Source organism: Calliphora vicina, chromosome 4, assembly GCF_958450345.1.
Source record: "Calliphora vicina chromosome 4, idCalVici1.1, whole genome shotgun sequence".
Lineage (NCBI taxonomy): Eukaryota > Metazoa > Arthropoda > Insecta > Diptera > Calliphoridae > Calliphora > Calliphora vicina.
The window spans coordinates 100,748,914-100,893,092 of NC_088783.1; the positions used below are offsets into that span (position 1 = coordinate 100,748,914).

At 30.0% G+C, this 144,179-nt stretch overlaps 8 protein-coding genes and 1 long non-coding RNA gene across 14 annotated transcripts; 3 read left to right on the top strand and 6 right to left on the bottom strand.

Moving 5' to 3' along the window:
• Positions 1 to 5,847: 5,847 nt before the first annotated feature.
• On the bottom strand, positions 5,848 to 58,250 carry LOC135959277 (myotubularin-related protein 3). Of its 4 annotated transcripts, none has more exons than XM_065510405.1 (16): positions 57,935 to 58,247; positions 57,252 to 57,302; positions 20,023 to 20,144; positions 19,012 to 19,910; positions 18,748 to 18,938; positions 18,452 to 18,647; positions 18,201 to 18,386; positions 17,825 to 18,122; positions 17,654 to 17,759; positions 15,530 to 16,068; positions 14,544 to 15,465; positions 14,302 to 14,464; positions 13,269 to 13,379; positions 11,541 to 11,789; positions 10,814 to 11,025; positions 5,848 to 6,703 (listed from the first exon to the last, which is right to left on the bottom strand). In XM_065510405.1, the coding sequence occupies exons 3-16, from the start codon at positions 20,138 to 20,140 to the stop codon at positions 6,493 to 6,495; spliced, it is 4,401 nt and encodes a 1,466-aa protein (XP_065366477.1). In that variant the 5' UTR covers positions 20,141 to 20,144; positions 57,252 to 57,302; positions 57,935 to 58,247; the 3' UTR covers positions 5,848 to 6,492. The 4 variants fall into 4 exon arrangements, with proteins under 4 accessions (XP_065366477.1, XP_065366475.1, XP_065366476.1 ...); XM_065510403.1 differs by having other exon boundaries at positions 11,529 to 11,789; XM_065510404.1 differs by lacking the exon at positions 57,252 to 57,302 and having other exon boundaries at positions 11,529 to 11,789; positions 57,935 to 58,250.
• Positions 58,251 to 63,088: 4,838 nt separating this feature from the next.
• On the top strand, positions 63,089 to 77,517 carry ERp44 (Endoplasmic reticulum protein 44). Of its 2 annotated transcripts, XM_065507001.1 has the most exons (8): positions 63,089 to 63,270; positions 63,488 to 63,563; positions 72,682 to 72,773; positions 72,852 to 73,245; positions 73,420 to 73,467; positions 75,911 to 76,177; positions 76,237 to 76,435; positions 76,506 to 77,517. In XM_065507001.1, exons 1-8 carry the CDS (start codon positions 63,223 to 63,225, stop codon positions 76,642 to 76,644), a joined length of 1,263 nt encoding a protein of 420 aa, XP_065363073.1. In that variant the 5' UTR covers positions 63,089 to 63,222; the 3' UTR covers positions 76,645 to 77,517. The 2 variants fall into 2 exon arrangements, with proteins under 2 accessions (XP_065363073.1, XP_065363074.1); XM_065507002.1 differs by lacking the exon at positions 73,420 to 73,467 and having other exon boundaries at positions 63,090 to 63,270.
• Positions 77,518 to 91,240: 13,723 nt separating this feature from the next.
• On the bottom strand, positions 91,241 to 91,893 carry LOC135957032 (uncharacterized). Its single transcript, XR_010576396.1, has 2 exons — positions 91,799 to 91,893; positions 91,241 to 91,740 (listed from the first exon to the last, which is right to left on the bottom strand). It is a non-coding gene; the product is annotated as an uncharacterized LOC135957032 (long non-coding RNA).
• Positions 91,894 to 92,078: 185 nt separating this feature from the next.
• cold (coiled) lies at positions 92,079 to 95,364 on the bottom strand. The gene is made up of 3 exons (XM_065507686.1): positions 95,227 to 95,364; positions 94,853 to 95,160; positions 92,079 to 92,577 (listed from the first exon to the last, which is right to left on the bottom strand). The coding sequence occupies exons 1-3, from the start codon at positions 95,285 to 95,287 to the stop codon at positions 92,491 to 92,493; spliced, it is 456 nt and encodes a 151-aa protein (XP_065363758.1). The 5' UTR covers positions 95,288 to 95,364; the 3' UTR covers positions 92,079 to 92,490.
• A 1,790-nt stretch (positions 95,365 to 97,154) lies between these two features.
• VhaM9.7-a (Vacuolar H[+] ATPase M9.7 subunit a) lies at positions 97,155 to 97,852 on the top strand. Its single transcript, XM_065507741.1, has one exon. The coding sequence runs from the start codon at positions 97,266 to 97,268 to the stop codon at positions 97,521 to 97,523; it is 258 nt and encodes an 85-aa protein (XP_065363813.1). The 5' UTR covers positions 97,155 to 97,265; the 3' UTR covers positions 97,524 to 97,852.
• A 3,851-nt stretch (positions 97,853 to 101,703) lies between these two features.
• On the bottom strand, positions 101,704 to 103,443 carry LOC135957676 (keratin-associated protein 19-2). The gene is made up of 3 exons (XM_065508461.1): positions 103,379 to 103,443; positions 102,998 to 103,256; positions 101,704 to 102,148 (listed from the first exon to the last, which is right to left on the bottom strand). Exons 1-3 carry the CDS (start codon positions 103,388 to 103,390, stop codon positions 101,793 to 101,795), a joined length of 627 nt encoding a protein of 208 aa, XP_065364533.1. The 5' UTR covers positions 103,391 to 103,443; the 3' UTR covers positions 101,704 to 101,792.
• Positions 103,444 to 126,790: 23,347 nt separating this feature from the next.
• Top3beta (topoisomerase 3-beta) lies at positions 126,791 to 131,285 on the bottom strand. The gene is made up of 6 exons (XM_065507234.1): positions 131,091 to 131,285; positions 130,282 to 131,026; positions 128,796 to 128,996; positions 128,120 to 128,714; positions 127,400 to 128,051; positions 126,791 to 127,335 (listed from the first exon to the last, which is right to left on the bottom strand). The coding sequence occupies exons 1-6, from the start codon at positions 131,179 to 131,181 to the stop codon at positions 127,028 to 127,030; spliced, it is 2,592 nt and encodes an 863-aa protein (XP_065363306.1). The 5' UTR covers positions 131,182 to 131,285; the 3' UTR covers positions 126,791 to 127,027.
• A 2,309-nt stretch (positions 131,286 to 133,594) lies between these two features.
• Mybbp1A (MYB binding protein 1a) lies at positions 133,595 to 137,943 on the bottom strand. Its single transcript, XM_065507027.1, has 3 exons — positions 137,599 to 137,943; positions 137,146 to 137,523; positions 133,595 to 136,991 (listed from the first exon to the last, which is right to left on the bottom strand). Exons 1-3 carry the CDS (start codon positions 137,893 to 137,895, stop codon positions 133,857 to 133,859), a joined length of 3,810 nt encoding a protein of 1,269 aa, XP_065363099.1. The 5' UTR covers positions 137,896 to 137,943; the 3' UTR covers positions 133,595 to 133,856.
• Positions 137,944 to 138,980: 1,037 nt separating this feature from the next.
• Positions 138,981 to 140,271, top strand: Pgam5 (Phosphoglycerate mutase 5). 2 transcript variants are annotated; one of them, XM_065508832.1, is made up of 2 exons: positions 138,981 to 139,630; positions 139,713 to 140,271. In XM_065508832.1, exons 1-2 carry the CDS (start codon positions 139,055 to 139,057, stop codon positions 140,019 to 140,021), a joined length of 885 nt encoding a protein of 294 aa, XP_065364904.1. In that variant the 5' UTR covers positions 138,981 to 139,054; the 3' UTR covers positions 140,022 to 140,271. The 2 variants fall into 2 exon arrangements, with proteins under 2 accessions (XP_065364904.1, XP_065364903.1); XM_065508831.1 differs by having other exon boundaries at positions 138,982 to 139,630; positions 139,710 to 140,271.
• Positions 140,272 to 144,179: the final 3,908 nt, after the last annotated feature.

The following is a 144,179-nucleotide window of genomic DNA, read 5'->3' on the forward strand; positions in this document are numbered from 1 at the left end:
TTGTCCAAATAGTCCTAAAAATTTATGGTTAGGAATATTTATGAGAACATCATAATTTCAACAAAAAAAATATATAATTGGGGTATTCACACGGTCTGCTATACATATATTACAGTAGTTGTTGTATATATTACAGTAGTTGTTGTATATATTACAGTAGTTGTTGTTGTGTTTTAAGCAAAAGAAAGTATTTTTTTATGACAAAACAATAAACATAGTAGATCAAATAAATAGTCTTATTAGTTTAGCACTTTTTTTGAAACGCAACTAAAATTTTTTTAAACTATCATAATATATTAGGACATTATGACAATATGACCAAATAGTAGACCGTGTGAATACCCCAAATATTTTTTTAAATTAAGTTCCATAAAATGGTACTTTTATGTTTTCAATTTTGTACAGTTCAACTGTCTTTAAATGATCATTTAGTTTTATAAACCTGTTTAATAATAATGCCTAAATACTAATTCCTTTTTTCTCTCTTTTTTCATCATAATATACTTATATATGTATATATTCTTTTAATTGATATTTTCATAATGATTATTGATCATGATATATATAGTATTTAGTATGTATTTACGTAGTTGTACGTTTAGTCTCAGATAGCAAATTTCATTTGATATACATGTGTATAATACATAAGTAGTATGTAGACTTATTTTTAATTCGAAATCTATAATATTTGTTTCTTTCTTTGCATTATTATTTTGTGTTTAATGTTCTGAAAAATAAACAATGTTAATTGTAATCACTTCAGTCATTTCAAACGACTAACAAACATTTCATTCATAAATAAATAACACAAGAAATGTGGGTAGACCAATAAACTTATAATAAAACAAGTAAGAGAGCTATATTCGGCTGTGCCGAATCTTTATACCCTTCACCAAATTATACTTCAAAATATTTTTTTTTAAATTTTTATTTAAAGGAAATTAAATTTTTTTTTTCTAAATTGTTTTTAATTTTTTTTCCAAATTTAAAAAAAAAAATTTTTTGGAAAAATAATTTATGACAAAAAAAATAAATTTTTGATGAAAAAAAAATTCGGTTTAAAAAATATTTTTCCCGGTTTTGATCCATTTTTTAGTCTTATATATATTGTTGCAATGGACTTTGAAATATCTATCATTAGATATCCATATTGTCTATATTAATGACTTAGTAATTCAGATATAGATAAAAAATAGGGCAAAAATCGAGGTTGTCCCGGTTTTTTTCTTATATCTTATACCATTTATTTGTCGATTTTAAATAGCAACCGAGCCGGAAGAATTCCCGATATATTGATGTATGAATCAGTATGTAAGTTATTTGGGGGCAACGGAAAGTTGATTTCAACATACAGACGCACAATGCTATATCGACTTCGCTATCTACAACGAGAATGTATATACTTTGTGGGGTCGCAAATGAAAAATGTAGAATTTACAAACGGAATGACAAATTTTTAATAGTTTTGTTCTTTATATTACTAAATTGGTGCTAAAAATCACCTACGCTGGATGTTCGTGTAGAATTATCCATGATCAATTCAACAAATTGTTTCTAACCTTTGGATGCCAATATCTTGAACTGTAGAATCTTAATATGATATTGAAAACATTAATTAAACCTTATACCTTATGGGTAATTCCATTTAATTTCGACCCAGGTTGAATTTTTACCATCTCCAATTTTATTTCATTTCAATCATATATTATAGTCTTAAATGCTCATTTTATGATATATAATTTTTCATTTCCCGGGATATCGGGATTGATTTTGAAATTTTCCCGGGATCACGGGAATTCCCGCCTAGAACAAATTATTCAATTTTAAGAATGTAGACTTCGTTAAAAATTTAATAAAAAGTCTGGTTTTAAAATGTAATTGGATACAAATAAAAAATCCAACAAAAATTTAATATAAAGAGATAAACTGACTTGATTTCTAATTTTGGTTAAATGTTAAATGGCGTTTTATTTCCATTAGGTTTTGTTGCAATTAATTCTGTTAATTTTTTTTTTATTTTGAATTGGCAATGTTTTGCTTATTAAATCAAAAGCCATGTTCAAAAAACATCACATTAAACTAAAGACAATAATTCCCGGGAATTCTCGCACAATTTCCCGGGATTGAAAATTTTGCGGAATACTTATTTCCTGTCCTTTTTGGACTAGATTTTTTACACTATTTCTCTTTATATCACCTGACATATGTATTTATTTTCCCATCCAATTTTATGTCTTCTCTTCACATATAGTTCAGACCTAGTTATATTTCTAAAGGGAATCACATTGAATGAATGCTATGGGTCTCCGAGTGAAAGTGTACTTCTTATAGTATACACCCCTTCCAATCTATCTATCTAACCTATATGAAAACTAATAAACCATAAGTTTTTGAAATATCCGATTTTGGGGCTCCATTTTCTCAGAAGATATGTACTTTTTCTTAAATATTTATAAAGGCAAAACTGAATCCTTTCAAAAGAGACCACGTGCATTAAAATCGAATGACGAGTTCCAAGGTTATTCGATCCTAAATTTTTTCACAAAAATGTCCGAGGTGTCAAATTTAAGAGGACTATCAAATATGGATCATATACGATATGCGCTTGATTTGTACCTGATTTGGAACTAATAAATAAATACCAATAGCAGTAAGTTCTTAACAAAGTGATTTAAACACGACTCAAATAGAATATTAAAAGAACGCACTTAAAGAATTTTAAACTTAAAAAAAATGCAAAATAGCTTTCAACTTTTACTTCTCCCTTGACATTAATTTTGTTTGTTTATTTATACTAAATTTAAGACAGGGTTTGATTAGCTTAAACCAAAGGCTCGAAAGAATTAATTCCAAAATCAAATAATTTTTGATATTTTAACATTATATTTATCGTGAGCGATAGAAAAACTAACATTCAATATCAATAGGCAACGATTTAGACATTTTCTTTTGTTTGTTTTCTATTTTCATATTACTGAAACCAACTGATTTACATATATCTTTATAATTTGTGATAATTTAAATTTAATCTTGAAATCTATTTGAAAAAAATGTATAGTTTTCAAACAAAAAGCTAGAGAATGCTATTGATATAATGTGTAATATAAATATAATTAAGGAAAATATGTGAATTTGTTTAAAAACGAAAACGTTACTCAGATTTGATTTACAGAACAGGGGGAATATACAGGCCTGTCACAGAATTCCAATCCGATCGAAAGTGGAATTAATTCCGTATTTCGCTTCTTCAGAAAAAGTAAAACAAAAATTTCTTTCGGAATGAAACCAGAAATACAGAATTATTAAATATTTTTGGAATTAATAAATTACACGGAATCTTAACCTTAAAAGAAACAGGCTATAAGTTAACGATATATACAACCCTGTTATATTTCGTACTGAATAGTTCCAATTCCGTAGTTACTAGGGTATTCAATCGATTAACAGTTAATCGGTTAACCGATTAATTTTGGTCGGTTAACTATTCGAATAATTTAAAATTGAAGATTTTCAAATAACAAATAAACCAATTAATTTGCAATAGCAATAGTTTTTTGAAGTAATGTACGAAAACTGAAATTAAGGAATTTGGAAGTGACATTTTTTGTAGAATGTTTCTATGATGAACTTTGTCCTAATGAGTCCGAGGACGACATGGTAATAAAGGAAACTGCAGACATTACTGAAACGAGTCTTTTATCAGAACTTGGCGAAACTAATAAAGTATTCAAAATCTAAAAAAAATCCAAAAAGAACTCCAATGGTATGATGGAGGATTTTATATGCTTAGTGAAAGCTAAAAATAGAACTGAGAAATTGGATATGCTTTATCATGCCTTACTTTTGATTTTTACAATCAGTAAGAGAGTTTTGTCAAGTCAGGTTTATGTTTTTTTTTTTTTTATTAACAAAATTCTTATAAAAGTACACAAAATTCGTGTTTCTCCCTTCAATATAAAATTAAAATATAAATTATTCGGTTAATCGAATAATTTAAAATTAACCGCTTAAATCTAAACCCCGATTAATTATTTGCTCGATTAACCGAATAAACCAGGAACCCGATTAATTGAATACCCTAGTAGTTACTACCCGATCAATTTTTTTAACATCTTCAGATTCCTTTTGATTTTGCTAACTTCCAAAAAATGTGCCGAATCTTATATACCCTTCACCAAATTATACTTCAAAATAAAAAATTTAAATATTTTTATTTTCAGTTTTTTAATTTTTTTGAAAAAAAAAAATTTTTCCAAAAAATTTTAATTTTTTTTTTTAAATTTAAAATTTTTTTTTTTGGTGAAAAACAGACAGACAGACGGACATTAATCGACTCCGCTATCTACAAGGATCCAGAATATATATACTTTATAGGGTCGGAAATGAAAAATGTAGAAATTACAAACGGAATGACAAACTTATATATACCCTTCTCACGAAGGTGAAGGGTATAATAAAATATGCACACTGCTGTGGATTGACCTTACGTTTGCTTTGGTAATAAATAGTCCAAATATTTTAGGACATCTCCGCATAATTGCTCATCGAACTCATATCATTTGTCAATTGTTTCGTTGTTGACATAGACCTTACTTTTGCAATAACTCTTAAAGAAGAATTAAGAAGGTGTCAAATCACACGATTTTGTGAGCATGAACCGAAGCAAGGAATATAAGTACCCGGATTCACTGCCACATTCTTGCACATTGTCACAATGTTTTGAGCTACGTACACTTGTACTCAATTGTCATTACGGATCTCCCACCGAAGAGCGAAGAGTACAAAAGGCTTGTTTAATTTTGCATTAACGCTAAAACCGAAGTCCAAAGGCCTCAAATCGAACGATGATATAAGTAGCCAATGGACTATGCTACCAAATGCAAAAAGCTATTGACATTGCTTAATTTTTAAAACAATTTTCCATTGCACTGTCTTTAAGACGATTATGCTGCAAAATCTCCATTTTTTGAGACGTAAAATTAAATAAAACGGATGTCATAACTCATTTGAACCAAAGATTCGAAAGAATTAATTCTTAATTCATTAAAATCATTTTCGAAATCAAATTAAATGTTACCTCTTGACCTTAATTCCATTGTATATCAATTGTATTGAATTCATTCCTTTGAGAATTCATTCTTCCTTCCAAAGTCGCTTTAAAAATTTATCAAACGATTCAATTTTTCTTCAATTCAAATCTATTACAAAAAGACTTAAGTAAATTTTTTTCAATTCATTTTCATTGATTAAAACCAAAACTGAATAAAATTAAAGTATTTCAATTCAATTTGTATTAACAAAAATTTTATTTAATTTAATCAAAGGTTATATGAATTCGGCTATGAATTAATTCAACGAAGAGTGAATTCTATTTCAATAAAAGTGGGAATGGAATCATGGAATGAATGACTGACATTTTTTTAATACCGAATTAAGATTTTAGTGAATTAAGCTGATTCGAACTTTCAGCTCAGTTTACTTTAAATATCTGTTTTATTGGAACGCCCTTTTTATTAAAAACACACAATAAATTTAACACACTATTTGGTCTGTATTTTAGTAACAAATGAAAATTTTGACAATTCATGGGAAGGAGTCAAATAAACTACTTGGCGTTTTATTGAGACATTAAATTAAAAATTTCGAATAATTTCCATAACATTTATTTATTTTTGTGTGCCATCGCAAGTCTGCTTTAGTAATAGGCTTAAGTTTTTCGAAGAAAAGTTAAGTCAAGTGGTAGAGTTTCTCCAAAAATTATATTTTACGAATATCATTAATTAAATAGTAAAGTCCTTTGGGATAAATTAATAGAAAGTGGCAAAATGTGGCCTTAAAAAGTTGTAGTCTGTTTCTAAAATATTTATTATATTTACTATCATGAGAGAGATGACTCAAAATACATACAATAATAATAATAATAGCATTAAGCATAAATATGACAAATTAAAAATAAAAACTTAAAATGCATTTAAAAAAAAAAAAATATTTAAAGTTTCAACTAAAAACCAAAAGTAATTAAGCTATAATGTGAGGGCTTAATAGTAATTGCTCTTTCACTCGCTCCTTGTTACAAGTGCTTCCGTTTGTATAACCTGTAAACCTGGTACCATTGGAATCATGTCTTTGCCTGCTTTTCTGTTTCATCTTGAAATAATGTTTATATGTTTGTGTTTGTCCGTCAGTTGTTAACTATTTAGTTGATGTTTTACATTGTTAATTAATAATTTTGTTCTTTCTTTTACATTAAATGTATCTGCATTTTTAAAAATAATTAATTAATTAACATATTATAAATACATACATACATAATTTGCATAAATCCAAAATAATTATTTATGTATTGGCATGTAATTATGTAGTAGTAGTATTAGTTGTTGTTGTTTTTTGTTGGCATAACAATAATGATGATGCTGCTGTTGTTGTTGCTGGTGCTGCTATATCTGTTTCTGCTGCTGCTTCTGCTGATGCGGGCGCTGTCGTCATATCATTTCAGGCTTTTGATGTTGCTGCTGGTTTTGTGGCGGTACTTTGTTGCAAGTGCATTAGCGTACTGTTTTGTAACTGATTGTTTACTTGCTGCATACGTGTCGTTACCGAATGATAACATGGTCCACATAGTCTCGCTGGACTAAACAGTTTTATATCTGGCAATGGTGCCCAGAATTCTGAGCAATCAGCACAAAATATTTGACCACATGATCTGTATTTGGTGCAATAAAAGAAAAAGTTTTATAGAAAATAAAAGGAAAAACGAAATTATATGGTTACTACGAATTAATTTGATTTTTATTAATTTTTTTGTTTTGTTTAGCTCTAAAATATGTATTTGAATGGTGGAGAATTTAAAAGTAAAATAGGTACATAGCTTGCAAATAAATATGTATGTAAGTGAAAAAGACAATAAACAAGATGAATAATTAATACGATTAGGATGTATTACAGGTCTAACAGAACTTCTGTTATAGAATATATTGCAAGTTTATAGAAGTCCCGGGATCCCACATTATAAAAAACTAAAACTTTTCTTTAATATTATCAAAACATTACCTCATTATTATGTGATGGAAATCGATTTCAAAAACGAAAAAGCTTGTTATGTACATAATTATTTATTATTTTCGTTTTGTTCATTGTTTAATAATTTATTTTGATCTTTAAGATTAATTTGTATCATACAAATTTTTTGCTATTTGTCAGATGTGCTTTATTTTGCTAAAAAAAAATAATGGCTTCAACAAATTCATCGCACTCTTTTAAATCGTTCGATATTCATCACATTTATTCATAATTATAAAATAAATATGTATAGCCTGTTTTACAATAACGAATGAAAAATTTCGTTCGCATTCTAAAGCTACGTTTCCGCGTACACCGTAATCGGCACCGAAAACGAAATTCCATACATTTGCACCGAATAAAAGTTCGTTTCAGAAATCGGCAACGAAAATTGGGAACGAAACGGCACCGACCAGTAACGAAAAACCTAACATTTGGGGCCGGAACGAAAACAACTTCAAGTAGGTTGTTTTCGGTGCTGTAGGAACGAAATTATTTTAATTATTTTTTTATTTCAAATTTAAAGAAAATCAAAATGAATAAAAAAAAAATAAATTTTCTTTATTGGAAGAGAAAATAATAATAGATTTTGTCAAAAATAATGAAATTCCATTTAATGTGCGACATCCAAAATTAAAAAATAATTTCGTTTCTGTTTTATGCCGCAACGCACCCAACTGAAACGAAAACAATTCAGAAACGAGACGGTGACGAACAACGTTTTTCAGTTTCAGTTTTCGTTATCGGCGCCGATTACGGTGTATGCGGAAACCCAGCTTAAGCGAAAGCAAACTGATTTTGGTTTCTCTAACTTCATATTTATGTGGACGAATCAGTTCTCTTTCGCTTAGAATTCGTTATTGTGAAACAGTCTAATCATTTTGGAGAAAAAGAAAAGGATTTTAAATATTGTAAAACAAAAAATGTGTCGTTTATTTTATAAAATATTTAACAAACATAGTCTTAATCTAAATAATTAATTATCTGAAGACCCAGGCGTAAAATTTAATTAAATACTTGTTCATGAATAAGTTGTGTTTTTTATTTTGTAAATTTTTCTAATTTTGTTTAAATACAAAACTTTTAAAAATTCTCCAACACTTTCCCGAGAATTAAAAACAACTCATAAATATATTTTTAACCCAACATTGTGAAAAAAAATCTGAAATATCTGGAAAACAAACTTGAAGTACTAATGGAGTTAGTAGATTCCATCTCTGCTTTAATTTAACTGTAGAAACACAAGAATGCGGATTCCGCTTCTCAGAGAAAATGCAAATCTTCTTCCTTGTCATGCACAAATGTAAAATTTACGGTTTTTATTGGCAAAATATGATAAAAGAAAATATAAGTGCTTTAGAGAAATCGCAATGTAAATAAAATATATTTTAATGTGATGATGATTCTGTCTGCATATAGGTTCGCAAGCAAGATGAATTTGTAGAAGGTGACCTCAGAAGAACAGCTGATTATTTTTTTTATAAAAATTCATAAACATATTTATTCACCCCTATTGTGAAAAACATGTGAAATTTCTGTTCCCATGGAATATCCATTTCCCTCGAAGGGAAAATTGCTATCGTGATATTCCCCTGAACTTTTTATTCATAACAGTAGATTTTGTTCGTAACAGCTGTTTATTGTTTAAAAAATTCCATCTAAAAATTTCACAATATGTGAAATTGTTTCACGTGAACAAGATTTATGAACGAAAAATGGAAAAAGAGATCATATTTCATGTAAAATATTGATTCACGATAGGGATGATTGACTTGCTAAGTTTTTTTCCCCTTATTCATAATTAAACTTATAAAGGGCTTATAAAACTAAATTTCCATACAAAATTCGTTTCATAAACCTTTGATAAATTCAAAAATTCAGCCTTATCATGTAAGTCGTAGGCGTTTTACGACAACGACAGTTTCGTACTAGATTAATGAAACAGGTTGAATAATTTCTTTAATCTACACCATTTCCAATTGTATTTCAGAAATTTCTAATTGTATTTCAGAAATTTCTAATTATACTTCAGAAAATTCCAATTGAAGTTCAGAAATTTCCAATTATATTTCAGAATTTTCCATTTATATTTCAGAATTTTCCAATTATATTTCAGAAATTTCCATTTATATTTCAGAAATTTCTAATTGTATTTCAGAAATTTCCAATTGTATTTCAGAATTTTCCAATTGTATTTCAGAAATTTCCATTTGTATTTCAGAATTTTTAATTTATACTTAAAAAGTTTCTAATTGTATTTCAGAATTTTCCAATTGTATTTCAGAAATTTCCATTTGTATTTCAGAAAATTCTAATAGCAATACAAAAGAAAATTTCTGAAATACAAATAGAAATTTCTGAAATACAATTGGAATTTTCTGAAATATAATTAGAAATTTCTGAAATACAATTGGAAATGGTGTAGTACGAAACTGTCTGATTGATTGTGAATAAGGCCTTTTATTAATACTAGGATCGCCTGGTGGTCGAAATATCGACCACCTTTAAAACCCTTTTTACCACTTTTATGCATATCTAGAGAAAATAAAATTGTAAACCATATATGTTTCATCAATATTGGTGAAAAATAACATACTTAAAAATGTAACACAAAAAAACGTGTGGCCTATTTATATATAAGATAATTCGAGTAACGTTTTCGATTTTAAAACTAATTCAAACATTTTGTTGTTCTGTAAATCGAATCCTGTACAAACAAATTGCAGAACGTCAATTTGTCAACAGTTCGCTTTTGAAATATGCTCGTTCTTGAAATCAATCGATCTATGGAACAGGGGGATTATGAAATATTTCTATGAATATGGGACACATTTTGCTAAGAATAATAGTTAATAAGTTATATGGATAAGAAAAAACACCTGCTTGGCCAAAATGTAAAATTTTGACCAACTCTAACTCAGAGAGTCCCGACCGATCTTATTGAAAAAATGGTTCTGAGTTACTATCCAGTTCTATTGGACCTTGGTGCAAATTTCATCGTTATCAAAAGTTGGTTCACTTGACATGAAATGCCCCATATGTATAAATATAAAATGGGCGATATTTCAATAACGCTTTAGTCAATTTATAATATTTGGTCAGATTTGTGAATAGCATGTCAAAATTAGTAAAAAGCATATGTTATAAGTGAAAATTAGACACAATAATGGAATTAAGATGCATTCAGAAATATACATATATTTTTTTTAAGTTTAAGAGAAATTACAAAATTGTTAATAAAATTGCATCAAAAACTCATTATCATGAACATTTAAGATAGATGGTAATGAATATAGTGCCTCGATATATTTATTGAAATTATCCCAACCATCCCATCTGTTCGCAACAATCTAAAATCATGTTAATATGTGACTTTAAAAAAAAAAATCAAATCAAAAAATCGTTTTTAAATTTTGTTGATAATTTTGGTTTTGCATTTTACTACTTGGCAGTATAAACAAAGTTTAACATTTTAAATCTAATAAAAACACAAAGTTGTGCAAAAATATGTAATAAGATGTAGTACCTATGTAAGTATGTTTATGAAAAAACAATAAGCTAATCTACGGTTAATTGTTTGGAAATTTAAAGTTAGAGTGGTTAGTTAAAGATATAAAAAACATAAAACAATAATTAAGAACAAAATAAACAACGAAAGACATTATATGTATGCAAATAATAGTATGAATAGTAATATTAATTGATAAAAGTGACAATAATTTAAAAAAGTTAATAAAAAAATTATAATGCGCACCGGCAATGATGTTTTCTTCGGCCGAGCCAAAATTCAGTTTGACAACTGGTGCAACGCGAAACGGCATGATCGGGCACCCATAAAACGCTTGTAGCATTTGGTTGTATTGAGGAACTGGTAGTAGTGCAGGACGAAGGACCGCTAGTACTGCGATCTTCAACAGCTTCCCAAGAGCAAATTGAAGCATTTTCAACATTATCCAGTGCAGAACACTATTTTTTTTTCCAACAAAAAGCAAATATAAGAAAGTAAAATTATTGTTTAGACAATTGTATTTAATTTTAAGCAAAATTAAAAAAAAACGATAATAAAAAGAAAAAGTTTTTATTTTTCTTGCATTAAAAAAAATAGCATATGTTAATTTAAGACGGTTTCATGCTGTTATTGACAACGAGAAAGTTTTCTAAACAAAATCTTAAGAATAACGCCATATTATTTATAGTAGTAGTTACAAGAAAGCTTTCTGAATAAATTCAAATAAAAATAAAAGTCAAAAATCATTGGTCTTAATCAGAATTTATCATAAAAATTTGTTTTTATTTCTCCTTAAGTCCGACTAAAAACTGCAAAAGCATTTAATATCGTATGTATCTTGCATTCTTTATAATACACCAATGATTTTCAAACGTACACTTATTTTTCCATTTAAAAGCAAAAAGAAAAAGAAAAAAAGAACACAATTTTAAAATAATAAAAAAAAAACAAATAACTTTACATGACAACTAACCGCAGATACCGAACTATTATCATCATCACTATCAACATCGGTATAGTCACCACCATCGTTATTAATGTCGTCGTCGTCGTCATAGTTGTCATAATTGGATTCATGATCATATGATCGTTCACTGCAATATCGCTGACGCTGACGTTTTCTATGATATTGACAACAATAACGATACATATGATTTGAATGATGAAATCTTTGTCTACTGTGTTGATGGCAACATGTTGTTGAACAGTCATGTTGATTTTTCTGTTATTGTTGATTATTATGTTTATTATTATAATGCATACAAAACAAAAAGGAAACTAAAAGAGAATTTCCAAAAAAAACTGACTGATTCCAAAGCAGTTCTAAAAAAATTACTCGGATATACATACATACATATTTCTAAACTAAAATCATGATAATTTTAAATGTAAACCGACATCACAGATTATTACAGATATGAAACAAATGACAGCTGTCAAAAAAGTATTCAATGGTTGTGATTTGAAGAGCGAGAGAAAATATACCATTTTCAATAGGCAACTAGTATGAAATATATTTGTCCCTCTTTTCAGAAACCATTTTGACATTTTTTTGTTATTTTTCTATTGAAACCAGCTGATTCATATCTGTATAATTTGTGACCGACATATTTGGCAACAATAAATAAACACTTGCATTATTCACAATACGTATAGGTTTGGAAACATGCTATCCACATGCTATCCATTGCAAAATAAATATTTAAATGTTCTCCATCTTTTACTATTCATGTATGTTTAATCTAAAGAATTAATTCAAAAATTATGAAATAATAGTGTACTAACTGCAGAAAATTTTAAAATTTGTTCACATCTTATAAAATTCAAGATGCTTTTTTAAATATTTTGAATTTTTTTTAAATTATTTTTATCCAAACGACAAAATATGCCAACTCTCCTGCAATATTTTAAATGTTGTTGGGTTTATTTAAAGATATTCTGGAAAGCACATTGTTTTTTTTTTACAATATTTCGCTAATTAACCGATATTTGTTTGCTTGCTTGCTTAAAAGCTCTATTTTTTTAATGTAGGAGTTTTAGGGTACTGAAATTGAATTAGAGCTTTTATAGACAGTTTAATAGGTGAATATATCCCCATATTGGTGCACTTCTTAATGGTGTTGAGTTGAAAGATCAGGGGGCAAATTCTCGCACTAGTAATCGAAATAAATTTCGAACCCTTATTAGCGTTCGAGTAAAAAATCGAACAAGTATTCGATCGTGTACGACTTCGGTTATTAGCCCCCAAATTGAGTAGTCTGACATCTACATATTGAACGATAATGCCATACTCGGATTATGTCTAAATATCTCAGATTGCCAGACATCACCACATTGTTATTACGTCAAATTAATTTTTTAAAATAAAACTCTCTCTAATAAGTACTTTGGAATCAGTAAAGTAAACCTCTATAATATCAAACATTTACTTAATTAAAATAAAAAAAATATGTTTAAAATAATAGTAGCAACTCAAAACAAAAGAATTTAATAAACTTATATAATCTACAAATCGTCATTATATGTACTTGAAATTATAATATTGTATAACTATACTATGCATATTTATAATACACAAGTAAATGTCGTATATATTAATAATTTATTAGTTTTACCTAAATTATTTGTTTTGTTTTTCTTATACATATTGATTTTTTTTGGTTTAAATTATGGTTTGCTTATGTTATGAGTTTATATTCACCTGTTCATCATTGGTTGCGTTTGCATTGGCATTGTTACAATTGGGGCATATTTTCTTTAAGAGAGCCATTCGCATGTCATGAATTTCGCGCAGTAATACATCTTCGCGTAACTGAAAATAAAAATAGTGACAATTGAATTAATCTTTTCATATAAATTATGTTTAAATATAAATGTATGTAATCTTATAAATATGCCACTGATTCCAATGTTATCAACGAGATTTTCGAGTATATTTACATGGCTTTCATATAAAAAATTTGTTTTTATTTTTGGTCTTCTGAAAATTTGATGAAAATCAAATGCTGAATATTTTAACAAAATCGGATAACATTTTTTTTAGTAAATAACTTTAAATTTATTAAAAAAATATACAACCATTAATTGTGTAGCAATATTTTCAAACTAATTTTAAGAATTAAATTAAAAAAATATTTTAAAAATGGTTTTTCATTTCATTTACTAATCAGGCTCCATAATATCAAATCTAACACAATATAAGAAAGAAAATTAATATTATTTAAAAGCAAAAGACATCTAGAAACATTGAGGGTATTCATTTCTAAAAAAATGGAAAATTACACTTTTACACAACAAAAACATGAACAAAATTCCACAAAAAAGTTCAACTTTTTTTTTTGATTTTTTTTCTTGTTTTTGTTTTTTAAAAGTGTAAAAAAATCAGAGTGTAATTTTACATTTATTCGAAATGAATACCCTCAATATTTGAAAATGTAAAATATGAAAATATGCACGAAATTTTATGATGGGTTAAAATAAAAGATGGTATCACAATATAAATGGTGATTATGTCTGAAAAGTTTTATATTTAAACATCTACACATGAAATATAAAAAACTATTATTAATTAAAATATTTTCCTACATTTAATTTTTATTTAAAATATTATCAATTTTTTCTCAAATTTTCAGCATTTAATTTCTAGATTTAGACCTTGGGAGGACCAAAAATCACAAAATTGCAAAATTAAAGCCAACCTGTGTGTATTTTCTAGCAATACAAATAACAATTACCTTATGTTCATGAACAATTTGTTGAAGTCTTATATTTTCTTCGCTTAACGCATGAGCGAGACCATCAGGGCAGGAAATAGTAACTTGTGGTCGTTCAGTCAAACCGGGCGGAGTCATTGGTAACGAACGTACACCACCGGGCAATGAGAAACGGGACAGATAACTGTAAGGCAAACAAAAAAAATCAAATTATTTTATTATATGTTTTATATTAATTACTACTGGTGGTCGTGCGCACAAACCTGCTGTTTATTTGTTTTGCGGCAACGCCGAAAGCATCACGCTTTGAATTCGACGAAGACGTGCGCCTCCGTCTTTGGCTAGACATAGCAGTGGTGGCAGCGGCCGCAGATGTAGTTGTGGCAGCAGTTACATATGGTGACACATTTAGCGATGTTGGCGTATCTAATGTAGCTGCTGTCGCTGTAGTGGTTGTTGGATATAATGAATGATTTGGAGGCATATTGGAACCTGACGAGGTAGTTACATTAGCGGCAATCATTTCGCACTTACCACTAAATGAAATTTCTAATTTTTGATGTTCAGGTAATATGAGTATGCTTTCCTCCATGCCACTGGATGTGGCATTCGGTGTCACATTGCCGCCGCTGAGCAGTGATGTGGAGGAAACTTTATTGTCATTATTGCTGTTTGTGAGATTATTTTGAATTTTATTATTATTGCTTGTTTCAGCAAATGCTGTTGACGTTATCGTTAATGATGAAGATGGTGCTGCGAGCAGACTGCTGCTACCATTGGTGGACAATTGATTTGGTCTTATTGTAATGTTGCTGTTGTTACTGGGCGTTGATGAATGTACTTTTGGCAAAATATTAAAATTTGTGCTAACACTAGCGATTTTACATTTATCTGCAATAAATTGTTCTGTTTGAAGTTTCTGAGTATTCACTGAAGAGGCAGCTGTGGTGTCGGAGTGCTTTTGTAAACATTCGCCAGCATCTGTGGTATCAGTACTGATTAATTCAATTGCTGTCATGGGCGTAATTGTTGCACTGCCATTTTGTGATTTTGTTTCTACCAAGGGCACAAGAGTGTCGGTGCTGGTATTAATCGAACCATGCCACATGTTCTGTGAACTATCTAGTTTTCCATTTGTTGACGTTGACCCATTATATGATGATTCCAGGTTGCTACACAAAGGATCTTTAAAAATAAATGATAATGGTTTATTTAATCGAAATTTTGCATTTTGCATTATTTTTCTTACCTTCCAGTTCTACACTCTGCATTAAATTTAAACTTAACGATGAATGCTTTTCTATAGTTATTCCCTTATTGGTGTGTTCATCAACATTATGACCATTTTCTAAGGATTTCGGAAAATCATGTGGTACCACATCTTTTGTATTGTTTGTTGATATCGTTTGCAGTGCCTGTAGTGATGATGGTGGTGTTGGTTGTGATAAAAACCGTTGGAGTTTTGTTGTATAAGCAGAGTCAGTTGGTTCATTTCCCGATGTGGATGTGCCATTTAGCTCCTTTGGGCAATTGGTATCATCCAATTCTACGGTTCCATTGCTACTGTCTGTTGATTCTGTGTCAATTGTTTCTTTCAGGTTGGTTTCAAGGTGTTTTGATGCTATTTTAAAGTCATCATTGTCATGATTGTTTAATTCGTTTGTGAGATTTTCTAGTTTTCTTGTCGTATCGTGTATGAAATTCGCTAATAAATCAGGTGATTCTTCACGCTCGTCAGATTGCAAATCGGCTATAGAATTGTTTTCAGAATTTGAACCGATTGTTAGACTGAAATGGGATAAAATGTATTTAAGTATTTGTTTTAGCGATTTTTCAATTGTTTTATAATTTGATATGAGATTGCAAACAAAAATTAAAATAATAATATGTAAAAATATTATAGATATTATAAAGATATTCCTTCTAGCGCTTCACTCTTGAGCAGACTTTTCTGACCAAAACAAGCTCGATTAATTGAGGAGTATTATCACAAAAGCTCTTCTCCATATATCTTTTTAAACTTCCCAGGATGTTTCGACATTGTCGCCTGCGGATGACCTGATTAGTCTCTTCTCAATTAGACTTTCGTTATTACAGCGACATTCTGGGTATTTTCCATTCTGACGTCGATCGATTGTCTCTGTCTGACGCTCAGAAAATATGAAATAATTTATAGCTATAAATGCAATAAAGTCCTAAATAAACATCGCCCAGCGATTTCGTATATGGTCAGGAAATACCCAGACAAAACCCGATTAACGGAACATACTACTATACTCTCCTAGATGGCGTACTAAGGAGAATTGCGATTCTGAGTCTTACGGGAACCCTTTAAACGACTACAACTAAGTCACTGTTGCTGTTAAAGTCGATTCCAGTGGATTTGCCCTTCATTTAACCAGGATTGAAGAATTGCCAATTTCAATTCCTTTAAGTTGTTGTACTGCTTGCCTTTGCCGTTAATATCTCTTGACATCATTTCCCAAAGATTCCATATCGGGTTCAAGTCCGGGCTTCTAGGGAAGAAATGTTTTGTGACTTTTGATACATGGTTACTAGTGTTATCTTGCAGAAATATCCACTTTGTCCGCATTTTTGTTCAAATAGTGCACACAGACATATTCTAACATTTCGGCGAATGTTTCAGAATTAATTTTCGTAGAAATAAAACATAATTCAAGTTTCTCATGATAACTAAAACCTCCAAAGATTCGGCTCATTCTAGGTGCGTTTGGTTTTTTCAAATCATGCCAATAATGAATGTGTTCATCCGGGCCATAGAATTTTTTTTCTGACTTGACACGGTATGCCTTGCAAAGTCCAAACTGTTTGATCTATGAGCGGGATATAATGGTGTGTCTTTGTTGATTATTTTTATTTTATTTTTTGAATCGTTTTCCTACAGGCAAGTTACATTTTCGAACAATTTGAGAAGTTTTTCGTTTAGCAATATCGCTTTTCGGATATCAATCTTGTATTAAAGATATTTCCTCTTAATAAAAATAAAGTACATAAATTGTGTATATTTAAATTTCGCTGTTTTTGCATTTTTTTCTTGAGCAGAATTTCAAACAACATTATATCGTCCCCTCAATAAAACAATAGTGTATAAGCAGATACACCATTATTTTTTATTGCATAATAAGAATCTACTCTCTTTGGGATTAAAACTACTACCACAATGCGAACATTTATTTTCTTTAAGTAATGAATTCTTCTCTTCGTTACTCACTACTATATTACATATTCCTCTCTTATTTTTAGATAACATAAAGGCTCCAAACTTAGTGAACCCAACCGAGCTAAGCCAATAAGTAGCTATCTGGTAACGTAACATACATTAAGCATCAAAATTTAATTAAAATTTACTCACTTTGGATCTACAGTCATATTTGGATCACTAGAACGTCTTGAAATACTATTTTGTATGAATCCAGCCGTTATTAAATCACCATAAGATCTTGTCTTGGACATGGAACCTATGAGAAATATATTAAAAATATCAACACAAATAAGTTATGTAAGAGCTAATAAATGTACTTACTTATGGAACCCATTAAACTTTCATTTATATACGCTGGAAAATCAATACAATTCTGTTGATTCCCACCCAAACTGCCCAAATACACTTCAGTCCACAAGGATAAATCTCGAACATTATGTGCCGGCCATAAAACTTTATCTTTGTTCGGTTTATACAGTGGATTCCGATACATGGGTCCAGATAAAAACGACCACACTGAGAATGTTCTTTCAAAGACAGAATTTTCCAGACGTTCCTTCAACGTGTTGCATAAGAAATTGCCAAATAAGCCAGAATGGGAATGCTGTGCCAATTTAATCTAAATGGTGCAATAAAGAGAAGCGTATTTGTTTAAAAGTAATCTACATTTTATTAAAAAGAGAAATATACAATTTACCAAGTAACCCATGCTAAATTCAAAACTGCAGCGAAATTGTTTATGTATTTGATGAACTAAGTCCAACCATTGCAAAAATACAGGACAACGTTCATTGAGTTCATCTGAACCGGGTCCGTGGCCGCAACGATCAGCAAATTTGTGACCATAGCTAAGCCATTCGCGTTCTACTAAAACTCGAAATCCCTACAAAGTATTCACACATATTTGATAAGTTTTCTAATATTTTATCGAGCAAACTATTATAGTACCTCTACAGTACGATAATAGGGATCCAAGCATAATTGTGCTGTAGCCACAATTTGCGGTGTACGATCCCATCCATCCGAGCAATGCACTAATACTGGACGACCTTTTTTCTCAATCGCATGACATACTGTCATTGAAGCTGCCAAAAGACCAGAAAGATGCTGTAGCCACATTGTCTTCTCCAATAGACCCAACCAACTTTGGAAATAAACGGAAAACACAAAATTTAATATTTAAAAAAAACTAAAATTGATAAATTGAGAGGTTTATCACCAGTAAAGCCTAATTAAAAACTTACTTTGGTACGTCTGGTGGTGAGGCACATAACTGTCGCAATGCATGAAAACTTTTACGTATAACATGGATGTTGCCTAGATTCATGAATTCAATTTCTGCACAAGGATAATATTCAATACACTCGCAACCACCACCACGGGCTCGATTTGTAACGGCAGATGTGTAGCTACGAGCATCAACAATCAATACTTTCTATATTCAAACAAAAATACAAAATAATCGTTAAATTATCTTTTATGAAATTGAAAAATAAATATTCACTTACTCTCACTTCATCGAGAGCAACCTCTTCGTGACTACCGTCTGGACTGGATGGTGAACTATCTGCAGATGGCATCTGAACACTTTGTGCAGACTGTGAGGTGTTAGTCAATTGACGCATTTGTTCGCCACGATCAAAAGCACAGGCATCAGCTAATGCTTTCAACAATTGTTCATCTTTGGTATTGCGCCAACCCAACCATCCAACTTCGGGTTGACTGCATCTGGCTATTACAGCTCCAGATTTTCGATGACGCCACACAACGGCAGGCAAACGCCTAGAACCTCGAAAATTGGCTACATTCTGTAAAGTCTCGTCAGAAATGCAACAGGGTACTAAAAGCTTCGGAGGATATGAGGGACACAGTTTGAAATCTTCATTGGCTTGCGAAATGCGCCACGAACCGTTTAGATCAAAACCCAAACGTTCTACTTCACGCATAAAATCATCTTCATAGCGAGAGGACATTTTTTGCAATCGCTCCCCGTAATCTGTTACTGAGTATGAGGATGGATTTTGTCCATTCTCTGCAGTTGAGGCCACACCATTGTTGGTTGGGCCAACTTGACCCATTTGGCCATTGTTTAAGCTATCACACGCCCATGAGCAGAAAGGAAAAGCAAATATAGCTTCCAGTGTTTCTGGTACTCCCACTGACAATTGTATGCGCCTTTGCCATTCTGTACATTGCTCGGCTGTTTCAAATGAGCACTTTACCGTGCTGGCGTCTTTACAGCAAATAATTAAATGAAACAAATCTCTGCATTGAGCCGATTCAATGAGACCAAGTGGTATGGACGTTTCAACATTTGTAGATGATTTTTGTAAAAATATGCGATAATTTGATAAGGCCAATACGCCATCATCGGTACGCCCCAAATACTTGACAGACTCGCCAGCAACTAGAAAATATTTAGAAATTATACATGATTTTAATGGTTTTGGTATAATTAACAGACGTTAAAATTCTTTTCCATTATTTCTTTAACTGTTTTAATTGATAACAAAACTTACGTTCCTGAAACGCGACTTTTAGCTGTAGGTCTTCTTTCTCCATTTGTGGTTTAGGAAATAGTTCCGCAGCTCGTATCATACACAATGATGGTGGGGGCGATCCATCAGATGCCTCCATTTAGCTGCAAAAGGCAAAATAATAGAAATTCTTTAATGATTTAACAATTAACAAAAAGATAAATACAGACTTTCAATATTAAGATAATTCAAGTCACCGAACTTTTGCACAATCACAACAACCATATGTATTATGTACATATGTTGTTGTTGTAAGTGTATGATACTGTGAGGAGGTATGCTGTCATTTTGAGAAAGTTCGCATTTTCGCTAGGGTAAAAAGCGGTGACGTAAATTTCCTTAATATTGAATAACAGGAAAATTCTGATTAATCTGTTATTTTATTGCACCTATTGTTATTTTGATATTCGAAATAAACTCATATTTAAGCATTGAAAATGTAGATAATGGCATAGAGAACATAGAGCGGAAACTAGAAAAAAACTCAAACAATATTTTTAGAAACGGAATTCAAGCATTTAATTAAATGTGAAAATACAATTTTCTGAAGACATATTTTCATATTTAGAAACAAGAAATAGTAACTGAGACACAGATAACTGAATTATAGGGGTATAAGACAAAATATTCATAATTCAATGAAAAGAGATTCCTTCAAAATGTTTTATTTCATACTATGATATGTGAAAATGCTTCTGATGAAGTAGTTTGCCACATTTTGTATGAGAAGCGAGGAACCTTCTAATATATATTTCTGTGGTGGTTTGGAAAAACTAAGTAACTCCACTTTTTCAGAAAATTGAGATAACACCAAAAATAGAATGTACGTTTCATTTACTATCACTCTGTCAGATCGAAATTTTGATATAGTTTACCATTTAAAAGTTATTTTCATGTAAAAACTTGCTAACTCCGTGCATTTTTTGAAAAAAAACAAGGTAACTCCATATTTTCTTAAAAAACTGAAAAATTAGAAGTTTAAATCGACGAAAACTAAGAGAGGAAGAGCGAAACAGAGCAAATTCGGGTCTTTGGGTTCAAATTTTGAACTTAAAACAAGAAAAAAAATTTGATATGTATTAATAATAATAGGAAAAAATTTGTTTTTGAAAAAACTGGGTAACTCCATTTTTTCGTAAAAAAAAACAGATAAATTACCGTACATAGTCAATGTTTTACCACAAATGATTACTAAAGTTGCCTTAATTCCGTATAATATAAAAATAAATTAAAAAAATAGTTTTTTTTGGAAAAACTAGGTAACTCCATTTTTCGAAAAAAAGGTAACTGACTTCGATTTTCGGTTCTAATGTTCAAAAATGAGTTCAATGGATCCAGAATTCTTCAACCTTATTTAAAATTATGTTTTGTTTAATGCGCATGCATAATAACATAAATTCATATTAAATAATTAGTGAAATATGTTTAATTAAAAGTGTTTTTCTCGGGTTTTCAATAAATGGGGTTACCTAGTTTTTTTCAAACGACCACAGAAATCATTTAAAATTTGTAATAAAATAAAAGGATGGACGAAGTGATTTGATATTTTTCTAGAGACACATATCTTACAAGTTACCCTAAGAGAGAAGCATAGTTATTCTTTATTTTTGGAATGATATATAATATTAATACATGTTTTAAAAATGTTTTAAAATATTTTTTATTTGACACGCAACTTTAACCTTTAACTTATGACTTGAAAATTGTTAATATAGTCACTAACGTGGTATAAATTTTGTCCCTTTTAATATTAGCAAACAATTTTACTTTAAAGAACATTTTTTTTGTTAATATTTGCTTTTAAAAAATAAGAGACACCATTTTTAATTTAAATTTATTGTTATCCGGTTCAAGCTTTTAAAAAATAAGAGACACCATTTTTAATTTAAATTTATTGTTATTCGGTTCAACAAAACAGGCATATTTTTCACAAGCCTTTTCTATAAAACTTAAAATAAATGTAGAGAGGTTAAAGGACGACTAAATCAGGATAATGGTGAGTACCAATAAAAAAATATACATTAAGTAAAGGGTAATTACCAGGGAAACCGGAAATATGCTCTAAAAAAAAGCATATGCAGTAAAAACTTTAGAATTAGCTCTTCAAATTTAAAAAAATATGCTCTTAAAAAAACAAACTTTTACATAATTTTTAACCAAAAAATATACTTTTATTTAAAAAAATCAATACAATGCATTTCTAAAAGGTAAAGTAACATAAAATAAACAAAAATAACAAGAACTGAAACAAGTATAACAAAAAATATAATAAGTTATGAAAAGGCCTCGAGAGGTATTTTTTTAATAATATTTTATATAAATATAAAGTCACTTCTTCAATTAAGGTTATTATTGCAATAAATTACAAAATGTTGACTTAAATTTTCAAATAAAAATCATTGTCTATTGGATCTGAAAACATTTTTACACATAGAAAATGTTCTTTCGACATCAACTGATGTTGTTATAGGACCAAATTTAAAAGAAAATATTTCTTTAACTCTTAATTTTGAAATCTGTTTTGAGGAAAGTCCTTTAAATTGTTTACAAATGCTTTCTATAATTTTTAATCTTATTTTCCTATTATTTGTTCAAATTTTATTTTAATATTAGTTTTAACACTACAATTTGGTATTTTATCAATATTTTTAAATGTTTGTTCCACTAAATAATACTGTTCGGTCATACTATCCCACTTGCATCCCACTACGAGACCAAAAAGCTCTTAAAGGAGTAGATATAAGCTTTCTTTTGAGCAAAAAAAATATTTTAAAAGATTTTGCCGAAAAAAAATCAAAAATTGTATATCTTGAGTTACAAAACATAGATCTTAAAGGACTAGACCCAAGCTTTCTTTTGAGCAAAAAAAAATTAAAAAAAGGGCCCATTGTGGAAAAAAATAAAAAAAGTGAAAAATTGCATGTTTTGAGTTACAAAATATTTATTTTGAAAGATATCCCACTCGCATCCCACTAAGCCACCAACTATGTCTGAAAGGAAAATATCAAAGCTTTCTTTTGAGCAAAAAAAAAAAATTAAAAAAAGGGTCCATTTTGAAAAAAAAAGTCAACAAAGTTTTTGATTTTGCAAAAAAAGTCAAAAATTTTATGTTTTGAGTTACAAAATATTTATTTTGATAGATATCCCACTCGCATCCCACTAAGCGACCAAGTAGGTGTTCAAGGAAAATATCTAAACTTTATTTTAAGAAAAAAAAAAAGAGAAAAAATTTTAAAAAAATGTCAAAAAAGTTTTTGATTTCGGAAAAAAAATATTAATAATTTTTTATTTTTTGTTTTAAATATTTTTTTTCGAAAGATTGAAGAAATAGCTATCTAAACTATTTGGAACACGTTTTGCTAAGAACAATAGGTAATAAGTTACATGGATGAGAAAAATCACATGTTTGGCCAAAATGTCAAATTTTGACCCCCTCTAACTCAGAGAGTTCTGGACCGATCTTGTTGAATTGTGTCTGAATTACTATCCAATAGGTCTAACCTTGGTGTAAATTTCATCCCGGAATTTCATCGGAAGACATCGATTTTAAAAGTTGGTTCACTTGACGTGAAATCCCCCATATATAAAAGAGTAACGTTACTGACTGACTGATTCATCTTTTGGAAATTCGAACATTTAGGAGGTAAAAACTTGTAAATTCGGTAACCTAGTAACATGAAATAAAGCTTACATGGTAATCCACAGGTGGCTGCTTTGTGGTACTTTTTCTATATTCTAATGGTACTTTTTGAATTTTCTATAATATTGGACCTAGAAATATGAAATTAAGCATATATGGTCCTAAGTGAGTGAGAATTCTAGGGGGAGAATTTTTGGTACTTTTTCTTTATTCGAATGGTACTTTTTGTAATTTCTTCATCAATGAAGCTAAAGACATGAAATTAACCTTATATGGACCCGAGTGAGTGGGAAACCACAAGTGGGGGCTTTTTGGTACTTTTTATATATTCTAATGGTAGTTTTTGAATTTTGTATAATAATGGACATAGAAATATGAAATTAGGCGTATATGGTCCTAAGTGAGTGAAAATTCAAGGGCATACTTTATGTTACTTATTCTTTATTCTCATGAAAACTTTTTTTAAATTTTCTATAATAATGGACCTAGAGTTTGATAATTTATTAATTGTTTTAGAAACAAAATTAGTTGATAATATAGGAAATGATATACAAATTTAAAATTCAAACTTGACGGGTTATGGTTTAGTGAATACGAATTCAAAAGTCATAATCAGTGGTGCTATTTCTTTATTGCAATGTTACTTTTTGAATATTTTATAATAAAATTAGGCACAAATGATTCTGAATGGTATTTTTCATTAGCATTTTCTATAAAAATGGTCCCAGAAATATAAAATTAGACATTTACAATTAGATTCACAAAGGGAGACTTAATAGTACTATTTCCTTCTTCTAATTGGGGTGGCGAAGTGCACCGGGTCAGCTAGTAAAACATATATTTCGCTTTAATCTGAAGACATAAATTTTTATAATTTTGTGCAGCTAAATTTGGGACTGGATGCACAGTGTAAAGGTATATTTATATTTTATAACTTTTATTAAACAAGGTAAAGTGGTAAAAAGGTATAAAATTAAAAGTAAAAATGTTTAGAATTTATTACGATATAGAGAAACATCTCTTAAAAGCACTGTTTTCTGTGGGTTGCGAATGAGCGATATATATGTATATAAATTACAGCTAGTTCAGTGTAGTTCAAAAGCGATCTATGAACTTGCAACTTAATGGCTGGTTTGGTCAATTGTACGACGACTGACACTTGATATTTTACGAGATCTGAGTAATATTTAAATATTGATTGACAAAAATATATACCATGTCTATAAACCAAATTTCGAAATTGATTTTCAAATGAATCGAGCAATCGATATTGGAGCAAAAGTAAAACGTAAATTACATACATACATACTACATCCATATATAAATATATATTTAAACAAATGTTTCTAATTAACACAGTTAATATTATGTGTAGTAGATGTAATAGAATAGAAATTAAATTACACATTTTCTTTTATTTTCACTTTGCCAAGTTTATGTACATGTGTATTTCACAATAAATATTTCTCACTGGTCTCAATAATTAATGTTTTAAAAACATATGTATCTTCCAAGTATTATAAAGACCAATAATTTACCCAATTTATTCAATAAGGCTTTAAATTCTTTGAGTTGTAATTTAAAAGAAATATTAATTTCACTATTAAACTTGTATCAATTTTCAATAGCATATTAATAATTAGAATGCCATAAATATCTTATTACCACAACCACAAATATTATTGCAACCAACTTATTTTAAGTATTTAAATAAATTACCTCAAGAATTTATAAGGTAATCAAAGTCACAACTTTTTTTTGTTAAAAGAAATACACATTAAATAATTAAAACTTTTTTCTTCTCCAATAATATTTTTGTCGTTTAAAACATGTGCTTTTTGTTAGAGAACTGTATGTAAAAGGAGGAATAAGGAAGGATACACGTACAAATGTCCATAAGAAGAAGTACTGCGCAGTACACAAATCGTAACGTAAAAAATGTAGTAGTAAAATAAAAAACCACATGGAAAAAATTCATTGCAAGAAAGTATTGGTTAAAATGTCATAAAGAAGAAATTATGATAAATAAAACATTCTGTATATACATATGTATTTATATGTACATAAATGGAGTACATATGTACATCATCTATATGTATTTGTACATTAGATATATAAATACGTACGTACATATGTATATATTAGATAATTTACAAAGCAAACGCGTGCCACTTTTCTAGCACACTTGCTGTCGTTTAGTTTTAACCAGAATCCTTAATTCAAATATGTTTAATTGCTCAATATATTTAGCAGAGGTCCTATTGTTTATAAACAAATTCAAAGTCGAAATAAAATCATTGTGGAACAAATAAAAATGAGTACATTTTAAGTTAAATGGGACAAGAATGTCAATAAAGGAAAGACAAAAACTTAATACAACATATGGGCAATTCCATGTCATCGTACGTGACATTAGTATATGAAAAATAAATTGCTCTATATGTTCCATTCAGAGGGTACTACATTTAAAAAAAAATAATGAGCTGATGAGCCTTAGATGCTAGTGCTCAAAAAAATCTAACTTTATAATAATTGTAATATTATGTAGTTATTAAATAAATAAATAATAAGTTCTTTCGAAATATTGTTGTCCAAAATATTGAGCGAAAAAGAGTATATCGTACGTGACATAAAACGGAAGTTATTTTGAGATACATGTAGAAATTTACAAAAATTTGCGAATCGTAAGAGACGTTATGTTTTCTTTTAATTTCTTACACTAAACCAAATATTTTTACTTTACATATTTAAATAAAAACAATCTTTGGATGATTTTATAATAAACAACATTTAATAAGAGCGCTACAAAAGTTTTTTTTAAATAAAACTAAAACGGTTTTGGATATCAATGAAATTCTTTATTCTTGTGAAAGTACGTTCGATGCCTTTATGTATGGAACTCGATTTCTTTTACATGGCCACCACGGGCACGCTTGCAGAAGTCCAGACGCTGAACCCAATTTTCGACGGTTTTCAAGCAAAAATCGGCCGATACTGCTGCAATTTCATGTTCGATATTCGTACGAAGTTCACCAATCGTCGCTGGCTTGTTGGCATAGACCATAGACTTGACGTAGCCCCACAGGAAATAGTCTAACGGCGTCAAATCGCAAGACCGAGGCGGCCAATCGACTGGTCCATTTCGTGAGATAACACGTTCTCCAAACTTGGTTTCCAATAAATTGATTGTGACATTCGCTGTGTGGCTTGTGGCGCCGTCCTGTTGGAACCACATGTCCTCCAAGTCCATATCATCCAATTGGGGCAAAAACTATTCTGTTATCATTGACTGTAGCGATTCCCATTCACAGTAACGTGCCGGTCTTGATCATCACGGAAGAAGTACGGCCCAATGACGCCGCCGGCCCATAAACCGCACCAAACCGTAATTTTTTCGGGATGCAATGATGACTCATGGAATACTTGTGGATTGCTGTCTGACCAATAACGCATATTTTGCTTATTGACGAAGCCATTCAGCCAGAAATGAGCCTCATCGCTGAAGATGATTTTTCGCTCTTAACGTTGTCGCTGACTCCGAATTTTAATAATTTCGAATCGTTTTTTAAAAAAAACAACGTAAATCTGTTAAAAAAACAAAAATTCCGAGCAAATAAAAGGAACACAATTTCCAATTAATTTAAAATTTTTTGCAAAGATAAACGTAAGTGTGAAATTCTATATTTAAGCACTTACCACACCGCTTATAAATATGTCATTACTTTAATATCACTTAAAATCACTAGTTACAAGTTATAATTTATTGATAGTTAGGACTCACAGAAGACGTTATCAGTAAAATCTGAATATGCTTATGAGAGACTGAGAGACTTCAAAAAACACAGTAAAGGAATATTTAAAAACAAATCTTAAATCTGTATGTTTGTCGGCGGGATCTAGGTTGTAATTTTCTTAGAATTTTGTGTAGATTCCGAAAGTGCTATACGCCTGTCATGTTTTTGCACACCCGAACAAATTGACCACCCACCCACAAGAAATTTAATTTTGTGGGATTTTTTTTTTAAATGAATATAATAAATAAATCGAACAAATGTAAATATAATAAAATAAAACAAGAGTAAAATGAGAAATTAGGAAAATTTGATAGTAACATTAACATGATATTACCATTAAATCAGTATAGAGATTTAATGGTAATATAACCCCAATAATGCAGCACTTTAAAAAAAAAAACATAAACAAAAAATATTTGCAAAACATTTATCTAAACAAAGAATATTTATTTATGTTCTCACATAGCTGAAGTTGATGATTCCATTTTAATATTTCTACTTTTAACAGACTTAACAAAAAATATAAGCTCTCGAAATATCACAATTTTCAATTTTTCAATGTGCTAAAATAATACTACTCTGTGTAGCTATGTTTATTGTGTTATCGTACCCAACCAGCAGAGACCTGCGCCGAACGCCTATGAGTCGGTTAAGCCGAGCCACCAAGACGTGAAATATTAGAACATTATGACATGAATCGACCATATGTGTTTGGTAACAAATGGGTTAGAATTCCAATTCTATAGCAATTTTCAGGAAACAAGTTTTTATGTTAATTAATTCTCTTTCACAAGTGTGTTGAATTCACATACATACTAATCGTGCTTGAACGTGAGAAGAGGGAGATGTTGTTGTTCTAGAACAAATGAGAACCATATTACTCTTTATACTTAATTGTCTATTAGTGCATATTTTTGTGAATATTTTACATTTTATAGAGCATTTATTTGTTTTTAGTGCATATTTGTGTATATTTTTGCTTTTTTTAGTGCAAGAAATCTCAGCCCTGGTTAAAAATATGCAAGCGTTTCCAGTGGCAACACTGGAATCTACATTAAATCAAAATTAAGAAAAATCTTGGAAAATCGCAATATATATTTTTTTTATTTTTTTAAGGACTGAGATCGTAAAATTCTTAACACATGTTTTTCATTAAAACTTTTAACCCAATTATTATTTGATTTTTGTTATGATCCAGTTTTATGTTTAATGTCAACTGATTAAAATGAGTGACCAGAAAAAAGTACGTACTAAAATTTTTAAATATTTTCAACAAAACCCAACTTGGTCCTACAAAAAGTTGGCCAAACAATCAAAGGTCTGCTATAAAACTGTTTCCAATATTATTAAACAGTACCGGGAGAACTTGTCCGTTGATATAAAACCTGGTTCAGGTAGAAGGAATGGCCCACATGATGTTTCTAAAGCCAAACAAATAGAAAGCATTTTCAAAAATTCTCAACAACTCCGGTAGATAAGCAGTCCGGTTGGGTCAGTACCCGGACTATTTTTTACGAAAAGTTAAAGGCAATACAGATTTAAAAGCATACAAGGCTCAAAAAGTTCCTAACAGGAACTCTGCTAACAATTTATAGGCCAAAGACAGAGCACGGAAATTGAAGTCAAATTTTATACAGGAAATGCATAATGGATGACGAAATGTACGTATGGAAAATTTTTCGCAGTTTCTGGGTAAATTTTTTATGTTGCTAATGCTGGAGGGATTGTTGAAGAAAAGTTTAGGACTCAAAAGCAGAAAATTTTCCCAAAAAGTTCTTGGTATGGCAAGCAATATGCAGTTGTGGCAAAAGAGCCAAACATTTGTTACAAAGTGCTCTATAAATACCGAAATTTACATAAAGGAATGTTTACAAAAGAGGATGCTTCCATTCATAAGACTTCTTTATGTGTCCACTTATTTTTGGTCTGATTTGGCATCTGTCACTATGGTAAGAAAGGTCTTGAGTGGTACAAGAACAATAATGTGGTATTTGTACCAAGAGGAGCAATTCCTCCAAACTGCCTGGAGCTGAGGTCAGTGGAGAGATATTGGGTTCTTGTTAAAAGAGAATTGAAGAGCACAAAAAAGGTGTTCAAAAGTGTGGTAGGAGATGAACTACCTCTTCGAACAAAGTGACATAAAGCACTATAAAAACCATAAAGGTGTAGGGTATAATTTATATTTTTGAGAGATTTTCGGAAGAGGGCCTTATATGGGAGCTATGACCAATTATGGACCGATCATCATGAAATTATTAAAGTTAACTATGTTGAATTGTGTGTGTATACTAGGGTATTCATTCGACTAATGATCGTTCAATTAATCGAATAATTTCTTACGAATAATTATAACGAATAATTCGAACAATTTTGTGTAGAATAATCGAATAAAACGAATAAATGTTCATATATATTTAAAGTTATTAAATTGCTTAAAATTGTTCAAAATTTCAAATCTTTCAAAATATTAGAAGAATCGCAATTAATAACCAAAATTTTAACTTAAATGTGATGGAGAATGTGATTTTGAAACGGTCGTCGAAAGTGATATTAAGGATGACATTTATAATGATTACATTGATTGATTATATAAGTGATGTTATTAACCACGTACGTAAGTGTTGCAAAATATTTAATAAATCGAATGATAAACACAAATATTGCAAACTAACGTTTTGTTGCAAGAAAAGCATGGAGTTCGTCTTATACATGATTTTGAACATCGTTGAACATCTTGTCTAACATTGGTAATAAACTAAATGCGTCAATCATACACTGCCTGACTTCAAATTAGCCACGTTCACTGACAATGATATCAAACTTTGGACAGATTCCCTTTATTGTGTAATTCCCCAAGACCACTTTATTAAGCAGAGATTCGGCAACGTTGATAGAGCTTGATGTATAATGCAATTTAGAAATAGTGAATAATTAATTTACTAAAGAATTAGTTACTCAATTTAAAACCCGAATTAATGAACGACACAAAAAAGTTCTTAATACGTTTATATTGTATTTGAATTCAGGATCATGTCCAACTAGCTCAAATTTTTTAAAGCATAGATCCAAAACGGAAACTAAAGGGTTTGCTAGTCAATTGTTTTGTAGATTGTTCGGGAGTTATTCTGACCAGAATATTTCTGTTGAAAATTTAATGATGTACTTTGTTTTCGAATGTTTTTAACATTATCAATACTTGAATTGTTAACTTTAACGTTATTTTTTGTTTTTCTTTAACAATAAAATAATAAAAAACCGACATCAAAAATTCATTCTTTAATTTTTAAAAAAAATTTAAATTATTAGAATAATTCGATTAGTTTTAAACGTGTGATCGAATTATTCGAACAAGTTAAAATCTCTTATTCGAATTATTCGTTTTATTCGAACAAGAGAAAAATCGAATAATTCGAATACCCTAGTGTATACCAACAATTTTTAAGTGATTTAAGCACGTTAAAGTGATTTTCGGAAGCGGGTCTATATGGGAGCTATGACTAATTATGGACCGATCGTAACGAAATTTGGTGACATGAATTTCGTATATATAAAACTTATTTGGAGCGAAATTTGTGTAGATACATATATAAATTAAACATTTATGACCGATAAAGCCCAATTTCTAGAGGACATTTGTATGGGGGCTACGTGAATCGACTCAGAAAGTGATTCTAAGTCGATCGGTATACTTTAAGGTGGGTGTTAGACCAATATTTTTGGGCGTTACACACATCTGCACAAACGCATAATACCCTCCCCACTATGGTGGTGTAGGGTATAATAAAGTCATATGTATATTTTGCTCATATCTCGTTTATTATGTGTACTACGAGTTTAGGACAAAATTCCAATATTTTGTTTTCAGTTAATTGTTGCATAACATCAGCGGTTTTCTAGTTATAGTTTTTCATATTAGGTATGTGTTTTTTCAAACCTTGATAACGATTGGCCCTTAATTGACATTGGTATATGTATTTTCATATTTATTTCAATACAATATTGCAAGCTTGCTGTGCGATAAAAATGTTTTAATTAAGATTTCGTAATAAATTGACCTGCCTACTTGTTGAGTAAAAGGCATATCTTTAATAGAATTTCACTGAGTGTGTTAGACTATTTGAACAGCTTGTTTTAATGCATTTTTTTAATTTTATTTTTTTTTGGCTGGCATGCGTTATCGCATAAACAACATGATGATTAGTGTTCGAGTATATTATTTATCTAACCTTGAAAATTGTTGTTTGCTCGTTATATATTTTTTTCGTTTAACAAAATACACCAAAAATATAAACAAAAAATATAAAGAAAAGAGTGAGAAAATATAGTCGAACAAGGCCGACAATATATTATTACCCTACATCTGTTACAAATACATACATATATGGGATTTAAAAAGATGAAAATATAGACAAATACATAAACATATATAAGATTTGAGATCTGATTTTCGATTTTCGATTTTATGAAATCCATGAAGAAAGTGATTCTAAATACCATGATTATAATTCCCATAATCATAGACTATCGTGAGGGTAGGTAGGGTATGCAAATCAAACAATAAATATAAACAAAAAAGAAATACAGCTTCGAAAATTTTATAAATGATCATTAAATAACCCAGCAGTTCTACAAGTAGTCAATGTGTCCCAGTAATTTTCACTAATCATCAGGCGATCATTTGGCTGACTCCAATTCATATATTTTGGTTCATTTGATACAATTTAATTTAATTTTTTAATTGATTTTTGTTTACTAACATGATTTAAAAAAAATATTTATCTGAAAAAGTGACTTAAACGACCGAAACTCAGTCATTTTCCAGCCGATTTTTAAAAAGTCTCTTCTATTTGAAAGGTAAAACATGTATCTTTTAAATAAAGGAAACAATTTTTTGAAGTTGAAATTTTAAGAATAGCGTTACTTAATTTGCGAATACAAAAAGTACCACATCTCTCCCGGATTAATATCATCCATATTAATCCGGGAGAGATCTATTCATGATGATTAGCCAGAGTTTAATGATCATAAATATCAAATAGTGACCGCAGTATGACAGTTCGTTTGATAGTTAACCCTTTCGTAAGTTCTATCGGTCTTATAAAAAGCCAAAAAATTTAATTTTGTAAAAAATTAATGACAACGCGTCCGACGCGTCGTTATGACAGTATTGAAAGGAAAACATTTCAATACTGTCAAAACGACGCGACGCGTCGCACCAAAACTCTAAGTTTATCATTAAATAAAAAACGTGTCATATCGAGTTTTTAAATATATTTATTGGAATACATCTGCCATAAAATTGTTACCCGTCCGATCAAATACACAATCGATAATGCAATAAATCTGAACAATTTCTGCCGATTTCGATTTTTATGCTTCAATTTGTTATTATAACTCCGAAACTACTGAGCCGATTGAAACGCAATATATAAGTATTTGAAAATTTGTACATAGCATAGGGAAAATGTTTTCAAAATTCAATCAATTGAAAGAAGAGCATTGACTACTCAATTTTATGTATATCAAACAAAAAAGTTAAATTTTGTGAAAATTATCGAATTCACTTAATTGTGAATAAATTCGAAAAGAATCAATCGATTTTTATGATCGATATCTCATGTTAATATAACTAAGAAGTCCCATATCTATAATTAATAAGTAAAATAACTAGTTCGCGACAGTCACCCAGAACTGCTGGGAAATAATGTTCAAAAAATACTTGTGTATAAAAAGAATTTACAATTGTGTGTAGTATTAAGAAAAAAAATGAACAAAGAAAAAAATTAAATAAAAAACAAACACTTTCATTTTCGAAATTTTGCATTTTTTATTTTTTTGTAATAAACAGACGAAACACATACTACATGCATCCATGCATTCACTTACACTACAAACACATGTGAATTTGTGGTTGTACGAGTTGTATAAAATCATTTGAAAATTATTTGGCGACATTGTAGACTGAAAGTGAGCATTTGTGTGTGTTTAAAAGAAAGGGAAATCCTCATCAATATGTACCAGGGATGGAAATGATGATACGATCTTATATAATATAATATGCGATCTTTAAATTAGGAGCTTTTCCGACGAATTGAAAAACTTCTCAGATAATAATGATACCAAAGCCGGGTAGCTTAATTCCTTGTATTTCGAAGCTATTCGAAAAAATATTCCAAAAGAAAATCATACAATTTTTAAATGAGAACAACATTATTCCAGTTCATGAATTTGGTTTCCGCGAAAGCCACGGAACTATCGAACAAGTTAATCGTATGACAGGAGAGATAAGAAAAGGAAATAAGCAGTGAGATCGAAAAAATCTTAACATACATACGTAAATGTTAAACCTACAGTTTTCATTTTTTTTATTTGATTGAAATTATTATTACAACTTCCAAAGTATTATTTTTATAGTTCTAATCAATAGTCATGAATTTGTAAACCTTTTCCGGAAACCCTTCCATTAAGGTTTTTGTGGTGATTTCTGTTACTTTGTTCAAATAGGTAGTCCATCTCCGTTTAAAATCTACCATACTCTTGAACACTTTTTTGTGCTCTTGTGCTCAATTCTCTTTTAACCTGGCCTTAGCTAAAGGCAGTTTGGAGGGTTTGCCTCTATTTGTACAAATGTTTACCACATTATTGTTCTTGTACTACTCAAGACCTTGCTTACCATAGCGACAGGATGACAAATCAGGCTAAAAATAAGTGGACACATTAAGAAGTCTTATGAATGGAAGTATCATCTTTTGTAAACATTCCTTGATATAAATTTCGGTATTTATAGAGGCCTTTTGTAACGAATGTTTGGCTTCTTTTGCCGCAACTGCATATTGCTTGACATGCTAAGAACTTTTTGGGAAAATTTGTCTGCTTTTGAGTCCTAAACTTTTCTAAAACATTCCCTCGAGCTTCCGCAGCATAAAAATATTGATCCAAAAGCTGCGAAAAATTTTCCATACGTACGTTTCGTCATATTTTATGTATTAAATTTGACTTCAATTTCAGTGCTCTGTCAGGAACTTTTTGAGCCTTGTATGTTTTTAAACCAGCATTTTCGTACCAAATAGTCCGAGTACTGACCTAACAGGACTGCTTTCCTACCGGATGTGTTGGGAGCTCTTTTGAAAATGCTTTCTATTTGTTTGGCTTTAGAAACATCATGTGGACCATGCCTTCTACCTGAACCAGGTTTTATATCAACACACAAGTTCTCCTGATACTGTTTAATAACATTGGAATCAATTTTTCGGCAGACCTTTGATTGTTTGGCCAACTTTTTGAAGGACCAAGTTGGGTTTTATTGAAAATATTCAATAATTTTAGTACTCACTTTTTTCTCGTCACTCATTTTAATGAGATTAACAACAAATGAACATAATTGGCCTAAAACATAATAACTGACATACTTTTCAAAGGTAACTTGGTCAAAAAAATCAAATATTACTTGGATTAAAAGTTTTTAAGAAAAACGGGTGTTAAAGTTTTTTCGATCTCACTCATTAATGTTCAGCAATATCTACCATAAACTAGTGAAATCTTATCTATCGGACCGTTTATTTACGGTTAAGTACCGTTAAGAGCAGGCGTAAAACAAGGATGTGTTCTTGGGCTGTCAGATATATCGATTTCTCGCCAAACTTGGCGATTTTTAAAGTTATTTGAGTTTGTCGACATGATGCATTAAACACATTCAAGACAGCAGGCTACCAACTTCAATCTGTCAAAAATAAAATGCACACGTTTATATGGAGACGATTATTTTAACGACAGCACAGCTACACGGCCACACGACTACTCATGCCGATGTAGCCGAATTAGGCTAATTTCTATTTTTGTCAACTACAAAACAGAAATAGTGTTGCTAATATAATAAAAAAATGTAAATCAAATTAGTGCTTAAAAAAATATATTTTTTTACTTAATTAAGAGAAGTTTCTGATAACCATATTGAAATAAATTAATAACAAGTACATAATTGATTATAACCATATATATATTTTTACTCAAAATAATTGTTTCAATCTTAATTACTTTGGAATTTTGTACGGTTATTTTTTATTAAAGTGGCACCACTGAATTATAAATCAGCTGTTTAATTGTAGCTGTCGTCTTTAAAATAATTCAGTAGCTGACACACGACTACAACTGTAACCAGCAGAATTTGTGTTCGTGTAGTCGTGTAGCCTGTTGTCTTTAATGTGTTTAATGCATGACGGTTAATAATTGAATTTTTTTCCTTCAGAAATTACTATTTGAATATTATTTTGATACCGGACAAAAATGTAATTTTCCAACCCTGATATTTACGCGAATGAGTTTGTGTTTTGGTGATTTGAATATTTAAATTTCAATAAATTATAGTTTTACTCTTTCTCTTAACAGTTTTAATACAGAGTTGCCACAGCTTTTAAATACATTTCCTTATTCAGCAATCTACTATCTATCATCAGTTATAAAACTACCATTATTGTAATAATAGTTGATCAAGTTTTATAATTAAAAAAATCAAGTTTGAGTGATTCACCTAAACGAAAACGTAACGATAACGGAAATTATGCAGATCTCTCTTGATATTACCGCTAAGTGGTGCGAGGCAAGGGGGGTTAACTATCAACCCAACCAAGACTTCTTACACCATTTACTAAACGTGGAGCTCTGAAGCTTATAGAGCCGACTTTACATTGCACGTAAGCGCTACGAACAAAGTCCCCAAACCACAAATGAATTAAAACCCCAAAATTGGGGCTAAATTCATTATGAATTAAAACCCAAAAGTTCTAAATGAAATAAATCCCCAACCAAAGGAACTAAACCCCCAACCAAAATGAAAAAGAAACCGTCTTCGCCTAATAAAAACTTTTTGCATTGCCGGCCTTTGGCCGTGCGCAAACCTTGCAAAACAACTTTTCTGAGCGAAGCTAATTTTTGATACACCCCAGAGTAATTTCATTATGAACTAAATCCCCAATTTTAGAAATGAAATAAATCCCCAAAAAATGAACTAAGTCCCTAAATTTCGTTGTTGGTTTTTTTCTATATAAAATGTATTTAATAAATTTGCGATTGGGGACTTAGTAAGTAGCTCCTTGCACGTATATTGTATATACCTTGCGGCTACACTTGACTTGGACTTGCAATAGTTATTTGTCCAACACTACCTCGGAATTATTACGGCAATCTATGCCTGTCAGCATATATTTGGTAGAACGTGGAGGGTTGAAATCAAGAATGATTTACAGGTCAATGGTGATACTGGGGCTGATGTTTAGGCCCAATTTTCAAAGGGGTATTCCAATGGGTACATACCCAACAATATTTCAGGCGGAAAATTACGCCATTGTAATATCATCTGCTGAGGGTTTGTGAAGCAGATTAATGGACGTTAGGATATTTGTTATGTCGGATAGTCATGCGTTACTTAGGGCCCTATATTCCTATGAAGAGAGATCTGGAGTCGCCATGGACTGCGCTACATATTTGAATGAACTCGGTGCGCATAATAATCTGACATTGTGCTGGGTACCTGGTCATGTGGACAACGCGAGGGACGAACGGGCACGATTGCGCAATTCCATTCCACCTGAACATTTCTTAGGCATCCCGCGGGGTACGCTATATAAAGAGTTTAATCTGTTTGAGTGATGCCCGTCATTGGGATAACTTGTCTGGACTCAGACAGGACAAACGAATCACTGATCTGTCCAAAAGTAGATCCCAAAAGTTGTTAACGCTCGTAAAGAGCAATTTGAAAATATTGGATTATTAACTGGACATTATGGTCTTAGATACCACCAATTTACTTTAGGCAATGAGCTCGTGCTTTGTCACTAACCAATGTTGGAGACGAGCAGAGCGAATTGGCTTCATACGTAGCCAAACCTGTCATTATAAAACTAGAGGCTGCACAAAAGAACATATGGGACGCTTTGCTTTCAATATTAATAATAATAACACAGGGCAACAAAATCGAAAAAATTTTGGAGGCTTTTTAAACCACTACACAATTTTAATATATTGTGGTTCCAATAGTACAAAAATGGTAAAATTTTTTAATTCTATGGATAGATTTTTTTTTTAATTTTTTTTCTAAAATTGTGAAATTTTTCAAATGTTTCTCCACATAATTTATGATACGATTAGTCCGCTATTATCGAAGTAAACTTAAAAATGTTCAAATTTACATAACCTTTAATACGGTTATATATTGCGTTTTAATCGGCTCAGTAGTTTCGGAGTTATAATAACAAATTGAAGCAAAAAAAATATTTTTTATGTAAAAATATCCAATTTTTTTGTTTTAAAAAAAATCAAAAACGGCAGAAATTGTTTAGATTTACTACTTTATCGCAAAGCCACATGTAATAGGAACAAAATGAGATATCGATCATAAAAATCGACGAATTATTTTCGAATTTATTCACAATTAAATGAATTCGCTTATTTTCGCTTACTTTGAGTGTACATTTAACATGTGTTTCATAATAATCATAATAAGAATCATAAATAACTTCTTATTTTTATTATATTCCCAAACTACTTAATACATTTTAAATATAAATAAAAACAGAATTTCTTTTAACAAAACTAGAAATTCGTTTATTTATTTCTTTTTCCATTTGGCGTTTTTATACCCTTCAGCTTCGTGAGAAGGGTATATATAAGTTTGTCATTCCGTTTGTAATTTCTACATTTTTCATTTCCGACCCTATAAAGTATATATATTCTGGATCCTTATAGATAGCGGAGTCGATTAAGCCATGTCCGTCTGTCTGTCTGTCTGTCTGTCCGTCTGTCTGTCTGTTGAAATCAATTTTCTGAAGGCCCCAGATATCTCCGGGATCCAAATCTTCAACAATTCTGTCAGACATACTTTCGAGAATTTTGCTATTTAAAATCAGCAAAATCCGTCCATAAATAACGGAGATATGAGCAAAAATCCGAGACAACCTCTGAAAATTTCATCAAAAAACACAATGTATTGCATGCTTTGACAAAAAAACAACAAAACGTATGCTTGGGTGTGCAAGCTTTGTGTATTTGTTTTTTTTTTTGTTTTTTGTTTCTTTTGGCGTTGTTGTTGTTTTTTATACAACTAAACGTTTGTTTGGTTGTGTGTTGGTTTTTTTGACAAAAAAGCAACAAAACGTATGTTTTTGGATGTGCATTCTTTGCGTATTTTGTTTTTTTTTGTTTTTTGTTTCTTTTGGCGTTGTTGTTGTTTTTTATACAACTAAACGTTTGTTTGGTTGTGTGTTTGTTTTTTTGACAAAAAATCAACAAATCGTATGTTTTAATGTGCATGCTTTGCGTATTTTGTTTCTTTTGGCGTTGTTGTTGTTTTTTATACAATTAAACGTATGTTTGGATGTGTGTTGGTTTCATTGCCTTGCGTATTTTGTTTTTTCTTTTGGTGTTTTGTTTCGTTTGGCGTTGTTGTTGTTTTTTGTGTTCTTGATAAATTTAGGATGCTGTACGCTGAAAGTGGGCAATGTACATACATATATACTAATTATAAAAAATAATAATGCATCCACAACAAAGGTGAAGGGTATATAAGATTCGGCATAGCCGAATATAGCACTCTTACTTGTTAATTATCACTTGTTTGGCATTACAGGAAATGTATAATGGAGAATTTTTGTTTAATTTTGTTCATTGACATTTCTCTCTCCTTCCCTTTTTTGTATTATTTTATGGTATGTACTTTTTAATAATTTCACCTTGGTTATCCTACCACGTTTGTAATACGTTATTTTGGTTTGATGACTTGTAATTCCTCGCATTTTTTAAAAAGAAGACTTGATTTCATATCTATAGACCTACCACAACATTTAAATTGAACACAGCACCGTACAACAAGTTTTTATTTTACGCATACAGATTACACTTTGCGACAAACATTTAAATAACGTACAACACTCTACTTTCCACTTTCAGAGTACAAGTAGTATTTTCTATTTATGTACATTCGAGTATGTAATTAATTGGTGTAATCGTTAAATATATAAAAAAAACACATACTCCTAATACGAGTAAGAACACTTTATTTTTAGCTAATGACAACGGCAGTGACTTAAAGAAAAAACTAATACCGTTTCAGACTACCGACACAATATGGGGTCATTATTCATCACCGTTACTGATAAACGACAAATCAGCCAGACATAGACTATGGTGACGGCGACAACAGACAACCAACCGTTTATTTATGTAGCACAAGTGACACTGACGGAGACTATTGTTTTCATATTTATTGTTACAACATATTGTGGCATGAAAACATACAATATGTTGACACACAAACAGACTGGCTGGCAGGTCTCTTTACGCTTGAATACCGTATTGAATGTGATACAAGTATTAGAACAGCTGACTCAAAAATGCCGCATAGTGATGATAATGAGATAAAAAATAAATAAAATACACTCACACTAAGAGTAGGGCAGAGAATCCGTATTGAGAGTGTTTCGAACGGTATGCAGACGGGGTGGCCATTATGTTGTAAAAGAAATATTTTTTTAAGATTCAGGTTATAAACAGGCATCCCTCAAATATTTTTGTATTTTTTTTCCAAATAGCTTGTTGAGCATAATTTATTTTATACTTATAATGCTCGTTATTTGGATACAGTGCTTGAAGTCCATAGATACAGCTTCGAAAGTATTTAATCTTAATTCCTTCAGACTGTAATGAAATAGCTAATATGTTGATTATTTTGTTTTAAGCGATAACATTGCCAGATTAATAGAAGATTTTAATCACTTCTATTAATCAAATATAATATTTCTCCTAAAAAATTGTATTCGTTCCACAATTAGTTATATAAAGCATGAACATAGCCAGCGTCACACATGGAACTAGTTCCGAGAAGCAGTAAATGACATTTTATTTGGGGTATTCACACTAGGGATGCCAAACGGGTCTGGGTTTTACAAATCCCGGGATTCGGGATTTTAGAAATGTAAATCCCGGGATCCCGGTATTTTTCGGGACCCCGGGATTTTTCGGGATCCCGGGATTTTTCGGGATTTCGGGATTTTTCGGGACTTCGGGATTTTAGTTAAACGTCAAAAACATCAAATTCAACAATAAAAACTATTATTTCATTAATATATTTAAGTAAAAACATAACAAATCAAAAACTAATGCGTTAAATTAAAATAAAATGGTCCATGATTTCCCCTAGCTCCATACAATTGTCCCCCGGAGTACTGTTTGAGCAGTCATAAATATCTTGATTATGAGGCAATCCTTATAAAATTTTGCACAAAATAAGTTGTAAGTACTTTGAAATTATACTGTAAAGTACTGCGGAAATCGGGCTACATTTGCCCCTAGTCCCCTTTAGAAAATAACTTGAACATAAATTTCGTAAAAGTGTAAATTGTGTAAAAGCCTGTTAATGCAAGGGAGACGTGCTGCTCTCCGATTCAAATGAAAAAAATCTGGCTGCGTTTGGATTTGAAGCGAGATTAGTATTATAAAAAATATGCTGAAATTTAGATTTCTAAGTATTTTGGGTGCTTCAAAAATCTTCCTAAAATATCAAAAATCTCATAATATTTCGGGATTTGTTAATCCCGAAAAATCCCGGGATTCTTTTTCACAAATCCCGGTATTTCGGGATTGGCATCCCTAATTCACACGGTCTGCTATTAGTCATATTGTCTTAATGTCCTAATGGTTTCTCATAAAATAACACTTTTTTGGTTTGCAGCACAAAAAGAATTTATTTTAACTAAAAAAATATTTTACGACATTATGACAATACGAATTAATAGCAGACCTTTTGAATCCCCCAATTATATATTATAATATAGTTGTTGTGTTTTAAACAAATAAAAGTATTATTTTATGACAAAACAATAAACATAGTTCAAATATTCTGACAAGCTAACGCACCAAATCCATTGATAAATTGTCCACTGTTAGAAACACGCTTTAGGGATTCCAAATTTGGATGATAAGTACTGCAGATAATGCTCTTTTTTAAAACATACCACAATTCACAATCTAAAGGATTCAGATTTGAACTACCAGAAGGTCAATCATCAGTTTTTTAACCAGAGGGGTTATTGTGTACTTCGATTTGAAAGTATATCGTTCAAATATGTATACTTTATACATTTGTGGTATTCACACGGTGTTTTTTGTAAGGTCATATTGTCATAAAGTATGTACTAAAGTTTTATAAAATTGTTGATGTACTTCAAAGAAAAAAGTCGTAATATAATAAGAGCAGTGTAAATCTAAGGCGAAAGGGAAAAACTCTTCATCGAGACTTACTATGCATAGTAAGTCGCGCCTATAAAGTATAAAAATCGGGAAAATTATTTTTTAAATCGATTTTTTTTTTACAAATAAATTTTTCACTAATAAAATAATAATAACTGCTGTGAGCAACACTCATAAGTTAGTGTGCTATTTCAAATTTGAGTCAGCTGAAAAATTAAAGAAAAAAAAATTTTTTCAAATTTTTTTTTTAATTTTCATTTCAAAATTATTAAAGAAAAACTTTTTTTTAATTTTTCAAAAATTTGAAATAGTGCACTAACTAATGAACAGGGCAACCAAAAATATGCTCTAAAAAAAATGTTTTATGCGCATAAAATATGCACTTAAAAACGAAAAATATACTCCTAAAATATAAAAAATATGAACTTAAAAATGGTTGGTTATTGTTTGATTTCAAAGATTTATTAAAAAAAATATATAATAAGTAAATAAAATATTGAGCTCATAAATTAAAATTGGGTATTATAGGATTAAATTTAGATTTTATTGACTTTGGCACTATATGAAAATAGTTTGGTTTAATTCCTTTTATTAAATTTAGCAATAAATTACTATGTGTTTAATAATAAGTTTTAAAATTTTCAAACTAAATCTTTGTTTTAGATTTGCTTAGAGTTTTTCAGACAATCTTAATCAATTGAATTGTCCCATCTTTTAAACTACCTAATACTTCTAACTGTTTTTAAGTAGGCATAATATTTTATTTTCTCAATCCCTGTGACCCAATGTTCATAGGATCAGTAGGGAGAGGATGTTCCCGATAAATTACTCGAAATATTTCTAATCTACATAAAGCTTTTCAAAAACTTCTGCGTAACGCGTATGTATTCTTGGTAACAAATTACATTATATGTGGAAACTAATGGCGTTTTCTTTTCTGACACAAAATGTTGCCAACATATTTTGTACCACTTATTAAAAGTTACCCATACCCTCATAATGTTTTACTTTTTAACGATCATAATAGAACAAAAACCATTACCATTTTTGCAATTTTCTTTTATGTTCCTTCTAAATGTTGTAAAACTATACATTTTGCTGTTTAAAAAGTGCTGCATTTCTAACCCTTTGATAAAATTGAGGGTGAAACGTGTAGCATATCTTCAGGGTTTTAGGGCAATATTATTTGAAAAGAACACGTTATACCCTTACCAAACTACATTTGTTTTATAAAAGAACACAGAAAAGGGTAAAAGGCAAAATAAAGGCATAATTTATGCCAGAAAAGAAAACGCCATAAGCTAGCTGAAGTCAACGAAAATTCAATGAAGTTAAGATGATTATGGGTAATCTCATTTTTTATTTAAGTAACCTTAACAAAATAGTAAAATATAAAATGAAAAATTACAATACAAACAATAAAATCATAATAAGAAAACAAAATAATGATATAAAAGAAAATATGCAACAAAAATATGCAGTTATCAGTTAAATATGCAGAAATATGCTATAAAATGCAAAAAATGCAAAAATATGCATTAAAGAGCAAAATATGCAAAAATATGCACTAACAAATCGATGCCAAAATTCTTAAAATTGTCTGAAACGGATAAATAACTAACTCAAATGATTATACGACGCACAGCTAAAAATATGACATTTAATATTTTTGGCTGCCCTGCTTATGAATGTTCCCCACAGCAGTCATATTTTTTGGTGTTATTATTTTATGACATACGACTTTATGACTACAATAGGAATACCCTAATTGTATTTCGAATCAAATAACACAATAACCCCCAGGTTTGTTTTGTTTTTGCCTTATATTCCATGGTTAATTTTTAAACAATGCATTGTTTAGTGGATTCATAACTTTCTGCAAAAGTTCGGATTGATACACAATTCCTGATGATTTTGGTCTTTTTTCGCAGAAATGAAGCTTTGTTAAACCATCATTTTTTAACCCGAATTTTTTTTTCCACCAAAAGTTATTTTTTCGCTAAATATTACAAAAAATATTGAAAAAACAAAAAAACAATTTTAAAATTTAAAAAAACAATTCGAAAAAATTTTTTTCCAAAAAATTAAAAAACAACTTTGGAAAAAAAATTTTGTTTACCTAAAAATATTTAAAATTTTTATTTTGAAGTATAATTTGGAGAAGGGTATATAAGATTCGGCACAGCCGAATATAGGTCTCTTACATGTTCGATTTGAATTGGTTGACAAATGAAATACGGTCCAGTTAGGGATAACGAAAACAATAACAACATTAATTGAAGAGATCACAAAGGGTCCGAAAAATATAGATATATAGAAAGTATAGATATAGAATATAGAACTAGTGATCTTGGAACAAGATCTAAAAATCTTCACAATGAAATTTTTTACATATTCTGACACTGTATATGGTTTTATTTATAGATTAACTTAATTGATTATTAATTTTTATTTAATCTTCAAGTCAAAAATCTGCTCTTAATTTTGGTTTTCAATTAGAAATTATCGGTTTTATAATCTATATCTAACTGAACAGAATTAGTCTATTAAACCCAAGTTAATACTGGGAATAAATCTCTTATTGCTAAACAATATACAAAAATAAAATAAAATAAAATAAAGAAGCTGGGAGTCAATACCTTGTTTGAAATTAAACTAACTTAATAAAATCAACGTGAAATACAAGTTTAGAAAAACTCTCACTACTGTGTATCTCGTATAATATGAAATAAAAATTATACAATTTACATTAAAATCGCATACATAATTGAAGTGTTTTTTTTTACATTTAAAGAAAAATATATTTGCAATTTCTTTGTGAGCAAATCTTATTAAACATAAGGACACAAATAAATACATCATCATTGACCTTATTGGATTGTAAAGATGAATACGAAAGGTCCATTAAGTCTTTAGTTCTTTTGTGTTTTCTTTTCTAATAAGTACTTCAACAATTATAGAGAGAGAGAGACAGTTTGTGTTTTGTTTGTTGCAACATTTAAACGGATGCAGTAAATGCATTCAATAACTGAGAGAATTTGGGTCAAACCCATTATCAAAAACATCATCATTGTCATCATCAGCAACAATAAAACCATTAAGTGAAAATGAAATCATAGAAATATTCAAACATCAATAATAATTTGCAAAACGACAAGAGATAAACCCTAAATGAACATGAATTGTGGTCAAAAGTCGAATGATAATTTATATTTTCTTAAAGCCTTATGTTGTAGAGGTCTTTGTAATGATTTAGGACAAATTATTGCAAATATCTGAATTTACATGATTGTCGAAATTATTTTGTTGACATTTTTGTTTGCTTTATTTGCATTTATAAATACATACCCGATACATATGAAAATAAAAAGTTTTTGAAATGTTTTAAATAAATTTTGAATACCGACCGTAAATCAAAAAAAATCATTCGTATTTTTTGAAAATCTAATACAAATTTTGTTTAGACCATGTCAGAACAAGCAAGGTACAATTATTGGAAAGTATATTCTCAATTATACCTTCCCAATAACGTCAAACAAAAGCAAATTGGAAAAAAACAAAACGAAATGTCTAAAACAAAAATAAATTAATTTGTGGTTTTATTAAACAAATTTGTATGTATTTTCTTTTTTTCGTAAAATATTTAACTGAAATTAAAATTTTTCCAAATAAATATGTGTTGGTTTTAATATAACGTGCAAAACATCGCCATAACAAAATAAAAAGTGATGAGAGTAAATGCTTTATTTGACGATGTCGGGGTAAATATAGACAACTCTCCCTAATAATTGTACCTGGTTGATTCTGCCATGGTTTAGACGATAAAATTGTATTATGATACTTGAGTTTTTGACAAATATTAATACTCAGTATTGCCGTCTATAAATACCTTAACTACCCATGTTTTATAGATTTAACTTAGTCGAAATTCTTAATTTTTTTAATTAAACAAAAAATTTATTGATTTTATACTGATTAAAACTACGAGTGTGACAATACCGATAAAATGCCACTATTAAATTAGAAACCCTTATAAAGGCATTGTACAACCAAATATATATATTTTATACTTCTTTTAAAAAATTCCCGGGAATGAAACGATTTTTTAATTTCCTCCCGGGCAAGAACAAATTCAGGGAAATTAGGAACCCTAGTACAAAGTAATCTTTATGTGCTATTTGGAATGCCTAGACACGTTCAGATTGCATTGATATGTTCACAGGAGTTGTTCAGATTTACCGTAGCTACAACTTTGCTAAATATTAGGAGTCCCTGGAAGTTATTCTATTTATTTGCTTTGGCAAAAAATTTAACAAAATTTGTTTGGTAGACTCTTAGCTATATTAAGTCTGAATTAGCTGTTGGCCAAAAGCTGATGACACCTTTTTTGAGGACTCACTGATTTTCAGAATCTTTGGAGGCCCATAAAAAAAAATTGTTCAGCAAAATCGCCAAACTGAGTGTGTTTTTTGCACTGTGTTACATAACCAAACATTTGAAAGTTATGTTTGTTTTAGATTTTCAATGAAATGAAGATCAAATTTGCTGCAATAGATGCCACTATTTGTTCAGGAGAAATATCTGTGCCAAATTTCATTGATCTATGTCCAATGGTTTCAGTTGATTATATTTATGTCCATCTTTTCCCATCTTTGTCCTATTACTATGTTGAAAATTTCATTTGCGATGAAATCATGTTGCAATATTGTCAATTTTCAATACTAAACAACCTTATAAACAGTGTGTATTTGTGGAAAATTTCAGTCAGCTATTTCCTTTCGTTTGGGCCCTATAGCGTTGTCAACAGACTGAAGGACGGATATTGCTAGATCGTCTTAGAATCTTATGAGGTTCTACGAACAATATTTCCATATGTTACAAACGGAATGACAACATCAATCTACCCCCATCTTTATTGATGGTGGGTGTCATGAAACTATAATTGTAGAAGGTAGAATCACTAGGGAGAGTTTTCAATATTTAGCCCTATAACGTCAAACTTTGATTTTGATTTTTTACAAGAATTGTATAATTGAGAATTTATTTTATACTGAGTGTACCTAATACATATTGTTGTGTCATGGTGGGTATAAAAATAATTGTTTTACACCAATTAGCTCTTATTTTTTAAAATTTTCACTGAGCAATCTCACATTATTTTTGCTACCACTTACTTGTAGTTAAATTTAACCAAAAAATGTCTTGTGGTTAAATTTTTAACTGATAATTCTTAAAACTAAAACATATTGTTGATGGGGAGTTAGTGCTAAAAAAAAGTTTAAGAAACCTGTATACAAAGTACGAAGTCTAGAGACAAAAACAAAACATTAATATTATTTGTTTATTAGGCTATACAATGCATTTATGTTGCAGCCACAAAATATGTAAGTGCCTACACACATTACAACTCAAACCACAAACATTCCACAATTGGTGATATCTCCATTCATTCATTAATATGTGTAAAGATACGAGTTTTTTTAATCGTTGTTGTTGTTGTTTGTTGTTAGTTTTTTTAAACCTTATATGATTGAGTGTGAAAATTGAAACTATATCGAAAGCTAAAATATCTATGGAGTTTCAAGTGCCATCAACATTCCATAGAAAAACATGCGTGTACAAAAATACTCGTACTAACTGAATTGAATACGCACGTACTCGTATTTTCGAACGATTATAAACAATGCCATCGGATACTTAATACGGTGTCTGTATGTCTGTCTGTCTATCTGGTAAACCATTAAAGTAGTTCAAACAAATATTTAAAATTTGATATGGGACTAAGAGTAGTGCACTCGTAATACATGTGTATTTTTTTCTCTTTTTAATCGTATTTTTAATATCAATCAACGTTGAAAATGTCTTGAGTTGTTGGGCTTTTTTAATTTTTTAATAAAGTTTCACCTTTTTTTTATTGCACAATTTTTTTTTCATGAAAATTTTAATATATTTATAAAATAAATTGTCTTCATTGTTACATTTTATCTTTTTTAATGTGAAACAAAATCCCAAAATCCCAGGATTTATATTTTTAAAATCCCGAGTTTCGATCACTAAATTAAGGTTCATAAATATAGAACAACTAAACTACTGCTCCGATATATTTTATTAGTTTATCTTTAATTCCATCGACGAACCAGAATAATCTGGTTTCATTCGGCAAAGTGCTGTCAACCCAGCAGTTTTATATCAGTGACTACAATCATGTTTATCATATCGGTGCGTCATCTTCCGGCAATGTTGCATTTAAAGGTAGGGTCACACATGGCAAATATTTGACGAAAAAGACATAACCACTTTATTTAGCACACATTTGTTTGATGTTGTTTAAAATAATACTAAATATTTGTTTTGAATTGTCCTAAATAAAAGGAGTTTTTGAAATAAATAAGAGAATTAAAATATATTTTATTTAGTGGTTAATTCGTTTTCGTCAAACATTTGCCATGTGTGACCCTACCTTATTACTTTAGGCCCAAAACGGAATTGAGGAAAACTCCCGTCTGGATTAGCACTTATTGCAGAACCACCTCCACCACATGTCTATACAATTAATGTGATAAATTTGTTTAATTTGAGAAACGGCTCTGGTGTAAACCTTGAGAGGGAATGATAGGATTGCAGAAATAGTCTAAAAAGTCCGTCTTTATCAAGATAGTATACATAATCGTCGTACGAGACCCACCATTCTATCCAACGCAATCACAAGAGCAGCCAAACCAACTTAAGCAGCCACAGCGTCGATCACAGTTTTCCCCCCAGATTGCGTTCCGCAACAATCTCCAGAGCTGGATGCTCGAGATAACTGCTTCATTTGACACAACAAAAATGCGATCGCCGCGGTCCAAGTGACGAATGACTTGAGTGAGTGCTCTAAAATTTATACGTTCTTCAAGTATCCAGTTGTCGTTTTACTACAAAGCTTGAGATATGACACTGTTAGAATGTGGAAGACCAATCAGGAGCTGCGCTGGATCATAACTATGGTTTATGTGTAATTGTGTGCATATAGCCAGAAATATCAATTGTACATCACGGCGAACCATAGTTTCACTCTGATTTCGCCACCTTGCCATAGTATCTATTTAACGGTTCTTGAAAATAGGTTAGGTTCCATGGGCAGCCACACTTCAAGCAGCTCACTTGGGTCCATTCAAAACTGATCCCATTCTGATACCCAAGGGGTAAACAGCAGGGTATTTATTATAGTCCATTGTTTCCAGGTTAAACCAACCAGATTATCTGATGAAGGAGTAGATTCGTCTAAGACTCATCCTTGATAGCTAATCTAAGCATGTTAGGAATTGAATTTCGAGGATGTGTTCCCTCAGGTTTATCAGAGCCGTGGACACCGTCTCCTCCTCTTCTTCATTATGACAGCTCCTACAGCTTCTACCGTAGGCCCAATCTTCTAGCATGTGTCCCAATTATACAGTGTCCTGTAATGAAGGAAACAATTAGCCTTATTTGCTCACGACGAAATTCCATTAGTAGTTTCGTCCTGCTGGCATCATATACGGCCCAAGTAGATCTCGTTATAACACAGGAAGACTCGTTGGTCCACCTGTTTTGTGCAGACTCATATAGTATCTGCTGTAGAGCCATCTTGCATTTAACAAGGGAAATACCCGAAAAGGTGTCGATCTCATCATCATCCATCATCGCACACCTTTTGGCCTGTTCATCTGCTATACAATTACCCTGATTTCCATCGTGATCACGGACCCATATAAGCGTTATCCTAGAATGTCTCGCTATCTCATTAAGGGATATCTGGCATTCCTCGGTTAACCTAGATTTCCTAGATTCCTGCAGCCTTGCTATCAGTAAATATGCATATATCTCCAGATATTCTATAAAACCTCAGCCGTAACTTCCGCCTGAAGAGTCGTACAGAAGTTAGGTAGCCTGAAATAGGATTTAATCCCAAAGTTATCAATAAAGAAACATCCACCGACACTCTACTGCTCTTTTTTGAGCAATCAGTATATACCCTTATGACATCGTCAGGGGGAAGAGAGTCTGGATTATAATATGGAAATGGACTCATCCTGTTGAAGTAGCACAATTTCTTGGACTTGAACAAAATGCAGAACCCCCAGAATGATTATTGTAAAATTGTTTATGCTGCTACAACAACAACAACAACTCTATAACCGAGTATCTTTCCGACTATCCTGCGAACACATATATCAATTCCAAGTTCATCCATCACAGATAGCATGGCATCGGGCCTGACATTGTTAAAAGCTCCTTCAATATCGAGAAAGGCAACAAGTGAATACTCCTTATGCAGTAGCGACCATAGATCTGCCTTTTTTTTAGGTATGTTGGGAGTTAGAGATGATTTCCGTCGGAAGGGTCATTCTTGAAAATAATTATGGATCAATTCAACAGCTTTTGCGCATTTCTGATAAATTTTAAAATTACACTTAAGTTGTTTTGTCAAAAGTCAACAGTTATATAGTATTAGGGTGGCCCTTAATAAACGAATGTTGGATTTTGGCCATTTCAAAATTTAAATCGCAGTTTCCGTACCTGCGATTTTAAGAGATGTAAGAGATATAAGAGATGTTTTCATAATTTTTTTAATATTTTTATTCCCTATTATGTTCTCAATCATCTCCTAATGAGATGATCAAAAAATTCTGAAATTTGTTTAACAAAATTTTTAAAAATTTGAAAATGGAGTTTTGAAACTGCCGTTAAAAAATTTTTATTTTTTTGGTCATATCTGCGAATAGGTTAACGGTATCCTACGAAGACAAAAACTCATATACAAGTAAATATGGACATATTTTAAGTAAAAATTAGCTTTTATTTTAATATTTATCAAAATATGTTAATTTTGTTCCTACATTTTTGGTTCTAGTTGCCTGAGACACCTCAATGGCCTGGCGAATTTTTAATAACTGTAACATTTTTTCACCAATTTCGGTTTTTTATATCTCATTAGAACGACAATTACGTACACATTCTTTTAAATTAAATTGCAAAAGTAATTTGTTAATGGCAAAATTGTTACAAAGACTGAAAAAAATGCATTTTTCCCCTTGTTGATGCATCTCAAAACTTAAGAGGGCTTAACCCCAACCGATTTACCTAAAGTTTTTTCAGGATGATTTTTTTACTAATGTTCACCAAACTGGGGGGTGAGAATGGCCAAAATCCAACCCTAATATAGTATATATTTATAAATATATGAATAACACAAGGCTTATCAATTTTTAAATTTATCAAAGATTTATAAAACCGATTACCAATTTTGTATGGAAATTTTATTTTCTAAATTTAAAATTTGATTATGAAAATATAAAATTTGATTATTTTGTCATTTATCTAAACATTTTTATCACAAAGAAAATATGTAATGTACATATATCAAATAAATAACAAATGTTGCAAGAATATTAGTTAACTACAATAAAACGATTGTTTTATAACCCAATGAAATTATAAAGTATTATATGCCAATGGATAGCATATGATATTCAAATAATTTTTTTCAGCATACCAAAATTTTTGAGAAATTTTGTGCTCCAAAAAGCTAAACGTTTATTTTAGTTGGGAACATCGAAAAACGGAGCCACCCCAATGTACATACATATGTTTTTTTATTTTTTAAAAATATTTAAAAAGTTGTTTATTTAAAAAAAGCTTTTTTTAAATGTAATTATTTCCCATACTCATGAAGTTCCCATAACCTTTTTTAAGGCCTCTAGGTCTATTTTACATAATGTACTACAGGTCAAACAAGCTTCCAAATTTACACATAAAATCACTTCCATTTAAACAGCTGTTTAAAACTACGAAACAATTTTTTTATGTACTCGATTATGTGTATTTATATAGTATTTTCGCATAAACCATTTATAGCATTTTAATTGTTTTTGTGTTTTTTTTTTTATTTTTTTTAATATTTGTTTATAAACACGACAAAAAATTGTTAGCATCATTATCATCACAAAGTCTTTTAACAAAAACAAATATGTACAAAAATATACAGAACAAAACAGAGAAAGAAAATTGAAAAGATAACAACAAAAGGCAATTTAGACACAACAAATAAATAAATAGCAAGAGTTAGATGACTTGTTGTCACTTTAAGGTTGCTTAAAATAACGTAAATGGAACGAACTATCGAATCGAGCAGATTTTTAAATTTTTCCACCTTTGAAGCATTTTATGCAGCTATAAAATGTTTAAATTCTCTCGCATAGTTTAGAAGATAAATAAATGCCTTTGTTTTAATATAATTTTCGTATAAACTCTCCTTTTTGTAAAAAATATTTTTTACAATCTAATTGTGTCACATTTCAAAAATAGCATGAACTTATACATTAAACTTATTTGTAGGGCACCATCAATAGTAGAAAATAATAATCAACAATAAATTTGATATAAGACAAAACTGAAACACTTCTCTTACCCACAAAACCATAACAAAATGAAAATAAGCTAAAGATGCGAAAAAATAGCGAAAAAAAATAAATGAAAATAAAAAAAAGATACAAAACATGACAATGCAATTTCAATATTCGTCATAACATATATCTTTTGTTGTATTACTTGTATCGAAAGTACATATTTATAAATATTAAGTTCAGATGTAAACGATATTAGTTTATTAAGAAATGTATGTGCATACCAGAGCTGTAAATGAATCATTCTTTTTTGATTTTAATTCATTATGAATTAGCTAAATTTTGAATTAATTCATTGAATTGAAAAAATGAATTGAATGAAATTTGAATCAATTCAAACGAATTAGGCAGAAATGAATTTCAATTCATTTCCAATTCAAATGAATTTGTAAAAATGAATTGCAATTCATTTACAATTCATTTGAATTGAATTGATTTTGAATTAATTCAAATGAATTAGAAAAAAGAATAGCAATTCAAATGAATGATTCAAAAATGAGTTGCAATCAATCAAATTCAAGAGCAGATCTCTAGGGGGAATGAAAGATTTCTCCTACCAAAATGAAAATATCCAGTACAAAAATTGAAAAGCCTTGTCCTGTATACGCGCCTGATCAATGAAAACATGGTGTTTGGAGTTTATTTATTCAAGAAGAACTGATTTTTATTTTGAAATACGCTGAACGACAAAACATATTTAATATTCAAGAAGCAATTAATAATTTTTGAAATTTTGTGACCCACGACCACCCAACAGCAAACTTTTTGCTAATATTTATATTATATTTATTTCAAAAAAATAAAACTATCTTCCAAAAATAATCAAAAATAAGGAAAAATAACAATGTATGTAGTTCAAAACACAATTGAGTTTCATAAATAAGGCTAATTAGATTTAATTAGAATGCATCATTCACCTTAAACAACAATAGCTTTTCAAAATTATCATCTGAAAGAAATCCACGTTTAGGGATGTTTAGAATAGAGGCGTACGAAAATAATCTTTCAACACCAGCTGACGATGGTAACGGCGCATTATATTTAAAGGAAGACTTTTTAACCGTCGATTAATTATACTGCATACTTAATGACATTGAAGAATCTGCTAAATATGCTGCGAATTTCGCGTCGGAGTTGGAAATGAATTGCTATTTTTTTTTTTAATTCGTTTGAATTAATTCAAAATCAATTCAATTCAAATGAATTGTAAATGAATTGAATTAATTCAAAATCAATTCAATTCATTTGAATTGGAAACGAATTGCAATTCATATTTACCAAATTCATTTGAATTAATTCAAAATCAATTCAATTCATTTGAATTGGAAACGAATTGCAATTCATTTTTACCAAATTCATTTGAATTGACTCAAATTTCATTCAATTCATTTTTTTGTGTGAATGATTCGCGAATTAATTCAAAAATGAGTGATTCATTTACAGCTCTGGTGCATACGATTGCATTTTAAAGGTATTTATTGTAATAACACACAGATATTATCACAATTAGCTACTAACTTACAAATATTTGTCAAAAAAAAAAAACTTATATGTATGTACCTATTATTAATATTGTAATTTTATCTGCATACATACGATTTAAGCTAAAAAAAAAACGAGACTACAATGAATTCTGAAAAGCTTTAAAACAGACAAATTGACTGACAAACAAATAGAGCAAAGGTAATCAAATTCTGTAAATAAAGTTTAATTACCTTTTTTTAGCATGAATTTAAATATAATGTTTGTAATGTATTTATGTATGTATGTACGTACGTAGGTATATTTGTGTGTTTTTTTATTTCTGAATAATTTTCTTCTTGAAAGCAATATGTGTATATTCAGTTTGTTTTAGAATTTCGTTTTATTTATTTGCGTTTTAATTTTTTTGTTTATTGTCCACTAGATATTACACATTTCTTGTACAGTATAACCAACAGTTTACTAAAGAAAAATAGGTTTTAAAATAATATTTAAATACGTTTTTTATCCCAATACGTTATACACTGCATGCCACTACTATAAACGCATCTAATTTATCGCTTTATCCAAATTTAAGGAAAAATTAAATTTTTTCTAAACTTTTTTATAGAACATTAATGTAATAACACAGCTTTTTTAAAAATATCGTTCAAGATTATCGCTTCTGATTTGCGATAAATATGGCATTGTATATTTTTCTTAGTGTTTAATAACTAAACATAGATATAGCGTGTTTAAAAAGAGATGAAAATACTAAATTAATGGTCCAGAATGTAAAGTGAAACATGAATGATGTGAATAAACTAAAACAAACTTATTAAATTGAGCCCACTTTTTTTATATTCTTAAATAAAAACCCAAACTGCAAATGGTTGTGGTTTGGAAAGAGGGACAAATATACATACATCACACTCGTTGCCTCGTTGAAATTTTTATTTTTTCTGTCGCTCTACAAACCACAACTATTGAAAAGTAGTAGTACTTTCTTAAGAACTGTAATTTTTTGCATATCTGTAATAATCTGTGTGGTATAGTTTCACATAAATATTTCAATGATAATTGTATTAATAGCTTCAAAAAAGTTGTCAAATTAAAATTGGAAAATAAATTAGAATACAGTGTTCAAGCTTAAGGTTTTCCCGAGATCTTGGCGACCCCTGGAATTTTTGTAGGGACCTCTGGAGGGCCACGGACCCCCGTTTGATCTAGACAGAATGAATCAGAATTTTAATATACGCAGATGGATCAGTCCGCGAAATTTTACATAATATCAAACATTTTATGAAGTGAACATACACATCTGCTCAAAATAATAGATACACCTAATTGGAAAAAATTTAAATGGCGGTAACATTGAAAATTTCCTCGCAAGCGTTAAGAATACATCATATTATTAAAATTTCTATCTGGCAATGTCATGTCAGTCAAAAATCTGACAACTATATGCTTTCATGTTGATTTTTAAAAACGAATTTATTTGAATTACAAAAAATTTTTTGCTCATAAAAATAGATACACATCAGTAATTTGTAATTTGTTTATATACAATTTTTTTTTTGTGCAATTTTTTGTTCCTATTTACGTGAAACAGTAAGTATAATTTAAATTTTAGCAACAATTTTATAAAAAATAGGACTCTTTTGAAGAAAATGGGACGAAATCATCATTGTACCGAAGATGAGAAAAAAATTGTTCAAACGATGAGAAATCAAGGAAAATCATTACGGGAAATAGCAAAGAGCATAGGAAGATCTTTACATTTTGTCCAAAATGCTTTATCTAAAAAACAAAAAAGAGAAACTCGCGGTAGACCAAAGAAAACCAGTCCAGAAACAGATAGGCGGATCGTCCTTATGGTTAAAAAAGACCCTTTCATATCATCGAAAGCTATTTCTGCGGAGCTATGCAACGAAATCAGTCCACAAACAGTTCGTCTTCGTCTTTTACAAGCTAAATTGCCGGGAAGAATTGCCAGAAAAGTGCCACTAATGCGCCAAAAAAATATCAAGACAAGATTAGAATTTGCTAAAGAGCACTTACAATGGTCCGGGTGTGAAGGCGAAAAAAAATGGAGAAATATTTTATGGAGCGACGAAACAAAAATAAATTTGTTTGGAAACGACTGCCAAAGAAATGTACGCCGACCAAAAGGAAAAGAATTCCACGTTAAATTTACAAAAAAGACGGTAAAACATGGCGGGGGAAACATAATGGTTTGGGGTTGCTTTTCATGGAATGGTGTTGGTCCGATATTCCGAATAGAAGATACCATGAATGCTAGTGGGTATAGAGACATATTGGAAAACGTAATGCTTCCATATGCATCGGAAAATATGCCATTAATATGGACATTCCAGCAGGACAACGACCCAAAACATAGTTCAAGATTAGTTAAAAACTGGTTCTTGGAGAATAACGTACCTGTTTTAAGCTGGCCCAGCCAATCCCCTGATTTAAAACCAATAGAAAACTTGTGGAGTGAATTAAAGATAAGGCTTTCGAAGGAAGTTTTCAAAAATAAAGACGATTTATGGGAGAAAACGCAAAAAATATGGTACGAGATTCCATTGGAGAAGTGTCAGAACTTGATATCCAGTATGCCCAGAAGAGTGGAGAAAGTTTTACAAAACAAAGGTGGATATACTGGATACTAGCTTTACTTTAATAATAAACTAATTTTTTTAAGATAAAATTTATTAGCTTTTGTTTAATAAGAATTTTTAAAAATGTATCTATTATTATGAGCACCAAATTTTTCGAAATTTAAGAAATTTAATTTACTTTATAATATTTATTATTAATTATGAAATATTTTGTTTTTGTTTTTTACTCTCCTTTTAACTATAAATAAAAATCGACTGAATTTTTTTTATAATTTTACAATATACCATTATTTTTTTTCGTTTTTAAAAAATAAATTTTGGTGTATCTATTATTTTGAGCAGATGTGTAGGTACTTTTGAACTAACTTTTGCTCGCAAATGAGCGAAATGATTAACACGAATAGTTTTATCGTGCTTAAGTAGCGGAAAACGACGGTCGTGACATAATAAACAAATTTGGAAAAATAAGCTTAGTCAAATTCCCCAAATTTTTTGAAATTTGACCTTTGGGTCATCAGAATTCATTTTTGATGTATGGCTCCTTGGGCAGTTTCTTATTTTGATCCCTAGAATACGATTTTCCTTGTGGCGATTTTTTTGCGTCCCTACAAATCGACCCGCTCTAATGTACATCTATCATAATTTTCGATTAAAGATCTACTATTTTATATCAATATACTTTTCAATGTGGTAGTTGTGTATTAGTTTTTAAAAGAAAAAACGCTTAAAAAAACAACATTTGTATGGCAAGCCTAGATACAGTAAAAACCGGCAAAACAAGTACAAAGTCCAATGCATCGCAATACAATACAACAACAACAAAACACAATTTAATGCAACTATAATGAAGTGGCATTTGGAAGGACACCATAAGAAAAATCTATGAACTAATTGGAAAATTGTGTATATTTATGAAATCTTTACAGCAAAATGATAAATTCAATAAGAAAACCAGGCATATGATGAAACTAACCGATAAAATTAAATGAACTAATTAATAAATAAATAAATGACAATTGTAGGCACTTACCCAACAATTAATATTGATGTATTTTTCTTAAAACTTTGATGACAAATCAATCTGCAAATAATGATAATAAAAATTGAAATGAACTACAACATAATTATTAGTTAAAGGAAAATTGGTAAAAATCAATGGAAATATTTTGAACTGACGTCAGTCAGTTAACAAAATAATAATGATTATAAAACAGAATTAAACACTTATGTACCTATATTCAATACAAATTATTGTTAACTTGATGATATAAATTTGTATGTATTTAAATTTTGTACTATCAAAATTAAAACAACACAACAAAAACGGTTTACAAACAAAAGATTTTCAACATTTTTTGTTTATAAAATTTTTTCACAAATCAACAAACAAAAGAACGTACGAAATTGTTAATTTATCTCGATTTTATTTATTACTTTTTTTCATATAGGTATATACTCGTTATTACGATTGTATATGAATGTGTCTGTCTGTTGTCTGTATTTTTGATTTTATCTTTTTGTCTTTTCTTTTCTCTGGCAATCTTTTACCCACAGTATACGACCTTAACGGCAGTTGTTCTTTCTTTTTCTTTATTTATTATTTTTGTAATTATTCTTTCAGGTTGTTTGTTATCAGGGTGACCGCATACATTTCTTTTTAAATATATAGTTCTTTTTCACATTTTTGTTATTTTAATTTCTTTAAACACTTACATTTTGTTTTTATATTTCCGTCTTTATTTTTTTTCGTTTTACTTTGTTTTGTTCTTTATCTTCTTTGTTTTAAAAGGTTTTTTTCACTTGTTTTTTTCTATTTCTTTGTTAAATATGTCAGCCCAATATTTTCACTTCTTTTTGGTTTTTAATCGTCAAATCAAATAGATTTTAGTATTTTTTTTAACATCAAAGGTTGAATTTTATATTTCAATGTTTTTTAATTATTTTTATAGCTTTATTTAACGCACGAATCGAATAAAATTTTCAGAGTCGAGTTGGACTTCTGAAAATTTCTTACAAAATCATTGATATGATGAAAATGTAAATGAATGGGGTGAAAAGACAACGTGAATAAAATTAGCAGGGTGCCTCAAATTAATAGTAAACGTTGAAATACCAGGGTTCGGAAATCCGGGTTTAATGGAGAGAAAGTTTGCACCCTGTTGTTTTCATTTCAGGTTTCGGAAAACCTTTATTTATCGGATGTTACGAATTCGAGTGTAAAAAAGAAATGGAAGTTTCTACCCGTGCAACAGCAAGCAGCATGGATTTAAGCACAATGTTCGCGGCTATGATGGAAAAATTTAATGAAGTTCAAGAAACATCTATAGCCAATAACGAGAAGCTGTTAACCGATATGGAAATGAAATTGCAAGAAACTTCTATAGCCAACAACGAGAAGCTGTTAGCAGATATGGAAGCGAAAGTTATAAACAGCTGAGACTTAGAGAGCGGTCAAGAAAAACAATAATAATAAATTTCTCGATCTGGAAATGAAAATTAATAATCTTAAATGCCAAGATGGACCGGTACGAATTATTCCAGAGGCATCTGGTAGAATAAAGGCTCCTAGTTTTGATGGCAGCACACCATTTAATGTTTTCAAGATCCAATTTGATACAATTGCCAAGAGAAACTTATGGAGCAATCAAGAAAAAGCTATAGAGTTGATATTGGCCTTGAAAGGAAACGCGAAAGCGTACCAATAAGTAACAGAAATAGTTATGATGACATAATGGATGCTCTACAACGTAAGTATGGTGGAGACCATATGAAAGAAATATACCGAATGGAATTGCGTGGTAGAGTGTAGAAACCCAATGAGAATTGGCTTACATATTCAGACGAAAAACATCCGTTATTGGATAATTTCAAGATTGAGGAATTTGGTAAAACATGCGGTTTATGCTACATGCAAGTCAACATTTGCAGAAACCATTTATATCGCGTTGGCACAAGAAACAGCTAAATTAATGTCTAAGCAGCAAGTATGCAAGGTGCGAAATATCGAGGTTATAACTGAAAATGAGAGAAATATAGTCAATGAAATAAAAGAGGCAGTTTTGGAGGCTTTAAATGAGAAACAAGTTAAAGTCAAAATCGTATGCAGCATAACTGCAAAGCACTGAAAAAACGAACCAGATCTGTTTCGGCACCAAGAAACGAGCAGAAGGCAAATCATCGTCAATCACAAGAATCGCAGCGATGCGAGTGAATACGGAATAGGCGGTGTGCTTTCGCAGGTGATCAACGGGACGGAAAAGATCATAGGCTATACTGCCTAACACGACGTGAGCTCCTGGCAGTATTAGAATGTGTGAAGCATTTCCATAAGTATCTGTATGGTCAACAATTCCATCTGAGAACCGATCATTCTGCCCTCAGGTGGTTGCTGTAATTTAAACAACCTGAAGTTAAAACAACGTTTTTATTCGATAGGTTGTCAGCAAGCAGTAGCCGATTGGATAGCCAATTGCCCACAATGCATAGCAACGAAGAGCCAAGTAAGAAGAAGTAGTGGACAACTTCAGCAATCGATCGGATTGCAATGGATGTTGCAGGCCCTTTCCCTGTCAGTGAAGCCGGAAGCCATTACGTTCTAGTGGTTATGGATTATTTCAGCAAATGGCAAGAGGTATATGCCATACCCAATCAGGAAGCTAAAACGGTTATAAGCGTATTTGTGAGCAACTGGGTGTGCCACTATGGTGTTCCACTGGAGTTGCACTCGGATCAGGGTAGAAATTTTGAATCTGCCGTATCCAAGGAAATGTGTGATTTATACGGAACTGTGTCCTCAATCTGATGTCATGGTCGAAGGAATCAATAGCCCTTTGGAGATATTTTTGAAAATTGGTCAGGATGAACACATACCGAAATTTCTATTGGCATACAGATCAGCTGTTAACGGCTCAACCTCTCGAACACCTGCAAAAATTGTCTTCGGGACAGATCTCAAGTTGCCTGGTGATTTAGAATTCGGTATTAAGCCCTTATCAACAAATAATAAAAACACTTACCTACGCAGGTGACAAAATGAAAGCCAGCTACGATCCAGCAGCGATTTCTGAAAGAAATTGAAAGGCAGATATTTTTCTCATTCTCTTTTGAAAAAAAAATATTTTAAATTAAATTTAAAATTTCTCGAAAATGATTAATATCGAATTCTCCATTAATGAGCTATGATAATTTGTCGCCGACAATTTGATTAAGATTTTTGACTTGATTATTATTAACAAATAAAGCCTTAAAAATATTGGCATCTTTTATTTAGTTCACTAAACTTTTCTTTCAGTGGATCTCTCTTTCGCTCACCAACACAACTACAGTTTTAGCTTTGGACATCTCTGGTATTATTAACATTGTTGTGGAACATAAAACATTGAATAAATGCTTTGAGTTGAGTATTGTTTTTTAAGTATGGCAACATTAAATTATTAAGCTCTAGAATTCGAATATTTTAGTTTGAAGATCATTGAAGAAAAAGAGCTTTCTAGATGGTAATGCAGCGTATATAAATTGGCCTTGCGACCAGAGTATGAAAACAAACAAAACATTTCGCAAACGTTTGCAAAATGTACAAAACAAATCAAAATTTTTATATTGTCTATTTCTGCGAATTTGTAAACGTGTATAAAAACACTGAGTGACTATTTAATTCTATTTTTGTTGTACATTTGAATAAATAAAACAATCAGTATCCGGTTTATTTAAAGGAAATAAACGGCTTTTATTTGCAATCAAAAGTATTCGGTTTATTTAAAGGAAATAAAACAACGTTTTTTTATAGGTAAAAACGTACCACTATTAGAAATTTAATATAAAAGAAGAAATAATTTACAAAATTTAATTTGTTTTATTTTTATATATTCTTGGTTGTGTTTATTACAGAACTAAGTATATAAAAAATCATCCTTGTTTTAAAAACATTAAATTTTAATGTCTTTAATAATTTAACCCCATTCGAAATGTATGAAAAAACAAGTGACAATTAACGTGCTTGAGAAAACACATACATATGTTTGAAGATTATATAAATTACGGCACAGCTGATTACAGAACTAGCATGCGATAATGTCAAACTATAGTTTGAGGGAAAAATGACGTTGCAAAATCGACAACGGGTGGTGTCATTTTTCGACACCGTACGTTTAGAATTTGTAAACAAACGGGTACGAATCGACAACGCAATGTTGTTAAATTATTCACCGACGCATCTCAACGTGAGTTATTGACAAGTTATTGTCAAAGTGTTGCGGCGAAACTTTTTGCTCTGCTTTGTTTTTATAAGTGAGTTTTAATTTTATTTACATTAAAAAAGTGTAAATAATTAAAAACGAAAATATAAAAGAAAGTGTATTTGTGTTGATGCAGATGAAGATCCAGGCTGTACAAGAAATGAGAAGATCACCGAATCCAGTGACGACATACCAATCCAAAAATTCCTGGAAACAATTAACATGTCCTCAGTTTTTGTACATTTAAAAGGAAAGTAGAGCTATATATACATATATAATTATCAGCAATGTAGAATACAATAAGTATTTGTTTTAGAATGGTGACCTGTGGAAGTAGTGCCACAGTTAGGGATGTTATTTCACATACTGGAACTCCGACAATTGACTTCAATGTTTTGGCACATTTAAACATGGAATATATATTTATGTATTTATTCGTATTGTATTTAAAAATAAATGTAAAACATTAAGGAATTATTATTTATTTCAATTACCAAATCGTACACGAACGATATCAAATCGACAACATATGGTTTCAAATTGACATCGGTGCGCTATCAAATTGACAACAGTCTGGTGTCAAATCGTACACGAACGGTGACAAATTCTCAACGGTCTGTTATAAAATCGTACACGAACAGTGTCAAAACGGATGGTCTCAATTCGGCAATGGAATGGTGTCATTTTTTCGTTGTCAAATTGACACCTTTCGTGTACAATTTGTGCACACTATAAAACAAGGCGTATTTAACAAGGTGACAGCAGTGGCGAATTGAAATAAATACAGGCGAATTCACTTATTTTTTATATATAGAGTTTGACATACGGGCGTACGGGCGAATATTTTTTATATGTGTAGTTTGACATTTGTGCGTGCTATTTCTATAATCAGCTGTGCTGCCGATGGCACCTTATTAAATGCACCTCAAGTTTTTCTTGACAGTCTTTTACATATACTGGTTGTCAAAATTTACAAAAAAATTTTAGTACAAATTGTCCAAAAAAATGTGATCAGCTGTTTTCTTGATTGAAAATTGAAACACTAACTTGAATGCGAAATTGAATGTAAATTCGTTTCAATCCTTAAAAGTGTGAGTGTATTAGTAATATCAATTAGTCAACATCTGGTTATCGTTTAAACCTCCAATTAACATTTTATTTGTATTAGAACTGTCAGTTTATCGTCACGATAAAAAATAACCAGAGATTGAGAAAATGGGGGTGAGTGTATTAAAATTTGAAAGGCAAAACTTGATCGTGTAACCCCCAAGTAAGTAAAGCAGCACATTAAATGTTAAGGATGTTTGATATAAAACCATTTTTATATCGGAAAAAAACTTTTGTTAAAAAAAATAATTAAAAAAGTACGTTTTGTTAAAAAAAAAAGAAAAAAGTACGTTTTTATAAGTTTTTACTTATTTATGTAAAAAATACTTATATTTTTTTAAAAAGCTTCGAAGCAAAGTTCTGTTATTCTGCACGTATGGCTATTAATATACATATATTTTTGTCTCAGTGTATAATATGGCATTTTACAACACTGAACAATGATAAAAAGCAACTCTGTTTTATTGACAAGAAAATAATCAAAAGCAGAAAGCGAAAGAAAAGAAAGGAGAAAACTGGTGAAAAAGTGAATTAACTGAATAAACGTTGGTAAAAAAAGACGCAAGTGTGAAAAGAATTAAATCGCGCACGTAAAAATCTTGTATAATTTTCTAGAAATTAAGTTAATTTATTATAAAAATAACAATAAAATTTAGTGAAATGCATCTGTGGAATCTTAGAAAATGTTATTATTTTGCAATATTTATGGTGAGTAAACAGAAATGGAAAAATAAATAGTTATAATGGCTAAATAGCGGTGTATATATTTAATGGGAAAGCAAAAGAAACACGTATGCTAGACACAGTTTTTTCTACTTTAAGGTTTGAGGACCGGTAGTATTTTTGCCATCTTATTTAATGCATATACAAGAAATATTATTTATATATTTGTTTAATAATAAAACAATTTGTTGCTATATTCCAGGTATTTTATGTTTTCTACCATCCCACAGATAGTGGGGCGGTATCATTGACCAGTGAAAATATTGATATGACTTTAGGTAAGTACGATTCTTATAAGAATTTTTGTTATAATCTCTTTTTAATTGTAATTAGTTGTGTTATCTTGACATTCGGAAAAGTATGTTAGTATCAGAAATTATAATGTTTGGCGCTAATATTGTTTATTTATGGATAATTTGTTACTAAAATCTTGATCTGTGGGTGTCACTCCTCTTTTTGTTCAATTAAATCATTTATTTATTCAGTGTATATGCTGTTTGTTTGTGTGTGTCTGTATATATATTTGTATATAGGGAATTGTCTCAAAATTTAAGGTTCCCTTTTGACGTGTCACATTATCTTATGTTGTTGTTGTCGTTGGAAAAACAACAATTTTAGAGTACGCAAAGTAAAATACAAACAAATCAATTCACACTTTTATTTCAGTATCATTTTGTTCTTGTGTTTCTTTCTAATGTTCATCAATGTGCCCCCCTACACATACACTCAAAGAAAACCCTCTCTTTGTTAAATACAAAATAAAAATAATTTGTCTAAAGTGTTTTTTAGTTTATAACTCTTTTATAATTGTTGTTCCTTTTGTTTTGTTTTAAATATTAGACCCTGAACAGCTGCGATTTTTTTTTAAATTAGTTTAACATAAATAGTATTTTCGAATCTATGTTTTATGATGATGTACTAAGGCCACTCTTTACTGTCCGGCTTTTAAGAAAACATTATTTTGCAAAGCCGCTTTTAGACATTCCCAGGAGATAAGAATTGATTCATTTATTTATTTCAAGAAATAACTAAATATTCAACTCCACCATATAATGATATTGCTTAGCAAAAATTTATATAATTATTATGCCGTAAATGCGTCATAGTCGATATAGTTAAATAATATTGAATAAATACATATTTATAAACTAGTAAATACCGTCACAACCTTAGATAAAATGCTGCTTTTAGTTCAAGCTTTAATAACGAAATCTAAACTGCATTGTTATTATTTTATTTCTAAATAAATATATCAAAATCAATAAATAAAAGTTAAATTAATAAATAAAAGTTAAATTAACCGAATAATATGCCGAAGGCTTGAACTTGATCATTTTAAAAGTACTTTTATATTATTTTGGAAGCAAATAAGAAATAAAAAACAGTGCAATTAGAGTTTTTGAAAAATTTGAAAAGTGTTTTTTTAAGTCGTCCAATACAAAACTAAAACGCAATAATGAAACATTCATGCATATAACAATTGATCTAATCTTCATAAATATAAATTCCAAAAAATATAGTATTTATTCAGTTGTAAATGTACAAAATTTTACTTTCCGTACAAACGAGATATGTCCGTAATGACTGAATATGGGCATTATGAAAATATCACAAATTAAAAATTAAATAACTCAAAAATAGTAGCAAAAAATAAAGCGATCACACAATCTCCCATGAGGTATTGGTGAGAACTAAGTATGTGAACAAAAAAATGGTATTTTGATAAACGTGACTTATAATGTAAACTAGAACTACATGTAATACATGTAGTACAGTCGGCATATCTGGGTTAAAACTAACTTTTCCTTAAACAATCAATAAAATATATTTTTTGGTTCAATGATTTTTTGAGTGTAAAACATCTTTGTTGATTTCGTTGTAAAGAGACTATTTCTGTTATCAATATTACAAGTAAGATAAATTTCATTTTCGAATTAATTGCATTTCTGACTTATTTGTATACATGAATTAAAAGTATTTTACTTTTACAATTAACACAACACTTAATTGACAATTAAAATATCAATGTTTTAGGTTGTTTTTTTATTTGTATTTTTATCAGTTTTAAGTTAGGGTTAAATGGAACATTTAAGTTTGTGTTGTTATTTTATTTATTTAGTAGCGGCATTTGGTTTCTATACCTATTGATATATAAAGAAACTTTTTGTAAATGTTAAAACATTTTCTTAAGTAGCGTGAGAGCCAAAAATTGAAATAGGCTGAGGGTTTCTACGAAAATATATGATAAACATTTTAAACATATTTTTTTTTAAATAGATTCTTATTCAATTAAAATTTTTTATAAAGCAATACTTAGATAGTAATACTAAATGTAATTCGATTTTATATTGCTCAAATATGTAGTAAATAATTCCTAATCATTTGGCTAATTAATCAAAACTTTAAGTTTTTTATTTTCCATACTCACTATCTTAGAAACATATATATATTTTTTTTTTTTAAATTTTATTAATATTTTTGTAATTCCTCCATCTTAAAAAAAATTATTTCTGAATCCAAAACACTCTAAGCGATTTCCAGATATCGCTCATTTTATGTTTATATACAATAAATATTTGACCCGGTATATATACTGCATAAACCTTTGAATTAAATTAAAATTATCATCACTTTTATATGTATTTTCCAAGTCGTAGCATAAAGTAAAAAGTACATAAATCATATACGAGTAACATTGAACCGAATCTTTTATATTTAGTCCAACTGCAATATCTTCCAATAAATTAAAGAATTTATAAGATTTAAAAAGTGTAATATCCCCAGAATACAATTTTTTAACCATAATTTGAATTTAGGAAAGTTTTTCTAAACTTGAAACGATTATCTTAGTACATTAATTTTTTATTTATTTAACTATAATACTACAAAGTAATTCTTTCTATTAATAATATTTGTTTATTATTTATAATACATAAAAATTGATTTGTTTTAAATCATCATAAGTAAAATAACTTTTAGAAATAAATAAAAAAATTATAATGTAATTTTTTTTGTGGTTACGTCTTTTTGTCAAATATTTGCCATGCCATGCCTTACCTTTACAATGCAAAACACACTTATTGTAGAAGAAAGAATTTAATATTTCGTATGAATTAGCGAAATGAAAACTTGTGTTTTCTAAGATAGAGGCAGGCTTTTGAATATAGTCCCTCAATATATTGTTCTGAAATAATTACATAAATTGTACAAAGATTATTTATTTAACCCTTTTTTATTTTATTTCCTTATAACTTAAACTCAAAACAGATGTTAAATAAATCTGTTTTAATTAATATTCATACTCTGGGTTTTTTTATTCGCAATAATAATATTAATTAATAATGTGTGTATGTGACACTGAACTTTTAAATTCGAAAAACATTAATAACTTTCACTGATTTGTTTTTTATCTGTTTTGGGCAGTTATGTAAACAATTTACCCATCATTTGAATTCGCGATAATGTTATGTGTTAAGAAAACATATTTAAACAGGTTTTCATAAATTAAACATCATCTTCTATTGTTTCTTTTATACACTTACATAGATATGTATGGAATTGTGTGTATTTTAAATTATTAAACAAGTTGCTGTAAGCTATAGCACATATAACATGTATATTATTTTTATATTAAGTTCAAAAAGAAAAACTATTTATAGTAATAAATTTAATAAAATGCAATTAAATGCATACTCCGAAATAAGTGTGCATTAGACAGTCGCTTAAAGAATGGATTTGCTTTGGATGGGTCTTGTTTATTGCTAAAACTCAATATTATAAATACTATATATAACATTTAAGTGCAATCGGATAACTAGAAGCAGTTCCGGAAATCGAATATTCGGTTTCGGATTAGCCCATACATCCGTCAAAATGTGAGCTTTTTTTAATAGATTTCAGCATGAACAAATGGTTTCGGCTATTCGTATAATCGGTGTATAATTTTCGTAGTACTTTTATGTTTGCTTCAATTTATTTATTTTATTTTTTATTGATTTCATTTCATTCTTTATTTAAATAATCGAGCCCATTGGGCCATATACGATTAATACAATATTTTTACAATTAAATAATGAATAAAAGTAAAAAGAGTAAAACTAAAACTAACTTAAACTAAAAATTAAAAATATAATAAGCCTTTATTGGAAAACAAAAGGTAACAAATATTATATAGATATTGAGTATTTAACAAAAATATTATGAGAGTATTCAAAAATCCTTACTGAATAATATGATTTCAATACATAAAAGCCTTCGTGGCCAATTATACATGTATTGTTAGATTAATAACCATGTTATAAAATAATAACATCATTAATTCAAATTTAAAATATAAAAACTAAATATAATAGTGTACAAATGGCTCCCCAACCACACAAACTTTGCTTAAATGAAAAGTAAAACAAATTTATAAATCCTGAAAACCAGATTACAATATAATTATTTTCAAATATTAACAGAAGAAAGATATTGTAAAAATTTTAATTTATATGTAGAAATGGAAAATGAGAATAATTTAAGATCCGATGGCAATTGATTCCAAATACGACAGATCCTTATTTCATTTCTCTCCAAAGATTTAGAAAGGTAATATTTGGAATACTTATTATGTATACATAGGTCAGATTTTTCGATCAGTGATTAAAATTTTTAGTTTTGTATAATCATTTACTTTCGTGTTATTCAAATATGATACAAAACGAAATTAATGTTTAAATCAACATCAACAGTACGCCAAACGTGTGAATGTTTTGTTTAACACATTGACTGCCACGTCGGACATATACACATCTGCTCAAAATAATAGATACACCTAATTGGAAAAAATTTAAATGGCGGTAACATTGAAAATTTCCTCGCAAGCGTTAAGAATACATCATATTATTAAAATTTCTATCTGGCAATGTCATGTCAGTCAAAAATCTGGCAACTATTTGCTTTCATGTTGATTTTTAAAAACGAATTTATTTGAATTACAAAAAATTATTTGCTCATAAAAATAGATACACATCAGTAATTTGTAATTTGTTTATATACAATTTTTTTTTTGTGCAATTTTTTGTTCCTATTTACGTGAAACAGTAAGTATAATTTAAATTTTAGCAACAATTTTATAAAAAATAGGACTCTTTTGAAGAAAATGGGACGAAATCATCATTGTACCGAAGATGAGAAAAAAATTGTTCAAACGATGAGAAATCAAGGAAAATCATTACGGGAAATAGCAAAGAGCATAGGAAGATCTTTACATTTTGTCCAAAATGCTTTATCTAAAAAACAAAAAAGAGAAACTCGCGGTAGACCAAAGAAAACCAGTCCAGAAACAGATAGGCGGATCGTCCTTATGGTTAAAAAAAGACCCTTTCATATCATCGAAAGCTATTTCTGCGGAGCTATGTAACGAAATCAGTCCACAAACAGTTCGTCGTCGTCTTTTACAAGCTAAATTGCCGGGAAGAATTGCCAGAAAAGTGCCACTAATGCGCCAAAAAAATATCAAGACAAGATTAGAATTTGCTAAAGAGCACTTACAATGGTCCGGGTGTGAAGGCGAAAAAAAATGGAGAAATATTTTATGGAGCGACGAAACAAAAATAAATTTGTTTGGAAACGACTGCCAAAGAAATGTACGCCGACCAAAAGGAAAAGAATTCCACGTTAAATTTACAAAAAAGACGGTAAAACATGGCGGGGGAAACATAATGGTTTGGGGTTGCTTTTCATGGAATGGTGTTGGTCCGATATTCCGAATAGAAGATACCATGAATGCTAGTGGGTATAGAGACATATTGGAAAACGTAATGCTTCCATATGCATCGGAAAATATGCCATTAATATGGACATACCAGCAGGACAACGACCCAAAACATAGTTCAAGATTAGTTAAAAACTGGTTCTTGGAGAATAACGTACCTGTTTTAAGCTGGCCCAGCCAATCCCCTGATTTAAACCCAATAGAAAACTTGTGGAGTGAATTAAAGATAAGGCTTTCGAAGGAAGTTTTCAAAAATAAAGACGATTTATGGGAGAAAACGCAAAAAATATGGTACGAGATTCCATTGGAGAAGTGTCAGAACTTGATATCCAGTATGCCCAGAAGAGTGGAGAAAGTTTTACAAAACAAAGGTGGATATACTGGATACTAGCTTTACTTTAATAATAAACTAATTTTTTTAAGATAAAATTTATTAGCTTTTGTTTAATAAGAATTTTTAAAAATGTATCTATTATTATGAGCACCAAATTTTTCGAAATTTAAGAAATTTAATTTACTTTATAATATTTATTATTAATTATGAAATATTTTGTTTTTGTTTTTTACTCTCCTTTTAACTATAAATAAAAATCGACTGAATTTTTTTTATAATTTTACAATATACCATTATTTTTTTCGTTTTTAAAAAATAAATTTTGGTGTATCTATTATTTTGAGCAGATGTGTATGTGTGTCACTGCACTGTGCACTATTGTCGCTCTGCCATGGTTCACAATAGTGCTGGAGTTTCAATAATTTTGTCTATGTTGTCTGCAAGTTCCTCATCAAAACTGTAATCTTCACATTCTTCATCACTTTCTGTAATTTTCAAACAGAAAGAAACTCCTTTTCACCATTTCGTAAGACACACTTATTTACAAAAAAACTCTCTGTTTCTAAATAATATATACATATTACTGGCAACAGCTTAAATTCCAATATTGACGTTTTCGAAAAGATTACGCACTTTTAGCTTCTTATTTGCTGAAAGTGCCTTGGCAATCAATGTGTTAATGATGACTTAGTAAATTTTTTGGGTGTATAACTTAAAATTGTTGAATTTTTTAAATGTTTAGCTTTTATTTTGAAATATTTGTACAATATAAATTTATTGAAAGACTTTTCCCAACTTTCTGGCCAAGAACGAACCAAGCCAATTTCGGATACTCTGTTCCAAAGTGAAGCGTATCCCAGATGGAGAGTTCTGCATCTATCGAAATAAATAGTAGTCGGACTATAAGGTGGGTGAGGCAAAAATTCCCAACCACTTCTTTCTAATAAGTTTTTAACAGGTATTGCAACTTGTGGCCGAGCGTGATGATGAAATATTAAGGATTCATGTTTGGCCGCATATTCCGCTCAGATGTGTTTAGTACAGGTTCCCTGTGATGGTCTGGTCCAGATCCCTCCAAATACAGAGCATTACCTTAGCGCCATATGCGTGGTTTTGGTGTCGATTTGGCACAAAATTATAGTGCAAAAAAAGTTGTTTGCACTATAATGTTCAATAACTAAATGAGAAAAACTTACAGATATGTACCCTTCAATACAGCATATTAGTTATTAAAGATCGCGTTCAAAAGATACGCCATCTGTTTTGAATTGCGCATTTTTATGTTATACACCCAATGTAATCATCCAAAGTTTCGAAATATATTATTTTTTTCACTTTAAAAAATGTTGATATTCTGAAAAGGTTTTTTAAATAGTTTTTTAGTTGTGTTTTCGGAAATGTATATGAACCTATTTTTTAAACAGTAGGCAGGTTTTAGAGCCATTTTTCAAATTATTAAATGCATCTTTTCCAAGCTCTGAATATTTTTCTGCATTTTTTGGAACTATGCGTATATTTATTCTTGTAAGAATCATTCCAAACATTGTCTTTAGAGTGAAAAAAAAACATTTTGCAAGATCTTAAACAAATTGTTATTTTGTTATGAGAGCCACTCGTTGAATAACGAAATGCTGGGCTTATTTTATACAAAATATTGGTTATTAATACAATTCAGATAAAATTGTGTATTTATTTAAATATTCTAAATTTGTTTTAATGTTAAATGCGGATATACTTGCACTAAAGTGAAGTTTTCACGTTTTTATGTTAATTAGTGTTTCTTTGGAGAATAAATACTTTAAATTTAAATTTGGATTTTTAATTAAAAAGGAATACAAAAATAATATTTAAGAAACGAGTTTTTATGACCTATAACTACATATGTATACATCACAACAACATATTGTTTACCAAATTTTTGAAGTAGTCACCAAATTGCAATGATAAAGCCAAATAATCACACCGCGATTCATGTTTTCAATGTTGCAACAATTCCGTAAATATAAATTTACAATTTCGATTTATCAAATTTTTACGGAATTGGTATAATGTACAGATAACACAGAAATACTAAGCCACAGAGAAATATACTTAGATCGGAAACTCTACTTTCTATAAGGTATCTTATTCAGTTGTCAAAAAAAACTATGTGGTGAGAATATATTGGTAAACAAAACTATATGAAAAAAATCAACACTTGTATGTGTGACTATGTATATTTCTTTCGAAACATTCATCTTGATTAGACGTTGATTTATTGGAAAAACAGTTTCCATACATATATTCGATAACATTTACCCCTATATTCTGAGAATTACACAATAAGATTACAAACATCTTTTTGAATTTTATTTCTTTTTTTTGTTATAATTGTTAAAATGTGACATAAAACGAAAACTTTTATCAAAAAAATGATTTTTTAATTATTTAACTTTTCTGATTTCGATAATATTTGGTATAAATAAATGTTTTCCATGGCCATACAAAATTTAAAGTTCAACAGAATTTCTTTAAATTGTTTAAATTTATTAATAATTTTTCTAAGATTTATATAAAAATCGGACAGCTAATTACAAAGATGTGCCAAAAAATGTATTTGGAGTTTTGATTGTTCTTCGAAATATAAGGAAATTGTTACTATGTGTTTACTATCTCGAGATCCTCTCATGGCCTCAATCTGAATTTTGTATGTGTTGTTAACCATACAATGGCGCTTTAGAAAATGGAAGATGTCTTTTTTGTTCAAGGACAATTTTTTGGTTAAAAATATAGAAAAATATATTTAAACTAGGGTACATAAACATTATTATGAGACCAATATTGTAATAATTGGATAAGCGGTTAAAAAGTTGTATACAATTGAAATTGAGCGATTTTACACAATTCTTTTATAAATTTTGAACTTTGAACCACGATGGAATTTAAATTTATTAAGTAGAACAGATTATGGTCAATAGGCTAGGTTATTGAAAATAATAAAAAAAATTATTAAAATTTTTGAGCAACTTCAAATTTTGTATGACCATAAAGAACCAGTGCACCAAGTTTTAACAAATCGGGGCACATCCTTGAAACAAAAATGTTCGTCAAGTACTCACAAAAACAGTACACAATATTTGGGAAGAATCCTCATTTCTATCTACATAGGTGTTATAAATGTAAAAACTGAAAGAAAAATCAAACAATTGTTTTTGTTGAAAAAGTTTTAAATTGTTAATGTCTTTCTTTAAATTGTTTATTAACCCTTGATCTATCTATCATTTTATCTTCTTTATTAAAAAATGTTTTCTTTGTTTATATATTACAGCCTCCAATGAGTTGGTATTTTTAAATTTCTATGCAGAATGGTGCCGTTTTAGTAATTTATTAGCGCCAATTTTCAATGAAGCCGCCGATAAGGTAAATCCATTAATCAACTATAAACATATTATATACCAAAATCAAGTAATAAAACTATTTTATTTCTCTCAATTACAGGTTAAAGAAGCTTTTCCCGACGCTGGCAAAGTGGTACTGGGTAAAGTAGATTGTGATAAAGAGACAACTGTTGCATCTCGTTTTCATATTACAAAATATCCCACATTGAAAATTGTACGCAATGGACAATTAAGTAAGCGTGAATATCGTGGACAACGTTCGGCGGATGCTTTCTTGGAATTTGTGAAAAAACAATTAGAAGATCCCATCAAAGAGTTTCACACATTGAGGGATTTGGAAAATCTTGACTCGAAAAAACGCATCATAATCGGTTATTTCGATCGTCGCGATCAATCAGAATATGATACATTCCGTAAGGTGGCCACAAATCTAAAAGACGACTGTCAATTCCATGTTGGTTTTGGTGATGCTGCTCAAGCCATGCACCCACCAGGTAGGTTTCGTTTTATTAAACACAATTATAAATATTATTAAATAAATTGCTTTAATTTGCATGCTTTTAATTTAAAAATATTGTTTTTGATGTTTGTATTTCTTAATTGTTTGAAAACTAACTCTATTAACTATAAACCTTCCTAATCTTCTTTGTTAATCTGTAACCGCAAAGGAGTTGAAGATAAGCAACTAGGTAATATTACACAGAAAATTTCTTTAGGTAATTATTGTTTTATTTTGTTTTGTTTTAATATTAATTTTTGTGTTTGTCTTTATTTTGGTTCTTATATTATTTGTTTAATTATATTTTTAACAATTAAAATAACAATTGTTATCATTAATTCATTACAATCGAGCCCATAAATTGGCCATATAGTATGAATGCTTAGGCTAACAATTGATGAACTAAAGAAAATAAAGTAAAAAAAACAGGAAAGAAAAGTGAAGGAAGAAAATAAGAAAGAGAAAATCAGTTATATGATGGTGTTATGGAAGGCCACTCTTGCAATTAATCAGCGCTTTCAGCAATATGTATAAGGACTTTTTTTAAAATGATTCGCGGAAAATTTAAATACCCTGAGCCAAATGTGCCCATTTTGAATCCCTTAAAACGAGAGGCAATTTAGGAGATATGACTCTACAGAACAAAAAACTATACTATCACAAAAATAACCTCATAAAGCAGAAGGCATAATCCAAATTGCAGCTAGCGATATCTTCTAATCCATTAAGGAATTATCGATTCTCACTACCTTGCGTAGTGGCAGATAATATGATATACAGCTATCACTGAATTGACAATATCTGTCCCAGTTAAACTTCGGTCATTTTGGAGCGAATATCCCATTCTCATAGGAACCCCCCAACAGGAGTGTTCATTCTATTAATTTTATGATAATTGTAATACTTGTACTATTCAAATCTATGTTAAACCTGGGCCACACACCCTAAAGTTTCCTCTGCTAATCCAATATCGTATAGTCCTATAAAGGATTTTCTCCAATATTACCCCATGATTGTGGCTAATTGGTGATTACACCAATCTTCCCCGTACTTCCAAGAGTAACCCCGAATGTAGCCTAGAAAACTCTTCCACAATTTGAAGATGCTATATCAAACCATTCTGGGCTCCCTTAAAGCAATGAATCATTGTGTATGTTTAAAGTACTTTTAGTAGATGATACTATTTAATGTACCAAATAAAGTACTTTTAGTTCATGGTACTATTTAAAGTACTTTTAGTAAAAAAAAAAATAACTATTTAAAGTACTTTTGGAAAAGGTACAATTTAAAGTATTTTTACAAAAGGTACTTTTAGTACGTATATACTTAAAAAAGCTGATTGATATTAAAAGTAATTTTAGGAAATGTACTTTTTAAAGTAATTTTAGAAAAAGCTAAAGTATTTTTATATGCGATTAATCGAATAATTAAACTTTCTGATTAATCAATATACCGATTAATCATCATTTCTGATTAATCAAAAGTATGTTAAATCAATTAATTTGAATTTTGTCAAATTTGAATATTTTTGTTCAGAAAAATTAAAAATAAAAAAAACATAAAATAAACAAATGAAAAGAAAACAAATGTTACACAAAATTCAAATAATTTATTTGAAATTATTAAAATTAGTAAATAATCAATTATTCTTTGCTTTGAATAATCAAAATTATTCAATTAATTATGTTTATGAATAATCAAAATGTTTGATTAATCAGATATTTCATTAATAAGGGCATTAGATTAATCGCACTTCCCTAGATTTTTTACGTGGTACTTCTTTTGTTTTTAACATACTTTTATATCAGTAACTTCAACAAATAGATATCTACTGTGTAAAATACCCAGCATATATATATTTACCTAAAAGGTAACTTGACATTAATTTCAAATCAATATCTACGGGTACTATTTAATATCCGTTACTATTTAATATCCGGTGACCTTTCAGAGCCATATGCGCCGATCCTTACCCCTAGTCCTTCAAGACCAGTATTTCTGCCTGAATGAAGTCCGGAAGTCTATAAGACATCCGAGTGGCAGTCTCCATTATCTAGATCAGACTCCGTCACCGTCTGCATATTCTATCCGTCCATGAATACCGCATAACCATCGTATAATGGCTCAGAATTCTTCTAGATATCCCTTTCCGAAAGCTCTACCGAGGATGTACTTCCGAAGTCGATTTCCGTGAACATGCAGTGCGAGATAATAATTTTTTTCGAGATTTCATATTAGGAAACCAAAGATTCTCATGTGGCCCATTTAGCTAAGCCTCAGTAGAGCCGAGTTGTACTGCCTGATTAAGCTTCTTCTCGCCAATCACACTGCATACATCAATACGTAAAAGATGGTCTCACAACCGATATGTATGTCCAGTTTACTACGTTCCTAATTACCAGCATAATTAAAATTTTACAAGTCTTAATTCTTATTGGGGAGAACTAAAGACGTACTTTTTTTATAGGCTTTTGAGGTTCAATTCATTCATTACTTATGCATTAGATCTAATTTACTTACTGTCTATTCTTTAGAAAATTATTGTACAAATCTTTCAAATGCAGTTTAGTTTATTTAAAGAAAATGCTAAAATATATTTAAACTACAATTATAATGTAAATTAAAAAAAATATATTTTTTGTTTTGTTCTTCCTTTACAGGCTCGCCAATTATTGTCTTCAGACCCGATGTAGCTGTGAGTCATGAAAATGATGAAACTTACACTGGAAGTTTAAAGAATTTCGATGAATTGAAGATTTGGATTCAAGAAAAATGCGTACCATTAGTACGAGAGATAACATTTGAGAATGCTGAAGAATTAACCGAAGAAGGTTTACCATTTTTGATATTGTTCCACCATCCAGACGATACCAATTCAATTAAGGATTACAAGGCCATTATTGATCATCAATTGTTGGATGAAAAACGTAAGTTATTTTTATTGTTGACTATTTCTTTTTTCTTATACATTTGTTTGTTACTTTAGAAAACATTAATTTCCTTACGGCTGATGGTAAACGTTTTGCCCATCCTTTACATCATTTGGGTAAATCGGAAGAAGATTTGCCACTGATTGCCATCGATTCATTTAGACACATGTACTTATTCCCCAACTTTAAAGATATGTACACGCCCGGAAAACTAAAACAATTTTTACAAGATTTATATAGTGGAAAATTACACCGGTAAATATAGTTGATTTGATATGAGTTTAATATTTATATCTTTATTACATAACTACTTTTCTATTTCTAGTGAATTCCATTATGGCCCTGATCCATCTAGTAATGATGTACAAAGTGAAGTTGTAAATACCTCGCCGCCAGAGTCGACATTTAAGAAATTGGGTCCTTCTAAGAATCGCTACACTCTGCTGCACAAAGATGAATTGTAAATTGTAAATAATTATACTTTTTTCTAAATCAAGCACTAAATATTCCACATTTATTTTATTTTGTATTGATAAAAGTATTTAAGTGTGCATGTCTGTTTGTGCTATAATTCCAGTTTCTTTTCTATTCTATTTTATTTTCATTATGGAAATAAACTCTTTAATAATTTTCTTTATAAACAACAGAATATCAACAAGTAAATAATTTAAATATATAAATGATTTAATTGATTTGAATTATTTTATAAAACACATTGTATTTAATGTAATTATATTTTGTGTGCCCCTACCCCCCCTCCTCCTCTCTAAGGTCCTTTTAAATAATATGCTTTAAAATTAAATTGTTGATTTAAACAATAATTGTGATTTTTTCCACATACATAAATAAATAAATATACTATAATTTAATAATAATAATAAAAAAAATTATTAAAATAATAAAAAATACAATTAAAACCACATTTCTTGCTGATTAATTAATTACCAACCAACGTTTTGACTACCTTAAGAGTTTTGAAATATTTATCATTAATAATTAAGACACTTTAAAAACTACTTCTAAATTTTGTTCTTATTATAAATATTTCTATTATTACAATTGCTATATTTGATTCAATATCCAATAAAAAAATTCCAACTGAAATACCACCTGCTATTTTGTTGTTTAAAACATCATTACTAAAGGCTTCCTTCATGTTATGTTGCTTTATTTGTTTGCCTTTTTCAGTTGTGAATAACTTTAATTTTTTTATAAGGGTTTTGTTAAGAAGTTTGTGTTTTAGGAAGCATACAAAAAATATAAAACAAAAGTGTAGTTTGTATACTGTATTATAAATTATGTATAATAAAGTTTAGATTTAATAAAAAAAAATAAAACCTAATGTGTGTTTTTATTTAGATGCAAGTGATTATTTTTATTTTATTTTTTATTTATTTATTTTATTCATTCAAGTAATACAAAGCCTTCAAGGCCAAAATTACATATTACTTAGCAATAATACCTAAGCATAGGAAAAAAATTAACAAGGTGTTAAATATAAATAATACAAATAACTTATTAATCTGAATTTTCTTATATATAACGGTTCCCCAACCGTAATGTAAAAATTAAAAAGAATTTGAAAAAAGTAACAATAATTAAAGAAAAAAAACAAACAAAAGGCCCAAATCAATAGCAGCACTGAAAATTGTACTCAATGTAAGAAAAATAACTTAAATTAAAAATTAAGCTTGTACATAAATATAAATTTAAACAGCTCCATAGTTTGCAAAAAAATTCAAAAGTTTAATTCGGAAAACATTATTGGAATGTGAGAAAATACGCAGCTCAATTGGTAAGTAGTTCCAACAACGAGCAATTCGAATTATAAATGATTTCTCATAGAAAGAATTATTAATTCTAGGCACCAAAATTTGGGGACTTCTAGTCGATCTACTAAAAGTAAATTTATTAAACAACGGTAATGGACTTCCAGTTCTAATTATCTTATGAAAAGCAATCATGCACCGAAGTATAACAAAATCAGAGAAAGTGCATTTTAAAAATTGTTTAACATAAATGGATATATGATCCCTTCGACCTACATTGTATACAAAACGAACAATGGTATTAACAATACGATTTATTTTATATAGATCAGTAGAATTAGTACCTGATACAACCTCAAGTCCATATGTGACTTGAGACATTAAAAGGGAATATGCCAACTTATATCTAATATGTTGAGGGTAATATACATTAGTAGAAAATATTTTACGTAAAGTCTGCAATACCCTGGAAACAGTAATACCGATATGAGCAGCAAAATTCAGTTTTCTATCCAACATAATTCCCAAAAATTTTATTTGTTCAACAAATTCAATCCGCACACCACCAATAAAAATATCCAGATTAACATTAAATCTATCGAAAGGACTAAAAATAATCGCTTTTGTTTTTAAAGCGTTAATAGTTAAGAAATTGTATGTAGTCCAGTCAAAGATAAGCCGAAGGGAATAGTCAATATTACTACGTAGAACATCAGCAAAATCTCTATTGCAACTAAATAGTAAGGCCACATCGTCTGCATATATAAATGTTTTACATACAGAACTATTAATTATACTCGGTAAATCATTGACATAGATATTAAACAACACAGGTCCCAAAACAGAGCCTTGAGGAACACCAGAGTGAAGATGTAATGTACCAGACTCGACACCATTAAGGTTAACAAACTGCGATCGTTCATTAAGATAGGATAGAATAAGTTTACAGGCCGACGCAGAAAAACCAAATTCAACCCGAAGTTTATCAATCATTCTTCGATAATTAATGGAGTTAAATGCCTTCGATAGGTCCAATGAAACAAGAATACTAAATTTATTATCATTAATGTCTTTCCTAATAGAATCTGTAAGATCAAGAAGAAGTGAAGTGGTATTATAACCTCGACGAAAAGCATATTGTGAGTGGTAAATTTTTTTAGATGTAAATTCCAAAATTTGGTCCTTTAAAAGATGTTCCATTACCTTAGAAAGAGCAGGAAGGACAGAAATTGGCCTAAGATCGTCAGGTCCATTAATAACTTTAGACTTAGGTATCGGAACAACACGAGCAGTCTTCCAACCAACAGGAAACTTAGATGTGGTCAAAATAGAATTAAACAAATGAAGGAATAGAGCAGACACATATGGAAATATCATTTTAATAAATTGAATAGAAACGCCATCAGTACCAATAGAATTGGAATGTACCTTATTTAAAGCCACTAACACTTCATATTCATCAACACATCTAAAGGAAGCACCAAATTCAGAGAATTGAAGATGACCAAAATCAACATTTAGACTCCCATCCCCTCCTAAAGAGTTTACAAAATAATTGTTAATCATATCAGCATCAAAAGTACAATTAGGAACATCACTGCCAACACAGCCATAATTCTTAAGAACTCTCCACAAGCCAGCAGAATCAAGTCTGTTAAATAACTTAGAAAAGTGTCGCCTCTTCTCAACACGAATAGCTTTTTTCGCTCTGTTGCGATGTTTGCAAAATATTCTCCAGTTTATAGAAGACTTATTACGTTTATATGCTAAAAAAGCCAAATCCCTTAGAGATTTAGCTAATACAACTCTGTTAGACTTCATCCAACAATCATCGTTATATTTTATTCTTTTCCTAACTTTAGGAACAAAACATAATAGAGATTGTAATAAGGCGCCAATATTTGAGCATATTATGTCGACATCACTAGAACCATAAATATCGCTCGAGTCAAAGTCAGACAAGAAGCTCATTATCCCATCCCAGTCTGTACATTTATAATCCAGGTATTCAATATACTCATTTACATGGATAATATTAAACTTGAAACATGCAAAAATTGCAGCGTGACGGGACAAAGCAGGATATAGATATTGATCTGAAAAAAGCAAAGCAGAGGAATCACTAATTAACATAAAGTCAATTAAAGACGTACTATGGTGTGCAACATCGAAGTGTGTGGGTTTACAATTATGAATAATACTCAAGCCCATACTAGTACATAAGGAACGAAAAGTAGTTGACTTAAAGCTGTCAAATAGGTTGTAGTTAAAATCACCGACAATAATTATATTGGAATACATAGAGAGAAGTTGAAAATGCTCAGACTCAAAAGTATCTATATCTCCATAAGGCAGATAAACAACACCAAATAGAATCTTCAAGCTACCGAAGTAAATTTCCAAAAATAATGACTCACAAGACCCAACTACAGACGATTTAAATACAATTCTAAATTTTATGTGGTTCGAAATAAAAATACCAACACCGCCGCCCCTCGAACCATGACGATCATTACGACAAAATGTATAGCCCTGGACATGGACAGAGCGGTAGGAAATGTGGGGTTTAAGCCATGTTTCAGAAATAGCAAAAACATCCAATAGAGATCCATTTAAAAGAAATTTGAATTCATCAAACTTAGAAGAGTTAGCTGAAGGTCTAATGCTTTGACAATTTAAATGCGCTACTTTGAAATCATTCATATAAGGTAGCAAAATATTCTTAATTTGAGTACTGCTATTAATCAACGGACCAATGTTATTATCAGAAAACATCAAAGTAATTGAAAAACATTACGTGGGGAAAACGAATAGAATAAGAAAAATAAAGATAATAACTATCTAATATATTAAACATTTTACAAATGTATTAACATTAACTAACTAACAGCCAGTCTTAAGTAAATATGAGATCAAATTAAAAAAAAAAATATATAATACTGAATAATAAAAAGTAAGTAAATATATAATACATATGTATGTATAAATCATATATCAAAAGGAGAGAGAAAAAAAAATCATTAAGTGGTTGCTACATTGCCAATAGAAAATACATAAAATATGCTTTGATATATACATACATATGTAAAATAAAAATATAAAAAGAAGACAATTTTCATTCAGCCCCCTCAGGATTCAGCAATCCAGCACATTCTTCAGTATTATAGGTTACCACATCTCCATCAGAAAGAGTTAATTTAGCCTTAACTTTATCTGTGTTAAGAATTTTGAATTTAGTTATAATTTTACGCTGAAGCAAACTACGGCAAATTTGGTTAAGTTTTGAAGCAGCAGGAGAAAAATGATCGTTGAGATATACACGATTATTAATATCGCCGCCCACAACATCACACACCTTCAGCAAACGAGTTTTAAAGTATTGCTTCATTAAATTATCCCGTAAATGTACGCTATTAAATTTTACTAATATAGCTTTACGGTTGTGCATATAGCAAACGTGATTAATATCACTACGGGAAATAGTAATTTCGTAATTTGAACAAATTTTTATAGTTACGCTAATTAAATCATCCAGACCACTAGGCAAACCAATTACAACAATATCAGCACGATTCAAACGTTTATATAGTACATTGTTCTCATCTTCAAGAACCATAATTTTGGAACATGTGGAAGCATCAACTTGTTTTATAAGCTTACTGCAATTAATAATATCAGCTTGCAATTCCTTGCGATATGATGACATCTCCGATTTCAACTCATGAAAAGTTTCAGTAAAAGCACGTTTAATGTTATCAACATTATCTTGTTTGCGTTGCATATAGTCATCAATTTTCTTATCAATGCTAACAATTTCATCATGAAGTCTTTTTTCCATATCTTGCAAGCCAGATGTCGAATAGGAACAGCATTTGTCATATAAGAAACTTTAACTTCACCACCTCTATTAATGGGTTGGAAATATATATTTGGATATCATACTGTATTCACTAGCATCACGAAGGTATGCCATATTCAAGTTTATACTTATATTCCTAAAATATCTGTTTTTAAATCGACTATATTGAAATCATCCAATTCGTCCTTTTGAGGAAAAAAATTTACGCGAAAAAAATCGTGGTGAAATAAAATTCGGTTTAAAAATTTCTATGGGGGTATGTATTGCATTTTGTAATTTTGTAAAAAATATGGTAATTTCTTAAAAAATAAAAAAGTATCATAACAATTTAACAAAAGAAAACATAGTATTTATTATTTACTAACAAAATTTTAGATATTTTGGTTATTAATAGCTTTTTTAAGTTAAGATGAAGTTTAATAATAAATGTATATTTAATTTAGTGATTGACTGTAGGTCGTTAGAAAGCTTGAAATGCCTGTCATTTGATATCCATATTCACCCCTATCGCGAATCAATATTTCACATGAAATATGTTCCATTTTCCCATCTTTCGTTCATAAACTTTGTTCACGTGAAAAAATTCCCCATGTTGTGAAATTTTTAGATGGAATTTTGTAAACAATAAACAGCTGTTACTAACAAAATCAACAATTGTGAATGAAAAGGTCAGGGAATATCACGATAGCAATTTTCCCTTTGGGGGAAATGGATATTTCATGGGAACATAAATTTCACATGTTTTTCATGATAGGGGTGATTATCTATGAATTAGTAACCGAGATATACAGCCCAACCATTGAATTTGAATAGGAAAAATGAGAAAAGGGAAAAAACTCACGCGGAATTTTTATTCACAATTGGGCTGATAGATAAAAATCGGTAAATCTTCACAAATCCATTACTTTTCAAACATGAAGGCACGTCAAAAGACCATTAACCTGACCAATAGCATAGATGATCTGGCATCACCATGAGTTAATGGTCGTGATTTTGGTTAGCTAAGCAAATATAATAAATATTTTAATTGTTTAATATTAAAATTAAAAAGTAGATTGCTTTTGAATAATTTTGTTACTATTAAAAGTACATTGGTGAATTGGAGTTTATTTAATTTTTGGTTAAATATCCATTAAATACTTCGTTTAAGAATACTTCGTTGTGTTGCTGTTTTGTGGCAGTTTTGTTTGCTGGTGGCCATTTTTTGTATGCTTTTGCAATAATATATATTTGCATTTCTTGATTATTATTCACCATACAATTGATCCATAATGCCGGGAAAGAAGAAGGAGTGTTTTTTGTGTACATGCAACAAGAATGTTACAAAAACGCAAAGCAGTGTTGGATGTTACCTTTGTGGACGTTTTTTTCATATAAACTGTGTAAATGTGACAACTGATCAGCACAAATTATTTTGTCAAAACAGAAAAGTTTTCCACTACATTTGTGATTTTTGCAGCACAAATCCAAATGATAAAAGCTCAACTAATTTGTCCATGTCTTCTGGTGATATACAGCAAGAATTACACAATATATCCATGGATATTGGAATGCAGTTTGAGGAGCACAATCGCATTTTTGAAAAGCAAGTTTATGCCAGCATCGCAGCTCTTGAACAGAAAATGATTGAGTTGTTTGATAAATTTCGTGCAGAACAACAGTTGAAGTTTGATAAACTTAGCAATGAGCGATTTATTGGTAATATGATTAACCAGGATAGTGCTGCAATTTATAAGCGTCTTGAAGATTTGGAGTTATACAACAGTATTCTTCAAAGAAGGCTTAACAGAGCTGATATAATAGTAAAAGGGTTGCCAAAAAATATAAAAAACTTGAGAGTTCCAATATTTAAAATTGCCTCTCTTTGTGGTCTATCAATCTCGCATGCTGGTTTGGAACATTGTGCTTATATAAATAATGGTAGAGCGGTTTTGGTGAAATTAAACTCTGTTCAACAGCGCGACCAAATTATGATGAGGTTTTCAAAAAAGCGGTTTATTTTGCTTAAGGATGTTATTGGTGGTGACATAACATCTAAAATTTTCCTGTCTGACCATTTGACTCCTGAGGCGTCCAAACTATTATCAGTTTGCAGGGATCTTTGTACCGAGAATAAAATTCTTAAGTACAAGTTTATAAATACGGATGTACCTAAAGTAAGAGTTGTGTTGCCTGATAATAAACAAAAAGTATTAAACACGGAACAATGTATTGTTTTGCGAGATGAAATCACAAATGTGAATGATCGTGTGTATAGTGAACAAAATGCTGATAATATTGTATTGCCTTCAGTAAACTTGAGTGCATCTTCTGCTGCTGATTGTTGTTCACCTGGTGGTGTAGTACTTCTGGATAATAATGTGAACCTGATTTAATTATGTTTTTTATTTTGTTTTCATAATCTATTATCTTATTTTTATACCAATGTACCTTTAATTTATGATTTTTTAATTGTTTAAATTATTTGTCTTATATTATTGATCAGCCTTTATATAATTATTTGTAGTTATATTAATTTTTTCACTCTTGGTAGTGTCGTACCTATGTTTACATTATTGATAACGCTTCTGTTCAATAACTAATAATTGTTTCTGGTAATTATTTTATTGCAACAGTTATTCAGTATGAAATGTAACAGCTTCCACTTTTATAGAAATATAAATGTGGTATAGAATTTGCATTTATTTACTTTAATTTGTTACTGGTAGATCGTTAATTGATTTGTTTCCTATTTGAGTCAATAATTTTTACATTTATTCTGTTTGCTCATGGCATATGTATTGTTAGGATGACTGGATTATCAATGTACTACTAAGAGTGAAATTGTTATTGTAATACATTTGTTTATTATTAATTTTTTACACGATGACTTTTTAAGCTTTTTCTCTTTGTTATGGCTTTGATGGTCCTTTGGGGTATAAGTTACCTAATTGGACTTGATATTTTGGTTGCCTATTTTTCTTTGCCAATGCTTTAAAAGTGCTGGTTTACGTATTGCTGTATTTATAATGTACTTAATCATTATTGTTATTCTTGTTGGTTGTATATTTAAATTATATTGAGTTGATTGATGAAAAAGACATCGTGTAAAAATAGTTTTTTGTTATAATTATTATATGTCCTGATTGTAGAACAGTGGAATTTGATTATAATGGATAATTTTGGTGTGTTTCCTGTTGAATGGAGCTTAATGTGGTTTTTAATTTTTAAAGTTTATATTAACTGGTGTTCTTTATACGCAAATACCACTGTTTTTTATTTTTTTTTTGTTTGTTATTAATTTTAATTATTTTACTTTATTATGTATATTTATTTGCTTAGGTAACTTTATTGATATTATATATCACAGTTATTTATAATGGATGTTAGACCGAATTTAGGGTCGGTTGTTAGTGATAACAGTTTTATTAGATCTAAGTTAGGCCATTTGAATTGTAATCTTAATATAGGACATTTAAATTGCACAAGTTTTAACTTGAAACCTAATTCTTCGAAGTTTTGTGAGATTAAATACATGTTGGAGGGTGGTTTTTTAAATGTGTTTGGTGTTAGTGAAACGTGGTTGAAAGATTCAGTTTCTGTCGGTGTTGTTGATATTCCTGGTTATGTTTGTCTTAGGAATGATAGAGTTTCTGGGAGAGGTGGTGGTGTTGCTCTCTATGTTTCTAATGCTATTAGGCATAAAGTAGTTTATAGTGGGAGGGATTTTGGTGTTGTTGAGTGTTTGTTTGTTGAACTTTATTTTAGCGATGTAAAAGTTTTGGTGGGAGTTGTGTATCTACCCCATGGGGACCTGGATTCCTTTGAGAGCGAATTGTCAGATTTGTTTGTCCAATATTCACACATTTTTGTTATGGGTGATTTTAATAATAATTTATTCGATCCCATTAAGTCCATGAGAGTGCGTAATATATGTGGTAGAATGGGTCTTGCTACAGTTCACAATTCGATGCCTACACATTATGATATACGTTATAATTCAACTTCTTTGTTGGATTATTTTCTGGTTTCAACGCCTGAATTAGTTATTAAATCTGAGCAATTTCAGTGTCCAGGTATAACGCGCCATTCATTTATTTTGCTTTCTATTAAGGTTTCACAGTTGAACACTGAGCGATATTTTCAGTATTATGATTATAATGCGGTTAATATTGATTCTATTGTAGATATGTTATCTGAATGCAATTTTGATGATATGTATTTGACGGGCATTGTTGATGAGCAGTTATTTATACTGAATAACAATATACAGTTATTGCATTCTCTTGTCCCATTAAAACGTAGAAGGATCCTTACTCAAGTTGATGATTGGATGAATAATCCAGAGATTAAATATCAGGTATCACTTAGGGATCTTGCGTATGTGACATATTTTCGTAATAGAACTGATGAGAATTGGAGGGTGTTTTGTCGGTATAGAAATAGGGCAAAATTAGTTATTAGGAGATATAAGAAAATAGCACATAGCTTGATCTTTGCTGATAGGGACAATAGGGAAATTTGGTCGATTCTGAATAGGAATGGAGTTGGACGTTGTCCGGATAATTTTGAGTGTGCTGATCCTGAGAGTTTAAATAATGCCTTCTCTTCTAATCAATCTCAGGATGGTGTTGGCCTTATTGACATTTCTGATATTCCTAGTGGTGGCTTTTCATTTCGAACAGTGGATTTGTTTGAGATGTTTGCAGCTTTTGATTTGATTAAATCTAAGGCTGTTGGTTATGATGGTTTTTCTCTTAGGTTTATTGGATTATTGATGCCGATGATTGGTAATTATATATTGCACTTGGTTAATACAATTTTAACGACTTCAAATTTCCCATTGTTGTGGAAGGTTGCAAAAATTGTTCCTATTACGAAGAATAGCGGTATGGCTGGCATTGATGATTTAAGGCCTATTTCTATATTGCCTATTTTGTCTAAAATGGTTGAGCATCTTCTTAAGATTCAACTTGTTAGGCATATTGATGATAATGAACTTCTGCATGATTGTCAATCTGGCTTTAGATGTAATAGAAGTACAACTTCTCTGCTGATTGGTCTTACTGATAACATTAGAAAAAATATTTCTAGTAAGGGTGTTTGTGTTTTGCTTTCTTTAGACTTGACTAAGGCTTTTGATAGGGTAAATCATTCACTATTAGTTTATAAACTGTATAGGTATTTCGGATTTTCTAGTTCTGCATGTAAATTGATAGCTTCTTATCTTGCGGATAGAAGGCAGTATGTTTCATGCAGTGGTTATAGTTCGGGAATGCTTCCTGTTTTTAGTGGCGTGCCTCAAGGATCTGTACTTGGGCCTTTACTTTTTATTATGTTTGTTAATGATCTTTTTACTACAGTATCTAGCAGTATGTGCCTGCCATTTTCGTATGCTGATGATGTGCAGCTTTTGTTTAAAGGTGATTCATTATTTCCTGATGTCTTGCAGGGTATGATTGATTATACTGTTGGATTGTTATGTAGCTGGATGTTTGAAAATGGTCTTTCTGTTAATGTTAATAAAACTAAAGCAATGCTATTTGGTGATAGCGGTGGTAATAACTTTTCTGTTGCCTTGAATGGCGATTTAATTGAATTTGTTGATAAACTTAAGTGTCTTGGTCTTATTATTGATACAAAATTGAGCTTTGAAAGTCACATTAATTCAATAGTTTCTAGGGTTAGTTTTACTCTGCGTAAACTATATACTTTAGATTTGGATTTACCTTTTCACATTAAAAAACGTGTTGTTCATGGTTTAATTATGCCAATATTTTTATATGCCTTAGAAGTGTATTCTGGTACATTGGGTTACGTAATTAAGAAGCTAAGACTTGCATTCAATAGAGTTATGAGGTATCTTTACTCACTTAAATTGCGGCAGCATATCTCACATTATGTTTCGAAATTCTTGGGTATGTCTTTTGTTGATTTTTTTAAATTTAGAAGTTTATTGTATTTTTATAAGGCTTACAAGGTAAAAGCGCCGATATATTTGATTGATTTATTTGAATTTGGAAGATCTAGTAGAAATAGGCAGTTGAAAATTCCGATGTTAACTCCAGTATTGGAACGTTCATTTTTTGTCAGGGTAGCAAGACTTTTTAATAATTTACCGGCTTCATTGAAGACATTTGATTTCTCTGTTGACTCTTATAGAAGGAAGCTATATCAGACTTTAGTCTAAATAACTTTTCCCTGTAGTTGTTGGTATCGGAATTTGGTGTCTTTTGTGGAGTTGGTAAATTTGTTTTTTAAGATTGCTATTTTTGCAGGAAGTGAATGCTAACTTTAATGGGTTGTTATGGAATTGTTTATCTGCTTGTTCTACGATAATCTTCTGAATTGTCATGAATTTTAATTGGGTATGAGGTATTTGCTATTTGTAAGTCTTATAATTGTATGAGAATTTTCTAATTTTTTTTTTATTAATTGCGAAAGAATAATATACGGATTTTTGATGCATGTTGTGGGATATGTTCTGGAGTTTTAGTTGAGTATTGTGTTCCTATATTTTGTTGTATGCTGGTCTTATTTTCTTTTTGCTGTTCTTCATTTTACTGCAGTGTACTTTTTAGGATTGTGTGTTGGTGTAATTAAGTATGTATAATTATTATTTAATGATGGGTACTAATTTATACTGGAGTATATGGTTTCTAGTTTGTAAATTTATCTTGTTTTATAGTGTTAATGTGACTCTTAAAGAACAATTTGGTGTCATGATTTGTTTCCAAACACTTATATTTATTTACAAATTTCTTTTGATTGCCGCTTGATGTGATTTGAGGGTGGTTAACTACTACTACTCTGTAGTGTTGGTTTGTTTTTTAGCATTGATGAAGGATAATTTGCAGTATCTAGCTATGTCATAATTTGGAGTATAATAATTGTGTTCTGTTTATTATTGAGTAATATTGTTTTGCTGATAAACATTTGCTGTGTTGTGTTTGTTAAAGTTTATGGCCGCTGCATTTTGTTTAATGGTGTTTTGAAATCATTTTAATATAGCATATATAAGAGGTAGATCCAGTATGCATTGATGTTGAGTACCTAATGTATGGGTAGTTAACCTGGATATAGCTGCTGCTTACACGTGCTGTGTTTTTCTGGGGATATGAATATGTTTGACTTATGTGTGGTACTAAATGATTGATATACTCTATTACAGTTCGTTTTCTGATAGTGATTGCTTTTCCCTATTTATAGTTTTATTCCAGTTCTAATGTTAGTATGACAAATTGACTCTTTGTGGATTGAAGTCATAATTCTTTTTTGTTTTGACTCAGTTTGATGTAGTTGTTGTTTGTATGCTGCCTAAATCATCTTTGCTACTACTGCTGTTTCTCCAAATATATGAGAATTTTCTTTGTGGTACTTCTTTGTGGACATTTAGTTGACCTTGTGTATTATTGATTTACCGAATATTGGTATTGATATTTTGATGAGCTTAGGATTTTAATTATTATTGCTGGTGGCTTTTGACTTTTTCTTTGAGGATGCTGTAAATATGTTATGGAGTTCTACTGTTTTGGGTGAGAAGCTATTATTTATGTTGGTAATAATAATAATGGTATTACTGTCTTTAGATTATGTTTTGAGCATTGTTTGTATATTTGGAGCTGGTACACTTGAAATTATCTATTTTGCCTTCAGCTCTATTATTGTTTATAATTGGATCGAGTTGCTCCATTGCATTGTTGATATTTTGGGTATGCTGATATCTTGATTGGTCTTATTTACATAATTTTCTAATTTCTATACTGGATAAGTGTTCTTCAGTTGACAGTTCTATTGTTTGGGTTGTATCTCATTTTCATTTTATCTATTTTGAACGTGATATTTGTTCGCTGGATAATTTATCTAATTCATATTAGCTTTTGATTTTTTTGTGTAGAGTAGTTGGCAGTTTATGATGTAATTCACGTCACCACAATATATTGTTATTGTGATTGTGTTTTTGCATTTACACAGGAGTATAGAATGGTGTTGTATTTTTTTTCCTTGATGGACCTGGGTTGTTTTGAGTGTTGTACTTCTTGAATTTTTTTTCTCAATTGAACTCAATAATTTTTATTATACAATGAGTTTTTTTATTTTTTTTGTTATAATTTTAGACTTGTAGTCACGAATTCTGTTTATTGTTTTTTTTTTTTTCTCTCTCTCTCAACCATATTTTACTGAACCTAATTGTATTCTTGAATTTATCATTTAATATAGAGTATGTATTCTCACTTTAATTTTGTTGGCTACAATTTTGTGAGGTTTTGTTTTTTGTAGTTTAAATGTCTTTATTATTATCTATTAATTTAATTGGTTATTTGCTGATCCCATTACTATGAGTTAATTTTCAAATTATATATTGATATCTTTTAATTTTATTATTATTTTATGTATAATCAAATTGTGAGTAGTATAATTGGAACCGATTATGGCCTATTGGCTAGGATTCTGTTACTGAATGAATAAAAAATAAAAAATAAAATAAAGATGATAACTAGATAGCTAACTGAGAGCCAAAATCCTAAGTCTGTTGTTAAAAACTTAAAACGCCTTTCACATTAAGCAATTAGTTGAGCAAGTTTTCTGCGCAATTTTTGTTTGTCGTAGACAAGGTTGGGTTAAGAAGAGACTTTTTCAAATTTGAGTTCAGACTTGCTTGTACACGACAAGTTGGTTAGTTATTTCATTCTTTTTATAGCCTTCAAGGCTATCATCTTTGTCTATCTCTATTGAAGGGAATCACAATGGACCTCAAGGTCTCCGAGTGGAAGTACACACACACCCCTATCGCGAATCAATATTTCACATGAAATATTTTCCCTTTTCCTTTTTTCGTTCATCAACTTTGTTCACGTGAAAAAATTCCCCTTGTTGTGAAATTTTTAGATGGAATTTTGTAAACAATAAACAGCTGCTACGAACAAAATCAACTATTGTGAATGTATAGTTCATCGTGATATTCCCGATAGCAATTTTCCCTTCGAGGGAAATGGATATTTCATGGGAACAAAATTTCACATGTTATTGCCGATAGGGGTGACAATGTACACCCCTTCCTAACCCTTCACCTTCGTGAGAAGGGTATATATAAGTTTGTCATTCCGTTTTTAATTTCCACAATATAATTTTCCGACCCTATATATATGTATATATATAAGTATATATATTCTGGATCCTTTTTTTTCAACAAAAGTTTTTTTCGCTAAATATTAAAAAATAAAATTAAAAAACATAAAAAAAAATTTAAAATTTACAAAAAACAATTCGAAAAAATTTGTTTTCCAAAAAATTAAAAAAACAACTTTGGAAAAAAATAATAAATTATTTGTTTTTTTTTTGAAAATTAAAAACAGACTTGCGCAACTAAATTGCCTAATGTTCGATCTTCTGTTTTATAAAGTAAATCCTGGATGTTTTAAAATTATCCCACAAAGTACAACAACAAGAAACTAGTCGCTTTTGAAAGTTTATTTTCTTCAGTTTAGAGCATTTAAATATGTTAAACCTTTTTTTAATTTTTTTATTATTTTCTTTTTAGAGCTTCTTGAATAATCCAATTTAAAGTTTATATTCTGATACTGATAGTGAGATAGTTTAAAATTTGATATTATTTTTTAAATTTTTATTTCAAAATTGGAAAATGTAAGACTCAACTAAAATTAAAAGTTGAGTATCAATGATTTAGAGATAGAGAACTTTCGTACATATATGTATTGCATTGTCATCAGGCGTATGCATGAATACTTGTTCAAAAATTCAGTTAAAAATAAACCAACATAGGATGTCAAATAAAAGCTTTTAAAAAATAATAGCAAAACTATAGTAATAGACGTGTATTTAACATATTATGTAGTAAAATAACCACACCGGAAGTTGTAAAGCTTAGGCAATTTCTGTGGCATCTAACACTTTTGTATATCCCCATTTGTTGTCTTTGATGGTCCGGTTGCCTTAAATGAAATTAAGATATTAACGTTGAAATTAACTAAAATTATTATAATTTATTACTCATCATTATTAAAGCTTTGCGCAGAAATTTTATTTTCGGTTCTGATGTCTTGCTCCATTGTTGATATTTTTACAACTAATTGTACGAATAAAATGTAAAAAACTTATTGAAATACTTACGTTCAATGTTTTAACAGCTTATATAGAAATTTCACAAGTTAATGTGACAATTAAAAAAGTATTTAACACTATCAAATATTACTTATTAACCATTTTATATTCATGACCATAAGCGGGTCTGTCAATTAAAAGATTTTTATCTTAAACAAAACATAAACAATTTGATTTATTTTTAATTATATGTTTATTTTATTGTGTATAAAAATATACTACAATTCTCTAATTACAATAATGGACGGAATGTAAATATTAAACAATTTGAGATAATTAAAATAAAATACAAAACTTACACTACATACAAAAAAATATATTCGATTTGTAAAGTAAGGTCACTTTTTCGGATAGTTAAACATGTTAGACTTTATATGTGTCTATTCTGTATAACAAAAAAACAATAGTTTAAATGTATATATTTTGTATTAAAAACTATGCATCAAATCATAGTGGAATGCTGAGAGATTCTTGGTCAATTGTATACAAATTATATTATTTTTGAAGATGCGTTTTTAGGCTAATGTATAAAAATGATACAAGACTTTGTTATCCTGTCTCTACAGGATAGTATCTTAAATTTATTGTCGTTTAATGGCTATGAATAGAGAAAATGCTATCACAGCAACTGTTGTCAATAAATGCATCTGTAATTTTGTAGATCCGCTCTGTAAAGTAAAGAAAAATAATTATATTTGTTTAATAGATTTAAGTTTTAATTTTTATTTTGAAAAACTACCAATTTATTTCACTATTTTTGAAAATTGAAAAAATTCGACAAAGTTGTGGATTAATTCGATTGATTGTGGAACCATGTGAAATGTTTGATTGTGGAACCATGTGAAATGAAGATACAGCCCAATTATGAATAAAAAATTCCGCGGGAGTTTGTTCTCCGGAAGTTTTTTCTCATTGAAATTGAATAGGAAAAATGAGAAAAGGGAAAAAACTCCCGCGGAATTTTTATTCATAATTGGGCTGATAATAAAAATAGTAGAGCTTCATGTCTCAGAAAATTTTTATTCAGCTGTTTACTAAATATTTTACAATTTAAAAAAAAATCCATCAGAAAACTACATTTTCATTATGAATTATTCCGCTGTTTACTAAATATTTTACAATTAAAAAAAAAATGCATTAGAAAACTACATTTGCATCTGAATGCACTTTTATATTAAAATTTTCCATTTAAAGAAAACATAATAACCTTTCATATGATTCCTAAATCCAACAAAAAAAAAAACTTTACATTGTAGAATTTTGTCACTTTTCAAAAATTGATATTGGTGAATTAAAACGCGAGTTTTTCATAATTTGGAAATTTAAAAATAGAAATTCCTGAATAGCCCCATAGGGTATATATGTGCCAAAAATTAACAAAATCATGTTTTCCTTTCGTATGAAAATTAAAAGCACACAGTTCTATACAAATTTTCTTTAGTAATTTGAAAGTAAATTTAATTTGTCTCAAGTTCTTTTATTATAATTACTCTGTAATAATTCAAAGAATACCATTGTAAAGTAATTTAGACAATTAACAAATTGGAATGCCTTTTCTACGACGTCTATTGTAAATACCATTTATTTAACTTACCATTATTGTGAAATAAAATATGGGAAACCAAATTCATACGTTTTTCTTAGCATGTTTTGTAATTAGACTAAATTTACTTACGTTTATAAGGTATGTGTACAGTTTTTACTGAACATATTTTCTATAAACAACTAGAGACATAAGTTCTAGTTGGTTTCGAGTTGTAAGCAAAAGTTAGTAGTCATCAACATGATGCAATTTTTATATTTTCTTATTTTTGTTTCTGTTAATATTCATATTTTCCTTATTACCGGCATTCGGCCGTGCGTAGTGACTTAAAACTCTGGGGTGTATCGAACACTGGCTTCGCTAAAATCACTTTTTCAATATATTGTTACGAAATTGTACTTGAATTCAATTATTTTAATGGCTGATTTAAAAGTAGTATAATGCTTTCAAATAGCATTGCTGTAATAGAAAACTTTAACATATCTGTGGGCATTATTAACACAGAATAAAAGCTTTCAGTTGACCATTGATCGTAAGTATGGCAGCGCTGTTTGCTGCGACCGTATATTCGAATTCGAATATTCAGTTAAAGAACATTGTAGAAAGTACACCACAGATGGCTAAAGAGCAATCTATAATGCAGATGGCAGTGTTATAAATAGTGGCAGAGGTTGCAGTATTTAGTGAGTTTATCATAGACGCTATTTGAATAAACATCAACTGATTGCCTTAAATTGTGCTGTTTTTCATGTGAATTCGTGTACATTATAAAGTGTGTCTGTATTTCTGCGAATTTATAAACGTGTATAAAAAACATTGAGTGACTATTTATTTCTGTGGTTGTTGTACATTTTTAAATAAATAAATAAAGAGTTGTTACAATTTTGAAAATTACTATTATACATTTTGACTTCAAAAGTCCTGTAACAACTAAACTAAGAGAGAGCAGGTAAAAATTTTAACTTGATATTGATTAATGTTGAAATCATTAGCGTGGTTGGTGTTTTTTTCTGTTAATGGTACATATATATTGTTCAGATAATTTATTAATTAGATGATATAGGTATTTACTATTTTATATAAATACTTTAAAGTTCTATAACTCCTAAACTAAAAGAGATCAGGTAAAAATGTTAACGTGTTTTTGTTGACTTTAATTAAGAGACCTTTCAACACTTGATCTTGATTAATGTTGAAACCTTCACCATTATCGTGGTTGGCGTTTTTTGTGTCGATAATCTGACGTTTTTAAAAAATGCTTGTACTATATAAAATGGTTTTGTATTACAATTTTGAATAAATAAATAAAAAAAAAGATACAAGTAGCATTTTATCTTTAATCTAGTATGAATCTGAGGTAAAACGCCAACCCCATACATTATAAATCTGATTATACTTACAATTACAAAGTAGTTACATCTATCGCCCTGGCAACATTCGTGACAAGACCAATCTTCATACCAAATATGTGTGCAATAGGGCATATGACGTCTACGTTTCGCTTGACACATCGATTTGGTCATGCAACGCTTCGAAACGTAATATTGTTTAAGGGCTCCTTGAGAGAAATAAGGCTGACTTCCCCAACGTATTTCAGTGCCACAGACATCTTCACCTGGTTCACAGGTTTTTATCGTATTCAAACACTTTTCCACATTGCCCGTCTGATTGGAGCAAACATAACATTCCAAGCCAGCAACAAAATTAACTGCAATTACAAATAGGAGTGGCTCAATAGTTAGGGAAATGTTCTTCGAATTTATGAGTTACAAACCTTGTGTACAGTAATAAATGGCTATTATTGTTATAATAGCTATTTTCCACGTCTCCATCATTCAATAAGTTAATATTTTTTTGGAAAATTAGAAAAAGTAAAACAATTAAAGAAAACAATAGATGAAGCAAGTGTTTACTAATTTTGACAACTAACAAATTAACCACTCCCCACAACACATAGTTGTATTTTGACATAAAGCCTAATTAGTCAACTACTTTGCGTTACCTTACTTTTACATTTTCAATATAAACAAGTTAGGCTACTATATTCGGCTGTGCCGAATTTTAAATACCCTCCACGTACATATAATGAGAATTACAGATACTAAACTGGTGTAAAGACTAGAATATGACAATAAAGTGTTTCTTATTTGTCGATACTTCGATATTAATATTTTTTGATTTACTTAGCTATTATAAGATAACGTGTGCCAATTATAATAGATATATTTAATAATTGTTTAACCAATTGGCCCAAAAAGTCTGCTTATTCAAACAAATGATGGAAACGAGTATAAAAAAGGCTATACAAGTTGAATATAAACTAAATTTTGGATTTGGATCCTATTTGAAAGCTGGCTCATAATTGAATTTGATCGATATATATAAAATACAATTTTCGGAAGTGAGCCTAATATGTTATAGTTAATTACTAAACTAATTAGAGTTGAACCTTAATATCTATATTAATGATAGAGGCTACAAAATCCGTTAGAATGTAATGTATTTTTCAGATCGACATTAAATATGTTGTCTTAATTTTCATACATTCGATAATTATTTTGGTTGAATTTCATCTCAATAAAGTTATTTTTAGGAGATTTATGGGTGTTAAAGTGATTCTCGAAAATGGACCTTATATGGGAAGTAGAGCAAATTATGAGCTGATAGTCACAAAATGAAATTGTAAATTGGTTATAAATGAATCTAATATGTGTTGAGTTTTGTCTTGATATCGATATTAATACAATATTTATATGCAATAATATGATTTTCGGAAGTGGGACTTACTATATATGATCCATACACACTTCTGGACCAATGTTTACAAAATCCAATAGTATGATTTTTGCATACATGTATTTATAAGGCATTTATGTAGGTTAATGTGTTTCTCGGAAGTGGTCATTATATGGTAGCTATGACCAATTAAGGACCAAGCATCATAAAACTCGGAACAGCGATTTTTATACTGTTTATGTCATAAGAAATATATAAGAGATTTGTGGGCATTTAAGTGATATTCGGAAGTTAACCTTATATGAGAGCTATGGTCAAATATGTACCGATATTTACGAAATCCAGTAATATGATATATGAGTTTTTCGGATGTGTTCCTTATATGGGATCTATGACCAAAATACATAGATAATAATAGATAACATTATTTATAAGATATTTCGGTGTATTCACGTAATTTTTGGAATTGAATTTAATATTGTGACATCTTTTTGCACGAAACTTATTTTTTCTGCATTTTGTATGGATACTGCTATTCTATGCGCCATATTTCGGTAAGAAATTTGTATGGGGGCTAGGAGAAACAATGGATCGATTCCATTTTCCACAAAGTTTGTTCGTTTATCATAAAATGAACATAATAAATTTAAAAAAATAGCAAACAAATTTTTAAAAATGTCAACTTTATGGGGGGTTGTTTCACAGCTTTTTCCATAAATCTGATTAAACTGGACCGATTTTCCAAAATAGCTTATATTTCCTATAGTAAATTAGTCTCAAAATCTGAAACACTATTAATGATGAAAAAATCGCAACCATTTGTTTAATTTTATGTACCAAAATGTTAATATATGTTCGATTTGTGCCAATAATACTAATAGTTAGTTTGTTTTTCAAGCCCTGATTTGTAAAAAATTTTTTTGATATTAATCCACTGTGAATGAACTCTTAAAGAAAACGTCATTACTGAAAACAAAAACGTCATTATAGTATTATTGTGTATAGAAAACATAAAAATTGATTTTTTGTTCTTGGTAAAAAAATTTCGACAATTTTCTATAAAAATAATTTAAAAAAATGGGCGCAGCATTCTTTCCTATATTATTCTTCACTGCTATATGGGCTAGCGTTGGAATTGGTCTGCCATTGATGACACCAAAAGGTCCACATCAAAATCTCATACGTTGTACATTAATTTTAACTGGAGCGACATGTTGGCTTTTCTGGCTGTGCTGTTACATGGCCCAAATGAATCCATTAATTGGACCAAAACTAAATCAGCATGCTATTTATATGATTGCCAAGGAATGGGGCAACGGGCTAAAGGAAGAATAAAGGTTTCCAATCCTTCATGGGATAGAAAAATTGTCTCAGAGATTTGCTGGATAGTGAAGTGCAAATATTAGAAATTATACTTAAATTGTTTTTTTTTTTGTGAAAATATCTATCATAATTTTTATGTTTTTAATTGTCCTGTCGGCATTCCTTTATAGTATAGTATTTATTATATATTTTTTATTTTGTTCGAATTTATAAACAAAAAACCTGTATCTACTCCTGTTATTTTAAAATCTTCAATAATCTCAACATATGTATATGTGTATTTAACAATATTACTGTCAAATAAATTATATATATTAAATAAATGCCTATTATTTATAAAAGTTATATTTGCCTTAAACATTTATAAATTTGATCTTAAAATGTACTAAGTTCTTCAAGATATAATCCAACTTGTTAGGTAAGGATAATTTAATAGAATTTATTGATTTTATACCGATTAAAACTACGAGTGTGACAATACCGTTCAAATGCCACTATTAAATTAGAAAACCTTAAATAGGTTGGACCAATATTGTACAACCAAATATAGATGTTTTATACTACTTTTAAAACGCTGGTAAAAGTCTAAACCCCATTTTCTCAATCTCTGGTATTTTTTTATCGTGGCGATATACTGACAATTTTCATAAAAAAATTATATTAATTACATATATCATTACGAAAAACAATAACCAGAGATTGGTTATTGTTTTTGTGTAAATTTAGAATTAAAATGTGAATGAAACAATTTTTTAATTTACTCCAGAAAAGGGAAAAAGTCCGGGAAATTAGGAAGCCTAGATATACTACATATTTCTCTAAAATAAGACAAACCCCGGAAACATAAATCATACTTTTCATCTCATTCATATTAAATTTTGATGCAAATATTTTAAAGTTCAGTTTACCATAAAACTAATAAAGTGTTTATTACCTGATTTAATATTCATTTTTTTTATCTTTCGTATGTTTGAAAATTTTAATTTGTGGTCCCTCAAAATAATATAGCTAAGAGTCCACCAAACAAATTTCGTTTACATTTTTTTTTTGCCAAAAAATAGCTTTTACGAAAAAAAATTAGGTTTTACTTTTTTTAGAATAACTTTCAGGGTCTCCTAATTTTTCACTTTTTTAGAATTACTTTCCTAATTTATCACTAACAATATTTAGCAAAGTTATAGCTACAGTAAAGCTGAATCACTCTTGTGAATATATGTATGTATGTATCAATGCTATCTGAGGTACTGGTCTCTAAATAGCTCTCAAAAATCACTTTGTACTTTAAAATTTTTCGTTTTTAACTAGGTATTTTTAGATTTTTTGTTAAAAAATTATGATCAAGTTCACACTTCTCAATTGTACTGCAAAAGCGAATAATGGGCAAATCGTTATCAGTATGATCCGGGATTATAACGTGACCCAATCTTGATCACGCAAGACCGGCTTTGTATTCCATACAGATAAATAATATCAAAATTCCAGGACAGAGCCATGTGAGATATTTCGGTATCCATCTTGATCGCCGTTTAACATGGACCTACCATATTGAAGCCAAGATTACACAAATAAAATTAAAGTCAGTTCAATTGCACTGGCTAAATGGCCCACGGTCTGCTCTAGACTTGGAGTACAAAGTGCTTTTGTACAAAACAGTTATAAAACTGATAAGCCTTTACGGCATTCAACTATGGGGCACAACTAGAGATGTCAAACGGGGAATCCCGTTTCCGAAAATCCCGGGGTTTTCGGGATTCTTAAATCCTGAAGCCCGGGATTTTTTAATTTAAAATCCCGGGATTTTCCAAATCTCGTTTTTCAAAAATAAATAGGGGAAACTGTAATTTTTGTGTGCCTTTTTCAATCATTTTGACATTCTACATGCCCGAATATCGCAAAGTAATGTTCAGCAAAGTTGTTAAGCTCAACTCCTGCTACAACATAGTTAATAAGAGAAATCGGTATTTTTGAATCTAGAAAATCAATTCTTCACCTTTTTTGTAAGTTATCTAACATCTTCAAACGAAATCTCAGATGAGGAGCTCGAACAACATGAAAATATTTCGATTGCTCAAATGCTAAAAGATATTATTAATAAACGTAAAAAACCCAAAATAACAATAATGAATCCAAGTTATAATGTAGATTTGCAACTTGCAAAAGAAATATACCATTTTAGTAAGTACACTCAGGTCTCGTTTTTATGCTGATTCAAATGTATGCGGTTTTTAAATTTACGTTTTTTTTGGAATTTTTACAGATTTTAAATTTTAATTCTAGTGATGAAAATAGTATTTTGTAGTATTGTGTTCGCGTAGTTTCCAGTAAAAAATATCCAGTAACTTTATTTTAGAGAGTAAAAATAAATTACTCTCAATCTGAAAAGTAACAAAAAAAAAAGTACGCGAACAACAATTTGTAAAAATAAGTTGTATTTTATTATAAATTAATTTAAAACGTTTGTTTTGTGCTATTTTACTTCTTTTCTTTGCAAAACTTGTAAATTGTATTAATTTTCAACTTTTTAGTTTTGTTTGCATTTGCAACCATATGTTTTAAACGTTTTTTATGTTGATATTTTTTACTGGACAAAAAATGTCCAGTACAAAATATCATGTTCTCTATCTACGAACTGTCACTTTTAACACTCTCTTGCTCTCTCGTTACAAGTTTTTAAAAGTAAACGAACGGAATCCCGTAACTTCCAGTGATAATTTGTACAAATTATTAAAAATTATCAAGTACGCGAACACAACTATTATCATCATCTAGTGATGAAAGTGACGTTGAACCAATTCCTAAACGATGCCGACAATTATTGAGTCATTCGATTGATCATACATATTTACAGAATTTACTTAAAAAATGTTTTAGCTTAATTTTTGGATCATTTTCTATTTTTTCTGTGAATAATGAAATAATATTATTTTTTATTTTTACTGTTTAAGTAAATGAAATAAATATAGTTTTGTTGATTTTTTTATGCGATTTTGCTTTGGTTTTTTAATTAAAATGTGAATTTATGCGGTTTTTCAGAATTTTGGAACGAATCATTAGTTTTTATATGAAACTAGAGTATCGGTTTATGCGAATTCAATTTATGCGATTTTTTTTGGAACGCATCTATCGCATAAAACGAGATCTGAGTGTATTTGCAAACGGTTTTGCCAATGCGAAAGATGTTTTTCGGCAGCAGTATATGTCGGAAACAAAATTCGTTCCAGAATGGCAGATGAAACCATAGATGAATAGTATGCTTTTTAGCGTCTAATAAAAATTTATTGCTAAAGAAAAAATTGACTTTCAATTGTAAAGACATAATTATGTACGTTTCATTCTTATAATTTTCGGGATTTTAGATTCTTTACCAAATCCCGAACCCCGGTATTTTCAAAAATCAGTCCCGATTAGCATCTCTAGGCACATCATACTCATATAACGTTGAGTTAGATTATATTTAACATTGAATTTGAATAGGACAAATTACATCTCTTTAATTTTTCTCGATCTGTTCCGAATTCGACATTATTGTTGCCAAGAATTACTAACTCCACATTTGAAAAATAATTTTTGGTAAGAGTGTGTCGGCTTTGGAATTCTTTGCCTCCTAAAGATATAAACAAACATTTTAAATTGATAACAAAACAAACATTTTAAATTGATTTATAATAAAATACAACTTATTTTTACAAATTGTTGTTCGAGTACTTTTTTTTGATATTTTTTTAGATTGAGAGTAAATGTATTTTTACGCTCTAAATTAAAGTAACTGGATAATTTTTATTGGAAACTACGCGAACACACTTATTGTAAAATGTCTCATAAAATAAAAAAAAAAAATATAGAAACCTCACTTTTCTGTTCAAAATGAAGAAACGAAGATGTAATTGAGTGAAAGTTAACCACGTCAATGGTGAGCACCTAAAAAATTAACTGGAAATTAAGAAAAATAAATTATTTCGAAAAATGGTAGGATATTAGAAAATTTTCGGTTTGTTTCAGATTGATTGTTTTTCCGTTTTGGTTTCTTTCGGAATCTAACAATTATTTTTAATTCTTTAACAACTTGAATTATAATATTATAGAGTTAATTATTTAAAAATTAAATTTTAGAAAATCTAATAGTATCGTATTTTTAGAAGTAAAACATGAGTTCACCACAACATACCTGTCCTTTTTAGTACAATAAAAAAAATTAGATTTATGCGTGTATATTTAAATTATGTAAAAAATTTCAAAATTTATTCTAAATTTGAAAAATAAAAAAATACTGTTTTTATCTATTTAATAAACAGTTCCGGAAATACCGGGACCATATTGATAACCGGCAGCACCAGACACGGGTGGTACGAAGCCGGGTGTACCCAAAGCTCCCAAACCACCACCAATAACGCTGTTGCCATAATTGCTGGAATAGTAGCTTGATGGATAGCTGCCATAACCGCCATAGCCAGGACGAGCATAGGGATAAGCTCCACTTAAGCGATTATAATAGGAGTTGTAAGGATATGAATTGTAGCCACCAGTGTAGCCACCAGTGTAACCTCCATAACCACCATATCCGCCTTGTCCAGAATAACCACCATAACCGCCATAGCCTCCAGAATATCCGTTATAGCCTGGATAACCAGCATAGCCATCTGTTAAAATAAAACGAGAGATTAAATAAGATTTATTAGTTAATAGATTGGTTAATTATTCAAGTTTAATTTTTATCGAATAAATGTTTACCATTTCTTTATTATTCGAGTTATCGGTTTTTATTTATATTTATTCGATTATTCGAACGCGTAACAAATAACAAATATTGTTCGAATACTTTACTAAAATATGTTTAAAACACGAAAATTTCTAATAATTTTTTTGTTAACAATGGAGAAAAATACAGAATTAATAAAATATACATGCAAATAATAAAAAAAAACAACCATTAAAAATCTTATTTATGGCAAGGTAAAATCATATTTATAACCGATTGCATAACATAGATTTTATTTCACGTTATCTTTTAGATAAGTTTGAGAATGTTGTGATCTTGAGATCTTAATCCGAAATCTATACAAAATAAATCAAGAAACTAGTTTTAAATTAGCAATAATGAAAAGTTATATTTTTTTTAAAAAAATAAAAATTTTAAATTTATTCGAGTCTTTGATTATTCGACAATTATTGATCGACTATTTTTTATTCTAAACTGAAAAATTGTATTCATTCGAATAAAATTCTGAAAGAAATTGAGAGCATAAAAATAAATTATAAAAACGATAAATTTTTAACTGAAATTTCTAAAAAATAATAAAGCTATGTATGTACATACATTAGGGTGGGTTGATTTTTTTCACGAAAAATCGTATAGCAGAAACGCATTCTGCGGAAAATTCTAAGAAACTTTCCCCAAGAAACCATAGGTCTAAAATTCAGTTTATTGTGACAGTTTATCTGTCATTTAAGTTTATTTTAATATGTATTTATGTAAAGTTCCAACTTACCCAAACCTAATTTCGATTGGTATGGATTATAATAACCAGAACCGTAGCCACCAACTGCATCTAAACCTGTGCCATATCCACCAACACCAGCGTAACCACCAACATAACGTTTTTCCTGATGTTTTTCTTGCCACGGACTTAGACTACTTGCTGATCCCGATAATTCCTGTGTATTTTCGGAATTTTCTGATGCCGATGCTACTAAGTCCTCATCAGCTCTTGCGACAACGGCAAGAGCAAAAACGAAAACGCAAATGGTCTAAAACGATTTAATTTCATTCACATATGTACATAAGTATAATTGCACTAATATTTATTTTAATTTTATTTTTTTTTTTATTATTTTTAATCTTTTAATCCCTTTTGAGTAAGGACACTTACAAAACACTTCATGTTAGTAATACTTGATCGAACACTTGATTGATACTGCGAACAATTAACGCTAAAACTACTAGACAGCTACTAATGCTCAATTCATGAGAGTTTTTAGCTTTTATAGTGATTTTAAGAGGTGACTAAGTACGTATACTTAAGAAGCATTGTTTTTTTAATATTTAAAGTTTTTTTGTCTATTACTTAGCGCATGTGTACAACAATGGCCATTCAAAATTACAGAATCTACAAGTACATATTTTTGTGTGTTAAATTTATTTATGTTTGTTGAAATTGGTTTTTTAAATTGGTATTTAAAAACTGAATGTAATTTGTGAAAGTGTTAAAAAATGTCAATAATATTTCCGAATAGATGTTTGGAACATTTTTTTTATTATTGTCCATAACGCTTTCTTCTGACTTGTTATTTTTGAAAAATCTAAAAATCAACATAAACAATGTCTGACATATATTTTGTTAAGAATTTAAAAATCATGCACTAATGACCAAAATTGTGATTTAATAAAAAAAATTCATTCTGAAAAGAGATTTATTCTGCACATGCAGAATAAATCGAACAGTATTCGAAGAGAAATAGGCCGGATCCCAAGTACACAAAGAGACCTGTCCAATCACCTGATCTCAATCCCATAGAAAACCTATGCGAAATTGTAAATCGCAAAATACGGACTCAAAAATATGACACGAAGGAAGTTTTATCAGATGCAGTTATAAGTGAATGGCAAAATATTTCAAAGGAGACGATTGATTCATTAATTGCTACAATGTATCGTCACAATTTTTGTAAAAATGAAACCTAAGTTTCCATTGAATACCATAGTAATGACTAATTTTTAGTTTGTTAAAAATCCAAATTTTTAACCACTGTATGTGTTTTAGAGTGTCCCTTAGAATTAATTTTTTTGAAATGTTGATAAGGTACCCACAGAAAACTTTCGTAATGACCTAAAATACCAGGCCATTAACGTGTCTCAGGACACTAGAACAAGAAATGTAGGAACAAAATTATCATATTTTGAGAAATATTAAAACAAAAGTTTATTCTTACTTAAAATATATCCATATTTACTTGTATATCAGTTTTTATCTTCTTAGGATACAGTTAACCTATTCGCAGGTATAACCAAAAAAATCTTCAAATCTTCAATTTCAAATTTTTAAAAATTTTGTTGAACAAATTTCAGAATATTTTGATCATCACATGGGGATTTATTTACAACATAATAGGGAATAAAAATATGAAAAAAGTATGTCAATACCTGCTATAGTTTTTCCGTACCTGCGATTTAAATTTGGAAATTTTCGAGAAAATCTAATTATTTGGCCATATTTTGGCGAATGAGCTCAATTTTCTTACTGTTATGAATATTAAATAAAATCTGTTCAGGATATTATAGTCCAGGTAATTTTAAATATAGTCTGAAAGTTTTCCTGAAATCGGAAAACATTAACCCTTAAATCGTGGAGGTCAAAGGTTAAATTTTTCAATATTTGGAATTTCTAATGGAAAGATAGCGAAATGTTATATATTTTTTTACTTGGGGTCAAATTGACTTTTGGTTATACCTGCGAATAGGTTAACTGTATCCTAAGGAGATAAAAACTCATATACAAGTAAATATTGATATATTTTAAGTAAGAATAATCTTTTGTTTTAATATTTCTCAAAATATATTAATTTTGTTCCTACATTTCTTGTTCTAGTAGCCTGAGACACGTTAATGGTCTGACACGTTAATAACTTTAACATTTTTTAAATAATTTTTGTCTTTTATATCTCATTAGAACGACAATTACTTACAATTACAAAAAAAAATATTAAAAAAACTGAAAAAAAACATTTTTTCACCTTGTAAATGCACCACAAAACTAAATCGAAAGTCGGCACGTCGGAAAGTTGTCCAACTTAGAACAAGCTAAAATTTTTGTTGGTGGTATTTTAGGTCATTACGAAAGTTTTCAGCGGATACCGTATCAACATTTAAAAAATATTTTAAATTTATTATTAATTACGTATACGTCATGTAGTATGTGGTTACTGAAAATTCATTTGGCTGACGCGTCATGACGTACATACATATGTATGTACTTACAAAGTCCATTGACTACAGCTCAAATATATAGCGCGCTTTATAAAATTTTGTTTGACTTCCAAGCACCTTTTCATAACATTAAAACAGAACAAAGATTTTTATATCTACTTATCAGATTATTAATTTAATTGCACAATTTAAACCAAACAAAATATAAAAGTATAAAAAATTAAATTAATATAATTAATACCAGAGTTTTGCCATTAAAAGAATAAAAAATTTCCTGCGTTTTAAAAATCGCTTCAGCCTATTTTTAGTTAAAATAATTATAATAATTATAATGATAGGAAAGTAAAATATCTATTGAAAATATCTATTTACTTTGTATGTTCTGATACTACCCATTAGCATTTGCATTCAGTTATTCTCAACTACGTGCAAAATAACTCACGCAAAGAGAATTTCACTATTATAGCTCTCCAGATATTCGATAATAAATATTTACTTTAAAAAGGCCTTGTCCCTTTCTCCGATCCCTTTAATTTTTGTCATCAACGTAATTTACATTACAGTTCACTTGAAATTCGATCCCGCCCATTTTTATATATTTATGTAGAATGGTTACAAAATAACTATGTATTATAATTCTGCAGTTATTCAATTATTTTTATACCTTTCACCTTCGTGAGAAGGGTATATATACATAAGTTTGTCATTCCGTTTGTAATTTCCATATTCAGGATCCTTATAGATAGCGGAGTCGATTAAGTCATGTCCATCTGTCTGTCTGTTGAAAACAACTTTCCGAAGCCCCCAAATAACTTACATACACGATTCATACATCAATATCTCCAGAATTCTTCCAGCTCGGTTGCTATTTAGAATCGAGAAAATCGGTCCACAAATGGCTGAGGTATAAAAAACCAGGACTCGAATTTTTTTTCAGCAAGTTTTTTTTTCGCTAAATATTAAAAAAATGGAAAAACAAAAAAAAAAAATTTTTTCAAAAAATTAAAAAATAAATTAGGAAAAAAAAATAAATTTTGTTTACCTTAAAATATTTAAAATTTTTATTTTGAAGTATAATTTGGTGAAGGGTATATAAGATTCGGCACAGCCGAATATAGCTCTCTTACTAATTGGGTTAATGTTGGGTGAAGTTGGTGGCCAATCTAATAGAGATATATTATTATTTTTAAACCAATCCATTAATCAAATCACAAAATATAACCTTATTCGAATCCATATCAGTCCAATTTGCATTTTTCTTACTCTAGTTTACCCGTTTCTGTCTCCAACTGTCTTTTCAATCACAGAAGACCAATCTGAAGCAAGTTGGCGGCTATTAGCTGATCGATTTCGTTTACTCATTTAAACCAAATGCCGATCTTGAGCATTTGCTGTGCACTTAAACCAGACCACGTTTATTTGAAAGCAGTTCATTATTAGAAAGCGTTTTTCAACATTATAAACACATTTTCTGATGATACTGCTATTCATGAAAACCCTCAAGAAGCGTCTCGTTACTTACAAAATCACATATTTTAATTAGAAAAATGGTTAAAACAATGGAAAATTAAAGTCAACGAGCAAAAATGTACATATAACATTTACATTGCGTAGAGAATCATGCCCCCCTATTCAAATCAATAACCAAACAATAGTTCAACAATCGGAAGTGAAATACCTCGGAATACATCTCGATCGTCGCCTTACATGGAAAAGTCATATATGTAGATGCAAAGTTGACCCAAATGAAATTGAAATCAATTCAAATTAATTGGCTTATTGGCAGAAACACTACGCTTAATTTAGATTGTAAACTACTACTTTATAACATGATCATAAAACCGATATGGGGCACGGCCTCAAATGTAGAAAAGATCCAAAGACGCCAAAACAATTTTCTAAGAATGATCACTGTTGCCCCCTGGTATATCAAAAATGCGAATATACACAAAGATCTAAACGTGCCCATTGTAAAAACTGAAATCTCGAAAAATGTACAAAAATATTTAAAACAAGTAAGAGTGCTATATTCGGCTATGCCGAATCTTATATACCCTTCACTTTTGTTGTGGATGCATTATTATTTTTTATAATTAGTATATAGGTATGTATGTACATTGCCCACTTTCAGCGTACAGCATCCTAAATTTATCAAGAACACAAAAAACAACAACAACGCCAAACGAAACAGAACACCAAAAGAAAAAACAAAAACAAAATACGCAAGGCAATGAACACATCATCCAAACATACGTTTAATTGTATAAAAAACAACAACAACGCCAAAAGAAACAAAACACAAAAGTAAAACAAAATACGCAAAGCTTGCACATTCAAACATACGTTTTGTTGTTTTTTTGTCAAAGCATGCAATACATTGTGTTTTTTGATGAAATTTTCAGAGGTTATCTCGGATTTTTGCTCATATCTCCGTTATTTATGGACGGATTTTGCTGATTTTAAATAGCAAAATTCTCGAAAGTATGTCTGACAGAATTGTTGAAGATTTGGATCCCGGAGATATCTGGGGCCTTCAGAAAATTGATTTCAACAGACAGACAGACAGACAGACAGACAGGCAGACAGACAGACAGACAGACAGACAGACAGACAGACAGACAGACAGACAGACAGACAGACAGACAGACAGACAGACAGACAGACAGACAGACAGACAGACAGACAGACAGACAGACAGACAGACAGACAGACAGACAGACAGACAGACAGACAGACAGACAGACAGACAGACAGACAGACAGACAGACAGACAGACAGACAGACAGACAGACAGACAGACAGACAGACAGACAGACAGACAGACAGACAGACAGACAGACAGACAGACAGACAGACAGACAGACAGACAGACAGACAGACAGACAGACAGACAGACAGACAGACAGACAGACAGACAGACAGACAGACAGACAGACAGACAGACGGACATGGCTTAATCGACTCCGCTATCTATAAGGATCCAGAATATATATACTTTATAGGGTCGGAAATGAAAAATGTAGAAATTACAAACGGAATGACAAACTTATATATACCCTTCTCACGAAGCTGAAGGGTATAAAAACTTGAAGTTCATCCAAACCCGCTGGCCCGCAACATATTAGATAACCGTGGCCACACTCGATTAAGAAGGAGGGACACAGAGACATAATCTAGAAGGAAGAATGCCAATTTAACCAAAACAACCATGAATAAAAAAATTGTTCGTCCGGCACTGGCTGGACTAATTAAATAATGAAAAAAAATAAACACATTTTCGTGAAACGTCAAGCTTTTTTATTATTAATTTTAAATTTAAAAAATTATAGACATTTCTACAGCAAAAATACTGTTAGGTCAGAAATTAAGATATTTAAAGAGAGTGCTCTATAATTATGGGCCATAATTTATGGCACATAAATTTGAGATTAAGAGCAATACAACATTATTACTTCATTACCACAGTTTAATCATAAGAGAATAAAGATTATAAAAAATATCTAAACAAAGTTGGTAAAATGTAATCAGGACTTAAAATTGTATTACACAAGTTTGAAAACATTTTTCTAAAGTGCGCTATATTTTTGAGTAGTAGTGTATGTACCTATGTATATATTTTTTCCGATTTTTTGACATGAACTTTATAAACTTGATGTTTAAACTGGGTTTTGGTGGTCAATATTGACGTTGTATTTTTTATCGTTATCGGACAATATAAAATAAACAAACAAAACAATAATAAAAAAAACATAACAGTAACAAACTACAAATAACAATGGCGGCCTTTTTTTACACACAAAAGTAAACAATATTAAATTACATAGTATGTGTGCGTATGTATGTATGTACATATCTCTTTTAAACTGCATGTTTGTTTATTAAAACAAAAATATTGTTTGCGAATATTACTTAGCAATTATGTGTTGATGAAAAATTTAGTACAAAAATGTCATGTATTTAGTAAGTATTGTAATAAAAAAAAGATCTTAAGTTGACTCGATATTAACTCGGCTCAATGACCGCGTTTTATTCACACAGCCTCCATTGAAAAGAAAAAGAGTTTGAAGCACCGACTCATTTTCAAATATTTCTATCTAATCGGGAAGGTACCCTATATTTTGAACACTAATTGTGTTATTTAGAATATACATTTTATTTTTCATTGGTTATTGACAAAAGTATTGCTAATGTGTGACTAGAGAATTCTGCAAAATTTTCATACCCAAAATACCGGGAAATTGTATTCTCGGGAATTATTTTCCATAGATTTATGTGATGTTTTTTGAAATTGAATTTCTCTAAAAGAGGCTTAATTAAAGCTCAAAAAAATGCAGAAGATTCATACAACCAAAAAGATTTAACCCAAATAGACCAATAACAACTTAATTATTCAAATTATTCCAAAAAATCGTGAATGTTCGGAGTTGTCACATAATTCTATTCCGATCGAAAGTGGAATTATTTTAATATTTTGCTTTTTCCCAAAAAGAGTAAAACGAAAACTTTTGCAATAAAACCACTTTCCGTGGAATTGAATTTTATTTAATATTATTGGATTTTGTTCAAGTTTTAATTAACATCTTTACTTATTTTTTTATTTAATAGCAAAACATTGCCAATTCAAAATTTAAAAAAAAATAAAATATTTATTAACATAATTAATTGGAATCTAACGAAGGTAGAACAAAATCTAATGGAAATTGAAGCCATTCCGATACAAATGAAAAATGATGATAGGTTTGTATATAACCAAAATTAGAAAACGAGTCAGTTTATTTATCTCTTTATATTAATTTTTTATTGGATTTTTTTATTTGTATTCACTTACATTCTAAAACCAAATAAATTTTTTGTAATATTTAAGGAAGTCTACATTCTTAAAACTGAATAATTTGTTCTAGGCGGGAATTCCCGGGGTCCCGGTAAATGAACAAGTTCGTAACTCCAAAATCAAAAAATAGCTTAAGAAATTTTGAATTTTTTTATTTCCGCTAATAAATTCTACATATAATTTATTTTAAAAATTTTGCATTTGGAAAATTTATTAAAGATAGAGTATTGTGTTCCTACAAAAATATTAATTTTGTAAAAATAAACCTAATAGAAAAGTGTTTTGCGTTATAAAGTATTACATTTAAACAATTAGTATTGCAAAATAATAGTTTTAAGTTTAATTAAGAATTTCTGGATTTTGACGTGGTATTACGCTCTTAAAATCTTGTAAATTAAACAATTTATTTGGAGATATTGATGATGGACTAGGTAGGGTTCCTAAAAATCAGTTCAATTCCGGAAAAATTGTAATACCAAATTAAGAAAATTTTTTCAAATACATAGTTGCTTCAAATTCAATAAGGGATATCCATTAATTAAACGATGAAAGTGTTCCGACTAAGTTATGTCAGGAAATAATGCATAATTCGTTTCAAACTTTTTGAATTAATATGTGTATGTTTTTAAGTAGAAATTTATAACCGGTTATGGCCAATAAGACTAGGTTGTTGAAAATAAATAAATAAAACAAAAAAATATATTCAATATATTCAAAGCATATATTCAATGATACTGGTTTCATTCGAATAGGAAGGTCAAAATTATTTTAATTATCCTAATTAGTAAGAAAACACATTTTGCAAAAAGTTTTGCATTCATAAAAATCTAAATTAAAATCTTAATCTGTAATTAAAAATGTCAGCCTTTCATTCCACAAATCCATTCCCAATATCTAATTCTTTAGCTTTTCAGCTAAATTGAATTAATTTTGAAGTTAATTAATAACAAAATTTATTCAAACTCTGAATGATTTAATTTATGTTGATTGTTACCAAGAACTATTGCTGACCAAAATCAATTCTATACTTGAAAATACAAAATGTTGTGCCGCCATCAAAAGTAGGGGCCTTTGTTATACTAGAGGTTTCTTGTCATTGAAGATTGTTCACCTTTATTTCAAGATCGTGCAGTTTTCATTCGAAAAACTCTAAATAAAAAAATGTTTAGTTTTTTGTGAAAAAATTGGAGCTTGTTTTCTTTGTAGTTTCATCAGTTTTTAAATCCGACTAAAAATCTCGGGAATCGGGTAGTGAAAATTTGGCAAAATTCCCGGGAAATTTGTACCGGGAATTCCCGGGATAAAAACCCTAGCTGAACAGTTTATTCTATTAAAATTAATCCTTCATTATTGATCTGTTTATTTCCACAAAACTCAGTGCTCTCATTTGAAGGACCCAGCAGTTCGAGGACATAGTCTAAAACTAGTGATTTTATCCATAATTTAGTGTGACAACTAGTTACATAACCCAGCAGTTCGAGGACATTGTCTAAAACTAGTGATTTTATCCATAATTTAGTGTGACAACTAGTTACATAACTAGCTACGTGACTAGTTATTTTAACACGTGTCCTAAGCTGGTCCAAAGTAGTCATCACATTGGATTCACATACTGATTACATAGCGTATGTTACCTTACTTGCTACCTAACTGGTTACTTGATCAGCTACATAACTAATTGTGTTGACTTAGATTGCATCTGGTGGGTAAAATAACTACTTTCTAAAGTGACTTCACTATAGGTCACTAAGAGACACTAAAGTGACTATTGACTTCAAGCTATGTTACATGGGATATCACTAAACTTAAGCAAAAATAAAAATAAACTGTATGAGAATTATATCAACACCATTTTGTATAAAATCAGTTTGTACGAATTACACACATAACGTTTAAAGTGACTAAACTCTAGAATCTAGTTTACTTAGAGACACTTAAGTGACAATTGTCTTCTCGCTAGTTTACTTGGGATGTATAAAGTAACCCATTGTCTTCTCTCTACACTACAAATAGCGCATACGTGTCAAAATACCTAAAATATATAAATTCGTGTCAGCCAAGTGATCAGATATTTGTGAAAATTACTGTCTATAAGGGATACATTGACTACTTGCATAACTACTGGGGAACTATAGATAAAAACGATCTTATCATAAAACATTGTTAAAGTATGTAAATCTCGTCTCGCTTACGTTGAAAAGTTGACTTGACTTGACATAAATTAGGCAATTTTCTAAAATATTTAACTAAATAATCTTTATATTTCGCTGAGGTTACTTCCTTCTAGTATGAATGTTTCTTTGAACTAATCAATTTACACACAAACATAAATATTGTACGAATAGTAATTTTCACATCAATTGTTAACAAAGAGCAAGTTGTTAGAAAATTTTTAGTTTTAAACGCCCTTAACGTTAATTTTGAGGTTGATTTTACAAAAAAAAAAATTAAATAAACTATGTACATGTTTTTGGCGTAACTTTAACGAATAAAAAGTAATTGTCAAACAATAAAATCATTTGTACTAAATAAAATGTAGATACATACATATGTATTTCAAAATAAACTAAATTGTAAGTCTAAGAAAATAGACTCAATCCACAAAAAGGTGTTAATTTTTGAATCCATTAACTCGAAATTTAAATTTAACATACACTTTAAATGAGACATTTTGTCTCACACTCACATATTGATGTCATTATTTTAGTAAATTATTTTATTGCAAATGTTAATGACATCCATTTAAAACCAAACTTTATCAGATCTATTTAATACGAAACGTACGTGTGTTACATTTTGTATGTTTACGCTATAATTTAAATGCATTTTTAAATGTACCTATACGTTTAAATTTTTGTAATCGGAAAAAAACACTTCCACTTTCGATGGAAATTTGTCAAAAATAGTTAATTTTGACAAATAATAATTAAAAAATCATACATTTAAAGTCAAACATTCAATTTTATTGCAATTTATCACAAGTTGTATACATTACACTAGAGTTTTCAGAAAACCAACAAAATACAAAACCGCGGTTTCGGGCGAAGGGGCGTGGCAAAATCAAATTTGTACACAATACCGCTAATGACATCAAAAAAAATATTGTCAAAAACAAAAATTTACAAAAAAAAAACTTAATTTTGTCAAAAAAACAATGACAATTTTCATTTCGTTGCCTAACATAATTCTAAAAATTTTAATTCACAGTGGTCTACTCTGAAGCGAATGATTTGGTGTAAGCGAAGAAAGCAATACATTCCAGCACATGTCCGGTACATACCAAATTTTCAAGTCATTCGTTAAAACAAGTAGGGCGCAGTTAATAAGATGCAACATCCTTAAAACGTGCAAAATTATCATTTGGGATGAATTCACGATGGCACATAAGAAATTGCTGGAAGCGCTCGAAAGGATCCTGCGTGATTTTCTAGGAAACAACCAACCGATGCACGTTGGGTTCAAATGGTATAAAAGTGGCGATTAATTGAAATTTAGAAATAAAGTTTTTATAATAAATGGTATAGGGTAAAAGTAGATAAAATTCTACATCACTAGCTGTAAAAATAAATCAACTAAGTTGTTTACTTTATTTTCAGTGAGCGGTCAAAGTTAGCAAATTATTGCTGTTTTCAAAAAAAGTGAAAAAATTGGAAATTTTTACAATTCAAGCGATTATTGTTAGTATTAAATCTATTAAAAGTAAATCTTTTATAATGGAACCTTCAACGTCAGGTATTAAAGTATATAGTAACATTTTTATTTTTTATAAAAATTATGTGTATATATTTTTTTAAAAAAGGTTAGGATATCAGCTTATATTTAAGAAAAAAATTCCAGACAATGCCCGCCCTTTTTTTTATTTTCGTTTTTGTGTTAAAACTCTGGTTGTCATTTATTTAACAAGACCAGTAAATGATAACAACGATGAAGATAGTGATGATGATAATGATGAAGAAGATTATAATAATGATGATGAAGATAATGAAACTTATGATAATTGGGATATTTGTGGTGAATTTGAGAATGCAGAATAATACAAATATTTTAATATATTTTTTATTAAGAAGGTAAAACAAAACCAAAGGTTCCCCCAAAACTTTTAAATTTTTTTATTTTTTCAGATTCATTTTTACATTTACTGAATTTAGTGAAAGAAAAACTGGATACAAATTTATACTAATAGGAATACATATTAACTTATTCATTAAATTTATTTTGATTTCAAAGTTACAGCGAAAATTTTATTTTTTTCCGAGAAACAAAAAACGCCTAACAGGTTAAACAATTTTTTTTCCATTTTTGTTAAAGCTGTTTTTTTTATGGATTATTCATTACTAAAAATTGTATTTTTATAAAATTTTGCGTAAAATTTGGATTTTAAATTAAATTTATACTAATATGCATATATTTATTTTTTGATTTTTTTAATAGAACATTAAGTATGCTTTAATTTCCAATTTTATTCATTAGAGTAACTTCGGGTAATGTGGACTACCGTTTTGTTTTTTCTAAATTTTGGCCACAATATATATGGATATTAAAAAAGTTGTGAAGCAATATATTAGCTAATGTATTCTCTAATTGTTTTTGCAGTTGAAAATTTTGTCCATCAAAGGATCAAAAAATTATGTGAAAATATTGTAAGGAACCCAAAAACCAGCATTAAAAAAATTGGAGGGTAATATGGACCACTATATGAGGTTAATGTGGACTACTATTTAATACATAAAATTCATGAACCAGCTAATCATGTATGATTAAAAAATTTAATTTCAATATATTTTTATTAATACAAACTAAAAAGTCGCGTTCTTGGCTTAGATAGATTGCTTACAAAGTACATAGTTATTGTCGGGTAATATGGACCAGTAGTACATAATCAAGAAATTTAAGTGGTCCACATTACACGAACTTGGGTTACAGTGGTAAAAAAATATTTTTACCCAATAATCTAAATGTGCTTAAATTCTTATCAAATATATGCAAAACTACGTGTCCACTTTAACTATATAAAACAACCAAACATTAAATTCTACAAAGTAACTGTACCAAATTTTGTTTCTTACTTGAGCCGAAAAAAATGTTGAGCACGCGCATTAATTTCAATACAAGAATAAATAGCCAACATATCAATTACTCATGAAAGCAAATGTGCAATTGTCGTTTCAATCAAATTGTAAAATGTACGACAAATCAGTTTTATCATACCTGCAATAGTTTCTGAAAAAAATGTACGACAAATCAGTTTTATCATACCTGCAATAGTTTCTGAAAAAAGACACTGGTCCACATTAGACGCATAGTCCACAATACCCGAAGTTACTCTAATTTATCGCTTTCGATTCCAAAGTTACAGCATATAATGTGATTTTTTTTATTTTTTTCAAAAAAAAACAATAATGCATTTAACGGGTTAAACATTTTTTTTTTTCTAAAATGCTGTGTTTTTATGTATTTATAATTATTCATTACTAAAAAATTATAATATTCTCTATTGTAACCTTTTTGAAAAAATTTTTAAATTTATACAATTTTGGATTTTAAATTAAATTTATACTAATATAAATACATACAATAAATTTATAATTTGAATTTTTTAATAGCACATTAAGTATGCTTTAATTTCCAATTTTATTCAATAATTTATCGCTTTTCATTTCAAAGTTACAGCATAAATTGTGAACAAAGGTATTTTTTCCAAAAAACAAGAATGCGCTTAAAGGGTTAAAAAATTTAGTTTAAACTTTTTTTTTCCACTATACGATGGGAGGAGCTCTGATTCTTCTTGCTGGTGATTTCAGCCAAACTTTGCCCGTTATTCCTCAATCAATGCTTGAAATCTTGAAATGCGTGTGCATTTGCTGCAAGACCCTGAAGAAACAGTCATCGGTGACAGATTCAAAGCGAAGACTGATTCCACGCATACCGATGATTTTCAACGACTTACCATTTCAATTCAAGCGGCTCCACAAGGCCAATTGTTGACTATAGCTGGCATGTATTTTGAAAATTCACACGGTCAATTGTATGTGGCTTGCTCCCGAGTTTCCACACAAAATAATTTATCTATTTTTACTCCAAATAAAAAAAACAACACACATTCTATGTACCCTGGTCTTTAGATGAATTCATAAATATACAGATAATAAGTGTTTCGAGTGCTTTAGTTTTGTCCGACACTGTATTTTAAAATCGAGATGTAATATAAAATGGATGTTTTCTAAGAGTTAGCAACGCGGACCGGGTTCAGCTAGTATTTATATGTATACTAGCTTCACCCGGTGGGCTTCGCTACACCAATCGTTGTAAAATAAAAAATGTGAAAAGATTTTATAAAAAAAACTATATGAATATATAGTCTGTGATCACTCATATTTCCCACCAATTCCAATTCGTAAACTAAAGGGCCTATAGCAAAAATAATGGAAATCTGTAATATTTCCCACCAAAATTCAAAAATATTTAAAATTGCTTATAATTCGTAAACTATAGGGCCTAGAGCGAAAATAAAGAAAATCTGTGATCACTCACATTTTCCAACAAAATTAGATTTTTATAACGAAAATTTCAAAAATAATAGAAATCTGTCATATTTCCCACCAAAATTCAAAAATATCTAAAATTGCTTATAATTCGTAAACTATAGGGCCTAAGCGAAAATAAAGAAAATCTGTGATCAATCGTATTTTCCACCAAAAATTGATTTTTATAACGAAAATTTCAAAATATCTAAAATTGCTTTTTCTTAAAATCTTTTCTGAAATATTTCTTGTTTGGCCGGAGACCAGTCGAAATCGGTGCAGGTGACTAACGTCACCCCACTAAGCATTATTTTGCGCATGTTGCCGATTTATCAGACTTGTCGAACAGAATTCTGTACTATTTCTGAGTTAAATACAAATGTACTATTTCTGAGCTAAAGATAAATTATTGATATAGAACAAGAGTCTGATATTTTTTTTTAGTTTTTTATTACGCTTTATATATTTATTTATTTTGAATCTGCCTTTTATAGGCCTAACAATAAGTATTTAAATCTTATAACTAAAATTAAAACTAGTTGCTCTCTAGCAAGAAAGCCTTCATGGATAAATGGCATCTTAGCAGGGTGGTGGAGTCTTTATCGGGTTTGGCTCTGCACAAGTTGTCTTGCAAGTTGGTTTAGCAGTTTTACAATATATTTCTCACGGACTTTCTTGAACTCTTCATTTACCAATGTCACTTCTAAGTCTCTGTGGATGTTTTCATTTCTTGTGTACCATGGTGCTGCCGTCATGGTCCTATGAATTTTAGATTGGGCCCTCTGTATAAGATCAATACTGGTGTTGCTAGCCATTCCCCATAATTGAATTATATATGTCCAAATTGGTTTTAAACGGTCTTATACAGAATGAATTTAGGCTTAATTTTGATTGATCACTGATTAACCAATGAAAGCTAGATACTTTTAGCTTCATGTGAGCCGTCTATCTAGATGAATACCAAGGTAGGTGACATAATCAGACTGCGGTATATTAACGTTGTTGAGTGTGAAGTCTGATATTTCTAATTGAAGTCTGAACAAACATCAGAAAATGGTATGAACGTCTATTCTGTATGGTATGAACATTGTGATTTTAAATTATTTTTTATTTAAGGTATTTATAGGCGGCAATACTGAGTATTAACACTTTTCAAATTTAAAATATTATAGAAATCATTCGATATTTCAAAAAATCGTTTCGAAAAAAACATTTAGGTGCTGTTTTTCTATAGCGAACAAGTACTTTGAGTGGAAATTTAACATGTGTTTTGTTATTGTAACAAAAACAAAATACATGTAAAACGTCCACTCAAAACGTTCATTCGGTATAGAAAAACAGCACATTATTGTTTACACTATAGTATTACAAATATTTTATTTCTTTGTTGATTGATATTTTTCTGAAAACTTTATTTTTATTTTATATTTTCTTGACATTTTTGTTTGCCTTATTTGTATTTAAAAATACATACCCGATACATATGAAAATAAAAAGTTTTTGAATTGTTTTAAACTAATTTTGAATACCGACCGTAAAAAAATCATTTGTATTTTTTGAAAATTTAATGCAAATATTGTTTAGAAGATGAAATTGTATTATGATACTTGAGTTTTTGACAAATATTAATACTCAGCATTGCCGTCTATAAATCCTTTAGTAACATTTAAAAGAAAATAATTTTTACTTATGTATGTAGGCTTCAAATTCTATATATAATTGGTCAATTCACAAGGTCTCTTATCATGTCATATTGTCATAATGTCCTAATATTTCACAATGGTTTTTTATTGCTTTTCAAGCAATAAATGTCCTAAAATAATATTACTCTGTATGCTATGTTTATTGTATTATCGTAACCAACCAGCAGAGACCAGCGCCGAATGTCTAAGAGTCGGTTAAGCCGATTTGCCGAGTTTTGATATATTAGGACATTATGACAATATGACAGATAAGAGACCTTGTGAATTGACCAAATATTTGTTTGTAATAAAAAAAGGTAATATTCAGTGTCAGAAGGAAGTTTAGCAAATCGGTTCATTTTCTGATAGTTTCAGAATTAGTTCAGAAAAATCTAACATCAGATACTACGTTGGCAAATAATGTTTACTGGGTATATATGCCCTTCATTTTTAATAGAGACAATGTATCCCTATTAGACAGTATTTTTCAATAATGTCTAGTTACTTGGCTAACTCCAATTTCAAAGGACCATACGTGTCCTTTGAAATGCATAAATAAGTTAATATATGTACTACTTTTCACATCCCAATTATTAACTTAGGGACTCTGGGACATACACAAGAACTGCTGGGCATGTTTATATGTACATAAATGCATATTAGTGTTTATTTGAAGTTTGGATATTTTCAATTGATACTTAATTATGTTATCAACATAAATATTGTGTCAAGACAATGGAAACATTTCCATTGGACATTTACTGGCAATTAGCTTAAAATATTATTGTTCAAATCATGATCATTACAAAAACGAATTACATACTATGTGTGTATAAAGTATAAACTAAAGAATTATGTTGAATTTTAAATTTACTGGTGACATTGACCAATGATGAGGTTGTACATAATAGTAATGAACCAAATATCATTTTATGCGAAAATGAATGATAAATAAATTAGTTTTGCGAATGCAAAATTGATAGATTTTGGAATATAATTTTGTTACTGCCATAAAGGATAATTTTAATATTTTTAATCGTCAGACCAAATAAAGAAATATGACCCATTTGAATTGTTTGTCAAATTTTATAAAACTTTAATTTCATTCATCTTTTGTTATTACATTTTCTAAAATAAGATTTGTTTCTTCTGGTTTTTTCTCAGTTTCAAAATTTCCATATATTATTAAAAAATTTAATACGAACGAACGTATAAATATTTATAGTTATTGTTGTAACAGTTGGACTGTGACCGATTGTTGACAATCTTTGGCCGAATATAATTCGGGACGCTCCGGAACGGAGATCCAATTGTCGTGGGAACGCGTAGTAGTTGATTCTGATGATATGAGATAATTTCATATTCTGAATATCGAAACCCTGATTGAAATCCTTTTTGCTTCAATAGACGTAGATAAATCTTAATTAAGATTAACTTAAGTACACCATACCATAGTTGGGGGTAGTGCACTAATTTTTAACTATCACTAATAGTTAGTGGTAGTGTAAAATATTTCACTAATTTTTTTAATGTTTAGTGATGAGTTGAAAAATATAAGCCTCACTCAATAATAGTGATAGTGTAGTTAAAATTTTTTAACTAATAATATTTTGAAAATAGTTAAAATATTTTTTTTGCAGCCTAATGAAATAATTTTTTCTACACTAAAATTTTTAGTTAAAAAAATATTCCTGCACTATTTTTTTCAACAAAGAAATGTTTTACTCTATTCATAGTTTAAGTTAATATATTTAAGGAAAAATCGTAAAAGCGGTATATAAATACACAAATTACAATAAAAAGAGAAATAAGCAATTACACAGAAAATAATTAGAGACTATTGGCTTTAAGTAAAACAAGCTTTTCGAAATTCGAATCACTTAATTTATTTCTCGGAGGAGAATCCACCATTCCACTAAAAGAAAATAAACGCTCTACTGGAGCAGAAGAAGCCAAAGGCGTGTTAAATTTAAAAAACATTTGCCTTATTATTGGATATTTTTTGAGACTGCAAATATCAGTGTCCGAGCTTAAAAGGAATGCACGTATTTCACTTTCTATGCCATCTTTCTGAACAAAGGTTGAAGGTCCTAATATTGAAGATGTTAATAAACTAAGTAATTTCTTCAATAACTTTTTCACTTACTGTCAATTTCCCCAAAATCTAAGAATCCTACATTATCAGTGTTTTTTTGTGTTATTATTTCTTCGGATGCTGAAAAACACTTTGAAGCTTGCTCAACAAACATCTGTATATTTAATATTCAAGTTTAAACTGGAATAACTTCACGATCACTAATTTTGAATATATTAGTGCAAAGAAAATTATTGAAGCTTTTTTTTAGTTATTGTTAAATTTTTTAACTATTTGAGTTTAGTGCATATTTCTACACTACCACTCAATTGATTTATAGTTAAAAAAATATCACTATCACTAAAAAATATTAGTGATAAAAATATAAGCTTCACTACCACTAAAGCTGATGAAAATTAGTTAAAACTATATTTTTTAAAATAATATTTAGTGCTAGTGAAATGTTGATTGCACTCAACATTTAGTGCATTACCCCCAACTCTGCACCATACAAAAGTGTTTTGTAATATCTGATAGTGTAAAGGGGCTCTAATAAAATGTTTATGAATGTGTAGTAGACAGACAACTAATCACACATTGATGCATTTTAGAATATGTTGGAATTATGTGAAATTTTTAATGATCAATGTCATTGTTATAATATTTCGATGGCTGCAAGTAATATATGTGAAAATAAACCATAATTCCCAAGCAAAATTAAAAAAAATGTTCATGGTTGTTCTTTATTCTTATTGCCATTGAACATAAATAATAATTCATTAGAAAGACTTTGACAAAATGTTTGTACTTGGTTGAATTATATAACGTTTAAAAAAAAAAAAACTAAAATCGTAACAGACATGTTTTCAGAACAAATTATAGTACATACATATTTTAAGTTAACAGAGCCATGTTATTATTTAACAGAAAAGCAGAATTTTGTTTAAATTTGAGTAAATTTGTTTATGATTTTTTCTTTTTTAGCACATCAATAGCGTTTTGTATGAACAAAATTAAATAACTAATTTATTAATTAAATGCATACGAACAATTAGTAACATCAGAATATTTAGTCTTCTGCATTTCATAAATTTTAATCGCGATATACACGAATATTGGAAGTAATGAACTTTTTCTTAAAAGTATTTTTGAATTTAGCGGAATATATATAAGCTAAATCGTATTGGTTCACTAATCGACAGTGTTAAACGAATTTATACAGAGATGCAGATTACAAATTTATTATACATTTTCCATTTAATCTCGATTTTAGGATAAAGTTTGTTAAAAGCTTACTGTGTTGGGATAAATTTCGTAGTCCGCTTACAAAAATGTATTAAAATATTTTTTTAACAAACACAAGGTTAGGTTACGTGGGTTGCTCACAAGTTAGCGAGTTCACTCGGAGGCCTTGTGGCCCATTGTGGTAACCTTAGAAATACTATTCCCTTATGCTCTCTGAGAGCTCTAATTCCGTGGGTAACCCAGCCGACATGTGTCCAATCATACAGTGCCCAGTGATTATACCCGTAAGAAGCCTAATCGAATTCATACTAAGAGACAAAAGAGTCTTAGTCCTATCCTCTGTCAGAGTGGGCCAAAGCATTCTGGATATTCTACAAGTGATGATATTAGACCACCTCAAAGCCCATTCATCTATCAGTTTCGATACGGTCACCAAGGGAGTGTGAATATCCCTTTGCGCAAGAGTTGCGTCTAGGGACGACCCGTTGGTTGCGCATTCTTCAGATACTTTATTTCCCCAGTTGCCCTCATGTCCTGGAACCCATATCAACTCGACGTAATGTGTCAGTTGTGCCAGTGATTGGATACAATTGAGAAGACATTTCGACCTAATAACGTTGGAGTTAAGAACTTTGATTGATGCAAGGCTGTCCAAGTAGATATGTATAGTCGAATTTTCGAGATTCAGTTCCCGGATTCTTCTCGCGGCTTTATGGCATAGATCTCTGACCGAAATTGAAAGGCAGACATTTTTCTCATTCTCTTTTGAACTAACCTAAACCTGTGTAATACACACTCTACCTCTTCAACCCCTCGCCAACAAACTTCGTCTGTCTGACTTTCAATTTCTGCATTGTAAAATGGGACTTAGCAGAAATGCATTTGATATATGTATATGTACAGTAGCGAGCATAAAAAATGCAACGCCATGCAATGTGATTTTCAACAACACTAATTTTGCTCAAAAAGATATCCAATTGTCCACATCTGCTGTATTTATATTCTTATTGATCATTGGCAATTATTGTATGACATTTTGTCCAATATTGTTTTACGTAAGGATAATTATAAAATTTTTAGTAAAAACAGTGGTAAAATTGTGCGAGCAAAAAAAATGCAACTCTACGGAAATTTACTTAATTATTAAAATTTTGAAAAAAATAATTATAAAAAATTGCTAAAAGCTATAACAAATGTTGCATTACCATCATTTACTATTAATACATACAAACAAATTTAAGGACATTCAAATTCAAAAGGATAAATATTTTATCCAAAAAACGCCGTGCTCCCATTCCGTTATAAAAATTTAGATATAATTAAGAATTGTGTGCCGAAATAATTTTAATGGCTAGTTTTGAAATGGATTTTATTGAAATAAAACTAAAATGTTAGACATTGAAGTAATCAAGGCTGTGTTACCTGATCCATGGAAGGTGACATCATATATTTGATGCTACCCAAACGAACACATGTGACCATTTATGACTATTGTAACCTCCAAAAGATAATTTAATGATGCAAATAAATTAGGCGCCTATGCTTTTCGAAGCAGGAAGGTCAATTAACGTAATTTTAATTTATTCGTGTCTGATAGTTTCGTTCTGTTACTCAGGCCGACTGGTCACAGATATTCCCTTAAATATTAAATTAAAATAGTAAAAAATTGCTAAAGCTTAGTAATCACGTAAGCTAAATATAGGATTCTATGAAATAGGAACAGTGTCAAATTTAATATTATTTACAGTTGTCTTTCGCTGTTTTGGAATTCGTTTACTTACCAAAATAAATGGATATTTGAATATGATTTCATTATTTGTAATTTTTAAAGACCACACGATGTCATATGTTTTGTAATATTATTTTAGCATTAAATTTCAGAACCCTTCTAACATTAATTAGTTAGCTCTCTCAGTTTTAGGCACACCACCACAATTATTTGATTTCCTTTTCATAGAGGATATCCGCAAAATTTCAAATTTTCTTGGTTTTCGAAAAATTCACCATATTGAACAGAAAATGCATCATTCGTTAATTCTGTTATCCTTTGTAGATTTCATATCCTTGAATTTATTAGTATTAACAGTAAATTACTGTATTGCAACAGTATTATAGTTTTTAGCAATTTTTTATAATTATTTTTTTAAAAATTTTAAAAATTAAGTAAACTTCCGTAGAGTTGCATTATTTTTTGCTCGCACAATTTTACCACTGTTTTTACTAAAAAATTTTATAATTATCCTTCTGTAAAAAAATATTTGACAAAATATCATACAATAATTGCCTATCAACAATGAGAATATAAAAACATCAGATGTGGACAATTGGATAGCTTTTTTAACAAAATCAGTGCTGTTAAAAATCACATTGCATAGCGTCGCATTTTTTATGCTCGATACTGTATATCAAGAGGAGTTACATTTAGTATCGCCTGTAGACTGGAATGAGGGGTGAAATTCATAGAGTAATTGCAAGACATTTTAGTCTTTGTACCTTGTTTAAAATAAAAAGGTGAGTCTTAATGTCCATCGCTCTCCACCAAACAAGAGCCTCATAAGTCAAAATAGGTCTTAAGACCGCGGTGTACATCCAGTGTACAATATATGGTTTAAGTCCCCATCTATTCCCAAAGGTTTTCTTACATATATAAAAGGCACATAATGCCTTCTTCATTCGACCCTCAGCATTACGTTTCAACGAGAGCTTAAAGTCCAAAATTACGTCAAGATATTTGGCTTCGCTTAAAGTTTTCAGAAAAGTACCATCCAGTCGTGAAGGTCTGAATTCCGGAATTCTATATCTCCGGGTAAAAAGAACCAGTTCGGTTTTGGCAGGGTTAACACCTAGACCATAGACATAGAGCGGAAACAAGAAAAAACTCAAACAAAAAAATTACTAAAAATAATTACACATACGCGTGTTGTTTTTGTTTTCACATAGTTTTTTCTACTAATACATTCTCACCATTTAGGTTTCTGACAACTGAGTTAGGTCTTTGACAGGAGAGTTTCCGCTCTATGTCTATTGTTTAGGTTGCATCCTTTTGGTAATAACTACATTAAACGTATTATACTATTTTTAACAACGTTAGAATTTATTATTGCTTCCTTTTTTATGCAACTTTGCTGGAAGTATTTCACTAGATTCTAGCGAGTAAACCATTAACGGGTCCTTAAATATTGGTTGCCACCAAATTATGCTTGTTATTTTAGCATTAAAAAACACTTGTCAAATTGTCTTCGACATAAGCACTACGTGCATTTTACTAAGAAAACGCAATATATTCCTTCTACGAGGTAATATTAATTAACAATAAAAAGATATCTTCGTCTCTAATTTAAACTTGAAATTTGTTTGTTTTATTTTTATAACTATTTTGGAAAACTTGGATTGATGCCAAACATCTATTCTCTATGGAAAAAACTATGTGAAAACAAAAACAACTCTCGTATGTGTGATTATTTTGAGTAATTTTTTTTTAGTTTCCGCTCTATGTTTCTCTATGAAAAAAACTCAAACAAAAAAATTACTCAAAATAATCACACATACGAGTGTTGTTTTTGTTTTCACATAGTTTTTTTTACTAATACATTCTCACCACTTAGGTTTTTGACAACTGAGTTAGGTCTTTGACAGGAGAGTTTCCGCTCTATGTGTTTTCTCTATGGTTACAGACATAGAGAACATAGAGCGGAAACTCGAAAAAAACTCAAACAAAAAAATTACTCAAAAAAGTTACACATACGAGTGTTGTTTTTGTTTTCACATAGTTTTTTCTACTAATACATTCTCACCACTTAGGTTTCTGACAACTGAGTTAGGTCTTTGACAGCAGAGTTTCCGCTCTATGTATATTCTCTATGGTTACAGATACGAGTGTTGTTTTTATTTTTACATAGTTTTTTTTACTAATACATTCTCGCCACTTAGGTTTTTGACAACTGAGTTAGGTCTTTGACAGGAGAGTTTCCGCTCTATGTATATTTTCTCTATGTTGAAAACGATCAAAATTGTAAATAACAAATATTTCTGACAAAAAAAATAAAATCAGATTCTGACAAAAAAAATTAAAAATCAGAATCTGACAAATATTTCTAAAAAAAAATAAAAAAAAAATTTCTGACATAAAAAAATAAAAATCAAGAATTTAAAACAGTGACTCGCAGCTTATTTGATACAGGTAAAATTATTTTAGAAAATCGAAAATGATGAAACAAATAATTTTCTTAATATGCAGTGTATTTTATACTTTCTCTGATAATGAAAAAGGTAATTGTTAAAGAATTTTTATAAAAATAAGTTGAAAAGATATTAAATTTAAAAATGGGCAAACAAACTTCTGCTGAAAATTGTCCAATAAAAATGCGCTATACTGTGGTTTACCAACAAGTTTACTACTTTGTCCCAAAAATCTTCTATTCTGGTTATGGTTTAGGACCGGATTATGCAATTTGTATTTTCTCGAAGGCAAAATGGGCAAATTTGTCGATCTCAACATTTTGAAGCAAAATTTAGAGCGAGAGCGAGCTTGACCTTCCCACAAATGACCTTCACGCAAATGCAGTCAACGTAAGTTCTATACTGCAGAAGACAAACAATATGGAATTTTACACATACATATGTACTCCACGCATGGGAATACTTAATTAGATGAGCTAGTTGGCAATTTCATTTTATTAAAATAATATTGACAGCCTAAATAATTAATAATATTAATCATTATTAGGATTTATTTTTAGGACTTATAAGCAGTTTTAAGCATCAAGTTAATATTCAACACAAATAAGTTTCATTTTCCAATTTTCTAACTTATTTTGTGGATATTTTTTGCTTCATTATTACCAAGCTGGACATTTTTCAAAACATTTAATACTTTAAAAATAATATTAAATATAAAGACGTTTTACACGAAATTTTAGATATTGAGTTCTATCGGTGATTTACATATACACAAAATTTTACACTAAAATGTGTTTTAAAGGTAATTTTGGAATAACTAAAACTATTTTTTTGTTTTCCTTTTTTTACTCACACTTTATTTTCTTATCGGGGTGGTATTATACATAAAAATTACGATAAATGCATTAAACATTGTGATAAAAATGTTTAATTTGTTGTTCAATAAATATGGTATGTATGTACGTATGTATTGAAAATAAAATGCATTAAATGTTGTAATTTACAACATTGACAATTTTTAAACGTATTTTGAATAAAATGTATGATGAGCTAAGAATTAATCTCAAACAAAATAAGCTGCTAATTGCGCCATTTTGTCTTTGGGTTGACGTGCGCCACCACGACCACCTCTACCACCACCGCCTCCACGGCCACCTTTACTTCCACCTCTGCCGCCTCCTCTACCACCACGGCCACCTCTGATGTTTACTGGTCGAGATGATACTGCACGATGTTTTTCTACCAAATGAGCAAAATCTGAAGAACAGAATATGCAACCGGACTTTTCCTCCGTGCCATCTTTAAATTTCGTCTTGTCCGATTTGTACAAAACCTTAACCGTTTGAGCGCCACAATCGTCGCATTTGTCTTCTGTAAAATAAACAAGGTTGAGTAATGTAAAATATAATTAAAAATTTTTTTTTTATAAATTTACCCTCTACTGTTATTTTTGTAGCTCCTTTGAAGCAATTGATTATAACATCGCATCTATTGCAGCCAATTTTCCAACTTGGTGCCAATGTAGAGTCCAATACAAGAACGCCATGCTCACACTCGACACAACCCGATATACCCAAAGTATTCAGGGAATGAGCGCAGGTGGGATGAGTACAAGAATTACAACCGGCATTTTTCGGCATTTCCCTGAACGGAGGATTGTTGTAACAGTAGGGGCAGAAAGGATACGATCTACCCTTGGTGCCGGTGGTAAAGGCCAACAATTCGAAATCATCCAGAGGACATTTGAATTCACGATACACCTTAACATTGCCACCATTGGGCAACGAGTAGGTCTCATCGCATTGAGAACAATGCAGACGTGCTGGTTTCGATTGTATGTACTTCATATAACGTCGACACTTGCCACAGCGCGAATGAGACTTACCAGACTCGGCCAAGGGTGAGAATGACACCTCAAACAAACTATCCATATTGGATATGTTCTTAACAAAATATAAGAATTTCAATCGGAAGATATCGATAGCATGTTTAAGGACTGCATTAAAATCAGCTGATCCTTTAGATATAAGAGTCAGCATGCCCTCCACTTCAGAGCGCATGGTGGGTAACACCAATTCTGGATCAATCTTTTAAAAATATGCAAATAATTATAACAAAATTGTCAATGTTTTTTTTATTTTTAACACAAAACTACCTTTTGATAGCCATGTACCAAAACAATACCCAGCGTTGTAGGTATGAGTTTACGACCAGTCTCAATTGTCACATAATTCCGCTGACATATATTATTAATATGTACGGGTATTGAAGCATCTGTACCAATACCATGCTGTTCCATTAGAGTGATCAATTCAGCTTCTGTCAAGTAGTCTGGCGGACTAGTTTGACTTTCTGCCATGCGTACATCGTTGAATGGAACACGATCGCCCTCATTAAATGGCGGTATGGCTTCATCTCGACCAAATGCCTGCCATGTCATAACTTTAGTAAAACCAGGATCGAGTAAAACATTTGCCGTACACGAGAAAGTCTCCATGCCAATGCGCATTTTGACTACTGTCGTACGATATTTTAAGTCTTTTGATATGGTGCCTAAAAAGTGTCTACAAATGAAATCATACACCCGCCATGTGTCTCTTTCAAAATCATTGCGTGAAGCCAACTTCATTGGTGTAATGGGAGGATGGTCACCGGCATCTTTACCTTTGCGGGGTGGATTAAAATCGCTCAGTATAGCATGGGCTTCAGTACCAAACTCCGATGAGGGCTTTAGAATATGTAACACAGCACTAAGTTTAGTTAAGTGTGAAAAAATAAATACAAATTACTTTTAAACATTTCATAGCTAATTTCACTTAGATTGTACTCACTTTAAATCAAAATTAGCTGGATATTGATTTGTTTCTGTACGGGGGTAACTTATATAACCCTGTGTATAGAGGCGTTCGGCTATTTGCATTGCCTGGAAAGGACCAATACCCAATCCAGAACTACAAATACGCATCAATTCGACAGTATTTAAAGCCTGGGGTCTGCCTTTAAATTGTTCCTTTGATACAACACTTTCGATTCTAAATAAAAATTAAGTAGAAACAAGTAAGAGTCGCATTGTTTTGTTTATGTCTCAGCCATGTGTGGGCAGATTTTATTTGTAGAAAATATCTTTGGTGAAAAAATCGAGGTAGTCGCGGTTTTTTGCTTATATCTCAGCTAAAAGATCCTGAACTTAGATTCAGCTAAACTTTTTATTCAAATGTGTAGTAGGTAGGTTTATAGAAATGGATACGGTGGAAAAAGTGTAGATTCCTCAACAAAAAATAAAAAAGATAAACCATCGATGAAAAGGGAATTCAGAAATCAATGGCTGAATTGCAAATCTATATAGAATCAATCTTTTTTGTTAATTTAGCTTAATGTTTACTAATTTAAAACTTTTGAATTTGTTTATTTTTCACGGTAGGCGGATTGCGATTTTGAAAGAAAGGTATAATTTTATGTTTCTAGAAAAAATGTGTGACAACTTGTAACGACACGTTTTCTGCCTTATGCTAGGATGAGCTCTCGGTGTCCAGGGTTCGTTACAAAATATTACTGAAGATATTTGCGAAAAGCAAAATAATGTCAATCTACGTTGATAGATTGATTTCAAGTGGTGTGTACTATAGAAGTACACTTCCACTCTGAGATCCATAGGATCCTTAAGAAATATAACTCGATGTGAACTTAAAGTGAAGAGCGAAAAAATCCAGTCCTTGTATTTTAACAGAGTGATCATAATATATATATTATATTTCATTTTCTATACCATTTATCATCAATCGGACCAGAAGTTTGGAAGAGACAGACTTATTACCAGTTTTCCTCCGATTGACCGCACTGTGCCGCATTCGAACAGAATTATCAAGGTTTTTGGGACCAGAATATGCTAGAAAACTACAGTTTTAGAGTCGTGAGTGAAAATATTTATAAACACAGAATTAGCACTGTTCATTTTTAATTTTTTGTTCCAATTTTAATGTATTTTCTTTCTTAATAAGAATCTCAAAAGTTCGACGTCCTGGTTTATTTTTAAATATTTTTACCGAAGTTAACCATAATAATATATACATATTTCACATCATGTTAAAAACCATATAAATTTGTTTAATCGTTATTTAACAATCTGCAATAATTGTTAAACAATCCCTGTTTTAAATATTGGATAAATTCACTGATATTTATTGACGAGGCATAAGATATAATCTATCTGATAATCTCAGGTTTACCCAAGCTTAGACAAAACACCAACAATAAAAAGGGATTTTATCTTTCTTTCATTCCCAACTAAATGTTCCTGTTTCATACATGTATACTTACAGACCCTCCTTTTGGCTCTTAACCATATTCAATAGCATTATGGCAATATCCTTTTTGAACACACGACCGCGGGACCATTCGAATGTGAATTCTGGCTGGCCGGCAGTTAGTTGCAAATACCAAAAACTTTCCGGTTTAAAAGTTTGAATGTCGTCATGACGTTTGACACAAAAACCCAATGTCGGCGTTTGACAGGGACCATATGAGATTAACGAAGCATCCAAGTCTCCGTAACGGCCCTGGAAAAATTTTGTCTGGAAGCGTGTAAAAGCACAACCAATTCGTAAATCCAATTCCTGTCTAGCATCCACCGATTTGGCTTCATTCTCATTGGGAAAACCCAAAGATTCCATGGCCCCTTTAATATCCTTTTCCGTAATAGCCGAAAAGTGTGCTCGATATGTTACACTTCGATTGTAGACATTGTTTATTACTCTAGAAACAGCATCCATAACTTCATAGCAAATGTTTTCGCCTTCTTTATCGCAATCCAGCCATAATACCAAATAATCGCAACCTTTTGCTTCTTGAGCTAGAAAACTGCGCATATGCTGCTTGGGATTCGCTTCTTTCTTTTCGGTGGGGCAGCCAAACAATTCAACTGGATCCACTCTATCCCAGGAATTGTATTTGCCCACAAAATCCAGTGACATTACATGACCGCACACCGAAGTCATGCGGAACACAACATTTGTGCCCTTGAAGGGTCCCGTCCACTCATGAGTAGAACATGAATTGCTAGTGCCTAAAAAACAAACGTAAATTGTTTAATAAACAATGCTCTCCATGACATCACTGTTAAAATTAACCTTTTTTAGAAGTACTTCTTCCATTTGACAAAATTTGTGCCAACGATGCCGCCAAAGATGGCTTTTCAGCCACCATCAACACTTTCTTCATGATGAATTCACCGTATTAATTGAATTGTTGTATTATTTGTTCGATAACTGATATAATATTAAATCTTTTTATTAATTAAAATATAAAAAACTAAATTTATTGCGAAAAATTTATCAGATGTGGAAAAAATAGACCCCACCACCATTCAGCCGGAATTGATGATTTATTTTGACATTTAGGGTTGTCAAGCTGTCTTTTAAAATTGAACATGTTGCCAGATGTAAAACAAAGAATCGCTGAAATGTAGAGTAGTCATAAAGAGCAGTTAGCAAAAACAAATAACAAAATACATTGTACCATGATTAGAACTAATTTTTTGGAACAAATCAAGATCCGCGTAACAGTTTTTATTTTCATAATTTTTTTTCTGTTAATATTCACATTTTCTGTATTGCCGGCCTTCGGCCGGGTGAAGGGACTTTTAGTTCTGGGGTGTATCGAACACCGGCTTCGCTAAAATCACTTTTTCTGTATATCAAATTTTTCTGAAGTACTGTCATATAAAATCAAAAAGGAATTTTTGGTTCACAATATTAATAAACTGTACCATATTATATATCATATTAAAGGTATTGTGAAGCACTATTCAATGATACCCATAACGATCAGTTTGTTTTCCAAATATATGAGAAATATACTATTATATGTATTGACTTTAAATTCATATAACTCTTAAACTAAAAGAGAGCAGGGAAAAATATTAACGTTTTTGTGCTTCTAATTATGAGAGCTATCAACACCAAAGAAATTATAAAAATGCAAGCTGTTTCGCTGATCTTGATTTATACCTAAAATTTTGTGTCACAAAATAAATTGAAACATAAAAGTAAAAATGAACTACACTCCAGCATATGCTGGTCCAAAAACCTTTATAATTCCATTCAAATACCGCACAGTGGGGTCGATCGGAACAAAAGTGGTGGTAATAAATGTGTATCTTATAAACTACTGGTCCTTTATAAGATGTGTACTATAAAATAGACTTCCACTCGGAGACTCATAGGATCTATTGTGATATCCTACAGGAATATAAATATATGTGAAGAATTCAAATGAAAGTAGTGAGGTGAAAAGAAAACCCGGTCTGAAAGACAAAAAAAATGTACCGGGATTCTCTAAATAATGTCACACTAGGCAATTTAGTTGCGCAAGTCTCTTGCCCAACCACAAAACAGCATGTAAAATTTTCTTCTCCTTAACCCGACATTACCTCTGGTATCAACAAACACAAGAGACTTGAGCAACTAAATTGCCTAGTGTGAAAGGGGTCATACCCTGCCTATTCCCCTGATAACGCCTAATAGATTGCCTAGATCATATCTAGCTATATCCACTAGTTCATCGTAGAATCTATCCCCTAGCCATTTTTGTCTGAGAACCTATTGCTTTGTAACTGCTTCAACGGGGTTGGTCCACAAATCCATTGGACTAAGTAAAGTAGGATTGGCTGGGCAATTGAATATGTTGAAGGTATCATGGGGACCCTGACCACATACTGGGCATACATTTGGAACAGCACCGTTTTCCTAGTATACATGAAGATCCTTCCAGACATGCCCAGGGAGAGGCTCCAGCTGTGACATTACAGGAGGAACTATTTCGACAACATGATGTTGTGTTCCTTTTCTGGAAGAACCTTAGTTTCCTCGTGTAGATGTTGTTCCGAGTTAATTTTCATGCCGCCTGTGACAGTCCTTAAGGCAGCAATTTGACAGCTTTTAATATTTCTCCGCTTCAATAAAAAAAATTAAATTTAAAAACACTATAAGTAGTTAGTTAGAGTTAGCTATATTTTGAATTAATTCTTTCCACAACAAAAAAGAATTGAATTAAATTTGAATCAAATCAAACGAATTAGGCAGAAATGAATTTCAATTCATTTGCAATGAATTTGTAAAAAGGAGTTGCAATTCGTTTTCAATTCAAATGAATCTGTAAAATGAATTGCAATTCATTTCCAATTCGTTTGAATTGATTTTAAATTCATTCAAATGAATTAGAACAATGAATTGCAATTCAAATGAATGAAATCAAAAATGAGTTGCAAATCAATCAAATTCAAAGCAGATGTAGGGAGAATGAAAAATAAAAATTTAAGTTTCTTTTAGCAAATTAACAAAATTTTCTCATTTTGATACCAATTTGGTTTCAGTAATATGACAATAGAAAACAAACAAAATGTTTCGAAAGAGTTAGAAATATATATCACACTTTCTGATGCCTATTGATATTGAATGTTATTTCTTCTATCTACATACATATCTGCAAACCACAACCATTGAACATTTTTTGTAGAATGTCGAAATAACTATACCGTTCGATATTACAACTGTCAATTGTAGCATATCTGTAATCATCTGTGAGTAAATCTAGTTTATAATAATCTATAATCGTTATTAGTTACATACATATGTATATTTATATCATCCACTTTTATTGAAATCAGACATTTATATAAAAACAAATTTATATGTAATAATTATGGTACATTTGAATAAAAAAAAATTTATCTTTAACATCCAACTTTACAGTTTGGATTAGAAATTTGTTTAAAACTCAAATAAGTTTTAAAGATCGGAAACTATGGTAGAAATTTCTACATACATATAATTAATATGTATTTAAAAAATCAAATTGTATAATATATAAGTTAAAATATATAATTACTACATAAATTATGATGAATCTTCGCTGTTGTCGTCATTCTCATCGGAGTTGGCATTATCGCCATTTCTTTGCGAGAAGCCTATGCCACCATTGAGACCACGAGATGCCGCCTCCAAGCGATGTTGTTTCTTTTGCTTCTTTTGTTTGCGCAAGTCTTTTGCCGACATTTTCCGTTTTTGAGCTGTTGATTCTGATTTCGTTTCTTGTTCATCGTCATTTGTTTCTTCATCACCCTCACTTTCGGCTTCGGAATCGTGTTGTTGTGCCTTTGATTTGTTTAGTACATCTGTATTGCGAATGACTTCCAGTTTAAATGTATTGCAAAAACGTTGATATATTTGGGCAGACTCTAATCGTATGTGTTTCCTAAGGGTTTGCACCGAGTTCAATGTGCTTTCGGACGTTAATACAGTTTGTAATTGGAGACGTTGATGGGTTTTTTGAGCATTGAGTAATAGATCCAACAGAGTTTGAAATTCTTTGGGAGAATGTTTAACAGAATTGTTTTCACTCAGCGCCTTTAGGTGGGTACTTAGGGATTTTTCAATTTTCCTAAATTGTTTCTTTGACAATTCTTCGTTTTGTTTTTGCAGTTCATGGTTTTTGTAAAGTACCGATAACACCTCATAGATTTGTATGCGTCTAAAAGTGCGAGTTTGTAGATTTAGACCTTGTTGGGTTAGATCTTCGGCAATTGTCCAAACATTACGCCAACGTAATTTGAATATGTCCGATAGTAAAGTAATATTTATTGTGGGATTGCGTGACTTTATAAATTCTTGAGTATATTCCTGGCAGAGTTTTGATATTTTGTCGGTATTTTCGTCTGAATTTATTTTGCAGGCATTTGATATTAGGAAACATGTGCATTTGTTGCGCATTTTATTGACGATGTCGTAGACTACTGTGGGAGCTTTCTTTTCAACAATTAAACGTATGAAGTCAACAAAGTTTTCCTCTTTTAGTTCATCCTCGGTGGTATAATTTTTGTTTGAAGTTAGTTTAATTAACACTTTTTCGACTTTAGATTGCAAGGGCTTCAATTCATCACCGACACAGTATTCCAACATGTTAAAGAGAGCCAACATGATTTCAATGCAAATCAACAAGGAAGGTTTTTGTTGCAAGTAGATTTCTATTAAATCTAAAACTCTAATGCGGAAATGCATAACAGTTGTGGTTTTGACGCGATAACTTTTCGATTTTTTAGTTTGTGAGCTGCCACCACCGGACTTTTTCAAAGCCTTGAATGCATTGGCTAAAGCTTCGTCGAGTTTGAGACCTTCTTCCTCGGTCATATCATTTAAATCGACTGATTCCATATCATCATCCACACCACCAGTAGAACCGCTTGCTATTAATGCCTGAGAAATGGCATTGCGCAGCTTGTCGCTTTCAGTAACACCTTCTTCATCTTCATCGTCCTCATCCTCTTCATCGTCGTCGTCTTCATCATCATCTTCTTCGTCGCTTTCTGCATCTACACCATTTTCTTGAGTTTCCATTTCTTCACCCTCTTCTTCTTCTCCTTCTTCGGCATCATCCTCATCTTCTTCATCTTCATTTTTGGTACTCAAAGGGTTGTTGCCATCCTTCATATCTACCATAGCCAATATTTGATGCACCGCCGACAGAGATAAATTATCACACAGATGGGGGAACAAAGCATTAACAATATTGCGCAGAGCACTATTATTCTGCGAAAGCAAATGTAGAAACAGATCCACCACTACTTCTATCCATTCGGGCTCTTCCTCCTGGTCGGAAGATTTCTTAGCTTTCTTCTTACTTTTTGTTTGCTGATTAGTCTTTTCCATGCACTTTAATAGATCTTCTACAGCAGGACCAGCCATTTCTGCTTCACGGAACAACTGCAGTCCCATGTTCAACAACAATATATTAAAAACTGTTTGCAATTTATTGTCACTTTTGCCGGTCGCATCAACAGATTTTCTCTTTTTGTTCGCTTTATCCTGTACAGCTGTCTTGTTCAATTGTGCCACACTCTCAAACATACTATTCCAAGATTTTTGTAAAGTTTCATCGAACTTTTGTATTCTAAAATATTTAGCTGCATGTTTTTGCAACATTTTCTCTTGGCAGTATTCGGCTAAATTAAATAATAATTGTTGTTCTTGTTGGATATCGCTCAATTTGCTTTGCAAGCAAGTGTAGAACATGTTCTTGCATTGATCGGCAAAATCAGTACTAAAGGAACCAGCAGCTTCTTTCTTACAGATCTCGGCCGAGTCAGTCACATAAAATATGCCACAGGTGAAAAGGAATTTTAATTGTTCTTCGCGCCATTTGTATGCTGCTTGCACCGACTTGTGTTGTAGTAAATTTTGCAGCATGTAACCGGCATTTAATCGCTCAAAATTCAACCAATTTTCAGACGCGTTTTCAGGATTTTTAGCTAGAGTACCTAAAAATATACTCTTGTACAATTGGAAAACATCTTTTACACCTTCCTCGCCCAAATTGTTGATTAATTGATGAACTATGCGTTGGCCAGTGAACTTTTCAATATTAAAGATACCGGGAGGTAAAATTAATCGTTTAATTACAGCCACTTTGGCAGCTTCTTTTGTAAGTTTTCCACAGCATTTCACCAGAGCCTCTAAGAAATCCGCATAGAAAGCTTTCAAAGTTTCGTCTTTCTTTTGTTTAAGATTTTTCAAACCTTCAATAAACATACGCATAAAATTATCGGTTAATAATTCATGCACATTTGTTTGTTCGACATTTAAATTGTCTAAAATATCGGTGAATATCTTTAAAGTTTCCACTTCCAACAATTTTGTAGGATTTTCCAGACCAGGTTCAACAGCGTCGCACCAAAATTGTGCCAGATGTTTACTCGAGGCGATGTAGGAACCGAACGATTCAAATGCTGGATGGGTAAGAATATCGGTATTACTGTGCTCCCAAAAGATTTTGTGTAGATATTTGAAACTTTCTGGGTTCAGTAGTTCGTTACCGTTAAAATTTAGTTTCAAAAATTTAGCATTAACAGCGTTTGGAAACTTTTTTTGTACCGATATCAAGCAATGAACAGTTTGTAGGGATTGTTTAGGCCAGGGTTTGATTAATTCCTTTTGAAGAAGAGGCCATACGGAAGATTCAAATTGTTTCTGTGACAACTGTAATAAAAGTTTTAATTTTAATTATTGCGATTTTCTAGTTACATACATATTTCTTGGCTAAAACGCAAACTTATTTTTATAATTTTTAAGCATTAAAAATTAAAAAGAAAAATATTGTTGGCAAAGTCACAAAATTTATGGGGGTACTTACTTTTTCAATAATTTCACATATAAAAGAAAAACCTAAAGAGGCATGATATGTGCGATGACGGGTGGATTGCAATAGAATGTTTGTGATTTGTTCCAAATGTTCACTATTGGCTTCAGCTAAACGCCCTGAATGCAATAATGCACCACAAACTAAGATTTTACCCACAATAGCATCAGCATCTTCCTTATTAGCAATGGTGGCCCCCACATGTAATTCCTTGTTAAGCGATTCAAAAACATGCTCAATTGATAGTTCATCTTGATTAAAGGACTTCAAAAAGCCCACCAAACCAGTAAAGAAACCAGCTCGTGAGACATTGGTTGAAGCACCACAACCACGTATCAAACGTTTTAAGGTATACGCCAACTCTTTTTGTCTCTATAAAAGAAATATATACACATGGTTTTAACAATGTTCCTCTTAATACCCCTCTAATAACAAATGTTTTCTTACCTTCTCAGGCTCTTTAGTGCGATTAATCTGTTGCAAGAGATGTAAAGCTGCTTCCAAGCGAGTCTTTTCTTCATCGTTAGTAAGTTCGTTAAAATGCTTGAAAATATTAGTGTCTACAGATTTGAAAGATTTATCAGCCACGGGAGTTGATTGTGTCGTTGTCTCGTCATCACCATTTGCATTTTCTACACTGTTTAACTTAAGTTTCTTGTTAGATTTTTTGGGTTCTTTCGTTTGTTTCGCTGATTCCACGTCATGGGAAGGTTTTTCTTGTTTTTTATCCTTTTTAATTTTCATTTTAATTAAATATTTTTGTAATTTTCTTCAATGCACGTGTTCCTTGCTGTCAACTAAATCCAAAACATAAAATGTTTGTTATTGTGAATGGCATTTGTTACTTTTATTTTGCAACCATGACTTCAGATCAGATGTTTAAAATTAATGGAAACGAACGGAATGATGAAATGAAACACCTTGTTATTATAAATAATCGTTAATAAATTTAAATGAAATAAACCAATCGATATCGAAACGATATTGGTGATATAAACTATCATATATGATAACGTTATCGTATCATAAACGATTTTAGTTTTGAATGCAAAAAAACTGTATTTCATAATAAATGAAATAAAAAATAAAATAAGACAAACACTTGAAAAGGAAACATAACAATTCATATACATACATACATACATATTTAACTTATTCATATCATGTGCATATTTTGTTGCAAATATTTGAAATGTATATCACCATAAAACTGAAAAACGGTTCGCGTGTTTATTAACCACAATTGAAATTATTTAAAATTCTTTTATTTTTCATATGTTTGAAAATTTTTCATTAAACTAATTTTTCAGTTTAATGTTTTTTTTTAATTGAAGAAAAATATTTAAAAACGTTATTATGATAATATCGTTTTCGCTATCATATCGTTCTCTAGTTTATTGTGTGTTTAAATCGTAGATCAAAATACAAAAATACAATTTTTTAAATTGTATTACAGTCCTAAGTTTATTAAACAAAAAAAAATACCAATTTACCAAAATAACTTTTATTTCTAGTTGATAAAATAAAACTTTAAAAATTACTTTTTTTTCTGATCGAACAAATATATATCTAAAAGCGAAAATAATTTTTATTTTTTTACTTTTATGAAAAAGTAATAACTGTCCCTGGTTTCTGACAGAAACTCTTTATGAGTACCTTTCAAGATTTGAAAATAATTTGTATAACTTTCAACAATTTGACCCTACTTCGAAGCCATCGTCTTCAAATATAAGTTAACCAATGGCAACCTTGTTTGGGTGCTTATTGTGAATGTTTGTGATTTTTTTTGTTGTTTTTGTATATAAAAAAGCACAATTGCATTTTATTATACGCGCTTTTAGTTGACTGGATTTTGGATTTTATAGAATTTGTGAGAAATTTTAGAAAAAAAAAGTTAGACAATATGGTGATGTGGGCGAGTGTTCGAAAATTTGGCGTTGTAGCTTTAGGTACTGGAGCCGGATTAGGGGCTTATTTCTACCAGCGTGTGAAAGAGCCACAAAATACGGTGCTTGCTTCGTGGACAAATAGCGACAAACCGGTTAATCCTTGCGCATTGTGGGACAGCAACTGGGATTGTCGCAGTCCAAAGAGTCTGGTGAAGCCTATGAAAAACGATACACCACAAGAACAAAATCGCTACAATAGTGAATTGGAAAAGTCTTGCCCCAAACCAGCCAGGCACATTATACTCATTAGACATGGGGAATACTTCGATGCTGGCGATAGTGATGAGACACATCGTCTCACTGAAAGAGGTCGTCTACAAGCCAAGTACACCGGAAAAAGACTTGACGAATTGGGAATTAAATGGAATAAAGTTATAGTTTCGACAATGACTAGAGCCCAAGAAACAGCAGATATTATCTTGAATGAGATAAGTTTTAATTCAAAAGATGTTAAACATTGTCCTTACATAAGAGAGGGTGCACCCATACCACCACAACCACCAGTGGGTCACTGGAGACCAGAAGAATCGGTGAGTTTGAATTTTGATCATTCTATGTGAAATTTGTTTGTCAATTCTTTAGTTTTTTCTTGTACAACTAATACTGTAGCAGTTCTTCCGTGATGGTGCACGAATTGAGGCCGGCTTTAGACGTTATTTTCACCGTGCTGATCCCAGTGAAAAGAACGATACCTATACTCTGATTGTGGGACACGGAAATGTTATTCGTTATTTTGTTTGTCGTGCTCTACAATTTCCACCCGAAGCCTGGTTGAGAATTAATATTAATCACGCTTCCATTACCTGGTTGACTATACAGCCATCTGGAAATGTTTCCATAAAGTATTTGGGTGATACCGGTTTCATACCAGCTCCGTATTTAACTCATCGCATACCACGTGATACTAAAAATGTTGTATAACATGCCATGTTTCCACTCATACAAAAATGGAAAAGTTAAAGTTTTATTATATTCCAAATTTGTTCTAAAAATGTTAAACATTGTTTCCTAAATGCAGTCTACAATATTTGTTCATTTTAAATAGATTAGAATTAATAAAGGTACTTAAAGTAAATAAATTTAAATTAAAGTTGTCAAAACAAATTATGTAATGTAAGAATAAAGCCATTTTAAACTGAAATATATACTAAAGTATTCAACATTTAAACAAGTATGTACATATTTATTTTAATTGTTTATTCAATATTGAACCCAATGGTCAATCAACCCATTGATCTTTGTAGTAATCGCCACAATCTCAGGCTGAATTAAATGTTCAAAGTAATTAAGTTTTTACTGAATGAAAAATTGACAACGCCAATTTTTTTCGATATATCCAAAATCGCAGGACGCATGGACCGATTTGGCACTCATATTTCAGACCAAAATTCGATTACTAATATTAAAACTCAAGAAAAGGACCTCGATCTCTGATCACTCATATTTCTAACAAAACCACGATTTTTTATATAAAAACTCACTATATCTAAAATCGCTAATAACTTGGCCAATAAGCTTTTAATAAAGAAAAGCACCTCGATCTGTGATCACTCATATTTCTGAACAAAAATCGATTTTTTATATAATAACTCACAATACAGTTTTTAGCTTTCAGTAATTCGATCGCACAGTAAAGTTAAGATGTCAAGCAATAATTATTTGAAGAAGTATTCGCAAATGGCGACAGAATACACTACTTTCCACATTGAAGATTTGGGGAGTTAAAATTATACCTTATTCAAGGGTGTATTTTTAATATTTATAATTAATTTTTTTCAGAATTGTTATACCTTGTTGGAAAGGTTATCTTGTGCATTATTAATTTAAAATATATACAGCCCAATTATGAATAAAAATTCCCCGGCAGTTTTTCCCCTTTTCTCATTTTTCCTATTCAAATTCAATGGGAAAAAACTCCCTGGGCTGATAATGTTTTTTGGCTTACCTACGAAACTTTGACTAGGATTTTAACTATTGGCGCCGTTTGCCGCAGATCTAGTTTTAACATAGAATTAAAGTTTAACTTATCTAAAATACATATCAAAATTAGCTGCCTTTTGCTGCCTATAAACAAATAGCACGCAAAAATGTTGAGCAACTCGGAAATTTAAGAAAACAAATTATCAACTTTTTTTGATTTTTAAAAAAAATTTTGTACAATTTTTAATTTACAATGTAAATTTTTTCGAAAAAGTTTAATAACTTTTGCAAATATAAACCGATTTTAACAAATAATGTCTTATTTTTGTCTATATAAAATTATCTTTAAAACATTGTGCAAAAAAAAATAGGTTTTCATCATAGCAGAACAAGCAAGTTACAATTATTAGAAAGTACGTTCTCAATTATACATTCCCTATAACGTCAAACAAAAGAAAATTAGAAAAAAACAAAACGAAATGTCTAGACAAAAAAAAATAATTAAACAAATTTTTGTGTATTTACATTTTTTCCTAAAATATTCAATTCAAATTAAATTTTTTCCAAATAAATATGTGTTAGTTTTAATATAACGTGCAAAACATTGAGAAAATAAAATAAAAAGTGATTAGAGTAAATGCGTTATTTGACGTTGTAGGGGTAAATATTGAAAACTCTCCCTAATAATTGTACCTGGTTGGTTCTACCATGGGATTTCATAAAAAAAATTAAAATAACTATTGTAGAATTTGAAAAATTACGAAAAAAAATAAAAAAATGCTAACGTTTGTAACGTTTTAACTAAAACTTACACACTTATTTAATATTTTATTAGTTTTTCTGCAATTGTTAGTAAATTAATGTTTGAAATATAATTTTTTCCTAACAAAAATTTAAATTCAATTATTTAGACATTTCCTTTTGATATTTTTTCATTTTCTTTTGTTTGACGTTATAGGGAATGTATAATAGAGAACATACTTTCTGGTAATTGTACCTTGCTTGTTCTGCCATGCTATAGTACAATTACTTTTATACAAAAACTCAAAAATGTATTTTTAACCGTTCATAACTTTTTTTTAATAATTCGATTTTTATGATTAAAAATACATATTAAAGCTTAAAGTCCCACCTATTCAACAAAAAAAATCTTACAAAAATCGTCATCCATTCAAATGTTACAGATTTTTGATCCGAAAATTACCTAAATTTTCGACTGTGTAGTGATCGGTTTTAAACATTAGCTACAATAGGCCACCCAAAAATTTTTTTTTTCTCAAACTAAATTTTGAAAATTACATCGATACCCAAAACCATTTGAGAATTATGTATTTAATTTTTCACATTATTGCCCGAATTTTGTAAAACGTAACGAAACGTTTCATTTGAAAAAATTTGTGATTTTTAATTTTTATATTTGTTTTTCTCTTCTTCGAAAATTTGAAGATACAAAATAATTGCTGAAGGATTTTTTTTATATATTTTTGGTAAAAAAAAAGGGAAATTCAAATTATAACCAAATAACCAAATTCGATTGTATTTTACCTTGTTTAAAATTTAAAAATTGATTTGGGTAATCGATTACTCTTTGGTCGCAGTTACAAATGACTAGTTCTGTTATTGCCAACTATCATATTTAACTATCATCTGTCAATATTGTGTGGAACTTATATTGTTGTACTCGTTTCTTTTTATGCACGAATTTCGCTGTGGATCTTTTTACATTCTTATACGTGATTTCCTTTATTTTGACTTTCGTAAAAAAATAATCTAAAAATCTAACGGTAAAAGATGATGAAATTGGTCTGTTGCTGAGGATGGAGGTAAGAAGCGAGGTATAACGAAAGCAACGCGTGATTGGACACGAAGTTAAAATTGCAACAAAACCTTAAAAATTAAAACAGAAGCCAATATTTAAAATTACAAAATTAAAACAATCACAAAGTTAAAAATTTCAAAAAATTTAAAAAAAAAACAGAAATCAATAGTTAAAATTCCACAATTAAAACAATCACAAAGTTAAAATTTCTACAAAAACTTAAAAATTAAAACAGCAATAAATTAAAACAGTAAAAGCCAACTTTAATCCCAGCACCTGGTTGATAACGTCATTGTCTACATCCCTCCTGATATTTCGACCAAGAGTCAATTAAAGATGCAGACCGGCCAAAATCCACAATTCTATATTTTATAAATAATATAAATAGTGAAATATTTATTAAATTTAAATAATTCTATTAATTTATACGCTTTTATAAATTATTGGTAAAATTATAAATTTGAAATATTTTTGTTTTAAGATATTACTCTATTTAACAATAGTTTAAATTAACATTTTGTTATTTTTTTGGTGTGAGCATTTGTGTAAATAAATATATAATATTTATAATTCGGAAATATATATATTTTTTTGTAACTGAACAGGGTACAGGTTGAGGGTAATTTTTTTATTTCAGTCAACATCGAACTCTGGAAGGCCTTCGAGAATTTCGACGAAACTTTGGTGAGTTACCCCAAATTTTGTATATTTTATATAATAATGTTGTATGAATTTATATATTAAAAATCGCGTAAGATTGTATATTTATGCTATAACAATGCTCTCGCTATTCACCTTTTTTTTATAAGTCTAAACATTTATATTTTTCTTTCCACTTCGGTAATAATATAACTTAAAAGTTTGTATGACATTTTCATGTACAAATTTAATTATTAAATTATGAATTTGAAATAAATAAATGAAATATTTTACTATAAAGAAAAATGGAATAATGAAGGGTTAAGAGACCAATTTGCCAATTACATCTGGCAAGAATTTTTACAATGGGATAAAATATAAGAGAATAAAATAAACCTTTTGTTAGTTAACTTCTTATTTATAGTCATACGCGGGCTTTTGATTTAGGTATGATTATTCTGGTCCATTTTTCTTCAGTAAATTTTGTTATTATATCAATTTATTTTAAATAGGGAGTCTAAAATAAAATACACTCTAATTCAATAGGATTTTTACTGCGAGAGGACCGAACCCCCCCATGACCGACTGTTTGCTAGTCCTATCAATGGCTCCCGTAGTCCTCTTCGTAGCAATTTCTCACCACTGTTTACAATCTAATACAGTGATTAAAATTTACAAATTTTGTTTGTGTTTGCAATACA

Excerpts from the sequence above, each read along its gene's own strand:
- LOC135959277 (XM_065510404.1), bottom strand. The coding sequence starts at position 20,140 with ATGGAGGCATCTGATGGATCGCCCCCACCATCATTGTGTATGATACGA. Across the intron at positions 18,648-18,747 it reads TCACCACCAGACGTACCAAA|TTGGTTGGGTCTATTGGAGA; the intron begins GTAAGTTTTTAA and ends TTATTTCCAAAG. Across the intron at positions 14,465-14,543 it reads GCAAAACAAATAAACAGCAG|TTATCTGTCCCGTTTCTCAT; the intron begins GTTTGTGCGCAC and ends TTTGCCTTACAG.
- ERp44 (XM_065507001.1), top strand. The coding sequence starts at position 63,223 with ATGCATCTGTGGAATCTTAGAAAATGTTATTATTTTGCAATATTTATG. Across the intron at positions 63,564-72,681 it reads AAATATTGATATGACTTTAG|CCTCCAATGAGTTGGTATTT; the intron begins GTAAGTACGATT and ends TATATATTACAG. Across the intron at positions 73,246-73,419 it reads TCAAGCCATGCACCCACCAG|GAGTTGAAGATAAGCAACTA; the intron begins GTAGGTTTCGTT and ends GTAACCGCAAAG.
- cold (XM_065507686.1), bottom strand. The coding sequence starts at position 95,287 with ATGATGGAGACGTGGAAAATAGCTATTATAACAATAATAGCCATTTAT. Across the intron at positions 95,161-95,226 it reads CATTTATTACTGTACACAAG|TTAATTTTGTTGCTGGCTTG; the intron begins GTTTGTAACTCA and ends TTGTAATTGCAG. Across the intron at positions 92,578-94,852 it reads GATGTAACTACTTTGTAATT|AGCGGATCTACAAAATTACA; the intron begins GTAAGTATAATC and ends TTTACTTTACAG.
- VhaM9.7-a (XM_065507741.1), top strand. The coding sequence starts at position 97,266 with ATGGGCGCAGCATTCTTTCCTATATTATTCTTCACTGCTATATGGGCT.
- LOC135957676 (XM_065508461.1), bottom strand. Across the intron at positions 102,149-102,997 it reads CCAATCGAAATTAGGTTTGG|ATGGCTATGCTGGTTATCCA; the intron begins GTAAGTTGGAAC and ends TTATTTTAACAG.
- Top3beta (XM_065507234.1), bottom strand. The coding sequence starts at position 131,181 with ATGAAGAAAGTGTTGATGGTGGCTGAAAAGCCATCTTTGGCGGCATCG. Across the intron at positions 128,052-128,119 it reads TGGTACATGGCTATCAAAAG|ATTGATCCAGAATTGGTGTT; the intron begins GTAGTTTTGTGT and ends TATTTTTAAAAG. Across the intron at positions 127,336-127,399 it reads TACAAAAATAACAGTAGAGG|AAGACAAATGCGACGATTGT; the intron begins GTAAATTTATAA and ends TTTATTTTACAG.
- Mybbp1A (XM_065507027.1), bottom strand. The coding sequence starts at position 137,895 with ATGAAAATTAAAAAGGATAAAAAACAAGAAAAACCTTCCCATGACGTG. Across the intron at positions 137,524-137,598 it reads GCACTAAAGAGCCTGAGAAG|AGACAAAAAGAGTTGGCGTA; the intron begins GTAAGAAAACAT and ends TTTCTTTTATAG. Across the intron at positions 136,992-137,145 it reads TATGTGAAATTATTGAAAAA|TTGTCACAGAAACAATTTGA; the intron begins GTAAGTACCCCC and ends CTTTTATTACAG.
- Pgam5 (XM_065508831.1), top strand. The coding sequence starts at position 139,055 with ATGGTGATGTGGGCGAGTGTTCGAAAATTTGGCGTTGTAGCTTTAGGT. Across the intron at positions 139,631-139,709 it reads ACTGGAGACCAGAAGAATCG|CAGTTCTTCCGTGATGGTGC; the intron begins GTGAGTTTGAAT and ends CTAATACTGTAG.